Source organism: Callospermophilus lateralis, unplaced genomic scaffold (assembly GCF_048772815.1).
Source record: "Callospermophilus lateralis isolate mCalLat2 unplaced genomic scaffold, mCalLat2.hap1 Scaffold_63, whole genome shotgun sequence".
NCBI lineage: Eukaryota > Metazoa > Chordata > Mammalia > Rodentia > Sciuridae > Callospermophilus > Callospermophilus lateralis.
The window spans coordinates 14,884,746-15,028,924 of NW_027514713.1; the positions used below are offsets into that span (position 1 = coordinate 14,884,746).

The window sequence follows — 144,179 nt, forward strand, 5'->3', positions numbered from 1 at the left end:
TACTCAACTAGATACTAATATAAATTATTTTTTTAGTTGTAGTTAGATACAATACATTTATTTTATTTATTTATTTTTATGTGGTGCTGAGGATTGAACCCAGGACCTCATACATGCTAGGCAAGCACTCTACTCCTGAGCCACAACCCCAGCCTATAATATAAATTCTTAATGGCATGAAAGGAACACAATCACATCATTACCTACATATACATACATATACACATATATTTATTCTCATACATGGATACACATGCACTTTTATTTTGGAAACTTCTTCCTATTTGAGTTAAAAAATTCATAGGACAAAACTACATATGGCAAGCAAACAGTGTTTGTTTGGAAGGAGCTCTTCAAAAGGGTAAATAGAAATCTAAATATGCAAATATTTATAAATACCCATCAAATATTTTGGAAGCCAAAGGACTAGTAAGTCTCAATTCCATCACAATTATATAATACCAGAACACACTTCCAACTATATCAGGAGTCACATATCTACCCCTATGCTTTTCCTGTTCAAAAATTTCATTTCAAATTCTGACAAATCAAAACACAGCCCTCCAAAAGGGAAAAATAATAATTCTAAGGGAACCATAACTTCTCTTAATCATATACAATAAATTTTAATTTATATCTGAGTAGGTACCACATTTCCAAAAATACAATACTAATCATGAAATGCACACACAGAGACAATAGCATTTGTGTAAACCGCTCCATAGAGTTACTCAACCAAACAATATACTGAAAACATTATTACAAAATCTATGACCTTTTTCTACTCTCCAAAGGACATTTCAGAACGCCACAACATCACAGCTGTACTCCATTACTAATTTTGTCCCAAATACTTGCTCTGACAATGAGAATCATCAAGTGTTGCATTTAATTTCTGAAGAATATCACATCAAAAATATTTTTGAAATCAATCTATATACCATGGATGTCACTAACAAAAACAGAATCAAAAACTTCTCTTCAAAATATAAAACCTTTAAATGCTTTGTACTTTTCTAAAATCACACACACACACACACACACACACACACACACACACAGATGCAGTATCTACTAAATCCAAGCAAAACATATTTCAGAAAGATGGTTTTGAATTTGATACACCAACTCACACCTAACTCTAGTACAATTTAACTGATTCAAAAGCATAATGGTACACTTTGACAAAATCTTCGGGAAAGATTACAACAAATTGCCACAACCATCAAACCAAAGACTGATGTAATTTCATTCTAAATTGGAACTCACATCCAGTGTTCAAGTGTTAGAACATGCTTGCACCTACCTTGGCCTTGTCCGTTACCATGCTGACCCCAAAAGATAACAATCATTAGAAGCCCAGGAGTCCATGTCCACATTCTTCTAATGACACTTCCTTGTCTGATGGCCATTGCATTTTAAACCCTGCATATTGAGTAGAGTGGGCGTGAAAAAAATAATAAATTACATTCTTAAATATATTATCACTCAAGTCACATATCTAATATGCTTTGTGCATTTATGAATTATCCTGCTTACAAGGACATACATTTAAAAACCACACCTCCCTTTGGTATTCTCACGATAATGATTAATATGAAAGCTCATTCATCATTAACTTCATATTCTAAACAGTCATCCAATGATATTTTTCAATATCCTTTTGCAAAATAGGCCATTAGATCTATGAATGCTTAAAAAGTATCACTAAAGTCCCATTGAACTTCAATCATGCAATAAATTGTTCACAGACAATATTTCTAACTTGTTATTTAGGCAGGGTGATGCATTAAAACCACCATGTCATCTTCATATACATAAGCAAAACCTGACTGTTCAATATATTTATGAACAAGATATTTAGCATGATATCTCACAAAATATTCTTAAGTTTTAATTTAAATAGGATTTTTGTTAAATTGGTCAATTTAGCTAAATACCCTCATGTACACAAAACTAATACTGCATACTTAAAATTACAGGTGAACATAGAGAAATCACAAAAATCAAAATTTGAAATCAGAGAAGACTACTCCTAAATCCCAATTTTTTCAGTTAACAAAATATAAAAGAATTTTATATCCTGCCACTTTGCTGAATTCATTTATTAACTCTAGCAGTTTCTTTGTAGACCCTTTTGGGTCTGTTAAATGTATTATCATGTAATCTGCAAATAGCGATAACTTAAGTTCTTCTTTTCCTATTTTTATGCCTTTAATTTCTTTTGTCTGTCTAATTGCTCTGGCTAGTATTTCAAGAACTAAATTGAATAGAAGTGGTGAGACAGGGCATCCCTGTCAAGTTCCAGATTTTTGAGGGAATGCCTTCAGTTTTTCTCCATTTAGAATGATGCTAGCCTGAGGCTTAGCATATATAGCTTTTAAAATGTTGAGGTAAGTTCCTGTTATCCCTAGTTTTTCTAGTGTTTTGAACATAAAGGGATGCTGTACTTTGTCAAGTGCTTTTTCTGCATCTATCGAGATGATTATATGGTTCTTATCTTTAAGTCTATTGATGTGGTGAATAACATTGATTTCCGTATATTGAACCAGCCTTGCATCCCAGGGATGAATCCTACTTGATCATAGTGCACAATTTTTTTGATATGCTTTTGTATTCGATTTGCCAGGATTTTATTGAGAATTTTTGCATCTAAGTTCATTAGAGATATTGGTCTGTAGTTTTCTTTCTTTGAAGTGTCTTTGTCTGGTTTCGGGATCAGGGTGATGTTGGCCTCATAGAATGAATTTGGAAGAGCTCCTTCTTTTTCTATTTCTTGAAATAGCTTGAAAAGTATTGGTATTAATTCTTCTTTGAAGGTTTTGTAAAACACTGCTGTATACCATCCGGTCCAGGGCTTTTCTTGGTTGATAGTCTTTTTATGGCCTCTTCTATTTCTTCCTTTGATACTGGTCTGTTTAAATTGTTTGTGTCTTCCTGACTCAGTCTGGGAAGATCATATGACTGAAGAAATCAATCGATATCTTCACTATCTTCTATTTTATTGGAATATAGGGTTTCAAAATACTTTCTAATTATCTTCTGTATTTCTGTAGTGTCTGTTGTGATATTGCCTTTTTCATCCCGCATGTTAGTAATTTGAGTTCTCTCTCTTCTTCTCTTCATTAGCATGGCTAAGGGTCTGTAGATCTTATTTATTTTTTCAAAGAACCAACTTTTAGTTTTATCAATTTTTTCAATGTTTTTTTTGTTTCAATTTAGTTGATTTCTGCTCTAATTTTAATTATTTCTTGTCTTCTACTACATTTGCTGTTGTTTTGCCCTTCCTTTTCTAGGGTTTTGAGATGAAGTGTGAGTTCATTTATTTGTTGGTTTTTTCTTTTTTTGAGGAATGAACTCCAGGAAATAAATTTCCCTCTTAAAACTGCTTTCATTGTGTCCCATAGATTCCGGTATGTTGTGTCTGTATTGTCGTTTATCTCTAAGAATTTTTTGATTTCCTCCTTTATATCTTCTGTAACCCATTGATCATTCAGTAACATATTGTTCATTTTCCAGGTGATGTAGGATTTTTCCTTCCTTCTTTTATCATTGATTTCCAGTTTCATTCCATTATGGTCAGATATGGTGCATGGCATTATCTCCACAACTTTATATTTACTGAGAGTCGCCCTATGGCATAATATATGGTCTATCTTTGAGTAGGATCCATGTGCTCCTGAGAAGAATGTGTATCCACTTGATGATGGTTGATATATTCTATATATGTCAGTTAAGTCCAGATTATTGATTGTGTTATTGAGTTTTATAGTTTCTTTGTTGAGCTTTTGTCTAGAGGATCTGTCCAATGGCGAGAGCGGTGAATTGAAGTCCCCCATAATTATTGAGTTGTGCAGCCATTATGAAGTCAAACAACAATAAGTGCTGGCGAGGATGTGGGGAAAAGGGTACACTTGTACATTGCAGGTGGGACTGCAAATTGGTGTGGCTAATATGGAAAGCAGTATGGAGATTCCTGGGAAAGCTGGGAATGGAACCACCATTTGACCCAGCTATCGCCCTCCTCGGACTATTCCCTGAGGACTCAAAAAGAGCATACTATAGAAATACTGCCACATCAATGATCATAGCAGCACAATGCACAATAGCTAGACTCTGGAATAAACCTAGATGCCCTTCAATAGATGGATGGATAAAAAAAAAATGTGGCATCTATACACAATGGAGTATTATACAGCACTAAAAAATGACAAAACCATGGAATTTGCAGGGAAATGGATGGCATTAGAGCAGATTATGCTAAGTGAAGCTAGCCAATCCTTAAAAAACAAATGCCAAATGTCTTCTTTGATTTAAGGAGAGCAACTAAGAACTGAGCAGGGGGGGGGAAGAGCATGAGGAAAAGATTAACATTAAACTGAGATAAATGGTGGGAGGGAAAAGGAGAGAGAAGGGAAACTGCATGGAAATGGAAGGAAACCCTCATCGTTATACAAAATCACATATAAGAGGTTGTGAGGGGAAGGGGGGATGGAGAGAACTGAACAACAACAGATGAGGTAGAGAGGGAAGATGGGAGGGGAGGGGAGGGGGGATAGTAGGGGATAGGAAAGGCAGTAGAATACAACAGTCACTAATATGGCATTATGTAAACATTGTGAATGTGTAACTGATGAGATTCTGCAATTTGTATTTGGGGTAAAAATGGAAGTTCATAACTCACTTGAATCAAATGTATGAAAGATGAAAAAAATAAATAAATAAAAATTAAAAAAAATATAAAAGGAAAGTAAATTTAATAATTTCTGGAATAAATACCTGTATTCAAAATGCTACATAGTTGTAGAAAATTTGGAGGGGAATCCAGACAGCTGAAAGTTGTCTTTCCTCCCTTTCTCCCACATCAAGAAAGAACAGGATTTAATTACTCACTTGGCATTACTTCATTTCAGATTCATAGAATCAGAGCTAAACGTAAATTTAAGAACCATCTAACTCAGTCTCCTCATTCTAAACAAGCAAACAGTCTGAGAAGGCTAAAATGATATATCCAAGTTCCTGGGTAATATTAAATGATAAAGACAAGGATAACTTTAGTCCTAAAGTTTTCCTTAAAATATACTATATTTGAGGTTAGTTTACTGTGTTAAATGCCTTAATTTTTTGCCTCACTTAGTTCTCAGAAATTCTAAGCACTTTCAAAGCACCATTTCAGTTGAGAAAATGATGACTTAGAGAAAAGCCACACAATTCCCAATCACATGATATCATAAGCAGGGTGACATCAAAGCCTATGCTCTGAATAATTAATCACTACACAGGAAGTTAGTTGTAAACTGTCCTGCTGAAGTGCAGTAACCCTTACAAAAATAATTCTGAGAAGAGCAAGGAACTGTCTTGCATATAGAGCCACAGCTATCTGAAACAAAAATCAAATGTTCAAACTGAAAATCATTAGAACCTAATGAAATCAAACTATCAATTTCTAAAATCATCAATCCTTTCTGGAACAAATTGTGTCCAGGGAAAAATCTCCCCAACAAACACATTAGTATCAATTTTATGGAAGAAAGGATGAATAATATTATAAAAGAGCAAATATAATGACTATTTATTAAGGAATCAAGGACTAAGACAAGAAGCTCTTGTTAAGGACCAACCCTAGTGGTATATGTATACCTATCTGTGGATATAAGTATATGCTCTTTCAACTACTATTTGTTAAATTCTTATCCCATTCAAATCACCATATAATGAGTTTTATCTGGTACCAAAATGTTAAAATTCACTCTTAAAGTTTAAATTACCCTTTAATGAATTATTTTTGTAATTTATTTTTATGTAATATTTCCTTAATGTCTGCAAAATTTCTACTAGTCATTTTATAATGCATACAAAGCAACATTAAAACACTCTTCAGCAAGGACTGGCATATAAAAAACAGTTGCATTATCTATTTTAGTAACAATTTTAAAGAACAGATGACTTTCAAAATGTATTTTTAATGAATAGAAAATGTAACCTTCCTCTCTTAGTTGATGCTTGCAGAAAACTAATATTTCATAAATGCCAATTTACTATGATTCATTATCTATATGCTGTCCATATCATACTATAAACATGAAAATCAACTTTCTAACTAACTTTGAAATTAAGAACTGGGCTCATGCAATGTAAAAAGTCAATGCATTTTTAATTTCAATGAGAAAACAAAAATCTAAAAATATTCATGTTCAATGAAGCAGAAAAATAAGGTAACGTTTTCTATGTGCCATAAATATATGCCATTGATTTCTCCAATTTTTTGAACACGTTGTATATAGAATTAAACTCGATTGGAAGTATCTATTGCATATAATTTTACTTGCACATATTACACTTTAAAGATTGGAATAAATCATAAACCATAAATAGTTAGGCTCATTATGCTTTTCTGTCAATAGATTTGCTATTCAGTCAGCAGTTAGTCCTTCAGATTGATAACTTTGTAAACACATCTTGAAAAAGCAAGATGAACATCATTGAATCAAGTGTTTAAGTCACCAAGGGGAAAACCTTAAGAATGTAGTTGTAGTACTTCCTGTCTTTTATAATTGCAAAATTAGGTTGATTATGCAAAAATTCTAGAGTAAACATCACTATGGGATATTTTAATGGGTGATTCCATTTTATAAAGCATCTATCTCCAGAACATTGGTCTATGAGCCCACAGTGCAACCACTTAGTCTGAGGGATGGTTTGTATTTGGAGGTGCCAAATAGAAAGGGCAGTCCTGAATTTAGTGTCTGTAAAACACCTAATACAAAAGCCAGTGAAAGTTTCCAGTTAGTAGAGCAGCTTCAATTACAGAGCAGGTGATATCTTTAGCCAGTTTCAAAATCTCTTCTGTCCACTCCCAAATGTTCTACTTCTCATCTAGACCATCTAAATATTTTCATTCCCAGTGAGCAAACATAGCCAATGAGCTTGGGTATAGTATGTAGGGAGAAAATTGGTTCTTAGAGTCTATTTCTATACCAGAGCAGTAATGCTACTTCATTATCATCTGAAGAAGGTAGCTCTGGTCAGCTTCCAGCATCAGCTTGTTCAGTAGCTTCTTTCAAGAAGTTCTTCCCTAAAGCAGTTTCCTTATAAGTGCCTCTCTTGGCAACAGGCCTCTTTATCAAAGTGCTTCTCCAATGAGAGCGGGGCTGTGCCAATGAGACTCCAGGTTGATGTTCCTTTTGCTCAATTTCTCAAAATGAAAATAATTAGCACTGTATTATAAAATTAATATTTAGTTCTATTGGGTAAGCATGAAGGAATAGAATAGCTGGATCATGTAGTAGATACGGTTTCAGATTTTTGAGGAACTTTCATATTGATTTACATGGTGGCTGTACTGGTTTATAGTCCATAAGGTTTCCATTTTCCCTACAAATTCATCAGTACTTTTGTTATTTGTGGTCTCCCTGATTGCCATTCTGACTGAAATGAGAAAGAATCTCAGAGTAGTTCTAATTTTCATGTTCCTGGTGGCTAAAGATGTTGGGCATTTTTCTTATCATTGTTAGTTATCTTTACTTTTTTTTGAGAAGTGTCTTTTTAGCATATTTTAAGGATCAATATATTCTCATGTTTATTGCAGAACAACTCACAATAGTAAAGTTATAAAGCCAGGCTAGCTGTCTTTCAACAAATGAATGGATAAAGAAAATATGGTGTGTGTATATACATGCAATGGAGTATTATTCAGCCATGAAGACCAAAATTGTGTCATTTGCAGGAAAATGGATGGAGAGGGAGAACACATTAAGTGGAATAAACCAGACTCAGAAAAGTGCCATGTGTTTTCTTCCATTACAGAAGCTAGAGAGAAGAAAGAAAATGAGGAAATCTCGTGAAAACTGTCAGGATGTGAGGAGGTCTGAGGGAAGGAGGATGAAAGAGAAATAGGAAATCCTGGGTAGTAAATTTAATTAAATTATTTTATGTGCCTGTAGGAATATGCCCCAGTGAAATCCACTATTCCATATAACATGTACCAATAAAATACTTTATAAAAGAAATGACATTTAGATCTTTTCAAAAGTGTGTTTACAAAGAAAGTAATTGGAGTGACACACATGGGAAATCAATACAGAAAAGTGTACAGAGGGAGAGAAGCAAAAACTGGTTCTGTTTGTGGCAGGGAAATGCAGCTCTGAATATTTGCAAAGGAGTGTCAACATAGAACTATGGTATCTAAAGTAAAAATTGTAGAAATTGAAGACAGAGGAGTACTGATAGATTATAAGGGAGCAGCAGAAGTTACGGGCTAGGGAAAATCTCAGGTAGGATAAAGAATACATCAGACACAAATGTAGTCATTTTTAATCTACAGTACCACTATACTCACAAAAAAGAAAGACTAGCAAGATTGAGAGGAAGGAATAACTGAGACTCCTACAGATCACTACCACACTCATGCAAGGAGAGAACACATGGAGTTTCGATTCTAGTGACTCTGCTCACTCCACAACACAATCTTGAAAGGGGCTAAAATGCTGCACTTTCAGAAAGAAGTTCAGGTAAGGATGGAAGATACTCTGCAGAAATAGGACAGGACTCTCAAAGTCCCCATCACTGACACATGCCCAAAATTACTGGCCACTAAAGACTCAGAGATAACCTAACCTAGATGAAGACCATGGCCTGCAGACTCTAGAGACTACCCCAGGGTTACCACTCCACAGTTGCCAGTTCCTATGAGAGTACAGCCAATTTCATGAAGCCTTGCCCACCAGTGTCAGGGTACCAGAGCACACCACCACTTACTAGTTTTTGAGGGGCCCAATGTTCTGTCAGTAAATATTCCAGCACATGAACAAGGGATAAAATTAGATCCACTGAACATAAAGAGGAATCTTAGAAAGGGAAAAAACTACTGGCAATCTATAGAGAAAAAAAGCCACACCAGATGGCCAAAGCCTGCCTCTCATCATTGGCCATGTGCTATATTTGATATAGCACACCTAAGAGGACAGCACTTATATTTTCACTCTCTCAGGCTAATCCTACTGAGTTTTCTGTTTTAGTGACATGTCATCAAATGCTGAAAAGAATGAGGTTAGAAAGACAGATTCTTGGTTGCAGTTTTTTTTTTTTTTTCAGTTGCTGGCAAATGAAATACAGAGCCTCAGGCTGCAACTGGCTTAAGTTAAGGTTTCCTGGTAGTAGTGAGACCCAACCTATCCAAAGGAACATTTGCATTTAACCTCTCACATAAGGTCTTTTTAATCTGTGATTTTATAAATTTGTATATTATTTTGGATGGAAATAATAAAATAACAATAATGAAAAATTTTATTTAACTTTCTTGCTTTCTCTTCTTCTGAAGAAACATTGAAAATTTAACTGGGCTGCAATCCTTTACAGCAGTAAGCACAATGATAAGAATACATGAGACACAAATGTAGTCATATTTTTTTACTACTCACAAAATAAATAAATAGTAAAAAATTGATTTTAATGGCATAAATATTTTAATATGGGAATATTACAATTGTGTGACAAATAAAATATTATTTTAAAAGTATATGCATTGTTGAAACTGTGCCCTCAAAACCAATATGTCAAGCCTCCAGAATATCACAGCTCATAAAACCACATTCCGGACTTCAGAACTATAATTTTTCTGACTTCAAAAAAATAAAGGTCCGGACTGCTTCTCTTTTATTCTAGGTGGGGGATGTATTTTTTTTTCCAATACTTCTTCTCAAGTCAAAAAAATATGAGAGATAATGCCATCGATAAGAGCAGGAAGGTCTAACTGGAGAGTTTTCAAAAGTAGACTATTTCCCACCAAATGCTGGCAATTGACCCTTTCATTTAAGATATCAGACAGAAGCAAAAGAAGATGTTCCAGAAAGTGGTGCCCATGTCTTCACATATAATCACAACTCTGAGTCTATTATTTAAAAGCATTAAAGGAAAACTCCTTATTTCATTATTGACTTTAGACCTAATGACTACTACTCTATGACATTTGTTTTTCTTCCATGATTAAAGACACTTTAATTATTAAGCAGGTATCACCACATATGGTGACACATGTGTAAAACCTCAGTGGCTCCAGAGACTGAGCAAAGAGAAACACAATTTCAAAATGACTCTCAGAAACATAATGAGGCCCTAAACAACTTTGTTGAGACCTTGTCTCTAAATATTAAAAAATGCTGGGAATGTAACTGAGTAGTAAAGCACCCCTAGGTTTATTCCCTGGTACCAAAAAATAAATAAATAATACATTTAAAAAATTGCATCTAATTTGAAAGCCCAAATACCTCTACCACACATACAAATTTTCCTATTATTTTAGGCCTTGATTAATGATAAATATTCAAAACAGTGATATATATATATATATATATATATATATATATATATACATATATATATTGTGTGTATATGTATAATATATGTATATGTATCATATATGTATATTATATAATATAAATATATTTTGTTTATATAATAGAATGTGTATACTATAGTATATAGAAACATATATTAAACATAGTATATATATACATATACTATCCATAGTATATATTTATTATGCATGTAAACACACACAGTATATATGTATATATATTATATATTATAGATATCTCTTTATGCCTCTAAGTAGAGAACTCTAATTGGGAACATAGAGTAAAACGAAGGGAAGGAGAAACATGAAATTAGTTGTATCATTTTGAATCACCATAGGGGAAAAAAATGGAATTTAGAAATGGAGGACTCAACATTTTATATTTGTTCATGTTTATGACACAGGGGCCTACATTAAAAAGGTTATTACAATCTTTTGAAAGGGAGTATATGTGATATATGTGAATGGCAGATAATGTTTAAAAAATTGGAATCTTCATGGTGTCTTACAGGTGCTTTGTTAGGTCTGAATCACAGCCCAGTCATGTATTAGTAGGCTGCATGAGGAACATTGCTAATCTTTGTCCTAGAAAATTATTCCCATTGTAGAGATGATAAAACACAGGTTTCTGGACATCAAAAGGCAACTCAGCAACACACAGAGAACTACCTGAATACAGAACAGTATGAAATTTCTTCAAAGCTTAACAAAGTTTGGTTTGCTCTTTATATAAAGAATGTCAGTCTGGAGAAATATTTTCTTCCTCATTTTGAAGAGAGTACCTAAAAAATACTTCCTAGGAGAAACACAACTGATTTAGCATTTTACATGTTAAAGGAACTCTTCTGAAGCAAGATCTATCAAACCGGATTTTTATAGAGGGCAAATGCTTGGAGATTACAGGGTTTAAAAAGCATATCACAGGCCCAGAGATTGAGCATAACTCAAAAAAGAAAATGATCTAAAACACTTATAAGATGTTAAGAAGATATTATGTAACTATTTCTAAAAATAAATTCTTTTTGATTGCTATTTCCACAAATATCACATCTCTGGTAATAGGATAGGCTGAGATTGATAAAGATGACAATATTTGAAATAAAGGCTTCTGCTTCATTTTCTCCTAATATATATACTATTAATATGGTATATGTAAAAATGATCAACAAACTATATTTTTTTGTATAAGAAACATTTTCCTCTGAAGTTCGTCTTGAGATCTCAGCTAACACCATAATTTTCTTCTGCAACTTCACATTCCTTTTCTCGCACAAGATCTAACCCTAGAACTTTACCATTGGTTTCTTGGCCCTATTATATCTAGGGATTCTGAAAATTATGGGGTTTATAGTTAAAGATGTTTTTGTCTCAGTATTTTGGAGATTACATCAAATATAAATTAATAATCTACTTTCACAGGTTTGGGGGAACTTCTCCATTTTTACCATCTGCCTGCTGTATGTTCTCTATGACATCACCCTCAGCCCCAGAAGCTCCTGCTTGGCAAAGTTAAACCATAAATTCTCACATCAGAGCCTGTGGTTCCTTGTACCTTGTGGGAATTCTGCATGTTCTTGAATGCTTGCTTCTCATTTTCTTCTACTGCCATTGTCAATGTGACCTAATGTGATATTATATTTATTACTGTATGCTGAATAATTATACCAATGTATTACTTTCTAAGGCATTTATTTAAAATATTCGAGGTGTTCCAGGAATTCTTTTTTATAGGGCTCATATCCTCAGTTCTTTCTAAAATTCAATAAATAGATAAACCTCTAACTAAAAAATAAATAATCTTATCACTGTTAATACCTGAACATTAAAATAAATAAACACTATTTAAAACTCTCAGCCCATAGGTATAAGGACTTATATTACATAGATCAATTTGTTGGAAGACACAAATAACCAAAATGTATTGTGTCCTTGGTGATCATTGTACTAGGAAGAAATTATTGGTTTTAGCATTGGACTCTCACCAAGCCATGGATTTATTAAGGGTAGGACACTGGTATTTTCTTCTGTAACCATGACATGGTATCAATCATATGTAAAAAGGAAAAAAAAATAACAGAAATAAGAAATGGTTTCCTCAGAAAAAGAAGACATTACCAGCACAATGTGATTGTGCACAGAATATCCAAAATGTGGCCTCTGTCTACTGGGGCATCTACAGAAAGCATGAACATGTATACCTGGTGGGAGAAAGAAAAAATGTTCCAATCTTCCAGCAAATTGGGCTTTATTATTTGAAATTATAAAAAGTAGCCATTGATAAAGCAATATTTCTTGCAGGACTGAACATTGAATGTACATTTGCAAGAATATAAAATAGATTCCCAGAGCTTTTCAATACAGAAATATTGATAATAAATAAAGTTCAGAAATAGCCCGAATGTCCATCATTTGTTTAGTTCCAACTTTGATCAACCTACACCATGGGAATTTAAGATTTTTGCATATGTGGAGTGTTTTCCAGGTTTTTTCATTGAGTAAAAAATAAGGGGCAGACAGGATATACAGGAGCACTCCCTTTTGGGTAAGAAAGAAATTTACATAATAACTTACTATTGTTATTGCCTCTTACCAGAACAAGAAACAGTAAGAATATATAACAATTAAAACATATGTTTATGAAGGGCAATGGGAAAAGATTAGTGGAGATGGAATATAGGTAGTCATCAATGTATTTTAACTGGGTTTATATTTGAGCCACATAAACAACAACCACGTTCAAAACATAGAATAAAATAAAAGGACAAAAATCAAGGGCCAAAAGACAGGTAAGAGTCTGACAACTCAAATATGAACCATACTATTCTGTGACTAATTAATTTCTTAAGCTTGAATGATTTCCAGGATCTTTTTCTCCAGTGTGATCAAAATTTTTACCTAAAGTAGCAATGCTTGTTGTGATGTAACATTTACTGCTCAGTAATTGACATTAAAGGATCCCAGGATTCATATGCAATGTTTAGTGTCTGCACAGCAAGGGACAACATGGGTTTTATACTTTCTCCATTAGACTGGAGTCTCCAAGTGCAGGAGCCACTTCTTATCTAGGGTGAGCAGTCTGGTGAATACACAGATACGATTATTAACATACACTGAAGAATTCTTTGAATATTTAATGCCAAGAACACAGAAAGGACTTTACAATTACTTTGAGGTCCAGATTTCAGAAGCTTGGCTATACACACTTGGGGAAAAATGACCAGTCCTAGACCCTGTGTGAGTATGTATTTGAATGTTGTGGTAGTTTATCATGAGCCTAGGCAGACAAAGGTGTGGTCTTGCAAGGCAATTAAGTCATGTGGGTAGAGCCATGGAATGGGATTATTGTCATTTATTAAAAGGGAGCTACAAAGAAACTTCTCAATTTATCCTGTGAGGACACAAATGGTGCACTTCCTTACTCTCATCAAGATGCTACAATAATTTATGCTAGACTGGGTGGTTTATAAGCCACAGACACTCATTTTTCACAGTATGTAAGATCAAGGAACAAGGCAATTCAATGTTTGGTGAGGACATTTCTCTGGGCATCCCTCATGTATGTGCCTATGTGCATGCATATACAACAGCAAGGAGCTTGGGGCTTTCCACCAAGCACAATCCTCATATTCTGCATTTCTACATGTCAAATTTGGGAACCACCCACTTTGCCCCATCCCTGAAAGGCAGTCCCAGACCTCCTGTGGTGTTACTCTCTGAGCTACCTCTTTAAGGTAGGAGTGAAGCCTGCTTCTAATCTGTACTCTGCTCTCACCTCCTCAGCCCTGCCTGTACCCTGGTTAGAGCCAAGCCTTCCATTGTACCTGTACCTCCTTTTACTGATCTATGACCAGATCATTATGTGCCAACACTTTACCATGATCATTTGTGCATTTTTCCCCTCTGTTCCCACAGCTACAATGAAGCTGCCATTTGCTAGCTGTATTACCTTAAACAAGTTAACTCGACACAGCTGAGCATCCCTGTCCTGCAACATGGATGTAAACATGGCTTCTTCTCATGGAGTTCTTATTGCCAGTGAAGGGGGCAGGGGACAAAAATCTCAAAAAACAATAGTCCAGTACATGGTTATCAATGGCTCCTGATGTCATTAAATGTTACCATTACTAGCTGTCAATCTCACTTCACAACATGGGAACATGAATCCCTGAAAAGTAAAAAAAAAATAAAATAATTAAGTTCAGTGGGCCCAGGTCTGCTCTGACTCTAGATTCCCTGCCCCCAATCAGAGCTCAGGGCCAGGATGAATACAACAGTGCCACATGAATAAAGGACTAATGTAAAGCTGATAAAGGCAGTTTCATGAATGAACAAAAGGGAAAGAATTGTGGGAAGGAGCCAAATCCTATATCTGACACCTGGAAAATCAGGAGGTTTTACCTTCACATTGACTCCCTTTTCTTGAGAATAAAACTGTACAGAAAACAGATCCACAAGACAGGTTAGTCATCAATGCAGACATTAAAGGACACTCTGGAAGTTACCAGGCTGTTTGGTGCATGTACAAGCAGTAAAAGCCACAGATCGGAAGACCTCAAATGGTTCACATGAGACCATTTTCGTCCTGCATCTTCATTCCCTGACTCAAACAATGTCAGGCTGAGCTTGGACATGAAGGTTCTGTGTGCTGGCAGGTGACATACCCAGAAAATAGCATCTACACATCTTTTCACAAATTTACTCATTCTACTCAGCCATAAACAAGAATGGAATTATACCATTTGTGGGAAATGAATGAACCTAGAGATCATCAAATTAAATGAAACAAATTAGACTCAAAAAGTCAATTGTCAAGTGTTTTCTCTCATATGTGAAAGGTAAAAGGAAAAATGGAGTGAAAAAAGAAGTGGATCTCAAAAAAATTGGAGAGAGAATAGTTGAGTTTAGACAGATGAAAGAGAAGAGAAGAGAGATGATTCAGGCACTGAGAAATGAGACTGATCAATGATGTTATGCCCACACATGTATATGTCACAAATGAATATACTAATAAAATCACCAGTCCTTTTATGTATTTTTTAAACAGGTTTTTGCTAAGTTATTCAAGGCTTTGCCAACAGACAAAAAGCTGTGTGCCCACAGAGCAAAAATACAAGGGCTTGTCATCCCCCTGGCTTATGTAGCATTCACTAGGCACCAAGTGCCAACTATCTATGACTTCATTTAATTCTCAGCACAGTCTTGGGAAGCAAGTGGCATCAGCCCCATCTTAAAGATAAATAAATAGAAGTTGGGAGATGTTAAAGATCTATTCAAGCTGAGTGAGGTGGCACATGTCTGCAATCCCAGCAGATTAGGAGGCTGTGGCAGAAGGATTATGAGTTAAAAGCCAACCTCAGCAAAACTGAGGTGCTAAGCAACTCAGTGAGACACTGTCTGTAAATAAAATAGAAAAGAAGACTGGGGATGTGACTCAGTGGTTATGAGCCCCTGAGTTCAATCACAAGTACCAAAGGAAAAAACTCTATTCAAGCCTCTAAAAATATATAAAAGCCACAATACAAATGTATAATATGTACTCAAGACCTTGGTCCATTAACATTTATTTAATACTAGTCATAACATCTAGGAACCTCCCTGAAAGATTAATAAATCCAATGCTTAAGAGTACTCTCTAGAGATTATTGTTTCACTGATTGGAGCTAAAGTCTGAGTATCAGTGTAAATGAATCTAATGCTCACAATTAGGAATGGAATCACTTTTCTATTAAAAATCAGGGAAGCTTAAACAAAGAGATTGGACTCACCTGCTCAATGTTGTGTGTCAAGTCCACAGGAAAATCGGGGTGTATGTGTGTACTTCTGAAGCTCTCCAAAGAGCTCTCTGTGGCTCAAAACAAAAGGAGACTCCACAAAGCTGGGGGAGACACAAGCCAACCCCTCTGCCACAACTCACCCAACAATACTCACAGAGAATAAGTGAACATATAGGAGACATTTCCAAGTGGTACCTTGATGATCAATTGGCGCGATGCAAGGAAAAAGGGCACAACCAACTTCAGCAAAGACAGAGGTGTGGCTGGGCCAGGATGGGGGCTGGTATAGAGGATAAACTTTTCCAGGGCACATAAAGCCTAGGGCTTCCTCCTCCACAAAGGAGGCTTGCCTTATCACACAAATGCTTGTTCAACTAGTTATGCTCTTCTCCTATTTTATATTTCTCTTGCACATGGCTTTGGAGGTCTCATGGTTTGGTATTTCTTATATTTTTTATGCATCTTTCAAACTATCCCAAAATCAACCACGTAGAATATTACCTGTACAGGTTATAGTTTTATTGTATTACCATTTAGTTCAAGTTTCCAAATCTCTCTGAAATACCTGTTTTATTTTTTATGACACTTTTATTAACCCTTCACATATTGACAATGGTTGTGATGAAGCAGTATTTTCTGATTCCAACACCTGGAATATCAGTGACCTGCTTAAAATGATTGCACTTTCTTTTGATTCTCCATCACAAGTCTCCATTTTATTTTTTACACTTTATATAACTTTATATATAGTACACACAAGCCCAAGCTAATATTACATGGTTTCTCTAAGAGAAAGGGCAGATCTCCCCCTCTACCACCATTAGTGAGTATGAGGGCTCATCACAGGTTCCTTAGGGTGGCCTTCCAGCATGTGCTCTGACTCAGCTCCATGTTCAATATTCCTGTGATCTCCTCAGCCTGTGGCCTTCAGTTCTTCTTCTTCTTCTTCATTTTCTTCTTCTTCTTCTTCTTCTTCTTCTTCTTCTTCTTCTTCTTCTTCTTCTTCTTCTTCTTCTTCTTCTTCCTCTTCCTCTTCCTCTTCCTCTTCCTCTTCCTCTTCCTCTTCCTCTTCTTCTTCTTCTTCTTCTTCTTCTTCTTCTTCTTCTTCTTCTTCTTCTTCTTCTTCTTCTTCTTTTTCTTCTAAAATTTGAGATTAATTTACACAGAGCCTGAATCACAAAACTGCCACTTTAAAAATGGTGGCATACAGAAACAAAAGTACCCAGAAAACCAGGTGTTTCTTTTGGGAACAAGCTAGTGAAGAGGAGCCTATCACACATGATAGAGGTAGGACCCTCAGAGCCATAGTGGAACCATTGGAGGTGCCAAGAATCCCTCACGCCAAAGTTGAGGCATTGTAAATTGTTTAATGGGACTGGACTAATTTGATATTATGATCAGAATAATAGGAACTTTGACTGGGACATGATTCCAATTGAAATGTCATTCCAAATAAGTCCAGAAAAAAATTTGGAGACCAGCTCTCCAAGGATTGCTGTTATCCAAAAGAGAAGAAAGTAAAATTAAGAGAAAGCTGACATGTTACACTGGGAAAGCCACAGTTCTGTGTTTTCCAGGGGAATTTTTGTCATTTTTTATAGATATTCAAATTATAGGCCTGCAGAGACAGAACTTAAAGATGTCTTTCCTTAAAACGTGTAACTCTTTAGGCTGTTACCTGCACCACATCCTCGCTGGCCTCATCCATCTGGATAAGTGCCTCTGCATTCTTAGATTCAGAAGTAGTGTGCAGTTGGTTCATGGAAAGGCTGTGGAAGGAGGGAATTTTAGCATACTGGTGAGGTTTCTTGTAGCTGCAGAAGAGAGATTTCAGCTCCAACAGTTCTGCTCAGCCTAGAAAACTGTGTTCCATATGGTACATTGAGAATATTTTCTTCTAACAATGTTTGCTTCTTTAATTCATATCCTCCTAAAATAAGTCATTTTTAAAATAGGGAATGATAATTAATTTTAGTTTCCCATTTGTTCTAAGCTTAATGAGTTCTACTGATACAACTTACATATGGAAGGTCATCTAGAGATTTTAAACATTACTTATTTGTATACATATTATAAAAGAAGACATGAGTTTTAACTTGATATTTTATAAACCTTTATTTTATTTATTTTCATGTAGTGCTGAGGATCAAACCCAGGACTTCACACATAGTAGGCAAGGGCTCCACCACTGTACCATATCTCCATTTGTAATTTAGCATTTTTTATTTATAAACTTGTTACTGTAATATTAATAAAAAATAGAACTACTAATGATGTGAATTTTATAATTTGACTAATTATAAGTTTTAAAATTTTTAGAAAGAAATGAGATTCTATGTTCAAAACTTCATTTTATAGAGAGCAATATCACAATGCCACAAACTACTTATATTTCTCATAAAGCCTTTGGATCCAATTTAACTCAAAAAATTAAAAATTTCCTGACCCTGTTCTCTCTTAGTTAAGAAATGACAAGTAAGAGGATCATGATCAAAGGGTTTGGAAGCACACTGAAAATTTTTGAAAAATCAAATGAACATGCTAGTAATTTCCCATTCCTGGATTAAAAATACACAGGAATATAATTTCCAAGTTTAGAGGAGGAATATTTGTGTTTATTAGTTCTTTATGTATTAGTTTCATGTGTGCTTATATACATACATATATGTCCTTTCGAATTTCTGTTACAATGAAAATGTCCGAATCTAATTTTTTCTTAAAGGAACATTTAGGTCAGTGGAATCTCATCCTACCCTGATCACTGTACTTAAATTTCTGAAGTTTTCACAAACTCAGTTGTTTTTTAGTTGTGTTTGTTTTTTGTTGTTGTTGTTGTTGTTGTTTGTTTTGTTTTGTTTTGTTTGTTTTTTTTTTGCTTGTTGTTTGCTTCTTTAGCATGAACAAATAATTGTGAACCTACCTCCTTCTCTGATCACTGAAAAGCAAAGAACAAGATGACACAGGAAAGCCAAAGTTGTGGGAAAGAAAAGCAGGACTTGAATTTTACATAACTACATCAATCAGAGAGACAAACTGCCCTGTAAGACTCCTTGGGTTTCCCAGTAATGACAGCTTGACATCTGTGAAGAAGCACTCTCTGGTTTCCTGTTTCTTTATTTTAAGATTCAACAGATCTTAACTTTATGAACCATATAAATTTATTGACCATCAACTATGTGAAATTTTAAGGCTAAACTCTGGGATGAAGAGTTCTTTAAGCCAATGTTCATTTTCTAGCTTGCAGGGTAATTACTCTCTAATTTAGAAACTGTGTGATTACCAAGAATTTCTTAAAGAATTCTATAAATAGAAAGAGGCATATAATTTCAAATTACTCATATAAGCATATATTACATTAATACATATGAATAAATGAAGCATATGAGATCACAAAACAAAAACATGGATCTAAGACTCCTCACACAGCTATGAAAGTGCTGTAATTACAAAGCAAAATAATTGCCTTTTAGGTCCAAAGCATGAGGTTTCAAAGTCCTATAGCTAATAATGTCTATACCTTCTTTATTTCAAATTTATTGCTGTGCTTGCATTATTATATTTTTTTGAAGGATCATGTGTTGATCTAGTGTTTCATTTCAAACAAATCTCTAAAAAGTACTAAGAATTTTTCTTCTAACATCCATCATTCATAGTATTAGTACCATAGTTATATGGTGAATTTTGAGTCTAAAGAGAAGTTTACTTAAAATTTAAAAATTATGTGTCACTGAAAAGGTAGAAGATATATTATATTAAAGCTGACCTTATTGTCTAGGAAATAGGAATATGCCAAAGGAATTACTTCCAGGTATTTTGTCATTTTTGATTTACTGATCTGTGTATAATAAATACAGTTTAATTATATTTGCAGATTTATAAATGTGCCTTGAGAAAGAACATTAGTGTATTTTGCTTCTACATCTATGTCTAGAAAATTTACATAATATAACAAAAATTACATGATTTGTGTAGAAATGCTATTCACTGTATCTTTATAGTATTTTGGGTAGATTCATGGTTTTGGAATTTTTGCTTCAAATATATTTTGTCAAAAATAAACAGAAATTGTTCATAAAGCTTTTTGTTTTAGATTATATCATCAATTTATGGTGACATTATTATTCTCTTTCAAGCACAACCATATATAAAAAATAGTGATTCTTTTTCTTGGTGCCATGTTATCTTCCAAAATTCTTATCCTTTTTGAAAAACAATGATAATTTTGTAGTGCTGAATTACTTCCTTATAAAGCCTATTTTATTTCCTCAATTTTAATCATGGATCTAAATTTATATTAAAATGTATTGAACATTTTTGATTGTGTATTATAAGCCCATAAACTAAGCTAAGTATTTCACTTAATGATCCAGATCTTCAAATATACAAGTCTATTTTACCCACAATGAATTAAAGTAACAGTCAAAGAGAAACATAAAATGAGATAAACATACACAATGAAAAGAGGAGGTGATCTCCAGTGACAAAAGACTTCAAAGAACTTCTGGAAAACAAAAAAGTCTGGAAGCAGATTAAGGATGCATTTGAGTTCTAGTTAGGGCTCCCAGGGAGGTAGACTAAGACCATGACTAGGCATCTTGGAAGTCCATGAGTGAGTATGCTTCAGATCAGCACAATGGAAATAAAGGGAAGGAAGCACATTTGGGTGCACAGAATCTGGGGTTGCAGTCTGATCTCAAAGGAGGCTTCTGCTTCCTCAAAGTGAAATTTTGGAGCTGTCTTGCACTCTCATATTTGTTCCTACATTGAGACATGAAGTGTGATTTACATGAGTTCCAAACAGTCTTGAGTGTAGGAAGCCTTGAATGGTCATAGCCACAAAACTCTCTTCTCCTGCTGAAAGTATTTTTAAAAGACCACTTTCAGAAATTGTCTGGCAAATGAGTCCTTCAGTCCTAATGGTGCCATAAAGCACAGTTCCCTATAGTGACACCACAAAAATTCACTTTTCAGTCTAAGTTCTGTACTTAGTTTATGGTACTGGTGAGACTCTATTCCTGAAGAAAACTTATAAGAAGGGAAAACAGTGCAATTAATTACAGTTTTGACAGCTGTGTTAATCGAATGTCATGCTAATGGTCATCTTATTTCTCTTCTGTTGTTCATTTTAAATCCCCTAAAAATGTTTCTTTTGATCTCTATAACTTAGCTGATTGAGTGAAACTTATACTCTACCCCAAATTATTTGAGCCTCCTCACCATAATTTTCTCAAAAAACAATTGTTACTCTTTTTTTAACCATTCCTGTAGGGCATGTGAGTACTAAAATGTAGAAAATAGGATTATCTGTTTTCAGATTGCATTATCTGATTTTTGTCATCATTGCAACATGGAATAAATGTCCTTCTGTTAAGGAGAATGAAGTGACCTAGCTAGGATTGTAATTTCTTCTCTTCCTTTCTGTTTTTTTAGTACATAGAATTTAGAGTTCTCATGTGCAGTTTAAATTTTATTTGGAATCTTGTTAGACATCCTGTTGGAAAAGTGTCCTCTTAAATAATTAGAATTTCTAAAACTGGAGGATGCAGAAGAATGGTATAAGAAAATATAATTGCCAAGTTGGTTAATGGAAATGATCGTGAGTGAGGACTCTTCAACTTTGACTTTCTGGCTCCTGGATGTATGTAGTCTATCTCTTGGTAGCACAAACTGATATAATGAAATTTAAGTCATGGTCTTAATCTACCTCCTGGAGAGCCCTAATTAGAACTCAATATTCCAGTATTCTACCATGCCAGTAGCTTTTTGTTTCTTTTGTAGATAATAATAGAGTTGATACCATGGTCAGAGACCAATAGTAATATCTTTATTTTTGTTAAGTGTGGTCTGATTGAATTTTAGGCATAATCTCTTGACACTTTATTAGTGGTGTTTGCTTAGAATTTATTGTCTCTAAAAGCAAAATGTAAAAAAATAGTTTGAGTTTTTCTGCTTAAAATTATTTCTCAGTTAAGAGGTCTACTTGTTATTTTATTATGAGAGAATGATGAAAAGAATTATGCTGTAACAAGAACCTAGAGATAGACCTCTCCTCCTAGCTGGCTGGATATTTGGAAGAGGTATTTGATAGATAAAATGCAGTTATGAAAACCATTATGGTACTCAGTCCTCATTCATCCTGTGCAGCATCCGAGGCTGGATAAAAATAACTAGCCAAGTCAAGTTGTCAACTTGGCTGTCTTGTTCAATGTCCATGATGTATGTGCTTTCGTATGTGATAGCATGAAATCTCATGATTTACACTGCATTGTCTCTCTCCTTATTACTGTACCCCCCAAATTTTATAGTCATCAAAAGTTTCTTCTAGACCCTTGATCAAGTCTTGATTTCTTCCTATTAGTTTATGTACCTTATTACCTGAGGTAACTTCTTTATCCACATAAAATTAAGGATGAAGTGTGCTGCCAAGTATTCTGCTCTCTTCTTCTATCTGATTCGCAAAAGGGACCTTTTTCCAAAGAAGGAAATGAATAGGTGTTGTACCATTTCTTTGCTCTGAAATTGATTGGGGTTTTCTGAAAAAGATTGTAACTTCAGTGACTATCTTCTTGGTTAGTTATTTACTTAGTTATTTGTCACACTCTACAAGTGTGACCTCAGGGGAAATGCCAAGGAAGATATACAGTAAAATAAGTAGGAACTATCAATTGATTATACCTTTGTAACTTAAGTAAGGTTTTTGAAGTACTATATGACTTTAATATCTCTCTGCCTTCCATTTAAAATCAAAACATAAAATTCATCTTTATTTTTATATATCACCAATAACTTTCTAAAAATACAATTTACACCTATTTTTTTCTAATTCTGTTCATGATTTGTCTATTTTCTTGATTATATGCTTTTTTATAACTGATACTAACTTGATAATCTGTATCATTTCCTGGTTTACAAACACTTATGGATTTTTGTATCTTTTTTTAGTTATATTTGGCTTCCAGTAACTAAGGGAAAGACCCCTTTCTGTCTGCTCCTCCCAGCCCTCCTCCAGCCTCTCAGCTTCCCAGATCCTTATGCAGTTGGTTGTAAATTCTACAAAATTTTTCACTATTTTTCAAGACTAAAAAAAATCAAAAACTTTAAGAAATACTTTGAAAAAATGAGCAGGAAGAAAGCAGTAACATATTTTTTCATAATTAGGCTTTTTAAATTTTTTTTAACATTTGTCTGTATTTAATGTGGTTCAGCCACTGATACTTTATCAAAATAACAGTTTATTTGCTGAGTTCAGGTGACCAAGGAATAGCCACACCCTCAGAACAAAACAAAACACATACACACAAAAAAAACAAAGAAAAAAAAACACAAAATCATCTTTAACCTAACTTTTTAAGGATGTTTCAGATCTCCATAAGATTCTGTGTTTAGTTGAATTTTAACTTCTTTTTGTATTTGAAGAGAGTGTGACTCTTGAACTTGAAACCTTTTTTTCTAAGTAACTTTGTGGTTTCTGATGAGGTTAAGGGGGTGAGAGGGTGAAGGGAAAGTGGGGGATTCTTTTTTATCATAACATGAAGTTTCCCACACAATCTGCTTTCAGGTGCCAGACTTCAAGTTTTTCTTACACTGGTATACTTTGATTATTTTTACTTCCCCTTTACCCAAAAGTTTTAACAGCATTTTATCAAACTGCACTTATTAAGAACGATTTTAAAAATTATAGTTATAGTTCACTTCACCAGTCTGCACTTATTGCTATGGTTTCACTGCCCTGCTATGCCACTTTTTGGTGTCTGAAAAATAAACATAGTATTTTCCATATTTTACCCAGTTTCCTATAAGTATATCCTGGAAAGAAAATCAGGTCTGGAAATATTCCACTTTGATTGAATGCTATATTCAAGAAAATAAAATTTAAATATGCTAAATATTTTTCCAGAATTTCTCAAGTAGCTATGCTTAAAAAAAAAAAAAAGAGAGAGAATATCCTGAAAAGAAAAACCATGGACAGCTTCAAGAAAGCAAGAATAGAACCCAAGTATTTATTACTAATGATGGATTATAGATGATAAATACAGAATAACCTCATGATTTAAAGGAAAACTAGCATTCAATCTGGTATTCTAAACTGAAGCAGACTGTCATTTAATGATAAATAAAAATATATTTTCATAAATGATAAAATTCTAAAAAGCTATTTTCCGTGCCTCATTTCAAAGAGAGTTACTCAATATAGAAGAAATATAAAACAAAAAGAGCTGAATTTGTGGACGAAACAGTGGCTGTAACTACAGAGCTGAAGAAAGTTATGCTGATTCTTCAGTAGACTTTGAAAATGGTTTTGTTAGCATACCTCAGTCCTACCTTCAAAATGATGGTTTAATAGAAATATTAGCTAGTGAGTAGTCAAGTGACTGAATGTAGCAAAAGTTAGAAGATTCTAGTGATCTATTTTCCTCACCACACACACAAAAAATGAATATTAGAAAATACCGAAAAAACAAATTGAGAAAAAGAAAGTAAAATCCTAATAAACACAAATAATGGAAAGTCAAATTCTGCATATGAAATACAGTAAAATGTGCAATTTTTTAACATTTGATGGGATAGAAGAAAGTAGTATTGATTGTTCTTGATGGAAAGAACATCCCTCCATGAGCAACATTCATGTCCTGATATTGGATGTCAGAGGGGTAATAAATTAGACAAAGAAATCTTTCTTACTTCTGGTGTGTGTTTTGTGATGAAAACTATTTTAAAGTCAAATCTGTGAAAATTCCTACTGGTTTTTAAACTTTATAAATTTTATGTAGACAAAGAATGCAACATATAATTATTTTTAAAAGAGAATAACTAACTGATGAAGCATGAACACAGGGACTTGTAACTATTAAATAATAGAGTGGGGTGTAGTGGTATGTACAGATGCTGATACTCAGAAAAAATAAAGTGTCCAATGTAGATTAAGCAGGAAATCACAGAACACATATCATTATGATTACATAAATGATAACCAATTAAACACTAAAGCCTTTTAATATTTGACTCATTGGCCTTTAGAGAAAGAAATGGCCCCATAAGCTAAATTGTTTTTCCTCCCTCTCTCATTGCAATTGGAGAAAATAATGGGAATCCTTAATACTTTGTGAAGGGTCTTCTATGTATATATTTCAAAATTATGATCAATATCAGACAACTAGTAGTAGGTATTGCTAAATTTAGTTGCCTTTTAGAACTTTACATAGTTGCAGATAGAGTGGAGGCTACTGATTTGGGTGTAAATTTTGGAAACTACTGTTTTATATAGTCCTGGGGATTGAACCCAGGGGTGATTTATTACTCATATATATTAACAATTCTTCAGTATTTTATTTTGAGACCTGGTCTCAGTTACCAAGGCTGGCCTTGAAGTTTTGATCCTTCTGCCTCAGACACTATGATTATTGAGATTACAGATGTGTACCACCACATCAAGCCTGGACACTACCTTTTATTTTTTTACACGAATCTAATAATCAAAACTATTTTAAATATCCCTGCTTTTTCTTTGTTATAAAATATTCAATACTACCTTCCCAAATTGGTTTTCACCATCACATTTTTTTTTCAAAAGGCCAATCTTCATGTTGTGTAGTTATACATTTTTTTACCATAAAAATATACTCAATAGATTGTATTCTGAGTTAGCGAGTCAATTTTATATGTTTCAGAAAAACAAATTGCCATAAATTGTTCTGGTCATGCTCTTAATAGTAGTACCTTTCTCTTAGTCATCATCAAAAAAATAGGAGAAAATTTAGTAAAGTCAAAAGCTAAGATTCAACAATTGGCTAGTTGTTTCAACCAGATGTTTAGATTTGATTGATTCTCTTTAAAATTTCTTATTCTGATTGTTCTGATGGCTTTTCCTATGATATTTAATAGCTCAATTTAAAAGCACAAGTTTATGTGAAAAGTGGATACTAAGGGAAATAAATATCTGGAATAAATTAATATTACTCAATATGTTTCTGATGATTATATACAGCTTCCTCCTACCATTCTGAGATTGCAATTCATAGAGTTTTAAATGACTTCCATTCCTCATTATATTTCACTAATCAACACATGCAGAAATAATTTCTCAACAAATTTATATTAAATAAGTAGCAATTTAGAGAAAATCAGATGTACTTCACACCTGTGAAATAAATATATATATATATATATATGTGGCATTTTGCCAAAGAATACTTGGCATATTCAAAGAATAAAATGAAGAAACATTGCTTTCCTTTATGTCATAGGGAACAGTTTATTGTCATGTTTTTTCAAAAAAGTATTGACAGGGTTCTGGGGATGTGGCTCAAGCAGTTGTGCACTCACCTGGCATGAGTGTGGCCCAGGTTCGATCCTTAGCACCACATACAAACAAAGATGTTGTGTCCACCAAAAACTAAAAAATAAATATTAAAAAATTCTCTCTCTCTCTCTCTCTCTCTCTCTCTCTCTCTCTTTCTCTCTCTAAAAATTGACAGTTTCCTTATGAAAAAATAGTTGTTATTGTTTAACATAAATTTTACTTGAATTTTTTTTTAAATTTTTACCCATTTGAACACTGAGAAGGTATTTTCTGTGGTCAAATACAGTGAGATACTGTTGTAAAATGCATATCTGAAACATTTGCAATTGTTTTCATTTTATATAATAGCATCATGCACACTCAGCACGAGAAGAGATTGCTCATTAATTTTGGTAACAATACTGGGTTAAGTACATTGAAAAGATGCTGAGAAAATTACTTCTATAATGGTGGGATATCCCAATTCTTTGTTGTTTTTTTTTTCCTGTGGTGCTTCTGCTATTGATATTAGTATGTTAACTTTAATTTGAATTGTCCATACAGTTTCTTAAAACATAAGACACTTAGAATTGAGGAAGTCACATATAGCATGTTTATTTCATAAACTGATATAAGATTCAATAAAAGACTTCAGCATAATTAATGCACATTTTATCAAAATTCCATTAAATCACAATGTGAGATACAGTATTAAAATTTTATATAGCTAAAGGTTTTTTTTAACAATGAATTATAGGCACCCTAAGCAAGTATGTAGTTCCAATTATTCATTTACTTAACTTCATTCATTCATAATATAATAGTGGATATAAACCACACATCAGAGTGTATGTTTTCGAAAAAAAAATTGTTTGGTGAATTACTAACAATGCAGCATGCAATTTTTATTTATTATTGGTTCATCATACCCACATCTTACCCACATAGTAAGATTGTTATAATATTCAATAAGTTGTAGCTAAAAACATGAAATACCTCATATCATATTGTACAGATTATATATATTCTCTTATTATTTCTTCATCCTTTTCATAAATATTTATCAGGAATTTACTATATGCTAATTAGAAATAAGTTCATTCTAATTATTTCAGATATTTAGAAAAAAAAAAAACCCTGCAAGACCTAATTTGAAAAGGACAATATCGATTTCAGAAGTAACTACTGTTTCTCTAGTGAATAATGTATATAGAAATCTGCTAAGGTGTAGGGGTATGCAAATATATTCAGGATTCATCAGAGAGTGCATATGAAAAAAACATACTATTTATCATGTTATATAAATAAAGTAAAATATCATACCAAAAGGTTAAAAAAAATTAACTTTTGGGGAAAAAAAGCAAAAGGGTGCACTAGAATTTGAAATAAGCTAATAATAAATTTTACTATAATTAGTTGTTTCTGGGTCTCATTTCACACTTTAATTATCTATCCATTTTGTTAAGTATCTCTAGGGTGTTATTTGAAAATATTGGCATTCAGTGAATAATGCCACCAATTCTCTGTTCTGCAATATTAAAGAACTATTTCAAATTTATTGGAATGAATAGTTCTGTTTAAAAATAACAATAATTTTTCAATGTAGAAATTACTACGATAAATTTGTGTGTTCCCAAAAAGTCTTTAACAACCAGATTTGATGCATTTGTTTCTAGATTGTCATGGATCCCTCCTAGTAAATTCGGAGATGTGTGAGAGGTTTAACAAGCATAGAAATTTGCTTATGAAAGATAAGCCATGATGTACATGGGAAGAAAAGAGAAAAGATGCAAAAGTTCTCCTCTAAATTTGTATGTGCTGATACTACACAAGGTTATTCCAATGATGTCTGGTTTGGGGTAAGGAAGCAGCTTTTCTTATACATTATGACACAAAGTTCATGTGCTGACATTCCCATTTACACTTTAATAGAAATTCATTGGATTGCAAAAAGGGCCTTTGGTCCAAATCCTAAAATCACTCTTCTTCCTTACCCTACACTGGAATCCTGCCTACTCTCTCTATTTCACTGCAAGTTCTCTTTTACATTCAGTAGTCCCAGGTACAAGATCTTAGGCCATTGTCTATGGATTTAGAGGATTCATCTCTGCAGAACAGATTTCAAAACTATGTATCCAAATCAAGGGCCTAACAAACTTGTGTGCTTCAGATCTTACCTAGTTTTCTATTTTCATACTTATATTTCACCTTACATTTCTATAAATATCCCAGTTGCCCAATACCCGTATTCATCCAGCAGAATGACTCCTAACCCAAATCGAACATGATATGTCCCTTAACCATACTCTGTTCCCTCAATCTATTTTCACATAACAGCAGGTCCTAAGTTGATCTTGCCATACAGGTATGTAGGGAATCCTACAGCTGCTGAGAAGCTCAAAGGTAGATGCATAAATGATCCCTGGAGCAAACGTAGGCAGCTAGGTAGGACCTGTGAGGTCTAAAGTCATCTTCCATGGCCAACAACCCAGTCAGAATGAAGGGATGAGGCTGAATCAGCCTCTTTTTTCTCAATGCAGGGAAGATTGACACAATAGGGTCTGTGTAGATTGCTGATCCCAGGCTCCTAGGGTATATAGACTTTTATGTCTTGTGAAAATGTCACAGGAAGGTGGGGCAGCCTTCATCTCATGGGACCCTTGGAAACAACTGTCAGGACAAAGTGGTTGCCAAGGCAGTGACCTCATTTACTTTCCTGAAGGAAGAGACCTCACCTCACTTCTTTGGTGATTGAACTCTCTGAACTTGGGATCCAGGACGTGAGTCATCCAGAGGCAGTTCCACTCCCAGTGGGCTCACTTGATTGTCTGTACCAAGGCCAGAGTCATTCTTTGTTGGTACCTAGTGATATGTGGATAGCCAAATGCCTGGAATGGTCTCAACAGGGGCCTTTCCTGAGAAAAAAGTGTTGGCTCATTGCTGGCTCCTGACAACTACACAGAGATGGCCAAGGAGACCAGAGCTGAGACAGGACAGGCAACTGCTGAATAACATATTTTTACCCACCAGTCAGAGGACAGAGTGGATAGATGCAGACCAAATTCAGGGGTGGTTTGTGTGTCTCAGTGGGTGTGTGTTTCAATTTGTAGTTTTGTCTCATGTTCTGAGAACATGAAGGAAAAACTTTTTTGTTGTTGTTCTTGATGTTGTTGGTTTGAAATGGACTGTTAACTAGTGAGCCTTTTTATGTCAGTGGATCTCACTGGGTTTGTGGTTAAAGAGACTAGAGAGAAGAATGCAGCCGTGAATGTGTCCTGTCTACTGGAAATCTTTGCAGGACTTTTCATGGCCAATTTATGAATGGACTGCTGCTCGCCTTGCAGATGGGCAACACCTACCAAGATCCTAAGTTCCTGTATTCTTCCTGAATTTTGGCCACTCTCTGAAGGGGTTCGAGGTTTTGTGTCCAAGATGTGTACCACATTCAAGCTCTGTGACATGGCCATGGACTGGATTGCTGAGGGGCATGCCAAGCATCTCAAAAAACTCAAAAATTAGCATAACTGGTAAGTATCTCTCTGGAGAATACCTGCTTGCATAGATAGTAACCAAGTTGCATGATCAGGAGCTGTCAGTGCCACAGTGTTCAATTAAAGAAATGTTTTTCTCCAGGCTTCTTTCTTTCCTATTGTTCTGTTCCCCTGAATGTCAGGGAGGTGTTTGCCTTAGGGCACTCCTTTGGGACTCCTCAAGAAAACAGTTTCAAATGGAAATGAAGAGGCCTAATCTGTGCCTTTGAAGTAAAGTGCTTTGTAAAAGCTGTGTCTGAATCAGACTCTTGGCCCCATTCTCAGAACCCCACAGGAAACTCAAGAAAAATCCCATGTGTCCATCCCAATCTAAAAGGATGAAAAAGAGGTGTACTATTGGATGAAGTCAGAACAGAAATCCTCTGGGTCAAATGAGTTGTTGCAAGCCCTCCAGTAACTAGCACACAGGTGTTTGGGTTTTTTATGAGTCCACTACACATTAAGAATCTACCCCTGGCAGGCAGGAGGCCTCTATTTTGACAAGCAGAGCAGTATTAACTACAGGCCCATTTTATCTATCCTGTTTCTCAGGAAGGGTGTCTAGGCCACCATGATATTTGGCATAAGATAGGCATGAGAGCTTTCTTTGCACACCTTCTAAGGCTGCTCACACTATAGAAACCCCCAGCCAGAATGTTATGATGAGTGTCTGTATGGAAGAAGATAAAGGCCATGTGGGAGTGTTTTTGTTAGAATAGTGGTCTTTTGTGTGGTGGTTGGAAAAGATGACTGGGTCCACCTCAGCTTGAACTTTGGTGTGATGCCATTAGAGACTGAGTACTGGAACTGATCTCAGAGAACTATTGCCATGAATTGTGTTGGGATTTTAGAAGGCCAGGCATTAGAGGAGCCTTTGGGAACTGAGATCTAGGCCGAGGGTGGCTTTCTCAACAGCACTGGGAATCTCAGCCAGGATTTCACATGATTTTGTTGTTAAAGCCTTCTCAGCTATAGTTGAGAGCCAAAACTCACAGGAACCTCATATTTTAGACCCCAATGGGCCTGGATTCCTGTGACTTTTTGCCACTCCTTGGGAACCTTGCCTGCATGCAATCTCGAGAGCTTTTACTGAAAGGAGATTCCTCAACACTCAATGGCTCCTGAATGAATTAAAACCCACAGTGTCAACGTCTTCATTCTTGAAATATGGCTAGGCCAATATCATAAAGTTTTTGAGAATCCCATGAATAGAAATCCCTGGAGAACCTTTAGATCTCCTGTTGCTCATCATGACTGAACCAGCGAGTGCCATTTTTGACTGAGTGGAATTCTCGACCATGGTGAAGAACAGAGAGGCCAGTGAGTAGGAGCCAGCAGGGAACTGGGCCTGGAGCAATGGAGTGCAGGTGTGTGATCAACATCTGTTGTGGGCCCCTGTGGTTCTGTCATTGGCTTCCAAGTAACATGTGACTGTCAAGGTGCAGCTAGTAGACCCCAACATATAAAGGCATGTTGTTGTGGAAAGAGGATTTGGTGCAATGCTCAGAAACAAGTTGGTACGCTCAAGTGGGAAAGACATATGGGTTAGCAGCCCAGTTTGTGTTTTTGCCTTCAGACCCTGACTCACCCCACATGGCAGAACTCCCTCCAGCACTGTGTCCTGGTTGACCTTTTTGTATTTCAAAAACAAACACCAATTTTCCAGGAAAGCTGTAAGAAATGCCATTAAAACTGGGCTTTGAGCCAAAGGCTTCACAATGCACCCAGGGAGACATACATACTCCAACGGCCACTGTTACCTGCATAGATAGGATTCAGCTCTGCTGCCTCCTGTTCCTATTGGAAAATATGAACCCATGTCCTCCTGTTCACATAGACTCAGACCAAGCTTTTATGATCTCACTACAAAGGAAGCTAAAACACAAAGCTATATTTCTAGGGGACGAATGACAGAGGCAGATAGTCAAGAAGTCATTAGGCCAGCAAAGTTCCATGTTTGTGGAATGTTTACCCAGTCATCTACTTTTGGGATCTCTTCTGCCACACCCAAGTTTGTGAGCTCCTCAGAATTTCCAATTCCAGATATGTATTCACAGATTTTTTTCCTCTTCTCCTCTCATTGTGTCTTCTTTGGGGTTATAGTAATGTCCACGCATTGTGGTGGATGACAGTGGAAGCTTTTTATGTGCCACGTTTTCCCATAAGTATTAGAGTCATTTTCCGTTTTGCCATTTGAAATATTGAATCTCTGACACTAACCCATAACCTTCTAGGCTCTGACTACTTATCCTAACATTGATAAAAATAATCCTAAAGGAATAGAAGTAGAGGCATTTGATAGGAGGCATGGTGTATACTTGGACTTGCCTTTTGCTTCATCAGAGATACATATTATAAAACCTGTGACACATTTTTCTCATTTTACTTCTCCAAGAATTTTCAAAATCAACAAATATGTAACTTCCTGACTCCCTGTCTCTGTCACTTGGGTCACAATGTATATTTTTATATACCAATGTATAATCCTACTGCCATCACAGGTATATTTTTGAGAGTACTCTCACTTTGGTAAATACGAAATTCATGAAGAGATCATTGCCCCCCAATACACTGAGGTAACTGAAAATTCAAGCTGTGGTGAGCTTTATATTTCAACAAGTTTAGACATGAAACAATGTAGAGGAAAATGAATATTTTGGGTACATATGTGAAGGATATATATATCCCCTTATGAATTTCGATTGGCATACATACTATTACATTTTAATGTACTATATATATATATATATATATATATATATATATATATATATATACAGTATGAATTTGGAAACATAAACTATATGTGTCATATACTTATACTACCTTGATTCTTTGATGTCCATCTGTGTGGATTTATAATCAACTTTTCAAGAGATATTTTTCAGAAATATTCATTTTCTTGACATACATATTCATTTTGGAATATTCAAAATGCACTTCAGTGAATATTGAGTACTAACCCTAATATTTCTACAGTTAGTGACCCAGTTTGACATCAATGAAAGTATATTCATATGGGACATGATGTGTATTTTGAATTAAATTTTCATTCAAAATTGTTATATTCCTATTTCTTCAGTATATATATATATATATATATATATATATATATATATATATATATCATAGAATGTATTATTTCATCCACAATTCACAAATTTATATGCATATGATTCACTTTCATTCACTCCCTGTATCAGATCCCATGTATTTCTCCATGTTGCTTTACTTGCTTTTTCATGAGATTTCTTTTATATCACATAACTTTTGAATTCCATCATCATTTTCAAAGCAAAACTCAAACATAATTTGTTATAATTTGTAACCCTAATATTACCACTACATATATAACTACTTGGATTGAATGTTTGTATGTGAATACCAGATTTCATGTATTGTTTAAAATATCAATTCAATCCATTATTTAAAATAGTAACCTGTTATATTTTTTATTCACCATATGGTCTATTCATGCATCATCTCAATATACATAAACCCAGGGTACACCTATTTTTATCCCCAAACTCTAAATGATAGGGTTTCAAAATATGCTCCCAGAAATGGTGGAAGAAATACGCATGTCACCTGCTCCATATATTCCTTTCATAACATCATGTTCTAGACACAAATCTAAAACTCACACTTATCTTATTCATCTACCAAAGCCTCATTTTAAAGAGAGCATGGATTACTAAAATCATCGATGTCTGCATTGCCTATTGTTTTCAAATTTCAATCCTATGGTGAGTATACACTTGATTCTTTCAAGGATAGTGTGTTCAACTACCCCCCTGTTGAAATTATTCCTGATCTTATCACTCATTTTGTACTTTGCCTGATCTCCTAACATCCTTATTGATATCTATTTCCCCAAGTGCCTTGTTGTGACTGACTCTTCATGTGTGCTGACATTCCCATTTACACTTTAATAGAAATTTATTGGATTGCAAAAAGGGCCTTTGGTCCAAATCCTAAACTCACTCTTCTTCCTTACCCTATACTGGAATCCTGCCTACTCTCTCTATTTCACTGCAAGTTCTCTTTTACATTCAGTAGTCCCAGGTACAAGATATTAGGCCATTGTCTATGGATTTAGAGGGTTCATCTCTGCAGAACAGATTTCAAAACTATGTATCCAAATCAAGGGCCCAACAAACTTGTGTGCTTCAGATCTTACCTAGTTTTCTATTTTCATACTTACATTTCACCTTACATTCCTATAAATATCCCAGTTGCCCAATACCCGTATTCATTCAGCAGAATGTCTCCTAACCCAAATCGAATATGATATGACCCTTAATCATACTCTGTTCCCTCAGTCTATTTTTACATAACAGCAGGTCCTGAGTTGATCTTGCCATACAGGTATGTAGGGAATCCTACAGCTGCTGAGAAGCTCAAAGGTAGATGCAGAAATGATCCCCGGAGCAAAAGTAGGCAGCTAGGTAGGACCTGTGAGGTCTAAAGTCATCTTCCATGGCCATAAACCAGGTCAGGATGAAGGGACGAGGCTGAATCAGCCTCTCACTTCTCAATGCAGGGAAGATGGACACAATCAGGTCTCTGTGGATTGCTGATCCCGGGATTTTAGGGTATATAGACCTTTATGTCTTGTGAAAATGTCACAGGAATTTGGGCAGCCTCCATCTCATGGGACTCTTGGAAACAACTGTTAAGACAAAGTGGTTGCCAAGGCATTGACCTCATTCCTGAAGGAAGTGACCTCACCTCACTTCCTTTGTGATGGAACTCTCTTAACTTTGAATCCAAGAGGCGAGGTATCCAGAGGCAGTTCCACTCCCAGTGGGCTCACTTGATTGTCTGTACCAAGGCCAGAGTCATTCTTTGTTGGTAGCTAGTGATGTGTGGATAGCCAAATGCCTTGAATGGTCTCAACAGGGGCCTTTTCTGAGAAAGAAGTATTGGCTCATTGCTGGCTCCTGACAACTACACAGAGATGGCCAAGGAGACCAGAGCTGAGACAGGACAGTCCACTGCTGAGGAACATATTTTCACCCACCAGTCAGAGGACAGAGTGGATAAGATGCAGACCAAATTCAGGGGTGGTTTGTGTGTCTCAGTGGGTGTGTGTTTCAATTTGTAGTTTTGTCTCCTGTTCTGAGAACATGAAGAAAAACCTTTTTTTGTTGTTGTTGTTGTTGGTTTGAAATGGACTGTTAACTAGTGAGCCCTTTTATGTCAGTGGATCCCACTGGGTTTGTGGTTAAAGAGACTAGAGAGAAGAATACAGCCGTGAATGTGTCCTGTCTTGTGGAAATCTTTGCAGGACTTTTCATGGCCAATTTATGAATGGACTGCTGCTTGCCTTGCAGATGGGCAACACCTACCAAGATCCTCAGTTCCTGTATTCTTCCTGAATTTTGGCCACTCTCTGAAGGGGTTCGAGGTTTTGTGTCCAAGATGTGTACCACATTCAAGATCTGTGACATGGCCATGGACTGGATTGTGGAAGAGCATGCCAAGCATCTCAGGAAACTCAAAAATTAGCATGACTGGTCAGGATCTCTCTGGAGAATCCCTGCTTGCATAGATAGTAACCAAGTTGCATGATCAGGAGCTGTCAGTGCCACAGTGTTCAATTAAAGAAATGTTTTTCTCCAGGCTTCTTTCTTTCCTATTGTTCTGTTCCCCTGAATGTCAGGGAGGTGTTTGCCTTAGGGCACTCCTTTGGGACTCCTCAAGAAAACAGTTTCAAATGGAAATGAAGAGGCCTAATCTGTGCCTTTGAAGTAAAGTGCTTTGTAAAAGCTGTGTCTGAATCAGACTCTTAGCCCTGTGTGTGGCTGTGAATTACATTCTCAGCACCCCAGGAAACTCAAGAAAAATCCCATGTGTCCATCCCAATCTAAAAGGATGAAAAAGAAGTGTACTATTGGATGAAGTCTCTTGCCTTCCTCTGGTTAGGCTCCTGACCCCTATGAAGTCAGAAAAGGGATCCCCTGGGTCAAATGAGTTGTTGCAAGCCCTCCAGTAACTAGCACACAGGTGTTTGTGTTTTTTCATGAGTCCAGTACACATAAAAAATCTACCCCTGGCATGCAGGAGGCCTATAATTTGACAAGCAGAGCAGTATTAACTACAGGTCCATTTTATCTATCCTGTTTCTCAGAAAGGGTGTATAGGCCACCATGACATTTGGCATATGATGGGCATGGGAGCTTACTTTGCACACCATCGAAGACTGCTCACCCTATAGAAACTCCCAGCCACAATGTTATGATGAGTGTCTGTATGGAAGAAGATAAAGGCCATGTGGGAGTGTTTTTGTTAGAATAGTGGTCTTTTGTGTGGTGGTTGGAAAAGTTAACTTGGTGCACCTCAGCTTGAACTCTGGTGTGATGGCATTAGAGACTGAGTTCTGGAACTGATCTCAGAGAACTATTGCCATGAATTGTGTTGGGATTTTAGAAGGCCAGGCATTAGAGGAGCCTTTGGAAACTGAGATCTAGGCCAAGGTTGGCTTTCTCCACAGCACTGGGAATCTCAGCCAGGATTTCACATGATTTTGTTGTTAAAGCCTTCTCAGCTATAGTTCAGAGCCAAAACTCACAGGAAGCTCATATTTTAGACCCCAATGGGCCTGGATTTCTGTGACCTTTCACCACTCCTTGGGAACCTTGCCTGCATGCGATCTCGAGAGCTTTTACTGAAAAGAGATTCCTCAACACTTAATGGCTCCTGAATGCATCAAAACCCACAGTGTCAACTTCTTCATTCTTGAAATATGGCTAGGCCAATTCCATGAAGTTTTTGAGAATCCCATGACCAGAAATCCCTGGAGAACCTTTAGATCTCCTGTTGCTCATCATGACTGAACCAGCAAGTGCCATTTTTGACTGAGTGGAATTCATGACCATGGTGAAGAACAGAGAGGTCAGTGAGTAGGAGCCAGCAGGGAACTGGGCCTAGAGCAATGGAGTGCAGGTGTGTGATTCAACATCTGTGGTGGGCCCCTGTGGCTCTGTCATTGGCTTCCAAATGACATGTGACTGACAAGGTGCAGCCAGGAGACCCGAAAATATAAAGGCATGTTGTTGTGGGGAGAGGATTTGGTGCGATGCTCAGAAACAAGTTGCTTCGCTCAAGTGGGAAAGATTTATGGGGTAGCAGCTCAGTTTGTGTTTTTGCCTTCAGACCCTGACTCACCCCATGTGTCAGAGCTCCCTCCAGCACTGTGTCCTGGTTGACCTTTTTGTATTTCAAAAACAAACACCAATTTTCCAGGGAAGCTGTAAGAAATGCCATTTAAACTGGGCTTTGAGCCAAAGGCTTCACAATGCACCCAGGGAGACATTCATACCCCAAAGGCCACAGTTACCTGCATAGAGAGGATTCAGGTCTGCTGCCTCCTGTTCCCATTGGAAAATATGAACCCATGTCCTTTTGTTCACATACACTGAGACCAAGCTTTCATGATCTCACTACAAAGGAAGCTAAAACATAAAGCTATATTTCTAGTGGACGAATGTCAGAGGCAGATAGTCAAGAAGTCATTAGGCCAGCAAAGTTTTATGTTTGTGGAATGTTTACCCTGTCCTCTACATTTGGGATCTCTTCTGCCACACCCAAGTTTGTGAGCTCCTCAAAATTTCCAATTCCAGAAATGTATTCACAGAGTTTTTTCCTCTTCTCCTCTCATTGTGTCTTCTTTGGGGTGATAATAATGTCCAGACATTATGGTGGATGACAGTAGAAGAATTTTATGTGCCCCGTGTTCCCATATGTATTAGAGTCATTTTCCGTTTTGCCATTTGAAATATTGAATCTCTGACACTAACCCATAACCTTCTACACTCTGACTACTTGATAAAAATAATCCTAAAGGAATAGAAGTCGAGGCATTTGATAGGAGGCATGGTGAATACTTGGACTTGCCCTTTGCTTCATCAGAGATATATATAATAAAACCTGTGACACATTTTTTTCATTTTACTTCTCCAAGAATTTTCAAAATCAACAAATATGTAACTTCCTGAATCCCTGCCTCTGTTGCCTGGGTCACAATGTATACTTTTTATATACATATATATAATCCTACTGCCATCACAGGTATATATTTGAGAGTACTCTCACTTTGGTAAATACGAATTTCATGAAGAGATCATTGCCCCCCAATACACTGAGGTAACTGAAAATTCAAGCTGCGGTGAGCTTTATACTTCAACAAGTTTAGACATGAAACAATGTAGAGGAAAATGAATATTTTGGGTACATATGTGAAGAATATATATATCCCCTTATGAATTTCGATTGGCATACATACTATTACATTTTAATGTACTATATATATATATATATATATATATATATATATATACAGTATGAATTTGCATACATGAACTATATGTGTCATATACTTATACTACCTTGATTCTTTGATGTCCATCTGTGTGGATTTATAATCAACTTTTCAGGAAATATTTTTCAGAAATATTCATTTTCTTGACATACATATTCATTTCGGAATACTCAAAGTGAACTTCATTTAATATTGAGTATTAACCCTAATATTTCTACAGTAAGTGACCCAGTTTGACATAAATGAAAGTATATTCATATGGGACATGATGTATATTTTGAATTAAATTTTTATTCAAAATTGTGATATTACTATTTCTTCAGTATATATGCATCATAGGTTATATCATTTAATCCACAATTCACAAATTAATATGCATATGATTCACTTCCATTCACTTTCTGTATCAGATCCCATGTATTTCTCCATGTTGCTTTACTTGCTTTTTCATGAGATTTTTTTTATATCACATAACTTTTGAATTCCTTCATCATTTTCGAAGCAAAACTCAAACACTGTTTGTTATAATTATTAACCCTTATATTACCACTACATGTATAACTACTTGGATTGAATGTTTGTATGTGAATACCAGATTTCATGTATTGTTTAAAATATCAATTCAATCCATTATTTAAAATAGTAACCTGTTATATTTTTTATTCACCATATGATCTATTCATGCATTATCTCTATATACATCAACCCAGGGTACACCTTTTTTTTCTCGAAATTCTAAATGATAGTGTTTCAAAACATGCTCCCAGAAATGCTGGAAGAAATACGCATGTCACCTGCTGCATTTCATTACATCATGTTCTGGACACAAGATGCAAAACTCACACCTTTCTTATTCTTCTGCCAAAGCCTCATTTTAAAGAGAGCATGAATTACTAAAATCATCTACGTCTGCATTGCCTATTGTTTTCAAAATTCATTCCTATGGTGAGTATATACTTGATTCTTTCAAGGATAGTGTGTTCAACTACCCCCCTGTTGAAATTATCCCTGATCTTATCACTCATTTTATACTTTGCCTGATCTCCTAACATCCTTATTGATATCTATTTCCCCAAGTGCCTTGTTGTGACTGACTCTTCATGTGTGCTGACATTCCCATTTACACTTTAATAGAAATTTATTGGATTGCAAAAAGGGCCTTTGGTCCAAATCCTAAACTCACTCTTCTTCCTTACCCTACACTGGAATCCTGCCTACTCTATTTCACTGCAAGTTCTCTTTTACATTCAGTAGTCCCAGGTACAAGATCTTAGGCCCTTGTCTATGGATTTAGAGGATTCATCTCTGCAGAACAGAATTCAAAACAATGTATCCAAATCAAGGGCCCAACAAACTTGTGTGCTTCAGATCTTACCTAGTTTTCTATTTTCATCCTTCCATTTCCCCTTACATTCGAATAAATATCCCAGTTGCCCAATACCCGTATTCATCCAGCAGAATGACTTTTAACCCAAATTGAACATGATATGACCCTTAATCATACTCTGTTCCCTCAATCTATTTTCACATTACAGCAGGTCCTGAGTTGATCTTGCCATACAGGTATGTGGGGAATTCTACAGCTGCTGAGAAGCTCAAAGGTAGATGCAGAAATGATCCCTGGAGCAAATGTAGGCAGCTAGGTAGGACCTGTGAGGTCTAAAGTCATCTTCCATGGCCAACAACCCAGTCAGGATGAAGGGATGAGGCTGAATCAGCCTCTCTCTTCTCAATGCAGGGAAGATTGACACAATCTGGTCTCTGTGGATTGCTGATCCCGGGCTCCTAGGGTATATAGACTTTTATGTCTTGTGAAAATGTCACAGGAAGGTGGGGCAGCCTCCATCTCATGGGACCCTTGGAAACAACTGTAAGGACAACGTGGTTGCCAAGGCAGTGACCTCATTAACTTCCCTGAAGGAAGTGACCTCACCTCACTTCCTTTGTAATGGAACTCTCTGAACTTGGGATCCAGGAGGCGAGGAATCCAGAGGCAGTTACACTCCCAATGGGCTCACTTGATTGTCTGTACCAAGGCCAGAGTCATTCTTTGTTGGTACCTAGTTATGTGTGGATAGCCAATGCCTTGAATGGTCTCAACAGGGGCCTTTCCTGAGAAAGAAGTGTTGGCTCATTGCTGGCTCCTGACAACTACTCAGAGATGGCCAAGGAGACCAGATCTGAGAGAGGACAGGCTACTGCTGATGAAAAATGAGACAATGGAATCACCCTTTTGCCTATATCCTGGAACTTCAATCAAAACCAGTGAGAAGTTTGAGCAAAATACTTTGAATTTTCTAGGCAATATGTGCTACAGAAATGTGATATGTTATCATAAAAAACAAATTAATGACCCCAAATTAAATTATCCAGAAAAATATTGAAAGGGCATTAATTAAATCATAGTGTAAATAGGGGAAAAAATGCCCAATCTAACAGAGCTTCCTAAAATACAAGTACATAATAGCACTTGAGATACTTTCCTTTATCCTTTTTATAATTTCTTGTATATTTTTCAAGTGTATTTTCCTCCTCATTTGATGAAAACTTCTTGAGACTCAAAGGACTATTATGTATTTTGTGTTTTTTTTTTCATTTTGCCTGCTGGGATATTTACTAGAATAAAAGTTAAACCAGAATTTGACAGTTGAATTGCTGGAAAATAGGTCAGGATGTAGTGTTTTAGTCAAATTTTATATGCTTCTATTCAATTAATAGTTATGTTTTGAAACTAAATTCATAATCATTTCAGTCTCTAACCTAAAAAACAGTATGTGTGTCTTAGTATAGACACTATAATATGCTTCAAGTACACAAGTAGAATGTTCAAACAGTCTTGAAATTTTAAAAATAAAAGAGATAAAAAAGAACATCCAAGACAGTAAAATATAGCAAAATAGTGAAATAATATGTGGGTAATTTCCCTATTCCTCAACAAAAAGGAAATCCATTTTTAAAATGACAAGTTTTTTTAAGCCCCTAAAAAATTACTTTTTGATTTTAAAATAGTACACTTTTATTTAATTGTTAAACATTATGAAGGCCCACACAGAAATGCCTACTTGCTAATGCTGATATTTTAAATCCAAGTATGGTGGCATACACCCATATTCCCAGCCAATCTGGACTCTGAGGCATGAGTACTGTAAGTTCCAGTCCAGATTGGGAAATTTAGCGAAACCCTATCTCAATTTTTTTAATTGATTTTATTTTTTAAAAATGCAATACAGCAGAATGTATTACAATTCTTATTTCACATAGAGAGCACAATTTTTCATAGCTTTATATATTAAGTATGTTTACGCAATTCATGCCTTTTACATGTACTTTGTCAGTTTTTTTTGCATTATTTCAATTCTTATTACACATTTATACCACAATTTTTTATATCACTGTTTCTATATAAGGTATGTTGACACTCAATTCGAGTCTTTATACATGTACTTTGGATAATAATGTCCATCACATTCCTCCATCCTTGCTAATCCCCTGCCCCCTCCTTTTCAATCCTATCCCTCTTCCCTATCTAGAATTCATCTAATCCTCCCATCCCTACTCCACTATGAGTCAATTTTTTTAAAGAGAGAGAGAGAGAGAGAGAGAGAGAGAGAGAGAGAGAGAGATAATTTTTTTAATATTTATTTTTTAGTTTTCGGTGGACACAACATTTTTATTTTTTATGTGGTACTGAGGATCGAACCCAGTTCCCTGCGCATGCCAGGTGAGCTGCTACCACTTGGGCCACATCTCCAGCCCATGAGTCAATTTTTTTTATGAAAAGTTTGAGGAAGTTGCTCAGTGGTAGAACACTTGGGTTAAATTAACAGTACAAAAAAAACCCTGATATTTTAAAAATTAGACATAAACATATTCATATGTACACATGCACACACAAAGCTAAGAAATGTTTGTCTTTTTTCAATTTTAGGGGAGCCTATGGTCATGATGTAGAAAAACGCCCTTGGATTGTAGAAGATGAGAGCATTGTAGGCCTTATGAAGGACATTGTAGGTAAGTATGTAATTCAAAGAACCCCCCACACTCCAATTGTCATTAGTGTCATTTAGTTATAAACATTAAGTTATAAAGTCAAAATATTATTGATTAATATGCTGAACTTATACCCTAAACTATAGCCAAAAAGGATAATTATACCTTTAGGTTAGGTTTGTTCATTCAAAGATTGATATGATGAAAATAACCAGGTTATTTGGCACCAAAACGAAATGCACCTATTATATTTTCTTGGATATCTTTAAACTAATATACACCCACTTAAAACTTGTTCATTTTATTAACTTAAAGTTGAACACATTTTGGGCTGGGGATGTATATAGCTAAATGCCTGAGGCCCTGGGTTTCAATCCTTGTACAATTATAAAAATAAACTTCACTAAATTGTATATAATATCACTACATAATAAAATAAACACTAAGTTACACATGTTACAACTATAAACTAGAATTCATATTTTGGCTCAATTCAACTTAATTCCTGAGGATCTATTTAAATTTAAGCCAAGTGTACTTGAAAATAATACAGCTAATCTGTTTTGATGTTCACATGAATTTAAGTGAATTACATATACTATTGATGGTATGAATCATAGTTTTAGATGGCAAATTGTTAACATTTTGGAAAAAGTTACTCATTTAATTGGGTTGAATATCCAGCATTGATTGAAATCTTACTTGAAATTTAGAGTACTGATCAAAAATTAATGACATTTCAGCAACGGAATTGGTGTTATTTGTAAATATTTGAATGAATTTGAGAAACTTAAAATGTTTTGCAAAGCCTCTCTGGGTTACAAGTATAAAAATATACTTATTGGTGTTACTCACATTGCTTCATCTGACTTGAATTCAGGCCGGTAATCAGATGATTAAACAAACATGAAGTTTGAATGGAATTAGAGTGGGCAAAGTAGAGTGGGAAGGTAGCCCAGTGGCAAAGCATTTGCCTTCTATGTACAAGGCCCTTGTTCATTCTAACGTGTGTGAGCACACACCCACACACACACACACACACACACACACACACACACACATACAATATTGTCATCAGGAGCCAGGTTTGGTGGTATGCACCTATAAAACTACCTACTTGAGAGGCTAAGGCATGAAGATCACTTGAATCTGCGAGTGAAAGAACAGCCTGGGCAAGATAACTAGACCCTACTTCAAAAACAAAGAAAAATTCCAGTGGAGGATAGAACTTATATACAGAAATAATTAGGACAAATCATTAAAATCTGTGGAATATCTTATTTCTTCAGAAAAGAAATATTGCACCTTTGCTATATGTCAGGACTTGTGGCAGTCCCTGAAAGGAAATGGTGAAAAGAATACTATCTTTATTCTCATGAGACTCCCAGTAAAGGAAGATAGAAAGAAACACAAAATACATACATAAATAAGCAAGTAAAATACAGAGAAACAAAATGAATCATGAGAACCCATGGTACAAAAAGACATATAATTCTCCAGCTGATGGAGACAGAACATGTATTTAATTACTTTTTTCCCCTGAAATCTTGCAAAACTCTTAAAGGAATTAGGGGTTTACTTTTTGTAAACCCCTGGGCTGGGGTTGTGGATCAGTGGCAGAGCATTTGTCTTTGATATGTGAGGCACTGAGTTTGATCCTCAGCACCACATAAAATTAAACAAATAAAATAAAGACATTCTGTCCATCTACAACTACAAAAATTTTTCTTTTTTTTCTTTTTTAAAGTAAACCCCTAAAGAACTAAATAGAAAGCAAAGAGGATGGTACCAGTGACATTTTATGAGTTAGCTAGCAAGAGATCAAGTGGTCCAAAAATAAATAAATAAAAAGTAAATAAAATTTAAGTCTCCCAATGGTGAAAAATGGAAAGTTACAATTTTACCTTTTAGATCTGTCAAAGGCTTGGAAATTACTGAAATTAAGCACCTCTAGAAATGGAGGTGAAAACAGGATAAAAACATATTTGTGGAAAGTCTGTCTAAAATATAACTAGAATACAACATACCTGTTTGAGTCACTTTTTTTGCTACTGTGATGTCAAAGACCCAAACAGAACAATATTAGAGGAGTAAACATTTATTGAGGGCTCATAGTTTCAATGTACTCAGTCCATAGGCAGCCAACTCTATTCCTCGAGCCTTAAGGTGAGGCTGAACATCATGGCAAAAGAGTGTGGTGGAGGGAAGCAGCTCACATGATGATCAGTAAGCAGAAAGAGTTGTTCACTTGCCAAATACAAATATATAATCCGAATCCATGCCATCTCCTCCAGCCACATCTCATTTGCTTCAATTACCACTCAGTTAATCCCATCAGGTGATTAATCCTCTAACTTGGTTAAGGCTCTCACAACCCAATATTTCTCCTTTAAACCTTCTTTCATTGTCTCATACATGAGCTTTTAGGGGGAACCTCACATCCAAACCATAATAATGGTATTTCATGATTCCAGGGGAATCTTCCAGACCTTTCTCCAGGAGAAGCCTGGTTAGTCTCTGGGGAAGGGAGAAAAAGCAATATTTAAAACAAATTTTAAGGTTGCCCACTACTGAATACCAATACTTGGGATATGAGTGTTGGTAGTGAGGAATCAGGTTTCTCCAAAGTTGGCCCTGAAGAATTTAGAGGGGCTAGCTCCTCAAACCTCTGTCTGGCCAGCTTAAGGGCACAAATGACTCATGGGAAGAAAAGGAGGTCTGGATGCTTCAGGGTATTCAGGTGTTTCTTCAGGTAAGATTAGCATCTTCTCTGGAATGTGAGAGTAGACCTCAGCCTCCTAGGGGTAGCTTCTGTTATTGGATTAAGACTTTCCCTTACAGCCTCACAAACATTAATTACCAATGAATAGGCACTATCTCCAAGTACATGAATATTTTAGTCAGTTTTTTTTAAGGCTGTGACTAAAGGGACCCAATCAGAATCAGAACAACTGTAGAGGAAAGTTTATTTGGGGTCTCATAGTTTCAGAGGTCTCAATCCATAGATACCAGATGCCGCAGTCTGGCTGGGCACAATTCAGGAGCCACTTGTCAAAAGAAACTAACTTTATTTTCAGAACCACACAAGCCACACAAAAGAGATCCTCAGGAAAAACCCTCAGAGCCCAACTGCCACCACCAGCTTCCCACATGCCACTCCCCCAACCCCCAGCCTCCCCATCTCCCACAATCCTCCTGCTCTTGAGGCCGATTGGTTGGGTCATGTGGGTGGAGCCAAAAAAGTCCCCCAATGAGCAGCTCCGTGGCCTGAAAGGGCAGTGAAACAGTCCAATGAGCATCACCGCAGAGGAGCCAATCAGCTAGATGTTTCTGGGGCCGCTGTGAGCCAATCATCAGCTGGTAGTCTGAAAGGGCAGGGAAACAGCTCAATGAGCATCCCCAATGAGCATCATCGCAGAGGAGCCAATCAGCTAGATGTTGCTGGGGCCACTGTGAGCAAATCATCAGCTGGCAGTCTGAAGGTTTGCTGGGGCCCCTTCAGCTGTGCTCTCAACATCTCCCCCTATCTGTTTAAACAACAAGCATGTGGCTTAGGGACTGTGCGTGCCTTAGGTTGTCCAATAGTACATATGGTCCTTACTCGTTATCGGATGAGCTGACCTCAAGGAGTCAGCCTCCTGTCTTAGGTTGGTACCATTGCAATTGGATCTTACCCGTCACTGACTACCGGTCCAGTATACAGCCACACGTGTGAAGAGGTCTTTGTACCAGTGGGGGGGTGAGGTTCTTTGCCTCACCTCTGTTGGCCCCCAAATTTTAGCTGAACGGTCATGACAAGCAGAAGGGAGGAAGGTACACCAAGCCAATTGATGGCTCTTTTTGGAAAAATCATACCACCGATGACATCATCAGCAAAAATACCCCAACACTACCGCAAATCACTGCACCAACAGATAGTTCACAATGCATACAGGTGAGTTCACAATGCATACAAGTGATACATAGTGCAGGCAAGTTCTGCAAGCAGTTCAGTGAAGGCTATTGTAGAAACTGCAGATTGGTTTTATCTTTGTCTTCGCCAGCACTGGGATGAAGATAGGAATTCTGGCAATAATGGCTAAAGAAAACATTATGTAACATTCCAGAAGGCACTAAAAGAAAACAATTTTCTTAACAATTTACATTATCTTGAAGAGAATTATTAAATATAATGAAAAGGAAAGGTGAAAGTAAACAAACAGATCTGTTAACCTCTTTTTTTGTTCACATTTTGAAACAACCCTCAACAGCTGTTTACCCAATTTAAATTAAACCATTTAAATCACCTGAAATAAAAAAAAATTTGGATCCATTTTTTCATGAGTGCTCATCATATATGATATATGGACATACGTACATTCAAACATATAACACAAAACACAAGTGTGCACACATAATATAATATACAACACATAACATAATAGTAAAGGCCTTATTACTTTTTACAGGTGAAATCTCCATTGCAATGTTTAAAAACTCTATAGTCAAAAAAATAGAACTGATCAGCAAAACATTAACCTAGGTCTGTATGAGCTCAAAAAACAAAATAGAACTTCATGATATGGGAAAGGGCAATAATAAAATAGATATTGAAAAAAGCATTCTGGTTCTGTCGCAGATTTAAGAATAACCAAACTGGAGTTCTGGATATTAGCTGTTATGGATTTGAGCCAAATCATCTTCTTTTTGGTCTTTAGAAATCGCTTTAGTTAATCTCTCTGGAATCCAAATCGGCTGCTGTTTTCCCTGTGAAAAAACACAAACAGAGCCCCGACTGCAGACAATCACTGGGTCAGGACCTTTCCATTGTCCTGTTAGAATATCTTTCCAAAGTACTTTAGGCTTATGTACATTTTTTGGAAACATATGCCTTTTTGCAGCACTAAGCCCTGATGAATCCAAATTTAAAAAGTTTAGAGTAAAAAGGGTTATTTTAAGTTTATCTTTGGGGAATATATATACCCCTTCCCAATTCCTTCTTTTTGCTTTAATAAGTACATTTTAATAGTTTGATGAGATCTTTCAACTATGCCTTGTCCCTGTGGATTATATGGGATTTCTGTGATGAGCAAAATTGTTTAAAAGAGGTAGAAGTATAACCAGGGGCATTATCTGTTTTTAACTGTTTTGGAACGCCCACAGTGGCAAAATTTTGCAAGCAATGAGCTTACAAAAATGAGCTATAACAATGAGCTATAACAACTTTAGTTTTTTCTCCGGCATGAAGGGAGCCCATCAAAAATCCAGAAGAAGTATCAACTGTAACATGCAAATATTTTAATTTTCCAAATTCTGGCAAGTGTGTGACGTCCATCTGCCAAATATGGTTAGGTATCAATCCTCTAGGATTGACTCCAAGATTAACTTGTGGTAAAAAGGTCACATGGTATTCTACTCCTTTGATACCTAGTTTTGTTAAACCCTCCTCCTATGAGGCAATTCCTTTTAAAATGTCCTGTTTGTTCACAATTGTAGCATGTTCTTGGCCTGGCATCTAAAGCCTGTTTTACTGCAGCTGCCACAATTTGCCCTTGTTCATTAATGTCTCTGGCAACTAAAGCCTGTTTTACTGCAGTTGCCATGACTTGCTCTTGTTCTTTAATGTATCTACATAATTTAATATATGTGTTTAAATCTTCATGTTTCCATGGTCTAATGATATCTCTGCACCAACGATTCACTTGGTCATAAGCCAGTTGTTTTATTAATGGCATTGCTTGTTCTGTATTCCCAAAAACTCTGGTAGCTGTTTGAATAAGCCTATCTACAAATTCAGCGTAAGATTCGTTAGCTCCTTGTATTATCTTAGATACTTGACCTTGTAAACCTCCATGTCCTTGTAAAGTCTTCCATGCCTTAACTGCATCTACAGCAATTTGTAAATATACACCAGGATCATATGCAATTTGTTGCTGCTGATCCTCATAAGGTCCCTTTCCTAACAACGTATCTAATTTCTCTGAGGATAACCGGCTGCTGCATTTCGCCTAGCCGTCTCCGTGCAAAATTCCTCATTGGCAACCTTCCATAACAGGTATTGTCCTCCATTTAGCACAGCTTTACACATATTAGCCCAATCTGCTGGCATCATGTTCAAGTTGGTAATGGATTCGACCATGTTTACAGTGAAGGGTGCTTGAGGACCATAGGTTGTTACAGCCTCTTTTAGCTGCTTCACTATTTTGAAATCTAGAGCACGGTGAATCCGTTGCCCTCCTGCCTGTTCAAATACAGGGCATGGTAATCTTTGAGGTCCTTTCTCAGGATCCCATCTATCAACTGCGGGGGTTGGGGGCCTCTCAGCATATGGAGGTGGTGCTGTTGGTTGGACACTTACACCCTCTGGTGATAGAAAGGTGTTAATAGCAGTCTCCTGTTGTAACTTTTCCCCTGATGGCTTTTTTTGCTCTAAACTTTCTTCCTCTGTCTGACTAGCTCGAGAGATGTTCTCTTTTACTTGAATCAATATGTCTTCTCCTTCCTCTACCTTTGTCTGAATTGAAGGCTTTGGACTAAGCGAACCAGATACGAATGTCCACAATGGCAATGTGCCACCTGGCAGAGTTCCTGGGCTGTTCTTTTTTATTCTTTTTAAATCTTCACCATGATGGTTCCATTGTGATATACTTAACAACTCCTCTTTAAAAAGCCATGGGCTACATTTTTGTATTGTATCAACGTATGCCCTGACTGCTCTTGATTTTACTGGGATGCCTCCTTCCTCTAACAATTTACTTAACACTCTTTCGGTTTGTTTTTTACTAATTTCAGATCCTGTGTTTCTACTATAATACAACCCAACAAGATGATGCCAAACATAACCGAGACAGAATGAAACAAAAAGGGAACAACAAAAATTCATAATAGCCTTTCCATCCTCTTGACAAGTGCATCCGTCCTTTCTCCCTATCTGTTCCTCAGACGCAAATAGTTTTTCCTCAGATGTGAGCGGCTTTTCTTCCGTCTCACTCATCTCCAGGGACAGGCAACTTAAAACAAAAATGAAGCAAAACAAAAGAGGAATCTTAAAATGGCTACCCGTCCTCTCACCCTGCCCTCAGGGGGGAACAGTTTACTTACCCTCAGTCGCTCCCCGTGCGAGCCACCAAATGCTGCTGTCTGGGTGGGCACAATTCACGAGCCACTTGTCAAAAGAAACTAACTTTATTTTTAGAACCACACACACCAAAATAAAACAGTTCCTCAGGAAAAACCCTCAGAGCCCAACTGCCACCACCGGCTTTCCACATGCCACTCCCCCAACCCCCAGCCTCCCCACCTCCCACAATCCTCCTGCTCTTGAGGCCGATTAGTTGGGTCACGTGGGTGGAACCAAAAAAAGTCCCCCAATGAGCAGCTCCGTGACCTGAAAGGGCAGGGAAACAGTCCAATGAGCATCACCGCCGAGGAGCCAATCAGCTCCATGTTGCTGGGGCCGCTGCGAGCCAATCATCAGCTGGTAGTCTGAAAGGGCAGGGAAACAGCTCAATGAGCATCTCCAATGAGCATCACCATAGCGGAGCCAATCAACTTGATGTTGCTGGGGCTGCTGTGAGCCAATCATCAGCTGGCAGTCTGAAGGTTTGCTGGGGCCCCTTTGGCTCTGGCTCTCATCAACCAGAGCTCATTCTGTGGGGCTCAAGATGACGCTGAACATCATGGAAGAAGAGTGTTGTAGAGGGAAGTAGAGAGAGAAAGAGACTCCACTCTCCAGATACAAAATATATACCCCATAGCCACACCCCCTAAGAACCACTTCCTCCAGTCACACACCACCTGCCTCCTGTCATCACTCAGTTAACCTAATCAGTGTATTAATCCCTGATATGATTAAGGATATAACCCAATCATTTCTCCTAACCTTTAATTGTCTCACACATGAGTGACCTTTTGGGGGATACCTCACATCCAAACCATAGCAGTGCACTTTAGGGACTAGGATTTCAACATATGAATTTGGAGAGAAACAATTCAGTCCATAAAATGTATACAGTAAAAGAAAAAGGATAAATAAATAGGTTCTAATTTAGCTTCCAGAATTCATATTGGAGATTAGGCAAATCTACTGGATTATCTAACATGAGGAGGTTTCCCAGCACAATGACTCAACAGGACTGCCTACAGCAAACCCCATTGTACTAGTCAACTTTTTGTCTCTATTGTATTCAACAAGAACAACTTAGAGGAGGAAAAGTTTGTTAGCTCATGGTTTCAGATTTAGTCCATAGTGAGCCAACTCTATTGCTCTGGACCCAAGGTGAGTCAGAACATCATGGTAGAAGGGCATAGTGGAAAAGCACTGCCCCATTGATGGTAGCCAAGAAACAGAAAAAGAATAAGAGGCTGCAGGCCAGATAAACCCTTTCAGGACATACCCCCAATGATCCACTTCCTCCAGTCATGCCATACCTACCTTCAATTACCACCCAGTATGTGCATTCAAACTAGGATGGATTCATTAGGTTACAGCTCTCATAATCTAATCATTTCACCTCTGAATATTCTTTCATTAACACAGAAGCTTTGGAGGGATAACTTATATGCAAATAACAATAGCTACCATGTTTGCTAAGGCATTCATGTTTAATATGCTCAAATTAAAAAACCTTTAAGAACAATCTGGTTTGGGATTGTTGACCTTATGAACATGAAAGCTTTTCAAAAATTAGAAGGAAAAAACCTTAACTGAAGAGTTTCAAGCAAAAGCTCACTCTTTTGCCAGTCAGTAATTATTGAGTAAACACTATACAAATTTCAATTTTTTAATGTGGTTACATTATAGAATCAAAATATTAATGTAACAGATTATGATAGCAGCAAAAAAGTAATTATATATACATTTCCATAGGCTAAAAACATAGCCAATATTGAACAGAACATTCAGAAGTTTGGACATGAAGTATTTAGGGGATTATGCATGAAGGTATGCTCAGTATATAGGACCTGAGTCAAAGATTTTCATAGGAAACCCTAGGGTGAATCTGTGCTGGCATGATTTCTTGATCTAGAGCCCATGGCAAGAATTGTTGGGAATTTAAAGCCAAAAGCCAAAACCAAGTATATTCTTCCATACTAGTAGGTCATAGAACACTTGATCCAGCTGTCAGAATTACTTAGAGTATATATTTTTATGGACAATCTGAATAAACCAGGATTTTCTTAAGGGTGGGTCAAATTGTGAAAGACTTCATGTGCATTCATTTTTTTGAAAGCCAGTTATATTCATAAAAATGTCTAATATATAAACAAACAAACAAAAAACTGGAAAAAATTCTTGGAAAATTTGACCATGAATGTATGCTTTCCTTACAGATGGATTTTTCTTCTGTTTACTAGATTTTCTTTGAGAACATAAACTGCTTTCTAATCCTGTTATTTTGTGCTTAATACTTATCCCCTAAAGAGGAGTTAAGATGTTTATACACAGGACAGGGAAGTGCTAAGGCGATATTCTGTAGTGAGATTTATTTATGAAGCAAGTAAACCCTATAAAAAGTTTTTCATTGAGCATTTAAAAGTTTATAGCTCTGTTGCAACTAATTAAATGTGCAAGTGTTTTGTTGCCCAAAAAGTACATATATGTCACATAAAGATCCCCAAAATTTTAAACCAGCCACCACTTATTGTTACTAAGTAAAAAAGAAAAAGGGACTATAAATATTGTTTATTTTAAAAAGTAAAAAAGATTAAATTTATGTTTTCCAAAAGTATGTAAAGAAAATTAAATTAAACTGAGATTTTCATCTATCTTCCTCATAAAGTCAGACAATACACATTCTGAGTTTTTTTCAACATTAGCAACCAATTTTGACACTTAAACTCTATGTCCAAAAATTCAGTTTAATTATGACACTGACTTCCCAGATTTTGGTACACATCACATAGATCAAGGGCTCATCTCCTCTAGGCTGCCCTCAATTTTGAGGAAGTCACAATTGAGGAATCATCCATTCTTCTGATTGACCATCTACATACTGAGGGATTGCAATGCCGCCTCTTTGGGCTTGATAATTTGCTAGAGCAGCTCACAAAACTCAGGAAAACACTTTATTCACTTTGATCAACTTATTATAATGACTACAACTCGGCAACAACCAGTGGAAGAAATGTAGAACACAAGGTCATTTGGGAGAGGTGGGAGGTATGGAGCACACATGCCTTCTCTAAGCCTGTCACCTCTCAGCACTTAGAGCTGGTCTACAACTCAGAACCTCTCTGAATCTCATTGATGAGTTTTTATAGAGCTCAATCTCCAGACACCCTCCCATCCCAGGAGGAGGTTGGTAGATGAGGCTGAATGTTACAACCATCTAATTATTTAGTCTTTCTGGCAACCAGTCCCGCATCTGAATTAATCTAGAAACTTCATTGGAGTTATCACAACAGCATAAATCTAAACGTTTTCTAAAGGGGCTCTATTCATTTGGGGAATATCCATGCATTTCAGGATTGGTAACAAAGGCCAATTATTTATTATACCACATGTGACTACATTATAGAATCCTCATATCAGCATTCAGGTATGCTCTTCAACTCAGAAGCTCTCTGAATCTTTTAGTTTCTGTGATTTTGTGTTTTGGTTTTGGATATTGTATCAATGAAATTAAAGATTACTTGGCTCCAAAATATAGTAAAGGACATAAAAGAAATAATTGTTTCTTGAAATGTACAATATCTGCCTTGTATACATAAAACTTAATGAAACATATTTTAAATATCTACATATGTCACTTCCAAAACCTCAAATGTTATATGACAAATGCATTCTTACGTTTTATATAAAATATTTTCAGTGAATACAGGTTCTTTTTGGTTAATGATTTTGTTGTTAAATACCTATTTTCTTCTCTATAGCTTACAATTTATCAGGGAAAATATCACTGTTGTTTTGTTGTTATTGTATAAAAGTGAATTTAAGCAATATTTTAAAACTTGACTTTTTAAAATATCAGTAATTATTTATCTCCCAAATTTCTTTACTTCTAAAATTGTATATATTAAAGAAATATTCTTTAAGTCAATTAAAAAAGTAATTCGCTGCTTGCTTTAGTAAGAACATATTCTCTCCGAAAGTGTTTGTTTGTGTATATGTGCGTGTATGTATGTGAACAAAATTACAATTTAAAGATCTTAATCTACATTTTTAGAAATTCCTTTAAATTCTTTAAATTTCAGTTTTTTAATTCTAGATTTGAGTAATACTTTCATAAAATAATATAAGTGTTACAGTGAGTTAAGCAGAAGAATTGGCTTTTACAGATAGAAGTTTGAAGAAAGCAGGAGTAAGAAACAGAAAATTAATTGTTCCTGTCAAAGTTACTTTCCTTGAAAGGCAGGGACTATAGACAGACTGATTGGTTAATGCAAGCTTACTTTAGAGTAGCTAACTTTTTTCTTGTGAAAGGATAAACACAAAGGGCACTTCATTGTCATGCCAATCGAAAGTGGCCAGTTTGGTATTTTGGGCTCTCTATTTAATCCTGATTTCTCAGATCAGATAAGCTGCTTAGTTTCACTTGGTGTCTTGGAATATTAGCATAAGTGACTCCATTTTTATTTTTAGCTTGATATTTTGGGGCTCAGAACAGAAGCTTTGTCCAAAACAATAGCTTCCTGTAAGTTTATTTAACAGTGTATTCCTTTTTTGTTGTTGAGAATTCATAATTCATGCAGTCTCCTCTCTTGCCTTAGTTTCTAGGAATAGGAAGTTCTCAGAAAAATTTGATCAAGTTTGAAGTAAGAAAAACATTTAGTAGCTTTCAATTTCTTATCTACACATATCATACTTCATTTTTTAGTTTTTTTTTTTTTTTTTTTGGTTTAAACCCAGGGATGGTCTATCACCAAGCTAAAACACAGCCATTTTTATTTTTGAGACAGGGCCATGTTAAATTACCCAGGCTGATCTCAAACTTGCAATCTTCCTGCTTCAGCTTCTTGAGTCACAGGGATTATAAGTGTGCACCATTACACTGGCTTCTCTCTCTCTCTCTCTCTCTCTCTCTCTCTCTCTCTCTCTCTCTTTATTAATGTGGTGCTAAGGATAGAAATCAGGGCCATGGCATGCATGGTAAGAACTCTATGACTAAGTACCACTCCAGTCCCAAATTACTATTTGTTCTCACTCTGCCTTGCATTGTGTAATGCAAGAAACTTCTTTGGAAATTTCTTTGGAAATAAATGTAAAAATTTAAGTCATAAAATAAAATAATATTGCAATAGTAAACAATAGCAAAAGTCAAATGTATTTTTCCTACTTGCTAGGTAATCTAACTCTGTCATGGACATATACATTGTATAATTTGGGTAATGATTGAATATTTCAGGTTCTTAAAACCATAGTCTTTTTTTTTTACCAAAAATTTCTCAAAAAGAAGGAGCAAGAGAATAATAAAAATTATTATGTGTACAAATTAATAGAGTATTGAGAAGAAAAAGAAAGTGAACAACCATATTTATTCATAGACATAGAAAAGAATTTTGATTTTTGGATGTGAAAAAAAAACTATTAATTAAACATTTTACATAGAGCCAACAATTCCACAAAAATATTGAATAACTTTTCATTATAATTAATGTCATATTATCAAGATGCTAGAAATAGATTGGCTGAAGAATATTATTAGTATTATTATTAAGCCTACTTCTCCCTGGGTACATTAAAAAATCACAAAGAGCTAGATACATGCATTTGAACTTATAAAAATGTTGTAATGTGACCATAAATTTCTTTATGTAACTTATGGTTGACCCTCAGAAATTCAGTAATCCCTGGAAGCTCTACCCTAGCAGTTATAGATCCTCTGCCATACATTAGTCATCTCTACAGGCCACAGAAATTTGCTACTTGAAAAACAAAGCTTAAAATTATTTGATTTAGCCTAATTATAAATGTGACAAATTCAAAATAACACTTGCATCTGCTTAATAAAATATGCAGAATATGGTATGGTGGTTATGAGACCACAAATGAACCCTCTTATCAAACAATAAGCAGCTTGGAGCTTTGTTATCTCACTTTGCAAAAGATTTGAAATTATACTACTATTAGAAATACACACAGGAAGTTTATTATGAGTTTGGATCTCCTATATTTGACTTATAGGGTGTATCTTGTAAGCAATGTTTCCAAATGTAATTCTGAGTCAAAAAAAAAATTCTACAGGACTTTGGGAAAGTTAGTTTTTCTCTTTGGATGTCAGTTTTCTCATCAATGAAAATAGAAATATCAAAGTATATATCTCATCAGTTTGTCTTGAGGATAGTGTGAGATAATACTATTGACAAAAAATAATGACTGTGCTTTAATGGATACAAGAAAATATTTTAGCTTGAGCCAAATATGAGTGACCATATCACAGGAACATTGATTCAAGTGACACTGATTGGCATGTTTTCATATACATGGAAGAGGACAGATAAGCTTTTATAGTCACAGAGAAAAAAAAGTCTTAAATAAATATATTTACCAATTTTATTGGTGGAACTGACTGTCTAGGAGAAAGACTACAGCAAGGTGGGGAAATCACAGGTATAGGTTTTATAGCATACTTAACTTTAAGGTTAGTGGAAGCTACAGGTCTTCTAAGCTTAGCAATATATTCTGAGAAGCTCATCTGATAGTTATGAAAATGTCAGGTCAGATACCAAACTTAAGGCACATGGCTATTTAAGTGGCTATGACAGCACAAGATAATTTTGTTTCAGAAGTAGCAGTAAGAATTCATACCATAATATAAAGTATCAGCTATAATAAAGCTGTCAGGATTTTGGTTTTTGACCACACTTCAAAGAAATTTTCTTACTGTAGGAAAGACATATGCCACTCCAAGCAATGTGAGCTTATTGTGTCCATCTAGTATGCCTTGTGGGGCAAGATTTTATTTAGTGCCGGGGATGTAAAATGAGACTATTCTCATTGCCTTGATTTCAGACATTATTCACCTTGCAATGACCAGGGAAGCACCTTTTAATTCCTACCACTTTTTCACCACCTTGTAGTATCAAAGGGAAAATCAGTGTGGAAATAGGAGAGGAAGGTTTCCTTGATGAGGTGAAGATTGTCCCTTCCTTAAATGGTTATGCTAAATCATAAATTCCTAAATTGACTACATATTTCCAATGGCCTCTCCTTGACGAACCTTATCCTGGAATCTATCTAATTGATTTATTATTCTATTTACTGTCTATTGTTTTAAAATGGAACTCTATCAAAAATATGTCTTTGGATATAAAATGTGAATTATGTTTCCTTAACATCTAGTGCAGCCTTATAGACATTAAGGTACATTGCCTATTTTTCTTAGTGTTGGTGAGAAAAACATCATTCCTATTACACAAGTCTAATTACCTTTAAGAGACACCATAAGAACTCAGAATAATGATGGCATCATTACTGTTATTGCACTCTGAATTCTTAAGTGACCATTGTATTCTCTGTCTTTGGGTCTCTTTCTAGTGCCAAAGCCCTCACTCAAAGGAATTAGATCAGACTATGATTGTGTAGTGGATATGATATCTTTGCATGCTTTCTCATTGGAAAATATATGTCTATTATGACTGTTAACTATAGTGCACATATCATAATTTTAAGGCATGTAATTATGTCAGTTTTAAAGTTCTAGTGTATATGAATAGATCCCAAAACCATTTATGCTATTGTATTTTGCTATGTAGCTCTTTTTTTTCAAGCAAAATAAAATGGTTCATTATTTATTTTTGCTACTTACAACTTCAAAAAGGAATAGAATTTTTTAGCTAGTTATGTGTTTGTGACTCTAGATATCATTTGATAAAATAAGTCAAGTGGGAAACTTCCATTTCTTAACGATGATACATCAAATGTGTCCTTATCTCTAAAATTAGTAAGAGGGAGGAAGTACAGAAATCCTCCTACCTTGTTTAACTTTCATGCATCTTTAGAACTTATAATAAAGGAACTAGATTTTGATATGTTTATTTTGCAGGAGCCAAGGAGAAATAAATAGCCCTAATGAATGCTTTGACTGTTAATTTACATCTCCTACTTGTAAGTTTCTTTTCCCACCAATGTTTAGAATACACTCATTTATGGGATCTGATGTATTTCTATCTTTAATTCATGAGATTCTGATGGTTTGCTTATTTAAAAATAAGTTGTGAGGTTATGTTCATTTTTACCAGAAAATGATGGCCCATGACATAATGGTTTCTACATAATCATGGAAAAGTTGACTCTTACAAGAAATTCAGAATAATGAAGAGTTCTTAGCTCAGAACTAAAAAAAAAAGAGTCATAGAAACACTGCTTGCAAGAACACAAAGCAAAGATGTATAGTTACCAGCAAAGCACTGAGTTTTTCAGAAAGACATTATCTAGTACACAGATCTTTAGCAGAGAGAGATTATGGATCAGTATACATTTTTATAGTCATGGTTGAGGAGAAGCTTAAAAATACCTGAAACACAGAAAGTAAACTGTTGAAAAGAAATATAGTACCTTAAATGAGCTACTGTCTTTAAAGTACTTCTTACATGTTAAATATTTAATAAATAATTTTATCTCAAAATGTCAGATGTATTCAGAATTTGGTATGTAGTGTCTATTGTAATTGATGCTTTGAAAAAAATTGACTTCACTTTCTTTAGTATTATTTGAAAACATATCTGTAAATCCAGGCATAACTCATTTTGACTCCCAGGTATGTTATTTAATGTCCATTTGAGATTGGACAAAATTTTCATCATCTGTAAGTTTTAAAGTTCTTCTTTCTAAAAATGACAATAATACCTACCTCATAGATCTGCACAAGGTTTGAATGTGATATGTAAGAACTTATTAAGCAGTTGGGCCAATAATTAACAGCCAAAATATGGCAGCTGTCAATCTCGTTATTATTGTCAAACTCATTATATAAGAAATATGTGGAGAAATGAAGGGGCCCCCTGGCCAAATGAGTACTTTGTGCTAGTGCCTCTAAAAAAGACAGCTGCTTCATGTTAAAGCTGAAGTACTTTTAGTTGGACCTAAAATAAATGCCATAAAATAACATTGGAAAGGTAATGTATTAGAAACAAAATTGGTAGTGCAAGATAAGTCATTATAAATAAAACACACAGAGAACATGATGTTTCAGTCTGATACTAGAGAATTTACTAATAAATACTTTGGGAAGATAATTTTTCAACTAACATTTAAGTGTACTTTGGGAATTTGTTTGTATCTGATTTACATTTCCCTCTGAGTTTGCTATTCCATTGATAAACATAATGAGCTGATATCTTCTTCCTTTCATCATTCATTGGAAACAGGGCTAATTGAAAAGCTACCCCTGACAGATATCTTAGATGTTTAATTAATTAATGCCTTTAAATTTTGAAGATTCCAAAATGAAAGTGTGGAATCAACTGAACAAATGCAGAAATTGTATATTAATGCTTTCTCAATAAATCCATTTCATTGCAGTTATCATTTTTTAAGCCTACACCAAAATGGCATAAAATTCTTCTAGAAGCCAAAGCCTTCCCTTCTGATCATGTAAGGATTTCTTCAAATTACATTTGTGCTCTTTCTACTCTTCCTAGAGGGACATGATTTGCCTGACTTGAATGTTTATTCACTAGTCTTTTCTGAATAACCTTACCCTAAAAAGATCTGTCAAATGCTTTTGATTTAAGAATTGTTTATAGATTGTAGATTTATTTGTTTTGTTCAAGTAAAACATGAGTTAAGGGAGGGAAGGATTGAATAGGAACATTGATTTATTAGTTTTTTTAAAAAGACACTGAAGAAACCGCTGGACTAAATGAAGTGTGGTTATAAATTTTTTATTAATTCTTGTTGCCTTTTTATGTTATGAGATCAAATCAATACAAACCCCACTGCTTAACCCTTTGGCCATATAAAATTGCAATTTAAACCTGCATTTGCCCCTTCCTTTTCATAGCATAATAGCATAATTTTTCATGCCTTATTATTTTAAAAAACTACTACATGGGTGAAGAAAGAGTTCACATTTATAGCCCCATAGGAGAGAAGGACTAGGAAAAAGTGGTTGGAAAAAGATTTGGGCTTGATAAGGCACAATGTTTCCCATTTGTGCAGCCGCAGGATCTCATGGTTTCTAACTGGGTCATGTGGCACTTTCTATTTGAGTGCAAACATCTGTTAGACTCAACCACAAGCTGTATTTATTTATTTATTTATTTATTTATTTATATTATGGCGCTGGGGATTGAATCCACAGGTGTTTTGCATCTGAGCTATATCCCAAGTATTTTTTTCCCCCTTTGAGACAGGGTCTTGCTAAGTTGCTGACACTAGCCTTAAACTTGCAATCTTTCTGCCTCAGCGGCTGAGTTACTGGAACTATAGGAATGTGCCACTGTTCCTGGCTCAGCTATTTAAATTATTAATGAATAATAATCACAGTCATGGCCCAATCAGTCTGGAAAAAAATTAATAAATAAAGTACTGGGTACAGTGACATGTACCTCTTGTTCTAGCCACTTGGATAGCTAAAGAAGGAGGATCACTTGATCCCAAAAATTTGTGGTCAGCAAATCTCTCTTAAAGAAAAATAAAAAAGGCAGCAGCAGAATATAAATGAAGACATTATTAATAAGGTATTTTAGTAAAATCAAAGACACCCAGGTAACATTCATATAACCTTCACATATAAACATTAGCCTCAATGAACCATCTAATTAAGGGAAAATATAATTTTTTTTCTTGAACAATTTTGAAATTCTTCTAGGAGATAAATAAACGACTGATCAAACTTTTGACAGAAAGCTTGGCTATTATCTTTCCAGGTCTAAAAATAAGGAGTGAGCTCTCATGAACTATTTTTATAGAAGAGTATCAAAAATATTTGCATATGATATCATGTGAGCAAAGAATTGACTAGGAAAAATTATTATCAAACACAACTGTATATAAATATAATAAGAATTGGCATGGTTTATGGATTTCTATTCATAATAAATTAACCTTGCTGGGCAAGATGTCACATGCATGTAATCCCTGAGACTCCAGAGGTTGAGGTAGGAAAATCAAAATATTGAGTTCAACCCAAGCAATTTAGCAACAAACTGCTCCGTGGCACATAGCTATAATCCCAACTTCAACTACTCAGGAGGCTGAGGCAGGAGATTGTAAATTGGAGACAAGCCTCAGCAATTTAGTGGGACCCTCTCTCTCTCTCTCTCTCTCTCTCTCTCTCTCTCTCTCTCTCTCTCTAAGTGAAGATAACCTCAACATTCTATTAGCATAATGAAACAATGAAGTTTAAAACTGGATCACTTGGCCTTTTGTCATCTTATCTTTTCCCAGTTCCAAATGCTTGTATCTCTTAATAGCCAGCATTCTCTTAGATCTGCACTTAGGCTCAACACAGTCAAGCCTCAATACAACCTTCTTTGTAGTTTAGCTTTTTGCCACTCTGTTTCCTGTCATATGCCATTTTCCCTTGTGCATACAGATAATTCTTGCCCTTCTTGTACTGTGTCACTTTATGACCTTGGCATTCACTACATTTCTTATAGAACATCCAGTGGATCTTAGGAATGTTCACCATATTTGCAGAAGTCTTATTGGCAAGGAAAATAAAAGAAAGACCCTGTCTCAAAATAACAAGAAAAAAGGGCTGAGAATGTAACTTAATGACAGAACATCTCTTGCTTCAATCCCTAGTATTCCAAGAAATGAAAAGAGAAGATGTATAATAAATTACCCATGGCCTTGAACTCATCCATGCAGGAGTCAAACATCAATAACCTGAAATATGTTAGGGAGGCTCAGTCCCCAGGAACCTAAGTTTTTGAAGATATTGCTAAGAAATTTTCAGCAGGTGTTTTATTTAAGATTTGACTAAATGAACCATGGGAGAAAGAATGATTAATTCTCCATGGAAGAGAAACATGGAATCCAGATGTTATTTTAGGATTACAGATATGGGGAAAATCAAGCCTCTTAGTTGTCAATCAGAATTTGTGATTTTGCAACCACTCTCTTCAGTGCTATCAAGGATAACTGTTTCTCTTTATCAAGCTTCATAACATCTAATTTCAGTATCTCCCAAATAAGATATTACATATAGAGTTTCTGTAAATGATGAGTATTTTATTAAAAAAATTAGTTTCTTAAGGGCCAGGATATTTTCTCTAGTATTCCAGTTTTCATACCACTTAACAAACAAAGGAAGGCTAAGTCTATGTTAAGCTGAAAAATTGAAAGTGTTTCAATATGAAATGTATACATCATTTGATGTATGATGATTGAATTTCCTACAACTCATCTGATTTTTTTTCACTTACTTCTTTAAGAATGGAAAAGGAGGCTCTGTGTCATAGCAATCAAAAGGAAATTCCAAATGATCTTAAATGGGAAAATAAAATCCACAATAAAATATGAGAGATTTCTCCAATAGAATTCCTCACACTCTAGTTCTTTCACTAAATTATTTAGGCAACAAGATTAGGCAAAAGTTAGTTGAGTTGAGGAGAACATATCTTCCCAGCAAATAATTTGTCCTAAGGAAAGTAGCATAAAAAGAAGAAACTATCTTATTGTCTTTAAAAACTGTTTTTAAGTGGACAAATTTAAGAGAGAGATCTTCAAGAATTATCCCATAGACTTTCATGCAATATTGTCAAGTTTGATGTAAATTAAATATTAAAAAAACAGATTAGGTTGAGGAATTGATTTTTGAGAATGATAAAGTAATAAGTAGAAAAAATATTTTATGGGGAGAGTATACTTTGATCTCACACTTAATGGGACTGTCTCCATACATAACTATGGATACCATCTATATAATTATCATGGGTAGATTAAGTAGGTGCTTTAAATCTACTTTATAATGAAACTGGCCCACATTAATAATTAAATGTTAAAAGTCATCATGCATATGAAAAGTCAGCTATGCTTTCTTAGGAGGGCTGCAATAGGTTAAATACATGTCCTGGTTGAATTTCCTAGAACTCACCTATCCCAGCTGATTACCATCACTCTTCCACTTGTGCCACTCTTGTGGCATAAATATTCAAATCTTTGTGATTTTGCATATATCTAAATTGTCAATATCATATTTCCCACTGCTTTTCTTTACATAATTTGTCACATAATTTGTGTATCATCAAAGCCAGACCCTGGGAATGTCACCCATACACACAGGGAATGTCCAGATAAGAGACCTTCTGCCTCCATGTTTTGTATTTGTGTATTTGTGTGTCTTTGTTTATGAGCAACAAAACAAAAGCATGAAAAAAAAAATAGAGAGATGACAAAACAAAAGCATGAAATATATGTTTGTTTTTCATGCTTATATTGTGGCAGTCTTGCAGTAAAGGGCAAAGTGAAGTATATTTTACAGGCCCAACTTGTATTTTACTTGAATGACTCTTGTAAAAATCTGAATGTGAAACACTTGACCTTCATTATTAAAATTTTCTTACTCCTATGTGCCAAGATGAATTTATCTTCCTGTTGGACTTCCATAGCATGATGGAAAATGTCTCGATGACTACCTTTTGCATTGCCTTATAATTATGGCTGTGCCTATGTTAACTCTCCAATTTAGAAAGCTAAATTGTCTGTAGACGGTTCAGTGACTGATTAAGGATGAACCCTGAGAACCTCACAGACTCCTGACAGTGCTTTGTCCACAATGATTTTTCTTTAAACACGTACCTGTACCTTTTAGGCCAGCAAATGGTTAAGAGTATGTATATCAGCAAAAGTGTTGGTCAGGCTAATTTGATGGATCACAGTTTTCCAAAAACAAAATAAAATGAAACAAACTAAACAAAAATAGCAGAACTGTGTTCATTAAATATATTTTGAAATTTCTGCAGAATGGTTTATATGGCTACTTATTCTGAAAATTGAGATACTTTTTGTAAATTTCTTCAAATTCCATTTGTATTCTTTGACTCAGTTAGGACATAATGATTTTTTTAAGTCATTAAAAATTAAGTGAACTAAATTATGCTCGGAAAATTACCTTAAGCTATTTCCCCATTTTGGACCTCTGAAATAAAACAAACTATTTTGTGTGAGGTCCTTAACAGGCTAGAAAAAGCCTGTAGAAGAGAATAATCAAATAGTCCTATAGAAATTGTTTTCTTTTCCTCTTTTTTCTACTTCTAAGTATAATTTTAAGGTCTGAAGACTGGTTTGCTTTACTTTCTTGTGTGTGTGTGTGTGTGTGTGTGTGTGTGTGTGTGTGTGTCTGACTATGGATTGTACCCACTAAACTACATTCCCCAGGCCTTTTTTTTTCCTTTTATTTGCATTTATTTTTTGTTGAATTTATTCCCGTGCCATAAGTTTTTGTTTCTTTAGCTTCTTCTGGGATATCTTTTTCTTCTGTGCAACCTCCTCTTCTGGTTTAGGAACAATTTGTTCCTTTTCAGTGAGGATCATCTCAATGTGGCAGGGTGAACTCATGTATGGGTTAATCCAACCATGAGCTCTGTAAGTACGACGACGCATCTTGGGTGCTTTGTTCACCTGGATATGTTCAATGACCAGAGAATCTACGTCTAAACCCTTAAGTTCAGCATTACTCTCTGCATTTTTAAGCATGTGCAGCAAAAATTCAGCACTCTTTTTGGGCCTCTGGCCCTGTGTCCAGCCCCACTGTTTGGCCTGGGCACACCTCCCAACTCCACCATTGTAACGCAGGAATGGCACACATTGCTTCTTTAATGTGACATCTTTCAGGTACTTGGTGGCTTTTCCGATATGCATACCCTTGATGGCTTGGGCAGTTTCACGGGTGTTCTTAACGTGAACACGAAGATTTGAGCCTCTTGATTTGCAAGATTTTGTGGGGTTTTCGGGGTCAAGAGAGTAGCGAACCATTTTCACAGATCACCTCAGGCCGCTTACAGGAAGAGGAAGAGCGGTGGCTTCTGGGAGAATTCATGAAAACTCCTCCCCAGGCCTTTTTTTAAAATTACTTTATTGTTTGGAGACAGGAGCTCACTAAATTGCCTAGGCTAGCCCCAAACTTACAATCCTCCTGCCTCACCTCCAGAGTTTCTGGGATTATAAGTATGAGCCACTTCATACAGCTGGTTTTTCTTTCCAGGTCTCCCAAAACCTCTATTCTTACTCTCCACACAGCTATTATCTCTGTCTCATTTTTTCTCAATTTACACATTAAATTTCAGTAAGAAAGTGTTCCCCTTCTCTCCTTCTCTCACTTCCTATTTCTGAATTTGCCAGTCTCATCAATATCTCCCTTCCCTTTCTTTCTCTTTCCTTAATTCATTCCTCCTTTCTTCTCTCCCTCCCTCCCTCAGTCACTCCCTCTTACATGGAACCCAGGCCCTTATGCCAGCTAGGCAAGTGCTCTGCCACTGAGCCATATTCCCACCCTCAATATCTACACTTTAAAAATAGAACTAAAATGAAGATCTATTTCTGAAATCATACATTGTACAAATGGCAATAATATTAGCTATTGCTAATAGCCTACAGAGCTGCAGACACTTGACATGCGCCACACTACACTTATATTTTCCAGCAACTTTAATAGTCAACAGCCTGCACTATGTCTCAGCAGAGACAACTGAGCCTGAGTGAGGTGAAGCACTTTTGCTTGGCAACTTAACCAGCCAGTGAAACCTGGAACTGGCATCTACTGATGCTGATGCCCAAGTTCTTTGCATTGACTGGGAGAGAACTTTCCCCTGCATTGTCTCCTTTTATATATGCAAACTAATCATGTAATGCCAAAGAGTATTTATAAAAGTCAAAGAAAAAAATATGTAACACCCTCCATTTTTTCTTACTTTTTTTTTTTAAATTGGAGACCTCTGTCTCTATAGTTGATGTAATTGTTGCTTTTACAAAGATGGAAAATATAGGGAATGAGAAAAAAAATTCTGCCTTTAAAAAGCACAGATTCTGACTGATGAGATACATAGGAAATTTCTTCAAACACTGCTTTAAAGAAAGATCCACTAATGTGTCTTAGTTTAACACAACAGAAATTATAGTTATGCATGTTCAGATTCATTTATCCTTATGACTGGTCCAAAACCACATCCTCTGAATTGGCTCAAGGAGATACATTCCCACTGAGGTTCAAAAGCTGTTATTTCCTTTTGGCGGCATCTTTTCTCATAATTAGGGAACATAACGTAACGTTGGTGTCAGATTGTTCCATACCAATTTTTCCCACAGTGTAACTGACTAGTTATGTACATCTCATTACTGGTAAACTCCTAAAAATCAAATAATCTCTTAGATTACATGTATTAATTTCAAAAATATGCAAAAGTACCCTTTTGACAAATAAATTGAGCCCAGAAAATTCTCCAGAAATTGTGATAGCTTGGCCACCTTCAACATCTGAGTCAAAGTCTACCATCCTCATCCATGAATCCAGGGCTTTCATCCAAAGTCAAGGTCCCTGACTTGCTTTTGTCCTCTCTTTTCTTTCCAACATCTTGTGCCCTGTTGATTTATTTTTCAACAAGAAACTTCCATCATATTTTCCTTTATGGTAACTGTAGCAATAAGTTACTGCACTTTATAAAAATATCAAGGATGGCTTGATATAGATGAATGTAGTTTGATAAGAAATAAAATCTTAATACTATGTTACTCTAATATTTTGTTACTGTAATTTGCACAGGTTGACAAATAAGTGCCTACTTCAGGAAGAATTTCATTTTTATTTTTTAGCTTATCCTTGAATACAGCCAGAGTTTTTAAATCACCAGGTTAAAATGTTTATTCTCACTTTGTTCTGATTCCAAGTTATAGGTAATATTTTTTTAATACAACAAGTCCCTTGATTTCTGTGCAGATTTCTATTTACACTTTTTTATGACAGACTTTTTAATTCCAATTGCTCTTTTATTTATTTCTTATGTTTAAAATCAAACTTTCTGGAAACTCGCAAGTATATTCACAGCAGCTAACTCCTTAACATGAACCCATGAGTGTGTGTAAATGACCATTGTTCACTTTATAAAGTCCTGTTGTCTCCTCTGTTAGCACATGCTAAGTGATATCAATCAGCAGCTCAAGGACAAAGGATTTTCTAGTCAACTTATTGTGTATAATGTTTGTAATATTTCTCAATACACAAGATATACATTTAAAGTTACTAGACCTTAATCTATTTTTTTTTAATGGCAAGGGGTATCACTGGGAGGCATCCTCAGCCTTTTTATTTTTGATTTTTGAGAGAGAGTTTTGCTAAATTGCCCATGTTGACCTGGAACTTGTGATCTTCCTGCCTCAGCCTTCTGCGTAGCTGGGATTAAAGATATGCCTAACTTTACCTGGCTATCACATCTTACTCTTAGAGTAATTCATCAAAAGTATGAAGATGAAATTTTGTCAGCTGTCCTAGTTTACCTTGTTGCTATTCCTGTTTGCTCCTGAACTTCATTACAAACATTTAAAATTATCACATTGTGGGATTCCTGGATAAAATGCTGTGTGGATTATTTTTTCTGCAATGTATGTTATGATATACTTTTTTTTTGGTCTCATGTATTATCTATAAGAGCCTTAGGACTAATATAACCAAGTAGCATGAGAGCTCTGCCTTGCAGAAAATTACCCTTTGATTCTGGCTGCCATGCTGTTTGGTTTCGAAAGTCTTCTTGGAGCTCCACGTGAAAGATTGTATCTTGTCTCTTTCCCTTGGTATGTTTATTTCATTCTGTATTGTTTTCTATTTTAATAGGGAAGACTTCCTATTCTTACTGAGTTATTGGCATAAATAAGTAAAGGCTGTACATAAAGCACTAAAAAGTAGCAGAAAACAGTATCTTCTATTTCCAAACTAATTTTTGGAAAGAAATTGTGACCCATATAACACATTGATTTTTAGTACAGAATGAACCTAATACAAAATAATACTTAGTTGCTTCTTATAAACAGAGTCAGAAGAAAAGAAAAAAGAACAGGAATTTTTGAAAGCACTGATATATGAAGTCTGCATGAAAGGAAGTACTTTTATTCACTCAGAAATGAGATATTTAAAGAGCTGCTAGAAGCCCTCTTACCCGAATTGACTGTTTTTGTTTTTAACATAGCATCTATGTACACTTTTTAACCATAACACCTGAATGTATTTTGAAAAGTTAAATGCTCTTTCTGATAAGAAACCTTATGTCCTACTCTTCATTTCTTGCTAACATCATCCAGCAAATCCCTAATTGTGGACTTCTTAGGGAAGTCCTAATATCAGAGTTGACTAGCCAAAGGTGTATTATTGTTAATACACCGTTTGTCTACTCATTTATATAGAGTCAATCAGCATGTCAAGTGCTCACTCACACACTTCCCTATAACATCCCCACCCCACCCCCGCCCAGTGCTGGAGGTTGATCCAAGGGTTTTGCACAAGATAATAGTTCTCTTTTGTGTATTTTTATTTTGAGACAGAGCCTCATTAAGTTGCCCAGGATGGCTTCAAACCTGCAATTCTTCTATCTCAGCCTCCTGAGTAGCTGGGTTATAGTTGTACACCACATATCTGGTTTCCCTATAATTTGGAAAAAAGTTATAAATAATATTGGAAAAAAACATTACCTTAAATTTTCCATCACACACTTTCTTCTTAAAATAATATTTTTAAAATTTATATCAGTGTAGTCCTATCATTATTTCCTATTGCTTTTGTATAAGCAAAAGAATACCTAAAGACTTTGTTCGTTGGTATGATGTAGAAGCTGCAGTCTCAGTCATAAGAAGGTCACATAGGAGTACCATCTAGTGGAAATTAATAGCATCCAAGGGACTATGGGGAAACTGGAATTCACCCACCATAAAGTTAGTGAAACTGATGAGGGGACTATCACATCCACTGTTGTCTGAGCAGTGTCTAGCAGTGTACGTTCAGTGACTGAATTTATGAATAGCCATAGGCATGCCTTACAGGCACCTCCCAGGGACTACAGGGCTACAATAATGGGTGGTTAATTAAGTGGTTTGGACAAAGGCTATTTACCTACTTTAATATTTTGTTTTTTCAAGAATCCACAAGCATACCAGAGCATATTTACCCTTATAATTAAATCTGCCACTTATTAATGGTCTTTAGAATTCAGAGAAGTTTTTAAGGTGAAAAATAAAATTAACTGAATAATAACAGTCAAGAATCAATTTGTTACAGAATTTGTAAAATTATCCAAACTTTAATACCTTTAAAAAACTGTCAGCTACACCATTTCGTATTTTATTTTAATAAATAGAAAAATAATGAGTCAAAATTGAGAGGAAATGTATAAGGTCTTCCCCTAGAAAGTTTAGCCCAATCCATATGTATCATAGTACTCAACTGGTTAGAAGAAACCTTGGTGCTGCAATAAGGAAGATGGCAAGAGCAAAGCACGTGTGTGATTCCTTATTTAGGGAGATTTTGAACATATTTTTAACTACTCTTTTGCCCAAGATACTTTATTTTAAAAGAAGCCACATCTGAACAAGTAATGTATATAATAAAATAGCATCAGAAAGACAGAATCTCAAAGAATATTTTATTGGGGGTGGGGGTACTCAACCACTGAGCCACATCCCCAGCCCCCTTTTTTTGTATTTTATTTAGAGATAGGGCCTCACTGAGTTGCTTAGTGCTTCACCATTGCTGAGGCTGGCTTCAAACTTGCTATCCTCTTGTCTCAGCCTTCCAAGCCCCTGGGATTACAGGTGAGTGCCACCATGCAGCCTCAGATTATCTTCTTTTAAAGTTTAACATCAGTTAAAAGACTATCTGTTGACAACTGCATGTCTTTATTAATTGCCAGCTGGCTGGGCTGGCAAGATGAGCTGGGTTCAAAGGAGCTGGATGCAGAAAAAAATCCACGCAAAACACGAACATGAGTTTCTAAGGACAGGGTAGGACTGCTCAGTTACCCCAAGGGTCAGCTCCACGCTGGGCAGTGCTGGAAAGAACAATAAAGCAAACCCCCAGCCCCTAAACCCCCTATTCATTGGGTAGAAGACATTTGATAGAATATCCCACCCAAAAAAGGCAAGGGGTAGAGTTTCAAAGGGTGGAGTCTTGCTTGGTGATGTTGTCAGCAGATTGACTGACATCTTGGCAAGTCCACCCATCTCAGATGCTGTGTGGGATCACGGTAGAACTAGAGGAAAGGCATTTGCATTACACAGCCCAATGAGCGTGCAATGCCAGACCATCCCCTCATATGCTCAAATGCACATAGTTCACACACACACAGCCCATGGATGGCTCACAATGGCTCACATTTATTTGTTCATTCATTTACCTATTTTTCAATACTTTGGGTACATATTGTGCAAAAGTAGGAGGTAATGAGATTATAAAATGCTGCAAGAGAGGTAAACAAACAGAGCTCTAGGATGACAGATAGGAGAAAGATGGCAAAAGAACTGCCCCGTAGAAATTATCTTGTGAACAATATCTGAGTTAGGCAGGTGTGTGTCTTAGGTCATTATCTGTGAAAACTATAGACTGGGTAGTTTATAAGGAATAGAGCTTTATTCAACTCATGATTCTTGCAGGCTGGGAAGTCCAAGAGCAAGTCACTGGCACCTGCTGACAACCTTCTTTCTGCACCATAGCATAGTGGAGGGCATCACATGACAAGGCAGAGCAAGTGTGCCAGTTTTGGTGTCTCTTCTTCTCTTTAGAGTGCCTGTAATGCAATCACAAGGGCCTCATTCTCCTGACCTTCTCAAATTATAGTCACCACCAAAGGCTTCACCTCCAAATATCATTAATTTGAATTTGGGGATTGAGTTCCCAACACATATAGTCGTTGTAGACATTCAAAACATAGTACCTAGCAAATGAGAAAAAAGAAGCCACATTTTCAAATTAAGGGAGAGTGGTGTGGGGACTCTGAGGCAGAAGAGCTAGAAGAGACCAGGATTTAAGAGTATAAAGAGCCATACCAAGGATTTTGAGTTTTATTTAGAACATAATGCAGGCACTTTCTTGGAATCTGGGAATCCTTTCTATTCAAATGTGTGATTTAGAGAGTTGCTTAGAATAAGACAGGTTGTGAGTTTACAGATTAGTTGAAAAATTACTGCAATTGTTTAGGGATTGACTATAAAGTGTGATAATGTGTTGACTGAACACTTCTATGTTATTATGGGTTGCATTGATGTGAGTATAAACACCTATGGGTAATTATAAATAAAAATGAGTTGATAAATATTTTTATTTTAAAAATTGCATGAAGGAGGAAATCAAGTGCAGAGTATCTGTTTGTGGCTATGTACACAGTGTAACTACTCTTACAGGTAGAATAATGAAAATATCTACCAGGATGACTGTAGTTTGGGAGTCATTCAGTTTTATTCTTTATTTTTAAGATGCTGCCATCTAGTGACACTTTTGTAAAATCACTTTGTGGTAATCTCAAGTTTGCATCTTCCAATCTTTTCTTCCAAACAGTCCCATTTTAATAATTCATGCTTTCTGCCATCCATACAAAAAGAACTATACATGCATTAAAACATATTGTAGAAGCTGCAAGTGATTTTTTGATGTGATACCACAGCTGTGGCCACAGGACTTTTAATAATGGGATCTACTAGGTGAAGTTTTGTGGTTTCTTGGTATCTTTTTTTTTTATAAATAATTAATAATGAAATAAAAGCACTGCCTTTCCTATCCTTGAGTTTTCTAAGAAAAGTTGAGTTGTAAAAAAACATATGTATGAAACGTTTAGTTAAAAAGTGCTTAATAAAATATCATTGTTCTTATTAGAAATGTTATTCAGTAGGAAAAGGATATCAAATTCAGAGAAAGCTTTAACTTTTTCCAAATGGAATTCCACTACTTCATGTCCATCTTAAAACACAAACAAACTAAGTATATAATGACTATCAAACCTCAATATTGTTCTACAACTTTGATTACCTCTAATTCTGGATGAAAATTAATTATATTTCTTCTCTATCATTCTCAAAAGTTACATAAGCACAGAGAACCTCTCTTATTAATATAACATTTATAATTCAACTTTTTGGTAAGAAAAAAGTACAAAATATCTGGAACCCCAGAAAAGCAACAATAATAAAACCATTTAAGAAATTTTTTGTCCCTGTGAAATACTAGATGCCATCATACTATAATTAGTACAGTTTTTAATTAGCCAACTTTACAATATATTGAGTTTTTGTTTGGGAAACTAATGCCACAGGGTAGCAATAAGTACCTTTTCTCTGCTATAGACAACATAGTAAATGTTTTAGGCCATGTGGATCATATGATGTCTGATGTAGTTATTCAGTTCTACTGCCATAAAGGAACCATATCTGTATTAAACAGACAAGACTGGCGTTCATGGTATTCCAATATAATTTTTTATATACAAATAGTTTATTGTTTACATATCTCTGCTATAGGGAAAGCACCTGCAATAAAAAGAAAATTGGGGGTTATTCATATTTAAATGGTGTTTGAAAAACTCAAAAATTGATCCTGCAAAATTATTTGCGTCAAGAACGTTATCTCAGTCAGGCATGGTAATGCACACCTGTAATCCCAGCAACTTGGGAGACAGGAGTATGGTAAGTTTAAGGCCAGCCTCAACAACTTAGTGAGGCCCTACACAATTTAGGAAGACCCTATCTCAAAAATTTTAAAAAGTAAAATAAAAAAGAGGGGGGTGTAGCTCAGTGGTAAAACACTCCTGAGTTAAATCCCTGATTTGAAGAAGAAGGAAGAGGAGAAGGAGGAGGAGGAGGAGGAGGAGGAGGAGGAGGAGGAGGAGGAGGGGGAGGAGGAGAAGGAGGAAGAGAAGGAGTAGGAGGAGGGGGGAGGAGGGGGAGGAGGAGGAGAAGGAGGAAGAGAAGGAGGAGGAGGAGGAGGAGATGATAAAGATGACCGTAGTCAATAAAAGTTTTCCTTAGATGGTGCAGGAAATCTAAAGTTTCAATGTGTATATGTGCTAATGGTAAACCAACAGTGGATGAAATCAGAGATAAAGCAGAAAGGAATTATCAGTTTTTCTTTTTAAACTCAAGTTCATGTACAAAGTGATTTTTATATGGAATGAATCATTTAGTCTTCTAGGAAAAAATCTTAATGTTTCAATATGGAGAAAGTCAAATGATTTTGATCATAAGCAATTAAATTAGAAAGTTACTACTTGAGTACAATTTGGATAGTAGTTATTCGTTGTTCCATTGTCTGGGAATTTAGTAGAAAGAAATCTGCTTTCTTTTCTATAACAGCGTGAATTTCCACTAATACACTCAAAATGCTTGAAACCACATGGTAAGTAAATAACCAAGAACAGTTGGAGCCTGAGAGGTGGTTAGGGGCTACAGATACACCACTTTGGGGTATTTACCTTGAAGAATTAAAGTCATCTTACTATAATGATACATACATACTTATATTTATAACAGCACAATTCACAATAGTCAAAACTATGGAACCCACCTAGGTATCTAACAGTGTATGAGTGGATAAATAACATGTAGTCTATATACACAACGGTGTATTCAGCCCTAAAGAAAAATAAAATTATGACATTTCCATGAAAATGGATGGAATGATAGACCATCATGTTTAGTGAAAAAGGTCTAAATCAGAAGGTTATGGGTTGTATATTTTGTCTCATATGAGGAAGCTAGAATGGAAAAAAAAAGAAAAGAAAGGTATGGATGGATCTCCTAAAAATCAAAAGAAGATCAATAGAAGAAAGGGACCAAGGAGTGGGAGGTAGGGAAGGAAGGGGGAAATGCTGAGGAGTGACATTGGCTAAGTTATATTGTTATATTGTGTGCATATATTGTTACATATGAATATGTAACAATAAATCCCATCAATATGTACAACTCTAATGCACCAATTTAAAAATGTGGGAAAAATAGAAAATAAAGAATTTTTTTTTAAAAAAAGAAGTGTTAGGGTCTAGAGCCAATATGTAAGGAAAGCACATGGAGTCAAAATTATCTTTGTAATTCTCTCCCAAACAATATGAACTTTTCCTTGTATCATTGAATAGAAAGCTCCTGATTTTGAAAAATTTGAAGATTATATAAAACAGCTTTTAGGGTCTGTATTATATATATCTTTAGTGCTGAGGGTAGATAAATGCTCGTTCCAACAGGCGAACTAAAAGGAACTCAAGAGTAACTGATTCTAACCTCCCATTTTATGATCATCTTGGAATGTCAGCTACAATTCCTAAGACCAGGTAAATTATGTCTTGCCCTTTTTGAACTGAGTGTATGTATTATTAGTTCTTGCCATAAAAATGCTGTGTAACAAACTATTTGAGAACCAGCTACCTTGAAATAATAATCAGTCATCTATGGGTCACCTTGGTGTCAGCTGATCTACTCAGGACTTGGCTGGAGAGGTCCTGATAATGTCAGATAACTTCTCTTATGCATCTGTTGCCAACCAAGTGGTGTAGTAATGCAGGAGACACAGGCTGAGCTCAGGTGAAGAAATTTCTTTTCCTTATGGGCTGGCAGATTGACCAAAGCAAGTCCTTCCCTAAGAGAGCAGCAAGCCAAGTCACACAGGTGGTTTTTCCCTCCTCCTCCTCCTCCTCCTCCTCCTACTCCTCCTCCTCCTCCTCCTCCTCCTCCTCCTTCTTAAATATGTTTAGTTGTAGATGGACACAATACCTTTATTTATTTATTTGTTTGTTTATTTTTTAATTTATTTATTAGTGGTGCTGAGGGTCGAACTCAGTGCCTCATTACATTAGGCAAATGCTCTGCCACTGAACTACAACTCCAGTCCACACAGGTGGTTTTGGAGACTCCTTTTGTTGTTGTTTGTTTGTTTTATTTTGCTTTTTTACATGTGATAACATTATTCTTTTGGTCAAACAAATCAGATGACTGAGACCACCAGCAGAAAATTACACATTGCCCACAATGGAAGTAACTGAAAAGTTATAGAGCAAAGTATTTGGATACAAAAAAGAGCAAAGCATCAGAACTATTAGTGAAACTGACCACAGTGTGTGTACTTGGATAACTGGCTTGTACTAAAGTGAGACTTCTGAAGCTTTTTAGAAATGAAAAACCTTTATACTTTGTTTTAATTAGCTGTTGCATCATTCTGGCCAAAAGACCCTGCAGAAACAACTTAAGAGGAGAAAAGGTTTATTTTTTCTCATAGTTTCTGAGGTTGAGTCCATAATCAGCTGACTCCATAGCTCTGTGGCCAATAGGCAGAACATCATGGCAGAAGGTCATAGTGGAGAAAATCAAATCAGGACATGGGGTCAAAAAGCAGAGAGAGAGAGAGAGAGAGAGAGAGAGAGAGAGAGAAAGAGAGAGAGAGAGAGAGAGAGAGAGATTGCTCTGCTTACCAGGGACAAAATATAAACCTAAAAGGCATGCTCTTGTTTACCTTCTTCCTCCAGCCACACCCTGTGTTACCACCCAGTTAATCCACATCAGTGGGTTAATCCACGGAGTATATTACAACTCTCATAATCTAATAATTTCACTTCTGAACACTCTTACATTTCCTCACACATGAGCTTTAGGAGGACACCTCATATTCAATCCATCACACACTTTTAACAATCATCAAGAATCTCAAAGAGAACTTGATGTGTTTAGACCTATTTATATTTACAGTGTTTGCAATTAAAACAGAATTTTCAAGTGTCTTTATTTTAGAATAACAGCAAGCTTATTACTTACTAACATAACGAATACATTATTGCACTGGGGTTGTGGCTCAGCCATAGACCGCTTGCCTAGCACATGCGAGACCATGGGTTTGATCCTCAGCACCACATAAAAAATGAATAAAATAAAGGTATTGTGTCCAACTACAATTAAAAAATATACAATTCAATATAAAAGATTATATTGTTATAAAAATTAAGTTTTCTAGAACAAAAAAGCTAAAAAAAGAGTCCTTGGTGAATTCATTAACATCTGACAAATGACAGCTGACATTTTATACCTGCTTCTTCTCCATTGAATCTTTGTTTTTCTCTTCATGGTGAATTATATAAAATAATTGGTACTCATGCAGATATATTGTTGTAAAAGGCAAAAAGTGGCTTAACAGCCCTTTTAGTAAATTGTGAATTTTCTTTGATATTGCACTAAACCTTGACAAGTGAGAACTTCTTAGGTGTTGCTTTATGGAATGTGAAGAAAAATCACTGAAATCACTAAACTTTATGTACCTTATTATATTAAAATCCAATGATGTATATTAAATATGATTATACTGAATATGTTATATATTGAATCTATACATGATTTGTAACATCAAGCATTGATCATTTGGAAAATATTGGTTCATTGAATTATATATTTTTTCTAAATATTGACATTTAATTATAAACATTTTTAAAATTATACTTTGTGACTAAATTTATCAGAAATATCTCAATACTGGGAAATAATCATGCTCAGAGAAGTGGATACCAGTTTTCCACAATTCTAGTTGGTCTAGGAAAGTAATTGTATCACTTGAGTAAAAATACTACAGGCTATTTTCCTTCAAGTGAAACTATACATTTTCAAAAGAATGTCTGTCAGATACCCAGTATGAATCACAAGTGTTTGTCTATCACTTGCTTTTTCATGCAAAACTGGTTCTCCATCCATGAAATTTTAAAGTGGCTAGTTAAGCTAACAACTCAACCAATTACACCAGTGCATTCCTTTGTGGTCACCATCCTATTTCTAAATGTGGTCACACATCAAACATTAAAAACATGAGAAACAAGTCACTCTTGTTTAATAAAAATTGATCCTTTTGGTAGCTTTAGTAAGGATAATTTTAGGTGAACGCTCTCTTTCCCCCTAGTGAGTGGTGGGACAAATGCAGTGAGTTCTGATACAGTCTGGTGCTAATGCTTTGTGTTCTGCTAAGGTGCCAGATTTTAGATTGTTGGTGCAAATGTCAACCTAGTGAAGAAGAGGGGGGAGAATAGTCTTTGTGAATCAAAGGATGAACCATGACTTATGGCATAAAAGTTTGCTAAAAATTTACTTAAAGATATTTGTATTACTGTTTTTAATCATTGCAATAAATTAAGATTTTTTCATGTTCTTTCTTAGGGTTGTTTTGTTGGCTTTGATCTGGCAAATGCAGTTGGAAACGTTGAACTCCACTTACATGACTGGGGAGTCGATTTTGCCTGCTGGTGTTCCTACAAGGTAAAAACAATTTAACATATTTATAGCCTTTTATTTCACATTGATATTAATCTAAAGGAAAAACTGGCTCCATGGGCCAATTTCAAAGATTGAAGTTACTTTGCTCCATTTCTTTCATTACTGTATGGTTTGATTTGGGTTATAAGTAGAATTGTATGAAGAATGATATGATATTTAATTTTAGCACTTCCATCATTACAGAGAACTTATTTCTTTAATTCCTAAGCTGTTATGAAAAAATCAAAATGTTCTAGAGAAAGAGTCCCACAATTAGAACTTAATTCAAATTGATTAGGATTCTTAGTGTTAGTAAGCTGTGAAATTTCTACATATGTAAATATAATTCTTAGGCAATCAGCTTGGTATTTGAAGAAAATTTAATTAATAGGTGAAAATAAAACAAATTTAATATAGGCATTTAAAAATGTGATGCTTTTATTATTATTTCAATATTCTTGTGGCAAAATAATTTAAATATGGGAGCTTTGAAATTAGACCTCAATGGAACTATCTACTAACTGAGGAAAAATTTGATCAAACTTTTAAAAAGACCAGTTTTGTTATCAACCTAACAATACAAATTTTCATTAGGTTTTCATTTAATAAGATTCCCCAGGATTCTGTTTTATTTCAAAAGTTCAAAACTTTTAAAGTAAAATGTTATATTTTTATTTAAAAACTATGATATTGTTTATTTTAATATATTTAGGTAGATTCATAAAATTTAACTTATTTTCCATCCAGTATTTAAATGCAGGAGCAGGAGGTCTTGCTGGTGCCTTTGTCCATGAAAAGCATGCCCACACAATAAAACCTACGTGAGTACCATCTTCAAATTCTTCTTTGGCGATGAACAAATAAATGCATTTTCATAGTATGAAAAATTTACAGAAATTTCTAAGATGCTATCCAATGGGAATCAGAATTGGATTGCAATTATTTTACTACTCTATTAACATTAAAATGTTTTATCAAAAATAAACGCTTTTGAAAGACTTCAATTGGTTGAACAAGAAATTTAGTCATAAAAGGGAAGCTTCAATGCTAAAATGAGCCACTGCAATCAGCTAGAGCAAATGGTTATATGAAAAAAAGACTGCTTGAATTTGGTTTTTCAAAAATTAGACTTTAGAAAATTTTGGATTCCTCACAATGATGAATAAATCAAAGAAAACCAGAGCTGTGCCTAATAGAGGCTTGAACATGGCATGTTTTATTAAAATTAAATCTACCTTTAAAGCTATAAAATGTTACAGGATGGCTTGTAGGGAATATCTTTCGTCCTAAAAGATTTTATCTTCCATGAAACCTGAAGAAGCTGAACACTGAACAACACTGATGACATAAAAAAGTAGTACTTTTCTATTTTATATAACTCTCTTTATGTTTTAGAGAAAGTATAAATGCAAATGTAATACACCAACACATTTACACATTTTTATTTGACTGAGGAACTTATAACTGTTCCTTTTATTTTTATCTGGTATGGAGATAAAGGAATAATATTCTGAGAAGTCAGGGGGGGTAGCCTTTTTATTGTTGTTGTATTGGAATGTGTGTGATGGGGAGACTGTCTAGACTCCCAATAGATAACATAATAATGTTTGATTAGTTTTCTGAATCCTTTCAGACACTGGCTGAGTGGTATAATCTTTACAGGAATTGAAGTGGAATTAGTAATAAGTCTTGCAGCACCTCACATTTCTGAAGTTATGTGCATATATAAATCCTAGGAATTTAAAATGGTTTTCTATAATTTATTTAATAGTCTAAAATTTCTTCACAATTTTAAAATTTTTAAATTAAAGAGCACATTTCCTTTAGACAGACATTTAATAAGTCATACATCTTCATTGTTGTTACTACATTAGATTTTTCTCTCTGTCGCAAATACTCAGAGAACAATATCAAGTATATTATAAGGTTAGTATACATATTTTAAAAGTCCTCTTCTATATTTTTAGCAAATCCCATTGATAGCATCTCACATAGCACAATTATTTTCCACATAGGTGGTACCCAAGTTGTTTCCTGCTTTTGTGTGATGACTCACCACCCTAGCCATTTCTTATTCTTCTTTAATTAAATTATAGTAGACCAGGTTCATATTCTAGCTTGACTTCTTGCTGATCTGTTTAGGCCTCTTAATGGAAATATTATCAGCATTTACCTCATAGTCAAATTTTGTGAGAAAAAAATGAGATGATGCATCTAAAGCACTAATTGTAAACACTTCAGCATTTTACTATATGTGATTGATACATGTGGAGCTATATTTTAAGAATCCAAAATAAGAGAAATTTTAAAAAATGATGGGTGACATTTTTAACAATGTCATTGGGGCATTCTTTAATGTTATTTGGTAATTATATAATATTTACTCCTAGATATTGTGTTTACTCATTGTAAATTTGTATACTAACATACAGACTTCTGCCCAGTGGAGATCATTTTTTTCATGCAGTAAAGATAACCCCTAGAGTTACAGTTTGTGACATTATAGGATTTTAAATAATTTTTACCTATCACCAAGTTTATTTCAACAGATCTTTCCCCAATTGACTGTATAAATCCCCATTCCTGAACTTTCTTTTTTACTGCCCTTTTCATCTCACTGGTTCTCCCATTAATTACTGAGTTGAATGACATATTTCTTGCGTGTTCACTTTGTATTTGTGTGAGAGCAATGCTTTTAGCTTTTTTGAAAATATATGCATTGCATTTTATTCAATTCACTCTGGAGACAGTTGGGACTCAAATCAGGCTTGACTAGTAAATTCTGCCTTAAAGGAAATCCTGTTCTTAACCACTGAGCTCTGAGCCACATCCCCAGCCGTTTTTTGTTGTTGTTGTTATTGTTGTTGGTTGTTTGTTTTGGTTTTTGTTTTTTTGGTATTTTAGGGTCTCACTGAGTTGCTTAGAGCCTCACTAAGTTGCTGAAGCTGGCTTTGAACTCTTGATCCTTCTGTCTCAGCCACTTGAGCCACTAGGATTACAGGCGTGGGTTACTTACTGCACCTGGCTGGAAACCCTGTTCCGAGCTTATTCATGTTGTTTTCTCACATTCTTAACTTTTCTTAATGTGATGCCTAGTGACTAATTCAAGTGCTGCCAATTTCTATCGTTAATTTCCTCTCCTCTACAAGGTATCATGCAATGTATTTGATTTGTGTTAGAGAATTAGAACTTTTTAATTACTGATGGAAAGTAGCAGATTTATTTATACAAGGATCTGTTATTTTCATATAATCTGTTCAGTATCCCTGAGAGAAAAAGAAATGCTTTGCCAAACTTTACTTTGTGTTCCATAAATGTATTTTACTTTTTTATGAAGCTACAAATAAACACCACCTTCCACAAGAGTGTTAGAGTAAGCAACAGGAAGACTTGAAAGGCAAAAATATCATGTTGAGCAAGACTCATTGTTTAGATGTTAGGATAATATTCAATAAGTAAAATTATTTTAAAGATGAGGGGAAGAAACATTGCTTGTGGAAAATATGTATAGCGCAGAGATTAAATACAATTTAAACTTCAAAAGTTCCTGTATGAGGACTAACTCTTGCCAGTTAATAATTATCTTTTAGCTGTTAGGCTTTGAGGATCAGCTAATTAAATATGTTTAACAAATCTTCCATCACTTGTAATTTTTTTTTCAATTTTCTTAGAACATTAGAGAGACTATGGAGAGTCTGTGTTGTTAAAGTATTCAGTATGATAGCTGAGAACCATATGGAGAACATCGAGTATACCAGAATGAATGTAACTGCTCATATATATATTACACTTTGTGAAGTCATCTTTGTTGCTTAAAGAAAGGTGACATCTAGTGTCTAAATATATTATTTCAACGTAATGGTATCCAAATAACGTTTCTTGTTTTAATTATTCACCCTTTAACAAGTACCTTAAAGTGTGTGTGTGTGTGTGTGTGTGTGTGTGTGTGTGTGAGAGAGAGAGAGAGAGAGAGAGAGAGAGAGAGTGTGTGTGTGTGTGTGTGTTTAAATGATTAACTATGTGTTTAATAGTACAAGAATTTCATAGTTAAAGCCTTGAAGAAAGAGGAAGAACAGGATGAAGGTGAGAGTCCACGGAAGGGGGAATTCCTTGTGTGTGCTTAAACAGCAGGCTTAGACCCTAATCAAGGCTGAGATAAGAAAAGTATTAAGAGAATGGGCAGTCCCTTGGTGCAGAGTGGATTCCAGCAACGTAATAGTGAATTGGAGAGTTTAATATTGGTATATGATTCTGAAATTGTCATTAATATAATGTTTCCATTAGCATCTGAGAGAATTTATCAAGGAATCCTTAGTAGATTAGGTAAAAGAGATTTGATAAGGTACTTCAAAAGCATATGACTTGAATATTAACAGTATAAAAAAAATGGTGAGTAACTAAAAAAAATCTTTAAAAACTATTACCTTAAAGGTCATGCTGAAAAGTTAAACATAATATGAAGTGGATTATATTTTGCTACAGTATCATTTTGTCAAAGTACATGCCAAAAAAAGAAACCTATATTTACTATATTGTCTTTTTAAGATGAGCATATTATAAATTTAATCTAAATTTTGTCAAATTATAAGTTAAATCCTTTATAATTTTTAACTTTATATTTTAATATGCATCTTAGTGACAATTTTTTTCCTTGCTAGGTTTAAAATTGATTTTATTAAGAGACCTTTTCCCTTTTGTCTTTAGATGATGAGAACTTCCAGTATGTCTGTATGCATATGAATATGTGTGCATATATGTATGCACGTGTGTGTGTGTGTGTGTCTATTTTCTATTTCAAAAATTTAATAAGATAAAGCTCACATTTTACTCTGACACAGGTATTTTTCTAAGCTGGTCATTGTTCATGTAAAATTAAGGAAACAATCCTTAATTGATTAAGAAAGCATAAGCAAATATAACCAACAAATACTTCTGTGCAAAAATCTTTCTTAAAAAATAAAACTTTTGGACTGGGCTTGTGGCTCAGTAGCAGAGTGCTTGCCTCGCACATGTGAAGCACTGGGTTCGATCCTCAGCACCACATAAAAATAAAAACAAAATGAGGATATTGTGTCCATGTATAACAAAAAAAAATTTTTAAATAAATAAAACTTTCTTGATGGAATTAAAAAGAGGTGATTGTTTATGATTTTTAAATCTTACTGGCCTTTTGGAGAGAGATCACTTAAATATTCAAAGAGTGAGATAAATGACAGAAAACCCAAAATTAGAATATGTGTCCTAAGGCAACTCTAATTAATGGGCCTGGAGAATTCTCAGACTAACTTTTCCATAGTAGCTGTGGAGACAAAAATGACTAACTCAGAGGTTCTTGGGAAAAGCTTGAGCAAGGAGGTAGGAAACTAAAGACATGAATCCTCTGTAAAATAGAACACAGTGTTAACTAAGTGAATAAATTCACTCTCTGTTACTTTGAAAGCTGAAAATGTTGCCTATAAGAGAGATTCACTTCATAAATTTCATAAATTTAAGAAGGTATAAAAAGAAGAAAGAATTATTTAAATGGCATTTTTTAAAGGGATATGTCAAGTGATCTTTTCCTCTTTATCTCTTTACTAGAATTTTTATGGAATCTGAGTTATTGACTTAACATTTTAAATTTTGCCTCATTATCATAAAATATTTTAGAAATTATACATGGTGGTAAAATCAGGATTTCAAGCTCTCACTTATTTCTAGAGCCACACTCATGCATTACATCTGTCCTCTGTCATGGTCTTCAAATTGTTCCTCCAATGGGTCCAGAAATGGGCAACTTACTTAAAGAGCACTCATCTGTAGCATCATAACACATAACCTAAACTTATTTTCATTCAGAAACTGTTTTATAAAAATTGTTAGGAAAAGATTTCTTGTTTTCTTGGCTTGACAGTTTCAACTATGTAAAAATTTCCAAATAATTTTCCTGTATGGTGAGTTTAAGCTGCGATCATAAAAATAACTTATTTGTTTGGAAGTGTGATCACAGTTTAAAATAAATTCAGTAAATAATCTATTTTTGTTTGTTTGTTTTTTGCTACTCAGGAGATAAAATAATCCCAGTTCTTAAATTAAGCCAAAATAGTAATTATCTGTATTAAAAAATATATTAAGTCCACTTCTGTTCACAAATCACTACTCTCAGATAATAATTACATAATCATTAATTCAGGAACACTGAAATCCTTTGAAACCTCAATTTTTTTTTTGTTCTAAAATGCAGTCTGTTGTCTCTGAAGATATATGGGGGTCAATGATCTTTTCAGACATTAAAAGTAAAACTTATCAAAGAGCTTCAGCTTTTGTTTTAATTGCTTCAAGTTTTTTCCTGAAAGAGACATTTGAAATCTACAGGTTTTTTTTAACTAACTTGCTAATTTTTAATGTATTCTTATTTACAAAGTGCATGTATTCATCATGTTCTTTATGAGTGCCAAAGGAGCCAGGCTAGAGGTTTGTTGTCATGTCACATGTACTGTGTATGTAGGTGGCTCTTGTATGTGGACTCTTCACACACAGACCAGTGGGGGTCCTGAGACATCGAATACTGGGGTTAGCTTTACAGACCCCAGGACACTTGGAATATATGCTCAGGACAAACATCTAAACTATGGGATCCATTTTATCTTTGTTTACCTGCTTTTACTCTCCAAAGAAGATAATTTGGGTAGGAATTACCCTTTAATCCATCACTTTTATGATCAGCTCCTGTACAGGTAGCATGCTGTTGGTTCCCACATCATTTCCTATTCCCATCAGCTTTGGTCAGGGCTCAGAAGATTTGACATTGACCATGGCAATATATGCCTAAAAAGTATGTGGAACTTTTTTAATGTAAGGGGAATATGATCCTAGTAAGACTTTATTTTAGGTGATATGATTGAAAAAAATTGATTATAAATTTAAACCTTCAATTCTAAATTTTTGCATGCAGGGATATTTTCATTAATATTTCTTTAACAATCCATAGTGATCAAGAATTTTCTCTTGAAATTTGTTAAATATATGCCTCTTTACTCTCAGCATAATAGACTAACCATTTTCCAGCATATGGAAGATTTTTACTTTGCACATTATTCTGAAGGCGGGTGTGACTTGCAAAACTCTGACAAATTAAATATGCATTTCCATATGCTTCTGTGAAGACCAAATATATACATGAAAATTAGCTACATAGTTAAAATTCTTCATGAGATTTTAATCAGCATTGATGAACAAAATTCAAATCATATTGTCTCTTTTTTTGTGTGGGGGGTGATACTGGGATTGAATCCTGGGGTACTATACCACAGAGGGTTCCCCCAACTCTTTTATGTATTTATTTTTTTTATTTTGAGTCAGAGTCTCATTGAGTTTTCCAGGCCTGTTCAAACCTGCAATCCTCCTGCCTCAGCCTCCTGAATAGCGGGGATCACAGCTGTGCACCAGTGTATCTAGCTTTGTATAGTTCTTTCTAAAGTCTGAGATTGAGACATCTTTCTCTTTTTGTACTTGGAACATCTGTATTTATTTCAAAGAATTTCAAAGCATTATAAACCTATATTTTAAGATAAGACAATTCAAAAAGTATATTCAGAAAAATTTCAAAGGCTTATTTTTGTGTGTGTGTGTGTGTGTGTGTGTGTGTGTGTGTGTGTGCCAGAGATCGAACCACCCAGGGGTACTTAACCACTGAGTTATATCTCCAGTCCTTTTTTATTTTGAGACAGGGTTTTACTAAGTTGCTTAGGACATCATTAAGTTACTAAGACTGGCTTTGAACTTGCAATCTTCCTGCCTTGGCCTCCCAAGCTACTAGGATTATAGGCTTATGCCACCATGCCCAGCCAAAAGCTTTCTGATTAGTAATGTAGTTATATCAAAAATATTAATTTGGTTCTTATAAGAACAGCATATTATCCTGAGACTTCAGAAAACAATTTTCATTATCTGCATTTTTTTATTTTAGGAAGTGCATTTTAATGAGTATGCTTGTCATACTGTTAGCTCACTGGATATATTTGAACGGCTCTTCTATAGAGTGGGATTTGAGAAGGCAATTGAGTATGAGCCCCCCTGTGTATTTACAGGTGGGTGAGCAAATGAGAGAAAGTAAACAAATTGAACTTAGTAAACTTTCTTCACACTACTTTCTAGAGTAGTGTTAAATCACACAGCTTAGAACATAGCCCAGCAATTCTGAATAAACAAATTTTTTTTAGAAAATAGAAATTGATAGAGATCTTCTCTCTGCAAGGAGTGAGGTGATATTCCACCTACTTCCTGTCATGCAATGTCAAGCCTATGGCTGGCTGCTGGTGTCTAGGGATGAGTATACAACTTATCAGTTGAACCAACTTATTTTGTCAGTTTGAAAAATTTTTTTTGTTTGTCTGTTTTCCTTAGGACCTTTGAATCTGTATTTATCACCTAGCCATGCTTTTGCTTTCCTCACCAAGGTGCTAATTTACAACTTTCTAGCTTTAAATTCTTCTTGCTCTTTTTCTCACTTTTTTCTATTGTGATTTTTGACCTTGTTTTTAGTTCATACCTAATGCCCTCTGGTCTATATTTGGATGGACTAGCATTGCCTTCTTTATATGTGTTTGAACTGCTGTTATTTCTGAACTCCAATATCTACTGAACTGTAGCAAGTGTTTCTCTGTTTTCCCAACCTTTCTACTCACTGCAAAGATGGATTAACAACATTAATGCCCTGCCATGAAGTCATGGCTGAAGAATTTTACCAGGGAATTTATGTAGCTATGCAACCAAGCCCAAACCCTACCATACTGAATGCTTGCCAGAAGCAGACTTCCATTATACTCAAACCCACATTAGTTTACATTTGATTATACAAATTGGATTGATTATCGATCACTTTGGCTAATAATAGAAAACAGAATTTGGATCAAACAAAAAGAAAGAGCAAATAAGTCTAAAATGTTGTTCATGAAAGAAGTTGATATTTTCACTATATGCTGCCGAAGAATTTTGAGTTTTATTTCTTGAAATCAGAGTTTCATAATGCCCCTGTGCAACATTTACACTCATTAAAGATATATTTATTGAGCATCTACTATAACACTCCAGGAATTTTTTTAAGTCATTTGGAATATACCAAAAAAAAAAAAAAAACACTCACACAAAATAGAGTCTCTAACATGATGTCTGAAAAATCAGTACATCTTATAGATGATTTTTAAAGTATAAGGGGGAAAGGAAGTATCAGAACATACTAGTGGCATGCTTATCAATGTGGCATGCTTATCAATGTGCAATATTAAAAAAGCATTCATGAACGATCACAGTGAGAAAGTAAGAATCAGATGAAAAGGTGAAGAAAAGAAAAAGAGGGTGAAGCATTTACCTGTGGAAAGAATTTTGGTTAGAAGAGGCATTTTATCAAAGATTCTAAGACAAGTGTACATCTTGGGTGCTTGAAGAAAAGCATATCCACAAGCTGCAATAGATTGAAAGAGCTGGAGACAGATGGACAAGAGATAAAAGCATGCAAATGATGCAAGCCCTTGGCTGGCAATACGGAGACTGGGATCCATTGCCTATGTTGACAGAAGAGTGACCCTGACATAAAAACTTTTAAAATGATCACACCAGGGGCTCTGTTGGGAATAAACTGTAAGAGGGTTAGGAGTGGACTTTTGAAGACCAGCCAAAGCACTATTGTGGATAACAGGCTAGAGATGATTTCAAAGCAGAGGGGTAGCAGAGGAGGTGAGGAGAAGTGGTAGGACTCTGAATCTATTCTGAGATATATAGCAATCTTTGCAGAGTTCAAAAATAGAAACATGATGAAGTTTTATTTATGTAAGTTGATTACATTCTGGAGAGCTGTACAATATTGTGCCTGTAGTTTTACACAGTGTTGTACACTTAAATTTGTCAGGAGGATGGGGTTACATGTTCTTACCATGATTTTTTAAAAGTAAATAAAATATTAAAATGTAAAAAAAGAATAGAATTGGAATGTCAGTTAACTGATGGATCTTTGCAATAATAGAAAAGGGAAATGCTCACTATCTAAAATGCAGTAATGGCATATGGGATGGAGAAAGCGTTACAGTTGACAGTTATTAGGAAATTGAATGAAAAGGGCATAGAGAAAAATTTGGATAGAGGGACAAGAATGAGAGAATAAAGATGAATTTGATGTTTGTGCAAAAGAATACTAAGTCATAAGTCCTATATCATATACTTATTTAATAACTATGAAATGTTTTTCTTAAGCATCTACTATGGGCAGAACAGTAGGCAAGAAATCATTGAAGACAAATGAACCCTCTCATTCTGGAACTTACCATTCAGTGTGAGCATTCCAAGGCAAGAGAAAAGCTGGTTAATTTTGCCAACGTGGGGACATTTATGCTGACTGGAGACATGCTGTTAACTCAGACTCAAGGGGAACAGGGAAGAGTGGGGGACTAAGACAAGGTGGTTTCACATGCATCTTAAGCAAGGGCAGAACTTTAAGGTTCTTATGTTCCAAGAAGGGAATTTTAGTTTTATCTTAAGGACAAAGGGGAGCCACTCTTTGTATGGAAAAAAAAAGATTACAAATTCAGCACTCTTCATCTTTCCAGTCTTTTTTTGCTTATGGAAAACAAAATAGATCATTCTGAAATGATCTTTTTTAACTTTTAAACTTTGTGATTCTCAAGTGATAAAAGTAAAGCATCAGGTTAAGGTAAACTAGTGGTTGTGATAACCGAGACTAAAACCAACATGGTTGGAATCCGCCTGCCACTGGCCATATCTGTGGCTGTGATGACTCTCTCCATTCTCCCTTTCCTTTCCTAAAATGTGTTCAGAAAAGTTTATCCCAAACTATGACATACTCAGTTTTTTGCTTTACTCATGTACAGAAAGGTACTTTTTATATATCTCTGTTTTATTAATGTGGTTGTGCTTTGTTATTTTGCTGCATAATAATTATACATATTGAAGAGATGCAGTGTGATTGATTCATGTATACAATGTGTTAAGATGAAGTTAGTGTTATTAGCATATTTCTCACTTTAATCTCCTATTGTTTGTGGTGAAGCATTCCAAAATCTTCTTTTCTGACTATTTTGAAAAATACAATATTTGTATTTTTTTTAATCAATGTCTTACCATGCTTTCCAGACTGGTCTGGAACTCCTGCACTCAAGTGATCTTCCTGCTTCAGCTCCTGTGTGTTGGGACTCCAGGAATACCACTCTGCCTGGCTATAATGCATTCCTTTCTGTTTCTTTTTCATTTTTCTTTCTTTTGTTCTTTTTAGGATATGCATGACAGTAGAATGTATTTTGAAATATTATACATCCATGAAGTATAACTTATTCAAATTAGGATCCCATTCTTCTGACTACAATGCATTTCTAATTGACTATAGTAACACTGTGTATTGTAAAACACCAGAATTTTTCTTCCAATCTAACTAGTTGGATACTCATCATTCACACTCCAATTATTCTCCTTATTCCTTACTTTTATAAGCCTATACTGTTCTCCCTTCTATGAGCTCAACTTTTCTAACATTTACACATGTAGGAGATCATGCTGTATTTGTGTTTCTGTGCCTGGCTTATTCCATTTTACATAATATCCTCCTGTTTCATCTATGTTACCATGAATGATAAAATTTCATTTTTTTTGGTCAAATACTATCTCATTGTGTATATTTTCTTTATTCATGGACACTTCTTTATCATGGGCCATTTCAGCCAATTCCATACCTGAGCTACTGTGAATAGCATTATAATAAACATAGGAGTGCAGGTATCTCTTTGCATGTAGATATTTTTAAAATCAACCTGCCAATGTTTTTACCATGAAAATTAAGAATATAGCTGGACTCGCTGATGAAGATCTGTGATCCTAAGGACTAGGAGGCTGAGACAGGAGGATTGGAAGTTCAAGGCCACCCACAGCAACTTAGTGAGACCCTGTCTCAAAAATAAAACAAAACAAAACAAATGGATTGGGGATGTGGCTCAGTGATAAAGTCTCCCCGGGTTAAAAAAATAATAATAAGAAGAATATTTTTAAAAATATTTTAATTAGTAAATTTATGATTATTCTTTGAAGAAAACAAACTTTGTAGAACTTTGGACTCCATGAAACATGATGATTTGATGAGTAGTTTATTTGAAGTTAGCTACAGAAGATGCTAGAATGACAGACATTCTTACTTATCCTTAAATACTTATGCAGATTTTGTTTATATTCAGGTTAAACAATTATGTTGTACTCACATGTTCCATGATTTTGTAGTGCTATAACAATTTGTCTGATTCAACACATTTAAAAAGCTGTGAAAGTGGTAAAACTATTCTATTTACTTTTAAGTTGTGACCTTGAGACAGAGAGAGAAGAGAGCGGAAAAAGAAAGACTTCTAGTCATGCTCTCATTCTTAAACACAGAAATTATTAAGTGTGTGGTCATAAAATGTCAAGTTAAGAGACTTCATGAAATTAGCATTGCTTGAATATGTTCTTAAATAATATCTGGTTTTATCACATTTTGAGTTTTGCCCCAATGATGAACTAGATGTTTATTCTAATATAAGTAACAAAAACTAGAATGTTGTTTAGTTTTGTTGAGGTTTGGGGTGAGCAAAGGTGAGGGGTTTAAAAGATAATTTAATTCAGTGCATAAAAGATTTAAAACTAATGCCGAAAGTTGGGCCATTAAAGGTTTGTTGAGGAGATCAAGATTGGCTGTTTCATTTTGTAACTGAATCTGGTGATGCCTCAAAGATGCCTTTATAACAAGTCATACTGTTGATTTAACATTTATTTGCAACTCCTTTTATGTAATTTATGATGTTCAAAGAACACAAAGAATATCACGATCTTTACTTTTTATTTACTGGCTGTCTTCTAGCACCTCACTTCAGCCAAAATTCTGTTAATTATCCCCATTCGAAGTAAATTAAATTCCTGCTTGGTTTTCAATCTTTGATTAAAAAAAATTGAATTTCTTTTCCAAGTTCAAGGAGATTATATCTTGATTATTATTGTTTATTTCCAATTTTTAGGAATGATTTAAGCTTGTTACGATAATAGCTACTTAGAACTAATTTAGTTTTCTCATTCTGCATTGTTAGGTTATAACATTGAGTTTTTGTTGCTGTTGTTGTGTAAACCATGCTAAGGTTTCAGTTTAGATTACATTTCTATTTTGTTTTGATCCTGCTTTCTCTACATTCCAAGTAGTGGGCTCATAATGAATTGAATGTTTTCCTAGGTTCTAAATGTGGTACCTTTCGAGTGAATGTATCTTGAAATAGTTATATGTATTTGTTTTGTTTTGTTTTTGAAAGATTTTAAACAGTCCTCATTTCCTTTAGTAGGCTTGAAGGTATAACCTAGGGGAGACCATGCTTATTCAAGTTCACTAGATCACACATCTAGATTTACCCATTTTGAAGAAAGAGAATTGACTACAGAGATTCTGGAAGAACAAAGAAGGTCCAAAGAGCAGGTTTTATTTTAGGAGGGTACATTGTTCATACTAAAAAGATTGTGGGAGTTCTGCCATCTAAATTGTGTCAACAGTCTGGCATTCTCCCCCCTCAATATTCTAAGTGCAGCACTTAGCCTGTCCTGGATGTTGTTTCCATGGAATTACCAGGGCATTGAAAATGTCTGCCCTACATGACTTTGCATTTTATGGGAATATTCTGATAATTAGGGTCAATCTCTACAGTTGGGTTTCAACAACTAATAACTGAGGAATCTTAGGCTACACATCAAGCTACTGGAGTCTCACTTCCTCATCTTTACAATGAGGAGAATAGTAGTATCTACTTCACAGGAGTATTTTAAAGATGGAGCGACTGCTTAGAGTAGTGTCTGACTTAGAATGAAAGCTCCATTGATTTTTGGTTTTGCTGCTTTCAAAATCACTAAACAACTAAAATAAGCTAAATCAGGGAAATAAAACCGCAACCTGTTTGCCTGTTTTGTAAGAGTTTGGTTAAATGTTTGGGGAGTCATCAATCACCCAAGTTCGGGCTGTTTGCTCTCTTCCATAGAAAGACAATTTGGGGGCCAGACTTGATCTCTTTCATATGAGGTTTTACTAAATAAAATTCTTTTTCCTAATTTTATTTAAATTAATAATATTTTATAAAACTTCCAGCTAGTTTACCATATATTATCATGACCACTTAAATTAAAAGTATTATATCATTGATGTTGTTCATGAAAATATGCTTTATAACCTGGAAAATACTGCACATCAAAGAAGACAGGCCAAGAATTGTATATCCAACAGGAGTTTCTGGAAAAAAAAAAGCAAATTTTAATAAGATAAAAATGGCACCTTCTTGTTAGAGTACATGGTTTAGATGGTTGAATTTCTTTTTATCAGGTGAAAATGTATAGCAATTAATCTTAGGAAGTTGAAATTTTTCCATAAGAAATAACATTTAGAATTTCATTAAGATTAAAAAATGGATACCACCAGTGATTAAAATAACAAGGCAGTTATTAACATTATATATCAGAATAAAGAATCAAATGAAGGAAAAATCATTCAATAAAAGCTAGTGGGCCACCAATGATCCTATTACTTTATAGCAGTTAGAATATGAAAAACCCTCTATCCCTTCTTTTTGAGCACCATATGACAGAAAACTATGCAAGAATTTGCATCTATGATTGAGGGTTTTTTTAAAAATATATTTAATTGCTCTGACTGCTGAATTTAATGACATCATTGTCATATCAAGATATTAATATTTCAGTCCTATTATAAAGAAAACTGTATTATTATCCTGGTTTGCAGTGATACGATCCTATTTACTACTTATAAATAGAGAATTATCTTTGAGATCCTATTTACTACTTATAAATAGAGAATTATGTTTGAAACAAAGTCTCTATAGAGAGCTGCTATTTTCTTCTATTTTTCTTACTTCACTTCCCCCTTGAGGCAGAAAGATCTGGAGTTCAAAGCCAGTCTTAGCAACAGCGAGGCACTAAGCAACTCAGTGAGACGCTGTTACTTAAAAAAACACAAAATAGGGCTGGGGATATGGCTCAGTGGTTGAGTGCCCCTGAGTTCAATCCCATATACCCCCAAAATAAACTAAACTAAAATAAATTAGTATTCACATTGATGAAATTGAAACATCTTATCTTCCTGAGTTTCTGTGTTCATTTCTTTCAGGACTTTAAACTGCCGAGTTAATATTTCCTTCCTGGTTGAATATGTCAGCATCTCTGTCTTCTTTAGGTATAGTTCAATATCATACATCTAGCTTTGACTCCGTTTCCTTTTTCTTCATTCTTTCTAGCTCAAAGTGTCCTCCTTTACTCTGCTTCATGGGTGTGGAGTCCGAGGTTCTGCTTTTGGTCAAGAGGACAGTTCTTCCACAAAGGCCCAAACGCCAGGAGGCAGGGATGAGAGCTCCTTAGGAGTCTGCCCACCACACTTATGCTGAGTTAATGCCTGTTTAAATTGCCCACTACCCCCAGCCACACACCCACCCAAAAGACCTTAGATTCTTGTGGTAGGGGTAGCTGGCTTCTAGTCAGGGGTCTTATTAACTGTTCTAGAGAAGTAATTAAAGAAATATAGAAAAATATAATAGTCCTCAGGAAAGAAGGGTGATTTAGTTAAGAGCATAAACCATAAAAAAATCACCCTTGTTAAAAAAACAAACCCTCCCTAATTTACCATTATTAACTATTTTGCTTTATCGAAGTCTGCCATTTATGTCTTCTCCTCTACTCGGCTCCCAGAGATTGAGCATCTCCTCTTCAACCTGCTTACTGGCTTGTTCAGATACTTATTTTGAGATTTCATTCAACTTCCTTCTGAAAATATTATATCAACCACAGCTCCTAGCTTGGGGTTAGTGTTCCTGTTCATCATGAGTTTTGTTAGCTGTGTCCCTTTGGAGGAGTCACACAACTTCTTTAATCCTTATTTCTCTGAAATCTGAAATTATGGAAATGACATCTATTTTAAGTTGTTATTATGCCAAGATTAAGCTAGAATACAAGAAATCTCTTGTGCCCATTTCCCAGAAAACCTTTGTTAGTTTTTGTTCTTTTTCCCTTAGCAGTTAGCTGCTCAAGAACATTGCTTAATCATGCCTTTGGAATAAAATTTCTTATGGGCATGAGAACCAATAATCTAATTGGCCAGACCATTCCTTAATGCTCTGTGGGATTATATAATTTCCTTCCTAGGGTAATAGATCCAAATGCTGTGAGTGTCTGGAAAGGAGATGGACGACAAACAATTAGCATCTTCAGTGGAGCTGGGCTAGGGTCCCGGGGTCTCCTCATGTCCTTTGCCATTGGAAAGAAAAATATAATGTCTTTAGTGAATCAGTGTAAAAGAGAAATACCAACATCAAATTATGAGGTAAACAACTTTGAAATTCTTCACTTCTACATAATCATATTGTATTTGCACATTTAAAATGTAGTTCAAGTACTTTCACAGCTTTAGTAAATAAAGCCTAAAAAACAATGACGTGGCCTCAGTTGAGAAATCATTTCTGAGGTTTTTCTCTAAGAATAACACATCTCCCCCTTTGTGCAGTCCCTTGTTTTTTTCATATTTGGGTTATGAACATGTCATCTTCTATTTTCAAAAACAAGCTCTTATTTCCTCCTGTGATACAGTGTTGGAACACCAGGTCTTTGATGTTTCTGTTAGATACACCAGCAGCCATCATAACTCATGCTCTTGAATTTTTAATATCACTCCACAAACTGAAATGACAAATACCCAGTTATTCAGTGAACACACAAATATGAAAGAAAAGTTTACTAAATAGGGAAGATTGAAATCTTTCTTCCAATTTTTGTTTTGATCCCACTGAACATAAAAAAAAATCGTGTCGCTATGTTTTTTTCCCTGCTTTGTCTCAGTTACCATTTTTGCCTCAGATTAGTAGAAAAAAAAAGAAATTGCCAAGAGGTAAATCTGTTTCCACAGAAAGCATTATGTATGCAGTCCTGTATTTTTTTTTTGATACGTGACTAGAAGAAATATTTCTCTTTAACAAATTTTAAAAATTTAATTTTTTTAAATATGAAAAATTATAATAATGCTAAATTTATATTTTTCAATTTCCAAATTGCCTATTTCTTCATATCTGAAATACTTTTAACATCCTTTATTTTTTTCTCCAGATCACTCAAAACCTGTTATTTGCCTATCAATCTAAACAACAATTAATTCTAGAATATACCTTTTTCTCAAAGCTCCATCTGTTGAAATATTTGTCAAGTTAACATTGAAAATAAAGCTTGCCCTGAAACTGAAAATGCAAATGGATATATATATATATATATATATATATATATATATATATATATATATATAAAGTATTAAGTTAGTGGCTCTAATATTAAACTTTACAAAGTTACAAGATCATTTCAGTTACAAGGACAGAAAAGTTCTTCACATCTGAGGCAAGATCTCCTCTACAGCCAAAATTCAATTTTCTTTTTCTCATAGAAGCTTCTTTCAATGTTAATATGTAAACTAGGGCTGGGGATGTGGCTCAAGCAGTAGCGCTCTCAACTGGCATGCCTGCGGCCCAAGTTCAATCCTCAGCACCACATACAAACAAAGATGTTGTGTCCGCCAAAAACTGAAAATATATATATATATATATATATATATATATATTAAAAAATTCTCTCTCTCTCTCTCTCTCTCTCTCTCTCTCTCTTTCTCTCTCTTTAAAAAAATATGTAAACTAGAAAACAATTTGGTTATTTCAATAGGATTATAAAGCTCTTTCTTCTATGTATACAGTATAAATTTATAATGTTCTATGTGAACATGGATATTATAAATTATTACCAGAAAGAATAAATAAATAAATCATTATCAGAAAAACCTCAGATACATTTTATTTCTGACTTTTAATTCTTATTTTCAAAATTAATATCCATTGTAATTATCTTCAAAATCTCATATGAAGAATTTAATCATAATATTTTTCTCCTCCTTTATCCTAATGGAGAAGTTCAAGGAATTATATGAGCTTCTGTACATATTATATTACACTTGAGAAAGTTCTGACTTAGCTGCTAAATATACAACAACAACAATTAAAAAAAAATGGTTAATTCTGCTTTTATAGTTTGACTAATTTAAAAATTTAAAAGCAATTTTTAGAAATTTTCTGATGTATTTCAATTAATTTTTCTTCAATACATACTGACTACATTTCTCATGGGTGGCATAATTGCCATTTATACAATATGGAAAAGTCTTCTTTGGAAGGAGTGTACATTTTTGCTTGTTTGTTTTGTGGTGCTGATATTCAAAGCAAGGACATTGCACGTGCTAGGCAGCAGTCATCGGTTTTGGGAAGGTCACTTAACTACCAAAGTTGCTTGCCCTTTCTCAGCTCTGGAACCTTGTACATGCTGCTCTGACTGTGTAGCAAAAGGAGGAGAGAGTGTCCTTCCCCTTTTCCTAAAACATACACAGATAGTGGATACGGTCCTGACGGTTGCTCCCTGTCCATCTCCAGGTTGGCTCAGTTGTCCTAATTTGTGTTTCACCTGTCAACTGTTTGTCATATGACATCCCATCATCACTCTTACTTTTCCTACAAATAAGTACCAAGAGGTAAGTCTCTGAGCTCCTGAGTTTATATTGTAGCTGAGGAAGAAAGAGGAAAGCAAATAAAGCAACAATTATTCAGTATGAACAAATGATATAATATGTTCTATTCTACACCTTTCCTACTCATTCACTTTTAACCTAAAATTGCATAGTACTTATTATACAAAATTACCACAGTTTATAAAATCAGCCTCCTAGTGAAGACAATGTAGTTTCCTTTCAATCCTGGATTATCACTAAAAAGATGCAGTGACTACTAACACATAATTCACCTCATACTTCTGTAAGTACTTCTCCAGAGTAAATTTCCAAACATGAATATTCCAGGTTAACTGTTATGTATTTATCACTTTTATGGCTTTATTCATTTGTTTCCCACAGGAAGGCATCCAGTTATACTCTCATAATAATATGCTGGAATTTTCCTTTTTCTCACAGTCATACCAATGGAGCATATTAATCAAACTTCTGAATTTTTGTCAACCTTAGAGATGAACAATGTTGTCTCAATGTAGTTTTAGCTTGTATTCTTATCATGAGTAGGTTGATGATTTTTCTTTTTAAATTTTAAGAGTCATTTTTCTTTTCAATAAGTGATATATTTAGATCTTTGGCCTATATTTGGGTGCTGTCATAAGGCAAATCTTAAGATATTTTTTTTCATTTCTGTTTTTTAACTGATATGTAAAAGTGCAAAAATTGTACATATCAGTGGGGTACTTCGCTTTGATTCATGTATACATCATGAATCAGGTTAAACATATCTATCTTCTCTAATAGATACTACTTCTTTATGGATAGAATGTTCAACATCTTTTAATTAGTATTTTAAGGTATGCAGTACACAGCCATCTGAACTTTTTACTCCTGCCTCATGATAACTGAGTATCTATTGATTAACTTTTTTTCATCTCTACCTTCCCTGTACTCTCAGCCTCTAATAACCATCATTGTTCTCTCAATCACTTTGAAATCAGTTTCTTATATTTCACAAATGAGTGATATCATATGGTACTGTATTCAGCTTATTTTACTTGCCTGATGTTCTCCAGGTCTATACACGTTGCAGAAAATGTCAAGATTTAATTCTTTCTTATGGCTGAATACTATATCTAGGTGTTTTTATACTTAGAAGATTAGCTAATACATGGCAATATAAATTGAAAATGATTTTTAAATAGACTGTTGCTTGACATTATTTTCTCCTTATTCATTGATCTATGGAAACAATACCAAGTTTCCCCTAAGACCTGTTAGTACAAAGGACTGCATATTATTGGATTTGTTAACACAATACCACAATGTTTAGAATTAGCATTTTTACTAAATACTAGCACCTTGTAGAAATATATCCCTCCATTGTTCTTATGGTTTTATGGAATTCTTATTATATCTTTTGTTTTGTTTTTTTTACATATAATATTAGAATCCATTTCTCTATAGTTATAAGTAAAAAACAATAAACAAAAATCTAATTTCATTTTTACTTGGATAATATTAAAGGTATACATTAATTTAAAGATAATTAACTTTTTTTTCTTAATGTTGAATGTTACTCAAGATTTTGTTTGTTTAAGATGTAAGTCTTAAACATTTCTTGGTAGTGACTTTAAATTCAATTTTTCATTTTTATTTTATACCAAAATGCAACACTAAATTATCCTTTTGTTTATGGCAGGCACAAAATTTCATAGTTTGAAAATGGTAATAATTTGCTTCCTCTTTTTATTTTTTGCATCTGTAAGTAAATTCTTCTTATTAACAAAAGTACCTTTGGTATTTCGTGGCTAAGTTTGACTTTAAGGTTTGAGATAGGTAGTTTCCATTATTATATTCTTTAATTTTTTAATTAAAATTGTTCTGAAAGGGTGTAAATGTCTTTATAGGGTCTGTGGAGATAGCCCTGTGATTTTTCTCTAACATATATAATAAATTGCATAATAATAAATTTGCTAGTATAGAGCTACTCTTGTATGCCTGATATGAACTCCACTGTTCATAATGTATAATAATTTTAATGTGTTGTTAAAATCTGATTGCTAATATTTTATGTAATATTTTATATTAATATTCTCAAAATTAGCTTATATTTTTAAATATGTGCAATTCTAAAATGGTTTAATATTAACATTAATATGAGTATCACAAGTATGCTAATTTTTTCTATAACACTGTTTTGATTTGTATTTTGTTGTCTGTGCACTGAAATAATTTTAAAAACTTTGGAATTGGGCTGGGGTTGTAGCTCAGTGGTAGAGCACTTGCCTAGCATGTGTGAGGCACTGGGTTTGATTGTCAGCACCACATATGAGCAAATAAATAAAGGTCCATCAAAAACTAATAAAAATATTTTTTAAAAAGCATTGGGATTAACTGAAAAGTTTAGGTAGAATTTCTCTATGAGACCACCTAATTTTAGGAGTTTTAGATGTTTGTGATTTTTTTCTACTGCTTCTATTACTATCTGTTGATTTTGATTTTCTCTCATTTTAGAATTAAGTTGAATATTTAGTATCATATTTTAACAGTACTATTTTTATTTAGTTTTTTAAAATTAATATAATTTTTATGATATTCATCTTTTCCCTATTTTGTCATTTTTCCCTCCATAAAATGTTTATACTTCATGCTTACAATTGTATTATCTTGATTAATTGACATCTCTCCCTCACCACAACTGAAATTTGATTTATGTATCAACATACTTGTTATTTGTTACTTGGAACAATCAGTTTTGACTTTTCTTAAATTACTCATTATTTGGTTACAGTTTTTCTTGTTTAATAAATTTTTCAATTTTTTTCACTGATTTATTTCAATTTCCTGAATTGTTCTGAGATGTAGTGTTATGAATTGTTCTTTGTCTACCATCTAGCAATACCAAAGTATTGATGTTCCTACATATTGTGTATTTTGTGTTTGGCTAATTAACCTCTTTTTTGGAACCAGGAATTGAACTCAGGGGCACTCAACCACTGAGCCACATCCCCAGCCCTATTGTGTATTTTACTTAGAGACACGGACTCACTGAATTGCTTAGTACCTTGCCATTATTGAGGCTGGCTTTGAATTCACAATCCTCCTATCTCAGCCGCAGGAGCCTCTGGGCTTATAGGCATGCACTACCAGGCCTGGCCTTAACATTTTTATTAACAATATGAAAGTAACCAATTTCTTTAGAACTTTCATTTTAGAATACCAATGAGTAAATAGTGCTTTGGAGCTACCATTTCTCTTTACAGATTGTGAAAATATTATATTAATGTTTTACCTTATTGTGATTTTAACTTTATTTTGAAATTAACATACTCCTTAACATTTCAAGTCATTTTAATTTATTTTAAGTAAGAAAAAACTACATTAAATAGATGATTTGCCGTATAAAAATTAAATTGATTTATCCTTACTTTTGACAACCTTGCCTTCTTCTATCATTTACCTTTTATCTGTTTAAATATTTCATAACTTAAAACATAAGTGATTTTAATATGCTGGCTGATTCCTAAAGTAATAACCATTTGTGTAGGCCAAAACATCTAATGGGTACCTTATATTTTAGGTTAGTGGGATGGTTTGGCCATGAACTCAGCACCAGATTTAAAATGGATAACAGTAAGTATATTCAATTTTATTTCATAAGTCACTTTATTTTAACTTCATTTTAATTTTCATCTATGTGTATAACATATATAATATACATGCCCCATGGAAATTGCACTTTGAAAATGTCACTGAGATTTTTTAAAATAAGAAATGACATTTTCAGTGTGTAAGAGTGTTTATAGATTTTAGCATAATTTTGAGCCTATTCATTTGTAGAGAGATAGAAGGAAATAAAATTTAACTTATGGCCCATGTGGCTTGATCAGATCCTCTCAATATGGAGTGCCCAAACCATCAAGCAGTGGGAACAAGAGGGAATTGGGTACTCAAGGTCAGACCCAGGGAGTCTTGGGTCTTTACTGTGTAATAGTTTTGTGATGCTGCAAATCACAGTATTCATCTTGTGTCCTTGCTGTTTTGTTCCACATACCTAATATGAATAATATCTATTTCAGGGTCTTGTTTAAGGGTAAGTCAAATTCAAAACTGTAAACCAAATAGCATATAGCAGTACTTTTAAATATGATCATTTTTTACCCTGTTTTTCCAAATATTTTTTATGGCTTTTGCCATGTACCAAAGAGTGATGTTAACCCCAGTGAATAAAAATAAAACTGTGCTGTATATTTGTCTCAAAGAGTGCCCTATTTTGTTACCTAAGTGACCCTATTTTTAGTCATATAGAATACAAAAAGCATTGTAAGTGCTTTGAGAATTCATTGTAAATTAAATATTTCAGAGTGCTTCCAAACCTATGTATATATTTGAATTTGCAACAATTAGGATACAAAGGATCCCAGAGGGCAACTTTAATTAAATCATGAAAGCTTTTTATTTTTTTTAATGTGGTTGTTGAATGATTAGCTCTGTTATGACTGTTACTTAAATTCTTTAATTCTTTGAGATGGGTTTTCTTATCAGTAAATAAAGAAATTTGATTAAGTAAGGAAAAACATTTTCAATCACAAAAGACATGATAGGAAAAATTTTAAGTTTTTTTGTGTTATATTTGTATCTAAGAAAATATTCAGCTCTGCATTGTGGAGCTAAAGCAACCATAGATATGCACAGATAAATGATTTTGATTATATTCATCAACTCTCCATCCTTGTGACAAAATAACTGAGAAGAGCAAGTTAAAGGAGAAAAGATTTATTTTGACTCAGTGTTTCAGAGCTTTTGGAACATGGTTAGCTTGTTGCATGAATTTTGGGCCCATGGTGAGGCAGGATATGATGGTCAAATAGCAGGTAGAGCAAAGCTGCTCACCTGTGGTGATCTAGAAGCAGAGAAAGAAAGTGTGTCAGAGGTTAGGGACAAAATAAACTTCAAAGAAATATCCCTGGTGACCCACCTCTTCCAACTCAGTCCCACTCTTCCCAAAAGCATCATCAACTGAATCCTGAGTCTTAAATACATGAACCTTTGGGGTACATTACAGAATCAAACCATAGTAATGCCAATGTTCTAATAAAATTTTATTTTAAAAAATAGGTGGTAGATTGGATTTGACCTAGGGGTCACAGTTAAACTTGCCCCAGATTAGAAGAATTTTTAAAGACCTTTTATTTTTTTAATATTTTCTTGGTCTTGCTTAGTTTTAGTTTAATTTCTTCCTAGCCATCTTACCCTGTTGGATTTAGCTTGCTACAATTTATTGTACTTATTCTAACTGGAATAATATCTTTTATCAATTAAAATTTCCAATATTTCATACTTAGGCAAATTTTTTCCCCTTAGTTCTCCTCTTTTTCCTAAGTAAGCTACTTGACATAATAATCCTGGAGTTCAAAGTAACCTTTGCAGTTTATTTTATTCATTTTTCTACCTTTGGGTGACATTATAAAATAGCATTCAAATCTTGATATTCTTTTTCAGTCACGCCTATAATCCTAGCTACTTAGGAGGCTGAAGCAGGAGGACCTCAACTTCAATGCCAGTCAGAGCAAACTTAGCAAGAGCCTGCTCCAGAAATATAAAAATAAAAAGGACCAAGATATGGCTCAGAGGTAGAATGCCCCTAGTTTCAATCCCAAGTACTGAACAAAAGGAGGAGGAGGGGAGGGGGAAGGGGAAGAAAGACATTGCTCCATGATAGAAAATCAAAGCATGGGGTGAACAGGAATATTGGCTTGGAAGTTGGAAGACAGGCAGAGGAGAGAGTCAGTAGAAAATTACCAGAAGAGGTTATTTTTGTTGTTTATTTGCTTTGTTTGTTTTTGAGATGGGATCTTGCCCTGTTGCCCAGGCTGCCCTTGAATTTGGTGTGCTTCTGCCTCAGCCTCCTCTGACTAACTGGAATTACAGGCATGTGCCACTGCGCTCAGATTAATACACGACATTCATTTTGTATATAAGGGCTGTATTGATTGGTAGTTTGCTGAGAAGGTAGGAACAGGAGAGATGGGAATTGCCAATGAAAAGAAAATATGCCAATATTTTCACTCCATTAAGTTTCTCTTAAATATCTTAGGCATTCCCTCTGCATAATAAAAATATTTAAGTCCTAATATTTTACTGTTCTTTCTTGTCTTGTTGACCCTCTTGAAAGCATATTCTTTAATAAAGACATGATATTAACTTTTCAGAACTGCAGTTAATCCCTGGGGTCAGTGGATTCCATATTTCCAATCCTCCCATTTTGTTGGTCTGTTCATTGCATGCTTGTTTGGAGGTAAGAGATTTGTATGTCAGTCTTTCCTGTCTTTACTTTTTCTCCTTACCTGGTTACCACAGGTTGTAGTATTTTTTTCTGCTAATAAGCAAGATTATAAATGTACACTGTACATAAATGAAGGACAAAAGGCAGCATCTTCCTATTGGAAAGGTGACTATATGGTGATTGCACCTGTCATTTACATTTTCTGCCCCAGACTCAGTGCTTGGCACATTGTTGGAATGTAGTAAACACTAAATGGAATTTAGCTGGGGAGACATATATTTTGGTTCCACTTAAAATCTGTGTGAATTTGAATAAGTTATTTGACCTTCTCTCTATATATAAATAATTTAGTGTGCAGCATTTAATTCTTCAGTAATTCACTCAAACAACATGTATTCATTGAGAAAATATTTATGTGCCAGGCACAATTGGATTTCTGGGGATTCTGTTTCTTCTACTTCTGTGAGCCAGTGAACTGACAAAGTGCCCGGTGACAAAGTTATAAATGACTTACCTTTAGGTGAGGGGAGTTATTAATAATTAGAAAAATGAATTCTATTATATATAAATTATTATAAAACATCAAATTAAAAAATAAATAAATTTTTGTTCTTTTTTATAAAATAATAATATTAGAGTAAATCAAAAATTCTGTATGATTTCCTCATTAGACAGAGTTCTTGCTTTCCTGAGCCTTCTATGCCATTATACAATCTATACTATTGTGACTTAATATGGTCCTTTAAATTAATATTTTATTTAAATTTAGTTTCACCATAAATTAATATTTACATAATGAGTTAAGTTTTATATATATATATGCATATATACACACACATGAAAATAGAAATATATATATATATATATATATATATATAAACCAAACTGATTTTTTTGATATTATTTAGGAACAGATTCAATTTATTTGAGTAAATATAGATTGTTAATAATTTTATGCTATATGATTAACAATCTTAATACACATATTTATTAAATTATATATTGTATATACAAATATTTGGGTAAAATATATTTGATGTAAATGTACATACCTATTCTAATAGAGGTTTTGTATACATAGCTATTGAAATAAGGCTTTTATTTTTTCTTCAGTGCCTCTTAAAATCATCAAGCTCATGATATTTTGGGAAATGAAATTGTGGAGAATACCAGAATCAAACGAGTGACTGAATAAAGACCTCCAAATCCCTTCTATGCCCTAATTGTCAAATACTCATGGCAGTTTCTCATTATGACCACTGGATGGCTATGTCAAGTTCCTTTGTTTTTATTCAAGTTCACCACTATGACAATGACAATTGCCTTATATTCATTTCATCACAACTTAGAAAGCACCTACTCAGGTTGACCACTTGATGGGGCATGAGCTGTTTTCACTTTGGGGCAGATTTTTTTTTTTTAAATTGGATTACACACCCAGTGACAAGATTTTTCAGACAGATATTTTTAAGTAAATATCTCAGTAATTCATAATATTTTAGTTGCTTTATAATATCTACTTAGGAAAAAAAGTGTTTCTCTAAGAAACAACATTTTAAAACAAAGTGAAATGTCAGTTTACTCTGCAAGTTTGTATCAGGAAGATGAGTTACAATCTGAAAAACCCAAGACATATCATAGAAAGACTAGAAAATAACATGATTTTATCTGATTTTCTTTATCTTTACAAATAATTTTTCAGACAACTAGAAATTTTCTTTTATACACTGTCTTTTTGGTATGGCCTGTGCAGTAATCTGGTGTTTCCTCCAATAGTCATTTTTTCTTCAATGGAAAAAGAGAGGATTCTTGTTTTTCTCTACCTCTAGTTTCCTACCAAACTGCATTAATGGAACCTAGACAAAATTTTATTCTAAGACTCTGAAGACTGATTTTTTCCCTTTAATATATAAACTTAAACCTAACCAAAGGACCCTAAAAGCCATTAAAAAGGGAATATAGACATCCATGGAACTTGTCATCACTTAATTATTAATTCTCTAGAGGCTTCTATCAAGGTCATTCACTGTAAGACTATGTTCTGACCATAATTATCTTTAGTTAGTCAAGCTTTATGTTTGTGAAAGGAATGTTCAAAATCCTCCCCATTATAAATTGTAAAATGTTTAAATTACAAAGTAATAAATGTTCCACATTGTGTGCTTTCTACACAATGTGGAACATTTACTGAGCTTGCCCTGTGAGTCAGTATTAATGAATTAACCATAGTGGTATTTATCTATCTTTTAAAAAGTTAAAGCATTGTAGGAGATAAGTGGTTGAAGTTGAAGTAAGTTAAATATATGCATGACTTCAACTTTCTCCTTTGTTTCTACCTTCCTTTCAGAAAATACTATACATACTCAAATTTCAACTGTACAGAAATATTCTGTACTCAAGAATCAATATTACATAGACATGACCTCTGATTTTCAAAGCAATGAATTTGTAAGAGACTAATAATGAGTGCAATCACGTGTGCACCTGATGACTAATTCCATTAAACATACCTTATTGTCAGTTTCAAACTGTCTTTCCCTTTATATCCAGGCTTTTAAATGACTTATACAGTATTTAAAATATTGTGGATGAAAGGAAGTAACTTGAAGCTAAAACGCAAGTGAGTACTCTATTGAATAAGTGGTCACTAAATGTGCCCTTAAACATGAAACTAGTGCTTTTGAATTCATTTGCCTCATTTTTCTGAGGATGTTTAGAGTTGATTACTTCAGAAGTTCTCTCACTCTTCCAATTACTTACTTGAAATATATATATTATATTTTGAAGTTTCATATTTATATATAGCAACAGACAATTTTAGATCTGTTAATATATAAACTTATAATAAAGAAAATTGTTTTAAAATACAAAATTAAAACAATTAATATGCACAGAAGATCAGAATCCCCCACACACAAAAAAAAAGAAAGAAAGAAAGAAAGAAACTCACCGTGTTTCTTCACACTGCATTAGAAACCTAATTTTAAGAATGTAAGAGAAAAGTATCACAACTAAAAACATCATACTATGTGTACAATTTTTAGTCAATCTTATCTATCTTTTCCAGATTTCTGTTTATTTTACTCAGTAAGAACAACATAGCCCAAGTAGTTAAAACTCTGCCAAGAATTCTCATAAGCTGAACATTTTTAAGCTACATTAATTTTTTCTAAAAAAATTTTTTGAATACTGAAAACATAAATTAACAAGAAACAAAAAGAAAAAAGATTATTTGTTTTATTTTCCTGTTAACTTCTATTAGCCTCTATAGTATTTTAATGTGAGGACTCATAATAGACTTTTATATTCTGTGAGAAAAATTTAAAAGTGCTTCAAAACACAATTTGCCCTTGTTGTGGTTGTAATGTGTGAAAATATTAAATTAAAGGTTATATTCTTATTAAAGAGTAGCAACTCTTTAACATTTTAACATTCTACATTCATACATTCTACAGTATGTTAAAATTAAGACTATTTGCCATTTAAAAACTGATTTCTAATTACCAAGAGTAATCTAGAAGAGCAAAATCTCCTAACTCACTTTAAAATTTTATAAATGTAAGTAAATAGTGCCGCAGTCTGGCTGGGCACAAATCACGAGCCACCACACAGCTTGTAGATTCAAACAGCAATTCTTTATTCCCGATCTCACACCGGCCTTCTACAAACACGCTCTGCAGAAATCCACGTTCTCTGCCCAAATCCACCTCCACTGGGCTTCTGTCTCCCAAAATATACTGTCTGACCCTAAGAACTCAAGAGGAACTCAGGCAGCAGGATACGCCCTATTCTAAATGGGGAACACCCTAATCTCATATTATGCTAAACTGGGAACACCCTAAACAGGGATCCGCCCTGGTCCTTGAGCAAGGTCACCTTTCAGGAGTCCTTCCACTAGACAGCATGGGAGTACGCTGGCAAGGAAATTGTCATACCTACTTGGCTGATGGCTCCCAGCAAAATAGTACCTAAATTTTACAAACCTTTGAATACAAATTAATTATCATTGTAAGTATACAGGCAACCCTCCATATCCACAGACTCTACATCTATGGAGTTCACACTTGAGCTGAAAATAGTCATGAAAAAATTTTTGCATAAGTACAGACTCCTGTTTTCTTGTCATTAGTCCCCAAATAATGCAGTATTGCAACTAGTTACACAGCAGTTACATTATACTGAGTACTGAAGGTAATCTGGAAATCATTTAAATTATATGGGAGGAAGTACATAGGTGATATGCACATACTACACCATTTTTATTCAACAGACTTGAGTATTGTGAATTTTGTTATGCAGGGTGATCCTGGAAGCAATCCCCTGTAGATTCCAAGGGACAACTGCACTTCACTCATTACACCCATCTGTGTTTTATGGCACCTGTAGTAGAACCAAAAATGTTTCTAAAATTATTTATTAATTAAAACATCTTAGCATATTGTTGATCTCCTAAGAGTCTTTTTTATCTATCTCATATTTTTTTTTATTCCAAACTTATCCAGCAAGACTTATTGTGGGCCCTGCCTTGTGAGGCTCTGATCCTGTCCTCTGGAACTATGTTAATCCAAAAGTTATTGAGTTCCCTTGAGTTTTCATTGTTTGAAGTCTACCTACATTTTGCTTTACATAAGGAAATGATGAAATACCACATATCAAATTCCATGCAATCTGGGTCACCTAAGTCTTGAAGCAGTTTGCTTGCTTCCAGATCTTAATTGTCCTTCTGAAAATAAAAGTATCAGTCTCCAATGGTAGCTGATTACCTTTGCAGGCCTATAAACATGGTCCCTGAGGTGTGGTTGGAGAGTCATGGTATCATTTTGTCTTTTCTGCCCCACCCCCACTTTTTTAAGAAACCGTTACCTTTTAATACAATTCTCATCTTCTCCTTCAGCCAAATTCAAAAGCTCCAACAGTGTAGTTCCTGAAAATATATACCTTCAACTGAGCCCTATTAGAATGCCAATCCACACATGTCACATATAAATACAAAAAAAAACTGTATTTGTAGACTTGAGGAACTCTAAATATCACCACATTACCCTATCTATATCCTTAATAGTTTTGCTCATAGTGCAGAAAGGGGACATTAAGTGTCATGCCAGCACATCATGGTGTTTGAAGGATATATTTTTAAACTTGATTTAACCTTCAGAGATAAGCCAAAAAAGCATGTCTATTCTTACCCTAATGTTCCAACATTTTGTATTGTGGGTCCTTGTCACTCATCTTAATGTATGACATCTCCGGCAGCAAATGGTACTTTTTTTACAACAGTGCTTCTTGAGTTTATCAAAGAAAAAAATTATAAAATAAAAGAAATAAAGAAACAAACAAACTATCCTAATGCTTCAGTAATAATAAGTGTATTATGTGACATTGTTTGCTTCTCAGTCCAAGAAAATGTAGCTTCCTTATTTAACTATTTGTTTTCTAATAAATCAGTTAAAAATGACAGATAATATTGGTAACACTGCCTTCACATAAGCACATATATTTATCTCATATTGCACTTTTTTCTAACCAAACCATATATAAGAATAAAAAATGTCTTTTTTTAATAGGTGGGCACAATATGTTTATTTTACTATTTTGTTTTTATGTGGTACTGAGGATCGAACCCAGTGCCTCATGCATGCTAGGTAAGCACTCCACCAATTAGCCACAGTCCCAGCCCTAGAAAAAGTCTTTTTGATTATGATTTTATTAACTGGTTTTGAGAGAAAAGTTTAAATTTCAAAATATTTGAATGCATTAAGTTATGCTTTACTTGGTGATTAAATAAATATAAAATAACTCTGAAGTCATATGCTATTAACTCAATTTTTCTTCTTTCACAAGTATTGTTTAAATGATATTTGCAGTTTTCCTCTCATGGAAATTTGCCTTTATATTTAATGGTAAAATACTTAGAAAAGGACATGTTTTTACAAGAAAAAAAAAAAAGATTAGCTAAAACTGAGTGTTTGTTTGATAGGGCAAAAGTCAGCATCTCCTTTTTTATGCATGATTTACACTTAATTTTGGCTTCTTTGAAGATCACTAAAATACTGCTAACCTGATTGTTTGTCATTTGGCAGATCTTTAGGCAAGCGATCATAAAAGCACTGAAGAAAAAAATCCATTTTGCTAACTGGTTATCTGGAATACATGATCAAGCTTTACTTTAACAAAGATATAGGAGGAACCAAGAAACCTATTGTGAATATAATTACTCCATCCAATATAGAGGATGGGGGCTGCCAATTGACACTAACATTTTCTATTGCCAGGAAAAATGTTTTTGAAGAACTAGAAAAAAGAGGAGTTGTTGTAAGTATATTTTCCCCATTGCTACCAGGATATTTGTGTTGCAATTGGGGGTAAATTTTGGATTTGTTGGTTTATTCATACTTGCATGTAATTTCACATCAATCCATTAGGATAAATTTGGTGCCAAATAAGCTTTCAGCGCACTGCTAATTGTAGGACAAAGAGGTGTATCTGTCATTTCTGATAAAAGAGAAGATATCACAAATTTTTGTTGTGAGAAATGTTGTTATATAATTTACTCATTTTTAAATTATAGTGCAAAAAGAAATTATTTCATTATGATGCATTAGTATATGTTTTTTATTAATTCACTAGATTTAACTCAAGAAAACTCCAGTATACCTTTATTTAATCTATGAAACAAAAGTAGTTAGTGAAGGATAAGAAATAAATTGGTCTTACTTAGAAGCCTAATAAACTCAGTTATTTTTACGCTTGTCAAAAAGATTTGGAGACAATTCTCAAGAGTAGTAACATTGCAAGGAATATATAGTTTTTTAACCCCCGGGCCTATGTGGACTTTAGTCTCCTGAAGAGAAATACAACAAATGATGGGAATTGAATAGGACAGTGTGCATAGACTATATATTATCTCCTTGACTTACAATGTTGTTTCTTGAAGTAGGCTATAGTGATCTTCAGGGTCAGGCCAAATTTTCTAGTCCTACAGCGTTCCTGCATATAGCCAACTTCTTATCTGTAACATCAGGGATTAGATAATTAAATTTAAGGAAAATTTGCTAACACTCCCAGTAAGAATATTATTCATTTAAATTTGTCCAAGGATTCTACTCTGTCCAGGATTTCCCCACAGAAAAAATGAATATATGATCTATTGGATGGTGAGAGAAGATAATTATTGATTGGACCTCAGGCCCAACCCATTATTATTTTCATTATAAAGAAGAAAGTGATTCTGCAATCTTTGTAATGTTTTGAATAACCAATAAAAAAAAAGAAGAAAGTTTCAAATTACAGAAACACCATGTTTTACTGAAAGTGAAAAATTGCTTATAAATTAAGTTTCAAGGAAGCCAGCATGAATGCTTTATGGAAGTTTATCTTGAATGGACATTTTCAGTATGTGCTAAAATTTTTGTGACTTTATATTATTTTATTTTTCCTCCAGTGTGACAAGCGAGAACCAAATGGGGTTCGAGTGGCTCCAGTTCCTCTCTACAATTCTTTTCATGATATTTATTAATTTATCAATTTGCTTTCTTCTGTACTTGATTCTGTAGGAACAAAAAAGTAGCAATGTTCGTATTATTAACTTACACAAATTTACTGAAATATGCCTTATTTTACTACTATTCAATTTTTAATTTTTAAAAATAAATTTTAATTATTAAAAATATTTCAAAATTGATTTCTTTTATTGATTCTTTAAAAAAATAAATGACAGAAGAATGCATTACAATTCTTATTACACACATATACTACAATTTTTCATATCTCTGTTTTTATATAAAGTATTATGACACACAATTCGTGTCTTCATACATATACTTTGGATAAGGATGTCTATCACATTCCACCATCTTAGCTAATCCCCTGCCCCCTCCCTTTCCCTTCAACCCCCATGGAAGGAATAGATCAAAATTGATTTCATGTAGATGGCAATAAGTCACATGCTTTACATTAAAAAATTGTCATTTTTCAAAATATCTGTGTCCTTGTGAAATCCACATGGTTGTACAGTTTCTTGAAATTTGGGGAATCAAAGACTATGTGTATCAACCATTAAGAACACAGTCTTAATTAGCTATCACATTTCATGGTTATTGAAATGTTTTCTGTTTAATTTATAATTTGACAACTGCATAATTCTTATGGAATTCTTATGTCAGTATTGGAAATGTATTAGTTTTAATTTATCAAAGAGTACATTTTAAGACCTGAAATTGAACTGTCATATATATATATATATATATATATATATATATATATATATATATATATATATATATATATGATTTTGCAATGTTCCATCCAGTTCCAGGCAAAACAAGTACATTCTATTGGGCAATAGCTTTCAATTATTTTCAGTCACGATCTATAATAAGAAATATATTCAATATCAGAGACCCACATTTATAATGTGTACATCATACTTTATTGATTCTAAGACATTTTTGTCATGTTGAACATCTCTGAAATAGGACATATCTTTTTATTTTCAGAAAACAGCTTCTTGAAATCACCATTAGCCCTGCTTTTATGATCTCTCACAATGAATATATAGTATCTTGGATTTTATTTAGAAAATAGTATATGTTACAAAAGATTCATAAGTTATTTGGCTGTGCTCTAATTCTATTACTTTATTTTATCTCATTCAAGAAATGCTGGTAGCTGGGCATGGTGGTACATACCTCTAATCCCAGGAACTCTGGAGGCTGAGACAGGAGGATCATAAGTTCAAAGCCAGCCTCAGCAACAGCAAGACCTAAGCAACTCAGTGAAAACCTGTCTCTAAATAAAATATAAAAGGGTTGGAAATATAAATCAGTTGTTGAGTGCCCCTGAGTTCAATACCTGGTACCCCCACCCCCACCCCCCAAAAAAGAAATGCTTGTTATAAATAATTCAATTGATTTCCCTACCCACACTTGATCTTAGTTGGTACTTTTCAAGAATGGTCTTTTATTTATATTATCATTATTTCTAGTTTCTTTCAATAGGAAAGTCCCCTGACATTAGATACTACTGTCTCTGAAGTACTGAATATTTGCTATTGAGGGGAATTAGGAAATGAGTGATTCATCTTTCAACTTCTTTATCCCAAATTTTTGGACCTTTCTTATCTACTGTGAAAACTAAAGTTATACTCACCTCTGTTAGACTTCCCTAGTTTTCCCTTATTGAAGCCACAATAGTATTTATAAATTGACCAATTATTTTTTAATTAATTAAAAAAATTAATAAATGGCCTAATAACTAAGCAGATATTTCTCAGTGGAAGAGATACAATTGTCAACAAATATATGAAAAAAATGTTCAACATCTTTAGCAATCAGGGTTATGCAAATCAAAACTATGTTGAGATCTCATCTCGCTCAGACAGAATGGCAATAATCAAAAATACAAATAAAAATAAATATTGGCAAGGATGTGTGTGGGGGGGAAAGGTCCATTCATACACCGTTGGTGGGACTGCAAATTAATGCAACCATGCTGGAAAGCAATATGGAGATTCTTCAAAAAACCAGGAATGGAGCCACGATATGACCCAGGATCCCACTCCTCAGTATGTATCCAAATATCTAAAATTAGCAGTGAAGCAGCCACATTAATGTTTATAACAGTACAATTTACAATAGCTAAATTATGAAACCAACCTAGATACCCTTCAACAAATTAATGAATAAGGAAAATGTGGCACATATACATAATTGAGTACTACTCAGTCAAAAAGAAAAAAGAAATTATGCCATTTGCCAGTAAATGCACGGAGGGAGCTGGTGAGAATGAGAAATGGTAAAGGGGGGATTCCATCAAAATAGAAGGAATATTGGTGGAATAGACAGAGGGAATTGAGGAGGATGGAGAAGGAAAAAGAGGATAAGGGAAAAACATTGGAATGAATCTGACCTAGCTTTCCTATGTGCATATGTGAATATACCACAGTGAATCTCACCATCCTGTGTATTCATAAGAAACTATTTTTTTAAATAGTGTAAGTAAATATCAGAAAATTTAAAAAAATAAATCAATAGAGTAGAGGGAAGGGGAAGGAAAATTACTGGGGACTGAATTAGAGCACATTACATTCCATTCTTTCATAATTATGCCAAAATAAATCCTAATGTTATGTATAACTAAAAAGAATAAAAATTTTAAAAAAGAAATTAAATTAAAGGAAAAATATTAGAGACAAATTAGTGCCTTTCCCTAGAAGAAATAGAAAAACTGAATAAAACCATGATAGAAGAAATGGATAATCTGAGTAGAATTATGAAGAACAAATGAGATTCAGGGTTAGAAATCAAAAACTATAAATATAGAAAAGTCAAAGTTAAATGTCTGCAGTGGATGATTCTAAGTAAAGAATTAGCACTAGTTATTCAAAAGTTTTTAAAAAAGGAGCATGGAATACTGTCCAACTCATACTACATGAACATTATTTTCTGATTCTAGAACCAAAAAAAAGACATTACAAGAAAAAAAGTTATACACCAATACTTTTGTAAAAACAGATTCACAAAATCCATAGGAATTACTATGGATTTTGTGAATCTGTGTTTACAAACCATAGCTGCAAACAATTAAAAAATATTGCATCATGACCAGGTCGATTTATCCCAGTAATGCAAAGATGTTTAAAATTTGTTAAGTAATTTTATATATGACATCAATAAGACATATGACAGAAAAGCACATATTAACTGAATAGACATGAAAAAAGTATAATTCTTGTTTACTTTCATGATGAAAATTTTGAAAAATGGGCAAACACACTAGAAATTTTAAAAATGTACTTCAACCTATTTAAAATGATCTGTAATGACTGGGGTATTACTAAGTTGTTGAATCCTTTCCTAGCATTCTTGAGGTCCTAGACTAGATCCTCAGTACAACAAAAAATGAAAAACCAAACCAATTCAAACAAACAAATAAAAAAATATAAAAATTAACATCATGTTCAATGGTGAGAGAATAAATATTTTCCCCTAGAACTGGGAATAAAAGAAGAACATCATCCTTTTGCACTTTTATTTAACTTTTTAATTGAAGTTATAGTAAGAACAATTGGATAATTTTTTTAATTGAAATTAGAAAGGAAGTAGTATTCTCAGATAATATAATCTGGCATACAGAAAATCCTGAAGAAGTAAAATAAAAACAAAAAAAATATTAAAGTTATATGTTCAAGAATAATACACATAAAGTATATATAATATATTTTTATATATTTTCAATAAACAATTCAAAAATAAATTAAGAAAGCAATTTCATTGAGAACGAATTTATGAAGAATGTAATACTGAGAAATGTATTTAAAACATAAACTTGTACTTTGAAATCTATAAAATATTTTTGAAAGAGGTAAAGAATATCTAAAAATAGGAAAGGCAATCATGTTCATTGTTCAAAAGATTTCATGTCATTACATAAAGATGATAATAATATCTAAATTGATTTAAAATTCAAAAACAAACTTTAATAGAATCCCTTTGGTTTACTTTGCAGAAATTGAGAAGATGAGTCTATACTACATATGGGAACTAAAGGGACCCAGAATAGACAAAACAATCTTAAACAAGAAAGCAAATTAGAAGAATCATTGTTACTCATTTCAAAATTTAATACAAAGGTACAATAATCAAGACAGTGTGGTTCTATCCCAAGAATAGATATAAAGATCAATGGAATAGAGCAAAGAGTTCAGAAATATACCCTCACATTTATGGCCCATTGATTTCTCACAAATATCTACACTATCTCTTATTATAAGCAATGTGTCTGGTTTAGTGTTTGTGTTTATGTCTTTTCTCATAAAATGGAAGATAACATGAACAGTGCTTGCATCTGGAGGATAAATGTTATTAAACAAAAGTTAGATGAAAGGGTCATTTTTCTTTTTATTTTACATTCTCTTTCTTCTCAATAGTTCTATACTGATAGAGATTCTTAAAATATACATGGACAAATTTGATGATTAAAATGTAAAATCAGAAAATAAGAATCTATAATCATGCAAAGGGTAGTGTTTCATTTCCATGCTACCATTTAAATATGATGTTTTCAAATCCTTTTTATGATATAAGAGATAAAATGGAAATCAATGCCATTTCTATGGCAAAGGCTAGTGTCAATCAAGGATAATCAGTTTCTATTGGCTAAATATAATATTTTTTGACCTTACAAAGTATTCTGGAGTTGTGCATCTTACTAGGAAATTGAATTACTTGATTATGTGGTTTTATGAAATGTGCTGACAAGGTGTTGAACTGAATTTATTTATCCCTACTTTCCAATATAACTATATTTTCCTGTTAGACATCAGATCAGAAGCAACTAATGTCCAACTAGAGAAATTATCATGAAGTTAAACACATTCCTTTTGTTTGTTGTTGTATGTCTCTAAGCTGCTTAAGAATTCTTTTAATCTGACTTATATTTCTGCTTACCAATGAAAATTGCCATTTGGAAATTGCACTCCATTTATGTCCCCCAAATCTTAACACTTTACAGAAAATATATATACACCTTTTTATAGTAAAAATTAAAAAAAAAACTTGAACTTTACTATTAATTCATGAGCATTTTTTTTCTAGCACCTAAAATGTCTGGGCACTGATGTTGAAACACAGAATAAACAGAATTATCCTCTGAGCCACAAGCAGCACCATACCAGAACATAGCTGCTACTTTGAAATTAAGGTTGAGAAAAACAGAGGAAAAGTTATTATATGAAAAGTTTACAACAAGTTCTTTTCCAGGAAAGAAAAATTGAGCACATGACCCAACATTCATGCCACTTTTTATTTAAAAACACTAATTAGATTAAAATACTCTCTCTTATGAAGAAATCTGGGAGGGAATGGGGAGAGCTTGGTCATAAATTTTGACAGCTAACATGAGCTGTGGGAGCAGATTTTATTATTTTTTAATCAACGAATTTCTTCTTATTCTTTTAATCCAAGAAGTGCATTTCATGTGAAGTTTCCCTATGCTACAAGGAACAAAGAATATATTGGCTTCGGGAGGCCTGTGAGTGAAACAGAAAGAGAATAAAACTATTGTCTTCTTGAACCAAGCTGAAAAGACAAAGTATGAAAATAAGACATATATATTATAAATACAATGCATATAATGTATATATATATATATATATATATATATATATATATATATATATATATATATATACATATAATGTGTGTACATATACACACACATTAATCCACATGCTAATCATACTGGCTGAGCCTTTTACTCTTCTCATCTACTGAAACTTTTTTACTTGGAAGGATTAAGGCAAATGTAGTTAAGAAAACTTATAAAAGGCAAAGTCCTGGTCCTTTGAGCTGAGAAGATAGTAAATTCTGCATTGGTGTAAAATCCAAAGAAGAGTGTATACAGGGAATCTATGATATATACTATAATTTTTAAATGTGTCTTGACAAGTTGGGCTAAATTATAACTTCTGGTGCTACCATAGCACAGAAGAATATATGTTGTTATCAAATGTGAGTATGCATATATCTAGAAGGAAGAGTCTTCCACCACATGAAAGAGGAGGAAGATATTTTATTATTTTTATTTATTTTTTGTATGGTTTAAGGTGATAGTGTGGTTTGTATTTTAAATGTCACACAAAAAGCATGTATGTTTAAGCCTTGATCTCCAATGCAATTATGTTTAGAGGTGGGCCTTTGGAAGGTGATGGGATCATGAGGTTCAGGCATCAACAATAGATAATCTGGTTGGAGGAAGTAAATCATTGGGTGTCTATTATGTCTCTGGCCCTTCCCTACCCCACTTTCTTCTCTTTGCTTTCTGTTCTCCAGAATGTGAGTACTTTGTTCTATCACCTACTCCCTGACATGATATTCTGTCTCACCACAGCCCAGAAAAAAAAAAAAAAGTAACCTCGTGACCCTGGACTTAACCTCAAACACCATGAGCCAAAATAAACCTTTCTCCTTTAAGTTTATTTTTCTCAGGTATTTTTTTTACAGCAATAGCATGCTAACTAACACAGATGGAGAGGTGATAATGTTTCACAGTCACAATAAATTGTGAATTCCAGTACATGAGCAAAGTTTATTTACAAATATGAATCTCTTGAACAGGCCAGTGGAGAAGAATTTTAATAAAGAAAAATCCATAGGCATAATCAATTTAGTATTTTAGTACAGAACATACTATAATCAAGTAAGTTTCATAAATAATTGGTGAAGATTAAATAATTTGGAGCTCATTAAGTTAAAGTTTGTCCTATCATTTGAGTCATATAAAAGTAAAGACATACTTTTCATATCAAACTTTGTGTACTATAAAATAACTTTCTGGTATATGAAAGAAAATAGAGTAGAATATAACAAAAAATAATGTGCACAAAATGAATTTCATGCTTCCCTAAAATTCACTTTTTGAATCCCAATCCCCATTATGAATGTGTTTGAATGTAAGACATTCAGAGATAACAATGTTTGTGCAAAATCATGAGGGTGAGACCATCAAGATATGATTAGAAGAAGAGGAAGCGTGACTAGAGTTTTCTCATTCTCTACCATGTCAGGGCACAGGGTGGATATGTGCAATCCAAGAAGAGGTCCATCATATCAGGAATTGAATCAATTATCATCTGATCTTTGACATCCAAGTCTCCAGAACTGTGAGAAATAAAGTTGTTTTCTAAAGCCACACAGAGTGGCATTTTGTTATAGCAACCTGTGCTGAGACAGTGAAAGCCCTAGATAGTTTAACATATCCAGGTAAATTTTCATAAGTAGCTGATAGGCCCAAAGCCTATAATTAAAAATGAAAACTAAAACTAAAAAAAAGGAGGAAAAATGCTTTTGAGAATAACATCTGACAAGGACTTTTAAGTTATTTAATGTGGCTGGATTCTAAGATGAAAGAGTCAAATTCTGAGTTATGAACTAAAATGAGTGAAATAGAGTGTAGACATTCATGAAGAGTATAGAGTTTGGAGACTTTGGTAGCAAACCAGTGCCATTGGATTATAGGTATAGGTAAATACCAGCTCTGTACTTTGTGATGATTGTTCTGACATTGGTATTGCGATTGGGTCAGAAATAGTGAGATGAGTTAAAAGAAGACCAATTAGGCTATGTCATTTTCTAGGAAACTAATGATGATCGAACTGATGAAATTTTAATTTTGGGAAAAAGAATCAATTAATAGAAAATCCCTATAATTTTTCACCTATAGTTCTGTGATCATTAAGCCATTGCTCCAAGGTAAACTTAAATATACTCTCCTCCACACGGATTTGTGATGTTGGCAGCTAGAACTTTGGTTTGTATTTCTGCTTTGCCAGTTGTCACCTTGATAGATTGTTCTAAAATGGAGTCCTAGAAGGTGATAGTGGCAGTTAGTTTTAGTTTTGATTGGTTTCCATTTCCAATTTACTAGTTTACTAGTACTTGAAGAAGTAACCCCACACTTCTTCAGGACATGAGAACTAGAAATGCAGCCCTTGTTACCTAGAGGTCTGTGTCCAGATCCACAAAAGTGCTCCTCCCACCTCCCAAATCCCAGTAATCCTCAAATTTCCCATAGTTCCCTTAACTTAGATGAAAACTCCTCTCTTTTATTTTTAATTTTTTAAAATTAGTTTTAATTAATTATACATGACAGTAAAATATACTACAATACATCATACATAAATGGGGTATAATTTCTCATTTTTCTTGTTGTACATGATGTAGAATCACATGGTCATGTAATTATATATGTACATAGGATAATAATGTCTGATTCATCCTACTATCCTTCCTATCCCATATCCCCTTACTTCCTTTCACTCCCTTCTACCTAAAGTATCTCTATTCTTCATCCATAACCCTTCCCAGACTTATTGTGAATTAGCATCTGCATATCAGAGAAAATATACAGCCTTTTTTTTGGAATTTTGGAATTGGCTTATTTTGGTTAGCATGAAATTCTCCAACTCTACCCATTTACCTATATAAATGTCATATTTTCGTTTTTTAAGGCTAATATTCCATTGTGAATATATACCACATTTATTTATTCATTCATTGTTCAAGGGTGCACATAGGTTTTTTCCATAGTTTAGTTATTGTGAGCTGAGCTGCTGTAAACATTGATGTGGCTGTGTCAATGTAGTATGCCAATTTTCATCCTTTGGGTATAAACTGAGGAGTGGGACAACTGGGCCAAATGGTGGTTCTATTCCAAGTTTTCTGAGGAATGTCCAGACCACTTTCCATAGTGGTTGTTCCAGTTTGCAGTCCCACCAGCAGTGTATGAGTGTACATTTTCCCCTACATCCTTTCCAAAATTCATCATTGCTTGTATTCTTGATAATTGCCATCATAATTCTTGATAATTGCCATTATGACTGAAGTGAGATGAAATCTTAGAATAGTTTTGATTTCCATTTCTCTAATTTCTAGAGATGTTGTACATTTTTTCATATATTTGTTGATTGATTATATTTTCTCTTCTGTGAAGTGTCTGTTCAGATCCTTAGCTTATTTATTGTTTAGGTTATTTGTTTATTTGGTGTTAAGCTTTTTGAGTTCTATATATTTCTTGGAGATTACTGTTCTATCAGAGATACATGTGGTAAAGATTTTCTCCCATTCTGTAGGCTCTCTCATCATGTTATATAATGTTTCCTCTATTGAGAAGAATTGTCTTAATTTGATACCATCCCATTTATTGATTTTTGATTTTACTTTTTTCACTTTAGGAGTGCTGTTAAGGAAGTCAGATCCTAGGCTGACATGGTGAAGATTTGGGTCTACTTTTTCTATAAGACCTTCAAAGAAGAGTTAATACCAATACTCCTCAAAATTTCCCATTAAATAGAAAAGGAGGATACCCTACCAAACTCATTCTATGAAGCTACTATCATCCTGATATCAAAACCAGACAAAGACATATCAAAGAAAGAAAAATTCAGAGCAATCTCCCTGATGAACATAGATGAAAAAATTCTCAATAAAATTCTGGCAAATCTCATTAAAAAAACATTAAAAAGATACTCATCATGATCAAGTGAGGTATATTCCAGGGATAAAAATTTGGTTCAACATATGGAAATCAATAAATGCAATTCATCACATCAATATACATAAAAAGAAGAATCATATGGTCATCTCAATCGATGCAGCAGAAGTACTTGACAAAACACAGAACCCCTTTATGTTCAAAACACTAGAAAAACTAGGGACAGTAGCAACATACCTCAACATTGTAAAATGTATCTATGGTAAACCCAAGCTAAATATCATTCTAAATGGAGAAACATTGAAATAATTCCCTCTAAAAACTGAAATAAGATAAGGATGTCCTCTTATACCACTTCTATTCAATATCATTCTTGAAACTCTAGCCAGAGCAATTAGAAGAAAGAAATTAAAGGAATACAAATTGGAAAAGAATAACTCATAATATCACTATTTGTCAATAGCATGACTCTATATTTAGAAGATTCAAACAATTCCACCAGAAAACTTCCAGAACTAATAAATAAATTCAGTAAAACAGCAGAATACAAAAATCAACAACCATTAATCAGACACATTCATATACATCAGTGATGAATCTATTGAAAAAAAGTAGGAAAACTAACCCATTCACAATAGCCTAAAAAATAAACAAACAAAAAAACCTTGGGAATCAATCTAACAATGGAGTTGAAAGACCTCTACAATGAAAGTACAGAATACTAAGAAAAGAATTAGAAGACCTTAGAAGATGGAAAGACTTCCCATGCTCTTGGATAGGCAGAATTAAAACCATTATACAGACTTAATGCAATTCCTACTAAAATTTCAATTCATTCTTCATCAAACTCGGAAAAGCAATCATGAAATTCATTTGGAAATATAAGAGAACCAGAATATCTAAAGCAATCCTTAACAAGAAGAATGAAGTAGGAACCTCACTATACTAGAAGTTAAACTATATGACAGAACTAGAGTAACAAAAACAGCATGGTATCAGCACCGAAACAGACACATAGACCAAAGTAGAATAGAAGACACAGAGACAAACCCAAACCCACCTAAATACACTTATCTCATACTAGACAAAGACACAAAAATATTCACTAGAGAAAAAAAGATAGTATTTAAAAAATGGTGCTGAAAAATTGGAAATCCATATGTAACAAAATGAATATTAAACCTCTATCTCTCACCTTGCATCAAACTCAACTCCAAGTGGTTAAAAGACTTTGGCACTTGAACAGAAACCCTCTGCCTAATAGACAAAAACTCTCTAAAGTTAGTATTTCAGTTTTTGCCTATTTTGAAAACATTTAAAGCTGACTATTTTTATTACATTTTTTTTCTATTAAAATAGCTAGTATATGTATATTTTCCCTCTCACTGAATCATGACTGGTACAGCTCCTATTAAAAATAGAAGTGAAAATTTACTCTCAATGATAATTATATTCCTTAAAATTTCAATATAAACCACAGTAACTCATGGTCTAAAGCTAAATGATATTTGATGATTCTTTATGTCATTTTAATTCATATATTAATAGTATTAGTACCAGGGATTAAACCCAGGTGCATTTAATCCCTGAGCCACATCCCCATACCTTTTTATTTTTTGTTTTGTGACAGGGTTTCACTAAATTGCTTAGGGCCTCTCTAAGGTGCTCTGCTGGCTTTAAACCTACAAACCTCCTGCCTCAAACTCCTCTCCTGAGCAGCTGGGATTAAAGGCAAGCACCACTGCACATGGCTCATTGATATTTTAAATAGGAATATTTATTATTATTTTTTAAAATTCCATTAAATTTTTAACTATTTAATGAGCTATATGGTAGATTATGTGATTTAAAGTTTGAGATTTAGAAAATATGTTTCACTGTTTTGCATCAAAAGAAGAGTTGCATCCAAGTTCCTAAAACAATATGTATGCCATTACAATTCCAAAACATACCAATTCTCTCAACAGAAGCACTATGATTTCAATAAGTGTCCCTCAAGAGTTTCTTCTTTAAAGCCTTGGTCCCCAGGGTGATGTTATTGGGAAGTCATGGAAACTTTAGGACTAGGACGTGCGGACTACCGGGTCAGATTTAGTTCAGAAGGGTCACATCCTAAAGAGGAATTTGGGACCCTGACTTCATCCTCTGCTTTTGCTTCCTGGCCACGAAACTCCTTCATTGTCACTTGGCATCCCCACAAAGCCCTAGTATGCCTATGCATGAATTGGAAACTCTAAAACCTTGAACTGAAATATGACTTTTCTGTTCATCTCATGTGTTTTGTTAGTTAATAAAAGATAAGACAGTAGTCAGTAGGAAACCCTCAGCTTCATATCTGCTTGACTCCCTCTGAGTCATTTACCAAATTTTATATAAAAAGAATCTCATGACATTATGAGAAAATAAGTCAGGGCTCTAGAATAAGAAATCAACATTTCGTTAGTCATGTATAACACAGAGTAGTATGTGTATTTAAGGATTAGTTTTCAAAACTGAAAAGATATTACCAGTCAAAGCTTATGGAACTAGCATATGAATAGATTGTATATATTTAGTTATTTGGACATATTTTTGGTTGTTTATACTCAATAAAATATGATGTAAAAATTTTTAAATAAAGCAAAATGTCTGAATACTGTGGGGGAATGTTTAGGTTGGCACATGGAAGGAGCCCAAATATGCCTCAGATGAATAATGTTTTTAAGGAATTTTGAGGGTATAAAATATTTTACTTTAAGGCTTGTTTGTGATTATCTAAATTTAGATTTGGGAATGGAAAGGTGTTAAAACTTATTTGAGTATACATATGGCAATTTTTCTGTACAGCTGGTTTCCTTAATATAGAGGAACCAAGGTCATTTTTTTTTGTTTATCATTCCTTTAGCAAGTATATTTTGGTTCAGTGTTTGTCGTGAATCATAAATACTGTTATACTGGTCAAAGATGACCCAGACAGAAAAGTGATATTTAAAAAAAAAAAAAAAACTTTGTTAAACTGATATATTCAAAAGATATAAAATAGCTGATATAAAACACTTAGATCATCTTTCTTCCTCTGCTTTTTAAAATCAAATGTGGTAAGAGGAGAAATTCTTCTTCTGACCCAGCTTATCCAGGAAAAACTATGGAATGTGTTAGTTTAGAAGGACAAAGATAATAGAATTTGAGCTGATGGGCAGTTACTACAATGTTTGAGTCTCATTTCAGAATTCAATTGCTGCAGTGATATCAAATTTCCTCTATTAAATTGGTAATTCTGAGCTCTAACCTCACTCCTACAACTTTCTCAGGATGAGAGATATGGAGAAATTTCCACCTGTGTTCCAGACGAAGACTTAAACGTAGTACTGTAGATTTTCCATTCTGAGAAATATACATGCAGAGAATCTTCTACTTGCAGGATAGAATTAGAAGGGTGTTGCCCTGGAAGTGGGTCAGGATCCTCACTTCTTAAGTGCTATGTGTTAGATACTGCTTAACTGTTTATCCACAGGAAGGTTGAAAAGTCTGCTTATAAATTATTGAAATTAGCCTAAATAATTCATTTTGAACACCTGGGATTCCCATGCCCCAATTTTATTTGTTAAATGAGAATAAATTTATGAGATTAAAGTTCATATCAGATTTTGCTTAAGAGTGCATTTCTGAGATTTAATGGTACTTGTTAAATATTCTCTGAGCTTTGTTGAAATCTCCTCTTGCAAAAGAGTGACTTACATGATCCACTAAAGAATAGAAAAAAAAAAAACCTCCCAGATCTTTAATGAAATTCTATAATAATCTTTGAGAAACTTTGGTTGAATCTGTGTTATAATAAAATATATTTTTATTTTTGGAAATTCAGAGATAAACTTGGTATTTCATTTCCATACAATTCATATAGTTTTAATTTATCTAATGTTGTACATTTCGATTGAACTAAAATCTAAATATAAATATTTCTGATTCCAGCAACCCATGTAGTGTGTATTGTAACTTCTAGCTTGATACCTAACTGGAGAAGCTTAAGGTCACGTTATGTATGGGAGCAGTGGTACAAGGGAGAAGAAATATATGCAGAACAAACAAATAAAGAGAACCAAAAATAGAAAACACAATACTGCATAGATATTTCCTGAAAGTTTTTTTATGTGTTTCAAAAATTGAGTTATATATTTGTATGAAAGTTTCTTTCTTTTTTTTTTCTGGGCTGGGGTGGTAGTTTACTGGTGGGGTGCTTGTCTAACATCTTTGAGGCACTGAGTTTGATCCTCAGCACCGCAGAAAAATAAATAAATAAAATAAAGATTTAATTTAAAATTTTTTCATTCTTTTTATAGTAGATCCTTTGTCTGATTTACAATCAGTAATTCCAGAAAATGATTAAGAGAAAATCTGCTAATTGTCCATTTGTAATCACATCACAATTGTGAAGATTAAATGGATAAAGGGTGGAGGCCAGTCTACATCAGAGTTCTGCTCTGACCAAAAAAAACTTGTATGAAATAATTGTTGCAGTTCTTTGGAATTTGGGCAGCATTATGCCAAGGAATGATTTTACCACTCTTTAATGTATTTATTCTGTAATCAGGGTAAATACATTGAGATTCACATTCTTAGATTTTAAGGAATTATAAAGCTACAGCTTGGTAATGAGTTTAGTGTTGAAACAATAATAGACAAAAATTATAAAGTAAAAAAAAAATTTAGAAAAATACCCACAAATGCAATTACCATTGATTTTTGACAAGTGTGGTGGCACTTCAAGGGACTGAGGAAGGTCACACATTGCAATAAAACCTACTGGGACCAATAGATGTGCAAATGGACAAAGTGTAACATTATCATGCATCATCCCTTGCATAAAGTTCAAGTGTAAATAGACTGTCAATTCAAATGAGAAAATAAAACAGAAGAAAATTTTCTTGACTGAGTTATGCAAGGTTTTTGTTGTTGTTTTTGTTTTTTAATTTGGACACAAGGCAGGAAGTTCTAATCATTAATAAAATGATTAACAATTTGGGCTATATTACTGTTATAAATTTTTTTAATTAAAGTAAAAAAAATTTTTCCAACAGTGTAAAAAGTCAGTATGGTGACAAATCACTTAATTTTTATTCAAAGTTAAGTGATTACAAAATCTTAGAAATTTTAGTCACGTTTCCCTCCCTAAAGAATCTTAGAGCCACTGGCTCATAAGCAACTCATATCAGAGTTGTTTGAAGTCAGACTTCCTAGCATCTGTAATGTGAAAACTGAAAGTGTCTAACTAAACAAATAATTTATAGTTCATGTTACAGAGCATATTGCAATTAGAATCTCACCTCATTTTTTACATGCTTTTTCTTTGCTATAGCACATGTACTTTTGCTCAGAGAAGCTTCCTGAACTCACACATAAATGACACTGTTCTCCCTTCTCAGATGATGATAAATTTCACTTTAGTATCATATTAAGACATCTTCATAACCTAACATTGAATATTATAAATAACTCCTGAAATAAATATAAGGAGACAAAATGAGCAAAAGATTATATACAATTAGCCAATAAAAGTGAAAATATCATTCAACTTCTGTAATATTAAAATCACAATGTCAGGTAAATACATATCGCCTGGAATGGATCTAATGAAAAAGAATGAACTAGCTGAGTTAAGCAGGATGTAGAACAATGGCAGTTCTTGCTGGAGAGAAAGAGATAAAACTGAAAAATCTGATGGCAACACTAAAGTCTAACAAATGGGTCATGCCTCCCAGATCTTGCCTTCTGGAGTTATAACCACCAGAAATAAGTATATACTTGCACCAGAGAGAAGGATGATAACATTGAGAAAAAAAAATTTCATAGTAGATCACATTGGAAGTAATTTGAAAAAAATGTACAAATAAATATACTATAATGTACTCACTAAAAATAATAATGTACAAAAATAAAAAAGAAAGATCTGTTGATACAGAAAACAAATTGTAAGGAGAATATCACCAACATAATGTTAACAACAAATACAGAACCAAAAAGTATGTCTTCATTCTATTTATACCAAGTTAAAAACCAAATGAAAAGCTTGCAGTATTTGGGGATGGAGTTGAGAATTATGGAAATCTTTAGGGAGGTATAATAACAACAGAAGGTGAGGGAGATATTTTTAGTGATCATACTGTTCTATTTCTCATTTTGATTTGTAGTTTCACAGGAGTCTCAAACTAAAGAAACCACCTATTTCTTTTATTATTTCCCTATGTTTATGATGTCACATTTTTCTTGATGTGTATGGTAACACAATTAAAATTTCTTTCAAAAAAAAGGAATATTCTAGGGAGGTGGCATGGATTTTTGCATACTCTTTCCTCTTTAGGATAATGAACCAATAAAGAACATGTTACTTTTGTCTGTATGGTCCCCTTAAAATGCAAATTCTGAAGTAATCTGGATGAAATGAACTTCTAACAAGCTGCTTTGGAGACAGGATATTCAATTATCAGAGCAAGCATAGCTGATAAAAAGCTATGAATTTTTTAAAAAATTGTTGTTGAATGCCATACATAGTTCTAATAAATTTTGTCATTGTTCCTCATTTGAAATGATTAAAAGAGTGAGGTGCCCATTGTTTGTTGCCAGTGAGTCTTGGCAGAGCTTCCACTTTTTCAAATTTTTTTAAAAATCAAGGTTTTTGCAGTATCAACTTATCCCAGTCATTACAAATAGAAGGATCTACCTATTTGCAGGTGGAAGAACCTTGGAAGAGAGAGTACTTTTAAAAATTTAAAAAGTAAAATTTTAATTGAATTACCATACACTTAGAGAAACATGTGACATCATAAGTGTATTAATCAGTGAATTCTTTAAAGTTTTGGATTCCTGTGTAATGACAAATCAAAATTAGAAATGGAACAATACTCTACCTCCTGCCCCTGATATCTCAGCAAGTCAACAGAATCTAAACTGGCAACTTTTAGGCTCTTGATTCTCAAGTAAAGAAATGCAGTCTTCTTGATTTGTTCTCATCTCGCTTTTAAAGGAAAAAAAAAACAATATTCTGTGATCTGCCCACATTGAGGGATTTTACCATATTGAATAACAAATAAAACTTGTAATTTCTTTAAGATAGACTCAACAACCTAAAAATCGATGTTTAAATCAGAAAAGCAAAATAGGCCAAAGAAAATTTGACAAATAACTTTCAGGAGTTATAATGACTGGAACAGAAAATTTTTGTGAACTATTATCAAAACAACAAAATCTTCATAATTGAAATTAGTACAGAACAAGAGAAAAGAGAATGGTTACCTATGGTTAAATCCTGGAAGACCAATTGGAGCATTTATGTGCACAGAATTTATAAGACAATGCGTGGGAAACATGACTGACAATAGAAGACATTTGGAAGATAAAGGGAACCTTCATTAATGAAAACACTCTGATATTTGTTAGGATGGTAAGGGGAATTTTACTCAGAACCATCACAGTAGCATAGCCATCAAAACATTTGCACTAGGGAAAAGAAATCAGACTCAGCCCCGAATGCATTGTGGAGAAGCATGTATTTATTGCCAATAAGCACATTAAGAAGGTAAAGGGGTGAAAAACTCACAGTTTTTCAAAAAATCACAATGTGAGGAGACGTTCAAGGTAAGGGGATCCAGATTCTTGGTGACAGCAGGCTAGCATCATGAGTTATCAAGGATGGCTGTTTGGACTGGGGTTGTGGCTCAGTGGTATAGAGCACTTGCCACAAGCATGTGAGAGGCATTGGGTTCGATTCTCAGCACCACATATAAATAAATCAATAAAATAAAGGTCCATTGACGAGAGAGAGAGAGAGAGAGAGAGAGAGAGAGAGAGAGAGAGAGAGAGATCTCACATCAAGAATGATCAGTTACCAAGAGTGTGGAAATTCTCCTAAACTGGTAGGATTCTTGCCACTCTGGGCTGTGTTTGCTGGTAAGGGAAGGATGCTATGAGGAAGGCCCAGTAGAGAGGAGGCTGCCCCAAGTTGAGTGCAGAAGTCTTTTTTACTTACAGTGCATAGGAAGAAAGAAAGGAAAGGAAGGAAGGAAAAGTATTGGATATGGAAAATGAAAATCCCCAAAAGAGTGAGGCCTGGAAAAAGGGAATAAAAAAGAAAGCCATATATTGATACATTTCATTTTTCTCAAGGCAAATTCCTTTCCGATGCTGGCCACCCCAGAGAGAAAGCGTGTCCTTAAACCTAAAATGATAATCTCTACGAAACGCTAGTCTCTTCCAAGATAACTTCTCTCTAGGTGCTGGCCACCAACCCCCAACCCCAAAACTAAAATTCCTGAGTGCCCGATTGACATGCTCACCAAATCACCCACAATCTATTTAAACCCAGTCTCCTCCTTTGTTAGGGGACTCATTTTCTACCGGGAAAGTGGGTCCATTCCCCTGGGTGTAGTCCTGTTCCTGAATAAAGGCTGAAATGATTTGTTAAGTTTGCCTCCTATTTGTCTCTTTGTGCTAAGAGAAAGAAAGAAAAATATAATGAGAAAGAAAGAAAGGTGGAGGGGGGTAAGGGACAAGAAAAGGATGGGAATAGAGTGAAAAGAAAACATGGAAACATGGAAAGAAAAATTAAATTGAGTAAATGAAAACAAAAATAAAATTAAATTCCACAATTTTGGAAAACAATTCTATTTCTTCAGAGTGAATATTATAATTGAAATCGGGTAAGAGTTTTTGAAATGGCATACAAAAATATACTCCAAGCTTCCAGAGAGAGAGCAGATTATTTACATTCATAATCATAAAGACAGTCACATCATGGTTGGGTCTTTCACTTGCACAGGAAGTCAGCACACAAAGGAGAAAAGAACCACCTTTACCAGGCTCTGCCCAAAGGTGTGACCATTTAAGGATGGTGCTGTCTTTTCTTAGGGCAAAATGAATACTCTTTCTTTTTACTATTCATTTTTTCCCCTTCTTTATAAAAGGCACCTGACAATGTCCATAAACAATATAGGGACAAAAACAATAATAAGAAAATCCTTGTAGCAAGGTACCTGAGTAAATGACAATTGGATTACAACAGAGGTTTGAAGAAAATGCACATAAAAGACTTAAAAAAACAGACACAATAACTAATTGATATTCTAGGATTTTTTACTCAAGTTGATATGGATTATGACAAGTCTCTGAGTACTGGGTGAATTTTTGTGTAATTAATATGCATATCAAATTTTGTGTTATGATATGTTTAATTTTTGTGAGTCAAATTTAATATATTAACAGAACTTTGTATGCTTAATATGGATAAGATGATAACAGTGGAATTATAACATAAAAAATATCAAAACAAGAGAGCCAAGTGTTGTAGTGTAATTAGGTTTCAGTCATTCAACTAATCAGACATAGAAGAGAGTGAGAGAGAGAGAAGGAGGAGAAGGAAGGAAGGAAGAGAGGGAGAGAGAAAAGAAAACAAAAAAGAGAAATAAGAAAGAAAAGATAGAAAGCTATAAAAATAAATAATTCATGGTACTGGTTTTGGCTTTTGCTTTGTTTTCATTTTACTACTGAGTATATTTATTTGTTTGTTTTGCTTTTGAAGACCTACCTTTCTTGATTTCTAGCTGTGCTGAAAATTGAACCCAGGGCCTCATACATGATAAACAACCATACTACCACTGAGCTACCTCCCTGACCCTTGCTACATAGCTTTAATGGATAAAGATCTCTCATTGGTAAGCAACTATAATAATTTATACCTGTGGGTTCTACCTACAAATTTTTGAAAGATCATACATAATAGGAAGTGATAGTGTTGGGTAATGTTACATGCTGTACATATCAGATTATCTGAGAGAAAACAATTTTTCAGTGGTGTTTATTTTGGGGAAAACTTCTTATAAGGAGAGAAAAATTAATAAAAATGAGTTTAAGGCCATTATTATTTAGTTAGTGAGGAAATAGCCAAAAGCCAAACTCTATGGTTTCTGTTCTAATTCAACCACTAATTAGGTGTAATATTAAATAATGATCAGTCTATCGGCACCTCAGTTTCTTCCATAATATAACAAAGATATTTATATGTGTCTCGCTGAATGAATATAGTAAAACATTTTTTACTTCTAAAGTCTTATACAACAAACATCGTGTGTCTAAGAGATATTGCTCCTGCAATAGTTCTCTATATTTGCTGTAGAATTCCTTATTAACAATACATCTTAGCCTCCTGCTGCTTTCTCCGAAACTCTGATGGTGCCTCCACTGCATACAAGTTTGGTTTAACAATGGGGGAGATTTGACTACTCAGGAAGCAATCTTAACCAATGGAGTATAAGGTTACGTATAATTTCTCTTGCTTCCTGTTCTCTCTGGTAACAATTCTCAGTAATATTCTACACAGTAATCCCAATGATCTGCAGTGAGAGATCTTATGTTTTATCTGTCTTTTAAGACACTCTTTACTGGATTTTGTCAGTTCCACATTTTACACTTACTGCTTCATGGGGTTTTCTTCCAAGTCAACTAGCTGCTCCCACATATTTGATCTATGTAAGTTTATTTTTTATTACACTAGTGTTTTCAGTGAGAATATGTTCAAAATTGATTACACTGAAATGATATCTTTTGAAAGTTTTAGTTAGGAAATAGAGCTAGTAAAACAAATTAACAATCATAGAATGACTAAATTCTAGTCTATAATGTAGCTCTCAGAATGTAGCATTTCATTGTCATTTTAATAATGAGCATGCTGAGGCCCAGAGAGTTAGAGACTGATTCAAGATTACATAACTAGTTAGCTATAAGAAGTCTTTTCCATTATAAGAAAGCAATTAATATTGACATTGCACCGTAGAAAAAGGAATAGGCATTAACTAAGGATAATACATACACAGACATAATTACATAGAAAGGCATTACACCTACTATGTAATCAAGGTTTTTGGACATATTTGACGGTGTTAATTCAGTTGTGTTTTTTTTTTTAACTAAGAAGACACAATATCTTGAGCAAAATATCCTCTATTTGCTTTAATAATCCACTATTAAAATTTTGGGGTTTGGAAAACGAAAAATTCTTCACTTCTCAATGCTATGGTACTAATAGCTGCTGCAATAAAATGACACTAATTATAATCACTAGAGAAAATCAGAAAATACTCACATATTTGCAGTCTGTTGCCTAAGAATACTGGTAGACAAGAATTTATCTATTGATTCAGAAAAAAAATTGTACAATAATGCCTTAGAGGAGGCTATGTGGCAGTCACTGTACAAAGTCCTTCAAATTCTTATAACCTCTAGATAGATTTAGATATATTTTCTTTATTTCTACTTCAGAGATGAGGAAGTTGCTTTTCAGAGAAGTTCACATCATAAGGTCTAAATTATACTCAAGTATTTCTGATTCCTAGCAAAATTATTCTAACCATAAAACTGTGTTGTTCTGGGACAATGAATACTTTTCCCTACTATCCATGTTCCCCACCAGTGTGGTAACTTGAAACTTTTAGTTAGGAAATACAGCTTGATAGTTCATTTCATTAAAGCACTGAAAAAATAATTCCATTCTGTGCACAAACAGCACTATATCCACCTTTCTACTGAAGAACAACTTATTTTCTATAAACATTCACATGCAGGGTTTTGAGAGAACATCACTTCCTTGAATAAATACAAAAGGGCCTTATTACTGAATCAGTCATAAGAGGAAGCTTTGTCTCAAATGGAACCACCAAGCAGTCTTCAAAATGCCACACCATTTTGGTTTTCTGTCAGCCTGTTGCTGTACATCTTCACCAGATTTTGGTGGTATCAATGTTCTGGATTTTGGCCATTCTAATATGTGTGATAGTATTATCTCCTTGTTTTATTTCACTTCCCTAATGATACGTAATTGCAGCATCTTTTAATAGGTTTTCTCTGTTAGTCAACTTTCTGTTACAAAATATCTTAGATAATCAATTTATAAAGAAGAAACTTTTGGTTTTGGCTCATAGTTTTGGAGGTTTCAGTCTATAGCCAGGAGGACCCATTGCTTTGGGTCTAGCAACACTTCGTGAAGGATAGCATGTGGAACAAAGTGCCATCACTTCATAGCTTACTGGGCAATGAGAGAGAAACAGACAGACAGACAATGGTGGCAAAAACCCAAAGACCTCTTAAAGGGTCTTAAATTTTAAAGACTTCCTTCACGTTCTAGTAGCACCAACCTGAGGACTAATCCTTGAAAACATGGGTTTTTAGGAGACATGCCATATCGAAACAATGACATTTGCTATAAGCAAATGTATTTTGGTGAGGTGTTGGCTGAGGTCTCTGGTCCATTTTTAATTTGTGTGTTGTTTCTGTGGCTGTTGTATGTGTTCTTTTCATATCTTGGGTAATAGTCCTCCATCAAATGCATCTTTTGCAAATATTTTGTCCCACTATGACTTGTCTGCTCATGGTCTTGACAGTGTCTTGCACAGATAAATTTTTTTTTCATTTTATTGAAGTTCAGTCTATCACCCATTCTTTCATGAGTCATTTAGACATTGTATTTAAAATCCTGTCACCATCCCTAAGGTTATGTTGTTTTTTACCATGCCATATTCTAGGTATTTTATCATCTTCATTTTATATTTAAGTTATTTATGAATTTTGAGAAAAATGTTGTGAAGTGTATAAAAGCAGTTCTGAAATTTCTTTTTAACCTAGATGTGTAAGTCATGTGTTACTATTTTTTTGAAAAATATGTTTTCTCCTTTGTTTTGCTTTTGCTTCTTTGTCAAAGATCAGTTGATATTATACCATGAAAGATTTGGCTTTTTTTTTCAAATGCCTTTCTCTATTTATTGCCATGATTATTTATTTTTTCCTTTGTCCTCTTGTTGCAATGGGTTACATTAAGGAATTTTTGAAAGTTGAACCAGCTTTGTGTGCCCATGATAAATTCTGCTTCATTGTGACATGAAATTATCTTTATACTTTGTTAGATTGAATTTGCTAATATTTGTTTATATTTTGCAACTATGTTCAAGAAAAATATTGGTCTACAGTTATATTTTCTTATAATGTCTTTGACTAATTTTGGTATTAGGGTTATGCTGGCTTCATAAGTGAGTTAGAAAGAATTCTCCTTGTTCCACATAATGAAAGAATATAGAAAATTGATGTAATTCCTCTCTTTTATGAGCCTTTTGAATATAATGTGATCATGTATTTTGTTAGCATTTATACTGCTTGGTATTCTTCTCAACTTCCTAGATCTCTAACTTGGTATCTGACATAAATTAGAATAAATTCTGAGTCAATATTGCTTTCTGTGCTTCTTTCTTTCTCTCTTTCCTTTCTTTTTGGTATCCAATTATGATGTATTTTTTGCAGTTGTCCCATGGTTCATGGAGATTCTATTTTGGTTTTTTCACACTACTTTTTCTTCTTTTTCTCCTCCTCCTCCTCCTCCTCCTCCTCCTCCTCCTCCTCCTTCTCCTCCTCCTCCTCCTCCTCCTCTCTTCTTCTTCCTCTGTTCTGGCAGTTAATGTTAACATGTTTTCAATTTCAGGGACTCTTTCTTCAGTCATGTCCTGTCTATTGATAAGCCCATTTAAGCATTCTTCATTTTTGCTATAGTATTTCTGATTTTTAGTACTTTCCAATAATTGCCACAGTCTGGCTGCAGCAAAATAACCAGGGGGTGACAAACAACTTGTGTAGATTGATACAGCAGGAGTGGAAGCCATTTATTGTAGGACAGGAGCGGTATTTATACATTCCACACAGCTTATCTTAATTAGCATAAAATAGATACAGCAGTCAACCAATAAGGAATCTACTTAATGGCTCACTGGCGTTACTTCACAAACCACTCCTCTGTCATTTTGCCAGGCACCATCCAGACTTGTTTACAGACTCTAACAAATAATATTTTTAAAAAATTTGCATATGTCTGCTTACATTTCCCATCGAGTTTTTCATGTCTATGTTATTCATTTGCGTTCTTAGTAAACTAATCATAATTACTTTAAAACCTTGTCTGATGATTCATTCATTCCTGTCCTATTTCTGTATGTTTGTGATATTTTTTTCTTTTAGTATACCTTGATTTTTTTAAAAAATAGCTGAATATGGTAAACTAGGTAAAGGAACTGCTGCAAATAGGCTTTTATTAATGAGGTGGTGATGTATAGGGGAAGGAAGCTATTCTATTGTCTTGTCATTAGTATTTTTGTGAGCCTCTACCTCTAGACTTCACTAGTACTTCTAATTTCCTCCCACCACCCACTTAGATAGTAAAGTAGACTGACAATGGTATTTCCTTTTTTTAAAATTGAAGGCTAGAGTTTGACAGAATTATGTCTTTCCCTCCCTTAAGGTTAGGCTATAGTGTTATCCCATCATGTTAGGATCTGGCTAAATAGTTTCTACTGAAGGCAGACCTTGTTAAGGTCAGAATGCTGTGGGATATTCAAAATTGTTCACTTTCCCTCTCCCCCTTCTAGAAGCATGAACACATGGCCTTGTAAGAACCTTGTATAGCTCCTAGTGGAAACCACGAAGTCAAACATTGCAATGACTGGGTATATTTAAAGTTTTTATGTCTCAGAATTATCCACACTTTAACAATTTATTACAGCTTAGGTATTCCTACCCTGGAACCATTTCATATCTAAAGTAGGTCTGTGCTGAATGGTTCCCGCCCAGTACATTGTCATTCTCTATACTCAACTGTCTATCTCCTGTTTGCTGGGGGTGGGAGGAGGACCAAAAGTTTTTCCTATAACCTTATTCTCTAAGATATCTGAGAAATTTATGCATGTAATAATTCTGTTTTTTACTTGTTATTAGGTCTGAGGTCAACTTCTAAACTTCTTACACTATACTTGAAACTGGAAGTTTCTGTATTTTTATATTGAAGGGATGAGGGTATGACTCAGTGATACAGTGCTTACCTACCTAAAGTGTCAGGAACAGGGTTTGATTCTCAGTACCACATATAGATAAATAAAATAAAGACCTAGTTACAACTAAAAAATATTTTTTTAAAAAGAATATAGTATTGAAAAATACTAATGGTGAAAATTTTGGTTTTACTTCTGTTTATATATAGCTATATAAAATAGACTTTAACTGGCATAGATAATTTTTCTGAATTAGAATAGAAAAAATATTAATTTCTTCATAAATTTGTTTTCCTTTTAGCTGATAATTATATGTGATAACTTAAATATAATTTGATCATTATATTTGATAATTGAATTTTTTGGAGGAGGGGAGGTACCAGGGATTGAACTCAGGGGTACACAACCACTGAGCCACATCCCCAGTCCTATTTTGAATTTTATTTACAGCAGTATTGCTAGCACCTTGCCTTTGCTGACGCTGGCTTTAAACTTGTGATCCTCCCTCAGCCTCACAAGCCGCTGAGGTTACAGTCATGCTCCCCAGAACCCTGATGATAGTTTAAGTTTTAAGTCAGAATGTGTTTGTATCACAATTTAATTCATGACTATTATATATCTGTTCTTTGACTTGTAGACTTTTACTTTTATCTCATCATTTTGTAAGAAAGTGATTTTATATATTGCATATAATTTAGACAAAAAGCACAGGGAAATTTTAGATGTTACATAGTTCTAATTTGTTTCTATGTTTCTCTTTAAGAAATGCATTTTTCTGAGAATATCTTGGTAATTGTTCATGTCATGTTCGATTTCCTTTTTGAGCTTAAAGATAAACAATGATTTGCTAGGGGTATGTCTTTCAAGTCCAAGAAAATGAATATACTGAAACATGTTGACACAAAAGATGAATTCTCTTCTGCCAGCACTTCGGTCCAGTCCCTCATCTTGCTTTATAATTAATTAGCTGTCAGATCTACTAAACTTCCAAGAAGAGACTACACAGATGTCATGGCAAATTGTTCCTGAAATTAAGATCTGAACTGGGAATATTCTTCATCCTGACCTTACAATTCTCTTTATTGATTTTGCTGTCATTTTCACCTGTTAAGAACAGAAAGAGATGGAAATGGTGCTTATTTGTTTCTAAGAAGAATTTATCATATAATATATGAAGAAATAGCTTAGGATTTAATCCCCAAATTGTGTACAATTGTATTCAATTCAGAAAAATACACACGCACGCACGCACACACACACACACACACACACACACACACATACACACACACACATACTCAGTACTGAAGTTGTAAAATGAAAGGATACAGTTTAAATGAAGTATAATATTATAATGAACATATAAAATAAACCAACTGAAATTTCAAATAGAATGAATGATTGAAGCTGCATTTTTCATTTTTCCACTTTTCTACATTACATATTTTACCTTGGTCATTATTAATTAAAAATGCAATGATTTTGTTTGCTTAGAAATAAATTTAAGTATTTAATATTACTTTTGTGAGTCTGAAGAGTATTTTGGTATCATTAGAGAATTAAATATTCCCACGAAAATGGAATATTTAACTTAATGTAAGTTTTAAAACTTTTTAAAGAATGCAAATTTAAATTGAAATTAAATTTTATTTTATTTTTATTCCACACTTTTATTGGTGCATTGTAATTATACGTAATGGGGGGGGGTTTGTTGTTACATTTTTGAAAAATATAACAACATAAAAATTATATTGGGAATATAATAATAAATTATAACATAGAATGTGTTTTGTATATTCTCTATTATATATAGAACATGAAATAAATGTTATCATATAGTCATGTCTATAAATATGACTTTTTTTAACTTAATTTCAAAATCTTATGCTAAATTTCCCTATGAATACTAAGTAATTTGAAAGCTCTTATTGCACTGAAAGTTCCACGTAAATATAATTTTAATTTCAAAAATGCATATATTTCCTGTATTAATTACATTACACTGTGTAGTGTAATTAAGAAAATACTGGCACACTATTTTAGTATTTTTAGGAGTATTACAATATAAAATACAGCATTATTACCTTCTTACATAAATACTTGTTCATTTAAGGACAAATACTTACCAGAAGTGATTGTCCATGTTTGCCATCACGATTTCTTAGGAGCCAAGTAAGGACAATTGCAAGTTTGAGGCCACTCTGGAAGTAAAATTAAAAATGAATGAGGATCTACTTCAATGGGAGAGTTATTGTTTAGCATGTACAGGCACCTGGGTTCAATCTCCAGTAACATACACACACACACACACACACACACACACACAAGTGCGCACCCACCACACCACATTTTTAAAAAAATCTATTATACTTGAATTATTTAGCATAGATTTTGGAGAATTTGGAACTCTTCATCTCAGAAGTGTACAAAGTAATCTATTGTCTCACTTAAAGTACATATTAAAATTTTTTTTCACATATAATTATTTTAAATCTGGTATTTTACTACAAATGTGAAGTTCTTGGTTATTCATTACATTAATATCAGAGAAAAATCAAATAATTATTTTTATATTCATCCCTAGTGGTGCTGAGTTTTATGTTGGTCCTCCCACCTATAAGGGCTGTCTAGAAAATCTAGAGAAGGTTTCAAAGTAAAATATGGCTAATGCCATCAGAAAACAATCAACATAAGGAAGGAATGGTAGACACAGACCTTGGAATAGAGGAGAATTTATTGACTGAGTGTAAACTATGATGTGTCTCTTTCTCTTGAGGTATTTGTCAACTGGAAAACAGGAGCATAAAAATTTGAATGGAGTTTTCAAGTGTCATCTGGGCTTAAAGAATTGAAATAAGAGTTTGGGATCTGCAAAAGTGGCCACATCATAAATTTGATTGGTAACCGATACAATACTAGCCCACCCATAACAAATATTAAGCCTGTTTTAAATGAATTCAATCACCAATTCAAAAGGGTAATCTTACTCTCTTATAACTACTGGCCAAAAAAAAAAAATCACTCAAATTGAGAAGAGCATAATATTCAGATCTTCCAATTAGTACTACACATTTTTAAACAAAAAGTTTATCAAGCAACACAAAGTAACCAATTACAAAAAATAGAAATACTACAAATAGAAGTAAAATAGATACAGATGAGACCAGATATTTGAATTCACGTGTTTTCTTTTTTCAATACAAATAAATAGAATTCTGGAAAGATAGAATAAATATACGGTAATTTTACTTGATGAGTTCCATATGTGAGTTTATCCTGCTTTGAATTTGCAATGTTTCGGGCATATGTTGCTAGGTATCCTATCTATTCTTTTCTTTTCTTTCTTTTTTTTTTTTATTAAGTTCCTTCAGCCATTATCACCTAAAACCTTGCTTCTTCTGCACATTTACTTTTCTTTTGGTATGTCAGTATTAAATCTTTTATCTATGTCATATTTTATGCATCTTTTCTATGTTATTTAAAATCTTTTATTTTGATCTCAATGTTTTAGTTTGCTTTATCTCATCTATCTTTCAGCTCATTATGGCCCTTTTAAACTTTGCCTAGCATATTATTAAAATGATCTACCAAGTTCTTGATCTCTACTCTTTTCAATGAGTGGTCTGTATATCCATCCACAGGATTATTAGATCAAATTTATAACTTGTTTTATAAAATTGAGCAATAACTCATTGATAAATATTATCAAACTAGGGATTAAATAGATTTTTTTGCCCCTCGAAAAGTATCTGTAAACAACCATTGTACTACTACACTATTCATTCATATTTAAACAATAATATATTTATTTAAAAATATAAATCATGTTATACACACATGTATAAATACGTTACAATGACTCCCACTATAATGTATAATTACTATGCATCAATAAAAATTTTGTTTTAAATTGATAATAAGGAATTTTTCAAGTACCATTTCCATTTTGTATTTTTATTTTATCTTCATTTCGAGGAAAATTAGATGCTAAACATGTTTAAAAGATTGGAAATAGAAAATCTCATCATTTACATATATTATTTTCTAAATCTAACTTTCAAAAAAATCACAGATTATTTAATAACAGCAGTCACTAATGTTGTGCATATAGAGTTTTGTATTCAAAAGTCCAATACATTTCTGAAAAACATCATGAAAAATAGAAATACAATTCAAATCAAAAAACCAAAAATGTAATTTATCTAAAAAAATTAAGAAGAATCACAGGGAATTTGGCTGAATGAATAATTCCATTATATTTAAATTATTTTATAGTATTCAGATGTAAAAATAATTTAACCATATAGATCAACCTACATGAATTTCATAATCAATATGTTTGAGCATAAAAATAATGTAAGTTTCAGAACAATATTGATTGAAACTTAACATAGCTGAAAATTTGAAAAAAATTCAGTAAACAATACACTATTTGGGAATAAATTCATATTCAAAAATGCACAAAGACAAGAAATCACATGATTAATGGAACTTGCAGAAGAACTTTGATTACCTCTGAAGCACCATGGACAGAGAGTAAGTAAAATCATGTTTTTTTAGAAATAGATGTTTACAGGATCATCAGAAGAATTGGTAACTTCTTACTAGGTAGTGGAGAGTACATAAGTATTTTTGGTTTTATTATTTTTTTCTTCAAATCATCCATGTATAATTAGCTTTTTTTTACATTTAAGCCAAATAAAAGTATATTTTAAATCATTTTCATAGCTATTGCCCTGAGGGTTGTAATTAACATCTCCTTTTACAGTTTAGTTCACATTAATAAGAACTTAATTTTTTTTAAAAAAAGAGAATTTTTTAATATTTTTTTAAGTTTTCGGTGAACACAACATCTTTATTTTATTTGTATATGGTGCTGAGGATCGAACCCAGCACCCTGTGCATGCCAGGGAGCACATTACCACTTGAGCAACATCCTCAGCCCAAACTTAATTTTAATAATATACAAAATATTTCTACATAGAATTTAAATCTCTCCCTCTATGCCATTTGATTCCTATGAATTGCATGTGTCTACATTGTGAGCTTTTAAACACAGATGCATAAGTCTTGCTTTTTGCAGTTGTTATCTAAATAAGAGAATGAGAGGAAAGTAAAAAAAATAACATTTATACTTAATTTTTTATTTACCTACTTATTTACATGAACTTATGTACATGTTCCTTTATTTCTTTGTGTGTATTTGAATTACTCTTTAGTGTTCTTCCATTTGAGTCTGAAGTAGTGTCTTTAGTACTTTGTAAAGACTGGTTTTGCTAACAACGAATTTTCATGGCTTTTTCCTATCTGAAAATGTCTTATTTCTGTTTATTTATTTATTTAAGTATTGAAGATTGAACTGAGGGGCAGTTTCCAGTCCTTGTCTTTTTCTCCTCCTCCTCCTCTTCTTCCTCTTACTCTTCTTCTTCTTCTCCTTCTCCTTCTCCTTCTCCTTCTCCTTCTCCTTCTCCTTCTCCTTCTCCTTCTCCTTCTCCTTCTCCTTCTTCTTCTTCTTCTTCTTCTTCTTCTTCTTCTTCTTCTTCTTCTTCAACTTCTTAATCTTCATCTTCTTTTTCTTCTTCATCTTCTTCTTCCTCTTCCCCTTCTTCTTCTCCTCCCTCCTCCTCATCCTTCTTCTTCTCCTCCTTCTTCTTCTTCTTCTTTTTTTTTTTTTTGAGACAGCATCTCACTAAGTTGTTTAGGACCCTACTAAGTTGTTGAGGTTGGCATTGTGCTCTTGATCCTTCTACTATAGCGTCTTCAGTTGCTAGGATTACAGGCACATAAAATACATGACTCACTCACATTTATTTTTAAAGCATAGTTGTGCTGACTAAAAATATCTTGATAAATGGTCTGTTGCTTTCAGCATTTTTATATGATATTACAGTCATTTCTGATTTCCACAGTTTTTTTAAGTGATTCTAACTGCTAATGCTGTTAGTTATCTCTTTTGTGTGATGATTTGTGTTTCTCTTTTTCCTAGATTTTATTTCCTTTGGATTTGAATACTATTATGGTTTAGAAATAATGTGTCCCCAAAAAACTTCTGTGTTATACAGGAATATTCAGAGCTGCTGTGATTGGAGTATGATATTGTAACCTAACCAGTCCATCCTGGTTTGACTGGACTGAATGTGTGGTAACTGTAGGCAGGTAGGGTGTAGCTGGAGAAGGTGAACCACCAGGGATGTGCACTGGAAAGGTTGTTCCTCCCTGGGCTTCTTTCCCTTTCTGTTTCCTGGTTCCATCGTGGGCTGAGCAGTTTTCCTCTGCTTGGCCCTTCTTCTATGATGGGGTCAGAGTGATGGAGTAGGTTGTGGATTGAAACCTCTAAAACTGTAAGCCTCAAGTAAAACTTTCCTCTTCTAAGTTGTTCTTTTGGGGTATTTTGGTCACAGTTACAAAGAGATAGAGATAGAGATGGAGAGAGAGAGAGAGAGAGAGAGAGAGAGAGAGAGAGAGAGAGAGGAGAAATCTGACTAGAACAGAAAGTTTGACTATAATGTGCTTAAAAATGGATATATTTGAATTTACAACACTTAGAGTTCTATGAGATTATAGTCATTGCTTTCATTATAGTTAGCAAGGTTCTGGTAATTACTTTGTGGAATATTTCTGTTTCTAATCTCATTTTGTTTCTTTTGGGTATATTTATACAATTGATGCTGGTCCACAATTTTCTAAAAGTTATCTTCAAATTTCTAAAAGTTATCTTCAAATTTCTACTTGATTTTTTTTTCCCATAGTTTGGTAATTTCAACTCATCTATCCTCAACTTTGTTAATTATTTCAAAAGATAAAACCTATTCTTGATTCAATTTAATAATATTTTCTTTTTCATTATTTTATTTTTAAATTTATTTTTGATTCTTTTGTATTTAAATTTCTTTATTGATATTCTATATTTTTTGAAACATTGTTCTAATATTTCTTATATTAATTTTTAAATTCTTTGATTATGTTCACAATTTCTGGATTCAAATCTTAATATGTAAATTCAAATCCTGAGTTCATTCAGGTTACTGAATGTTTACCCTGTTTATGAGGCTATGTTTCTGTTTTATTTTTTACATCTTATTTTTGTTGTTGTTGCAATATGAACATTTTTAGATAACATTGTTATAAGTCTGGAAACACAAAGTATTTACTTCCCTATTATTTTTATTGTTTAGTATTTGTGTCATTTCTACTGGATATCTTGGAAGATTTCTATAAAATCTGAATTTTTAGTCTACTATGGATACTGAAATCTCTGCTTAATTAGTTTAGTGATCAGTTAATTACATCATTCAACTTTTGTCAAGAGCTCTGTGTTTGTTCAGAGGTACAGCTTCATATCATGGTCATTTTTAACTACCTGGCCTTTACGTTCTTGTTCCCAGGACCTTCAAAATCAACCACAGTTGAGATTAGGGCTTTCCCAGGCATTCCTTACATATATTCATTGACTTCTAAAGTCCTAAAAATGGGCTGGGGATGTGGCTCAAGCGGTTGCGTGCTCCCCTGGCATGTGTGCAGCCCGGTTCGATCAGATCCTCAGCACCACATGCAAAACAAAGATGTTGGGGCTGGGGATGTGGCACAAGCGGTAGCGGGCCCGCCTGGCGTGCTTGCGGCCTGGTTCCATCCTCAGCACCACACACAGACAAAGATGTTGTGTCTGCCAAATACTAAAAAATAAATATTAAAATTCTCTCTCTCTCTCCCTCTTTCTCACTCTCTCTTAAAAAAAAAAATGTTGTGTCTGCCGAAAACTAAAAAATAAATATTAAAAAATTCTCTGTCTCTCTCTCTCTCTCTCTCTCTCTCTCTCTCTCTCTCTCTCTCTCTCTCAAAAAAAAAAAATAAAGTCCTAAAAATATGGTAGATCTTTATAAAGGACCCTATGAATATCTCATCCTCCAGATTCTAATCTATTAGATTTATTTGCCACCCCCAAGTTTGTCAAAATTGGTATTGCTGCCTCAGGCAACTGCAATGTTAAACTTTTGCTACTTATTGCTTTTGACCATCGATCTGAGGATAGGGATTTTCCATCAGAAGGACCTATGAGCCAGATCAAATAACTATTAGCTCATTGAATATGGTCCTTACAGACAAGTTCTAGACAGATCAGTGTGATAATTTTGTTGAGATGAAATTTTGTGAAGCTACAAACTTATCATTTAACTTCTCCTGTTTGCCAAACTGATTCATAAGGGCATTGTATAGCTTAGAGACAGGGCACAGGCTTATAATAATACCACTGAACTCAATTTTTTTTGGATTGCTATAAGACTGTAAAATTTCTATAGTTAGTTCTAAAAATGTTGATTTTTAACAGTTTCTCCCACTTTTTTTTTTTCTCTATGAAAGAGCGGATTTTTAGAGATTTAACTCCCCTACTCATCAACCTTTCTCGATTGGCTCTACTTAGACATAGTGAAGTTGTTGAGAAGTAAAAGTATAGGATTCACTCTAATGGCTCAAATCTTAGTTTAACAATTGTCATTTCAGCAGAAATAAAAGCTTTTTGGGTTAATTTGTTCCTTCTATGTTTTCTTTCACATAAAACAAATCACAGACATACAGTTCAGTGATTCTAGATCAACAAATCTTGATAAGTATGAGTTGATAAACTTGGAAAATTTGTCATATTAGGATTACAATTAATTTCAGCTTCTTTTGTAGGTGACAAGAAACCTTAAGAAGTTACAGTGTTTTCAACCTATTTACAGAATGAAAAGGAACCTAAGCATCCACTTATTTATTCGTTTCAGCTTAAAATTCTGTGACAGTTTTATTAGACTCTAAAACTCCTGAAGAAAAGATAGACAGCTGACATCAGAATATGTAAAACTTCTTCCACTGGGAACATGAGAAAGAGAGAGATTATTGAAACTGAAAAAAGGTTTAGAGGATAACCTCCTTTTTGTTAGTGCATTATTTAATTCAGTGTATGTTACGGATTGACAGAAATTTCCCATATTTATATGAAAACAAAATTCTGTTAAGAGGTAAGGAAAAACACAAAAGAGAAGTTTACAAGTTTATAGAGACTACATAAATTGTAATTATTTAATTATGCAAAAAAGAGTGATAATCAACTTTGACATAATGGATATCTGATAAAAGCAATCAAGCCAGGGAAAGATCATGATTATCAACCTAATTCTGTGGTGAAAACAAAAACATACATGCACAAAAATATCATATACCTGTATTCATCACTTTCTGCCTTTGAATACTAGAGAATTCAGAAACAGCCAACAAACTTCCTTTAAGGAATTCTGAAGTATTTACCTGATATTCTCCATTCAGCAGTTTGTGTCATCCCTTAGCAAGATCTAGCATACATTAATCACCTCTGTGTTTAATAAAAGCAAATATGTGCTGTATGACACACTTGAACATGGGCTTCAAAATCCTGTCTCTATTGTGACTTTAGAAAAGAAATCTTGGACATTTTTTTGTCCCCTCATCCCTAAAATAATAATAATGCAATTATTTTCACTGTAAATTTAGTATAATTAACTGAATATTCAAAATAGTTGCTGTTATGTAGCCATTACTCAAAAAGTCCAAATTATTTTATTATTGATGTTTCACTACTTTTTATTAAAAAACCTGAGACAAATAGTCTTCATATTTTTATACAAATGAAGTATCTGAAAGTAAAAACTATTAAGTTGATAGAGATTGAATTTAATATCTTATATATTTGACTTTAATAAAGACTTAATTCTATTTAAAATATTTATGATATAATATGTCAGAATGAGAACACAATGAGCATACTAAAGCTATAAAAGTGAAGTGTTCAGGAGATATACCATGGGGAATCCTATGTGTGGTATGTGGGCCTCTGTGTTCAATTGAGGGCAGATGATATTCCAAATCCCTGAATCAATGGTAGAACCCTCAACGCACATTCCATAGCTAACTATTTACATTTTGAGATATTCATTTCACCATTTTTCTTATTTCATTTTTTTATTATTTGTTTCCTTGTGAATATTTACCTTTCCCGGTGATTCTTGTATTGGACAAACAAAAAAAAAATGGAGGGAAGTGTTAAGATATATATTTATTAAAATTTGATACAAGAAATCTTCCCTATGAGAAGGAATATTTTAATTCTCTATAATGTGAAGATCTAAAAAGATTAATCATGGGAAATACATATACATCATTATCATCATATCCCATCTCTACTGTCCCAACTTTGATTAATTTTAAAACAAGTCTTCACTTTCTTTTACATAAGATAATAAGTAAATTAACATAGGACAAGGAACTGATATTTTTCTTTTTTTACAATCTTTGATACAGTGAATATACCAATGTGAGTGGAAATGCCATTTGGAAAATGTGTTATGAATATATTAACTCATTTATTTGTAAAATTTCACATTTCTTTAGCTACCAAAATTACAAAATGTGAAATATTTTTCTAAATTGAATGATAAAATGGTTCTTATTTACAAAATGCTATGCAAAACTGCAACTTGAAATAATGTCTATGACACATTTATTTCTCAAAGTTTACAGGTTGTTTATCTTAAGTCATGTCAATTTAGAAAGATAAACTTGCAACAATCAAATTGTTAAATGAAGTATTTTATTTCTATAAGTGTCTATGCTACATTACAATTCATCATGATTTTTACAAACATTTATCTATTATTTAATAATTATAACTACATTCTTATGAAAGCTAAACTTTTTGTAGCATTTCACCAAATATAGCCAAAATCAAACAATTTTCGTGTAATATGCACCTTATCTTGTCCTAAAACTTGCTAAGTTCATAAAGATATGCAAATATATATTTTTCTATATTTCATAATTATCCTAAAGTGCAATTACAATAACAATTTTAATATTCTATTGAGCACTGTATTGTTTCATACATGTACATATCTTTATTTCCAAATTTATCAAAGTTTTCACTAAGATATTTTACAAACTATATAATTTCATCTAGTGAAAGTTCTTCCATTCAATGCTGTAGCCATTTGGGCTATATTTAAGTTTCTTTAAAATGCAAACTTTTTTTTAAATCTAGGAATTTCATTATGCTATTTGCCTTGTTGATAAACTTCTGAAGAATTTTCAGTTATCACCACCTTCTCTTTTATCATTCATCAGCTTTTGTGTTA

General features: G+C 34.0%; 2 pseudogenes; one reads left to right on the forward strand and one right to left on the reverse strand.

The window, feature by feature from the left end:
- The first annotated feature begins 16,343 nt into the window (after positions 1-16,343).
- Positions 16,344-108,785, forward strand: LOC143389660 (kynureninase-like; annotated as a pseudogene).
- On the reverse strand, positions 60,519-60,807 carry LOC143389597 (large ribosomal subunit protein eL42-like; annotated as a pseudogene).
- Positions 108,786-144,179: the final 35,394 nt, after the last annotated feature.